Source organism: Oncorhynchus keta, chromosome 2 (genome assembly GCF_023373465.1).
Source record: "Oncorhynchus keta strain PuntledgeMale-10-30-2019 chromosome 2, Oket_V2, whole genome shotgun sequence".
NCBI lineage: Eukaryota > Metazoa > Chordata > Actinopteri > Salmoniformes > Salmonidae > Oncorhynchus > Oncorhynchus keta.
Genome location: NC_068422.1, coordinates 19509064 through 19633387, shown reverse-complemented (window position 1 = coordinate 19633387; position 124324 = coordinate 19509064). Strand labels below are relative to the sequence as shown.

Here is a 124324-nt window from a genome sequence, read left to right as displayed (position 1 = left end):
GTCAAGCTCTTTCCAAAAGCCACATTTCTGATGAAGCAAGTTAAATAACATGCCAAATGAATAGGCTACCCTTACGTATATGAAATTACATGATCAACTGATGTTTACTGGTCAATAAAAGCATGCAGTTACTTTCTGTATAACTCTGATGATAGAGATAAACAGTTACTTTCTGTATAACTCTGATGATAGAGATAAACAGTTACTTGCTGTATAACTCTGATGATAGAGATAAACAGTTACTTGCTGTATAACTCTGATGATAGATATAAACAGTTACTTGCTGTATAACTCTGATGATAGAGATAAACAGTTACTTGCTGTATAACTCTGATGATAGATATAAACAGTTACTTGCTGTATAACTCTGATGATAGAGCTAAATGTGGAATAATTGGAAATGTGTAGACTATGCTCTTCATGAGGTGATGATATTAAAACCAAATAGGTACAGCTAACATTTATTTAACAATCCCTTGAAAACTGCATGTAGCTAGTTGTCAATGTTTTAGCGAAGCTGCCCCCCAGCAGCCAAATCAAACACTCCGTACCGTATTGTGACGTTTTATTGATGAAGACCAATAATCTTCTGTTCCCTATCCATGGATTTAGTCCACTGTGCCAACAGAATAATATTCTTAAAACGTTCTATGAACGTTACTAATGTTTTCTTGTGGTTTTTATGTAACGTCTTCTTGAAGTTCTGAGTACATGACTTTAAATAGAACCATGAGGAAACCTGCAGAAAACGTTATGCCGAAGTACTGAAATACCCACGGAAGAACGTTGTTTCTTAGGCGCTAGCTGGGTATCCTGCACAATTCCCAGAAAGTTATGGGAAAGTTGTATGCAAAATAACCATAGGACCACCACTCACCAAGTTCTAAGAAACATATGCTATGCTATGCACACTTGACCTACTCCAGTTATCCTACCGCTCCAACAGATCCACAGAAGATGCCATTTCCATCACTATTCACACAGCTGTAACACATCTATGTGAGAATGCTGTTCATTGAATACAATTCAGCATTCAATACTATTGTTCCCTCCAAGCTTGACACCAAGCTCAGAGCCCTGGTTCTGGAAACCACCCTCTGCAACCGGATTCTGGACTTCCTGATGGGCAGACCACAACAACCCCTCGTCCACACTGACTCTTAACACAGGTACACCCCAGGGGTGTGTCCTCAGCCCTCTGCTGTACTCCCTGTTCACCCACGACTGCGTTGTTTGCATGACACCAACTCTATCATCACGTTTGCTGCTGACACCATGGTTGTTGGCCTGATAACCTATAGTCAGCCTATAGGGAGGTGGTAAGTGAACTGGCATTGTGGTGCCAGTGTAACAGTATTGTTTCCATCTCTCTCCTCGCCCCTACCTGGGCTTGAAACAGGAGCCCTCTGCACACATCAACAACTGACACCCACGAAGCATTGTTACCCTTCGCTCCACAAAAGCTGCAGCCCTTGCAGAGCAAGGGAAACAACTACTTCAAGGTCTCAGAGCGAGTGACGTCACCAATTGAAAGGCTATTAGCGCACACCCCGCTATCTAGCTAGCCATTTCCCACCAGTTACACTCACCACCCTTTTGACCTCCTCCTTTTCTGCAGCAACCAGTAATCCACATCAACAGCATCAATGTAACAGTTTTGCTTCCGTCTCTCTCTTCGCCCCTACCTGGGCTCAAACCAGCGACCCTCTGCACACATCAACAACTGCCTCCCACGAAGCATCATTGCCTATCGCTCCACAAAAGCAGAGCAAGGGAAACAACTACTTCATGAGGTCTGATTGAAACTGTCTCTGAGCCTGTTGGTATCTACAAGCCATCAGCGTGCTTAATAATTGAATTGGACTGACCACCTGCACTGACTCTCTGCACCTTAGCACACATGAACTAACTCAAGCACACACAGATATACACTCATCCACATACACACACATACATTCATGCTACACACACATCACAACTGCTGCTACCAGGCTCTTATTACGATTGCTAAATAATGCACAATTTCAACACTTGCCTCCAATTTTCCAATTCCCCCTTCCCCGAAACAAGTGTAAATATTGTACTATAAAATGTTTAATCTATTCTACTGAGCCATTTACTTTATGTTCGTATTCTTATCTTATCTTTTCTTATTTCTTATTGTTGTTGCATTGTCCAGAAGGAACCTGCAAGTAAGCATTTCGGTGGGCGGTGTATACCATGTGTATCCTGTGCATACGAGTAATAAAACTTGAATGTCAGTGACTAACATAACAAGAGAAAAACTGCTGATGCACAACCAAATTTCGAAATTGCACCTTGTGTATTGTACCATTCTAACTATCAACAATAATTTGAAACCCCGACTGAGTTTTCGGAAATTGATCCGCAGGCCTACTAATTTTCAACAATTAGTGCAGTCTTATAGTAATTTACACTGTCATCCTCGTGCCTGTGTGAATCAGTACTGGTTGAGATTGTGTAAATTTTACACAAAGGTAACTGATGTTTCTTGTTCCTCTTTCTTCCGGAAAAGGAAGTTTGACCAACAGAAAAAGAGGAACTGCCTCTGACAAATTAATAAAAGCTAAAATAGATCTTCAATTCAAATAATATACAGTCTCTGAGTCCCATTTGAATCTGGTCAGGGCATGTATCACAGCCTACATTAGCAGCACATTAATCAAAGTTGAATTAAAACTGACCTACGATCACCCAGTGTGCACAGCTGTGATGATTGATCCCATGGATTGGGACTCTACCCCCTACTCCCAATAGTCATGGTGAAGGTTGAGGGGGCATAGATTGGGCTTTGTCCCGTTTCTTTATTTAACGACCATCCTTTCCCCCTCCTTCTCTATCCATGGTGAGGGTGCCCAGGCCATCTCCTGCGTCTATGCCCTTGCTAAAGGGCAAATACACCACTTTTCAACCTCATATTAATTATCTCCAGCATCATACCAGTGTCTGCATGTGAATACGGCAAATGTTTTGGTTTTGTAGAAACAAAAAGTTAAACCATAGAATGTCATTGCCCTTTAAAACCTAAAACTTCATATTCTAGGCATAATGAAGGCTGATGAGACCCAGAATGGTGGCGGGGACACCATCAGCCACTCCCTGGCCCTGGTGCAGCATCTGGAGGCCCTGCTGGCTCAGGGGAATGGCAGTGATGTGGCCCTCAGGGTGCAGGTAGGAAACTAGCCTAGAGAGTTAAAGAGGTGGGCCGGAGGGTTACCGGTTTAAATCCTAGGTCTTACTGGGTCAAATCTGGTGGCTGACACTGTCCTTGAACCTCTCTGTGTATTTATGTATGTCTCTTGGGAGGATAAAGGAAAGAGACAAATCACAGTGTTTGTGACTTTAAAAAAAGTAATTTTCTTCACTTCCTTCTCCTCCTCCTCTTCTTCCAGACAGTGGGAGCAGAGCAGGTAAAGGTGATCCAGGCGCACTCCCTGATGCTGTCCCTGCAGAGCCCTGTGTTCAAGGAACTGCTGCTCAGCCGTAACGGCACCACCCTGGTCCTCCTGGAGACCGCTGAGTGTGCTGCCGTCTTCGACAAGTTCATCAGGTAATAATAATAATAATAATAATAATAACAACAACTAGATGGTAATTGTACATGAAGTACAATTGATGGGACTTGCTTTAACGCTTTAAACATATTTTTGTAGTAGTGGTCGAAGTTTAAAAAGTTATACTTTACTATTTAAAGCAAAGCAGTTCTAAAGTATGCATTGTTTTGAAAAACGTTATAGTAGTGATAGTGTCTGCAGTAGTAAATGTAGTGACTGGTTATAGTTGAAAAGGTAAGTAGATGATAAGTTAGAATAGCTTGAAAGGTTTAAGAGTTACTGTTGGTGAGTTATATTGTGATAATTTATGCTAATTTCTATCGTTTTAGACAATAAACAATTAAAGAATTTCAAGTTAGGATTTCCTGAACATGTAAAAGTTGGTTTGCTGTATCTAGATTGAAAGGTGCAAGAGTTACTGTTGGTGAGTTGTATTATGCTAATTTCCATTGTTTTAGACAATGAACAATTTAAGAATTTGAAGTTAGGATAGCCTGAACATGTCAAAGTTGTTTTAGTGTCTCGAGTTTACTCTTAGTGGGTTATTTATGCAACTGTATATAGTTATAGTTGATAAATATCTTTCAAACACTTGAAGTTAGGATAGCCCGAATGTTTTAAAGTTGATGTTATAGCTTAATCTAGCCCTGCAGACAAAGAACCATATATGTGCATCATTCCCCATTTTCAGATAATCAATAATTTCTAATTGTTTTTGTTTGTCAATCACATCTGGAGTTTTGCAGCTAAAATGTATATGAAGCACACTTAACTATTCCTACTAGTATTGGTATTTTTTAGTTACACAACACACACATTCTCCAGGTTTTCAACATTGTATCATTATGCAGGAATCAGTGTAATGTTACTTACCGATAGCCATGAATCATCAGGTGGATAGATAGATGTAAATGATACGTTCTCCGGACTAATCTAGCAACCACTTTCTTAATGTATTGCCTATTAACTGATATGTTTCGCTGCAGCTAGATAAACAGAACTAAATAACGTCGTTAGCCAGCTACCTACGTTAGCCAGTTAGCAAGCTAGCTTGGTTGATATATGGTTATTCCACATACCTCTTTTGGACAAGTTTTCCCAGTTTTTTTGCCCCTTATGATTAATATAGGGTTTCCCCGAAGGCCTCAATGTCTTTCATTGCCTGTCCTTTCGTTCCTTTAGTTTGGTTTTTCTTTCCGACATTTTGGCTATTTTCATCAGCAGCAGAAAATGAAAGTGCTTGTCCGTCCATTCTTAGTTGTGGACATTAAAGTTTTTTTTCGCTTGAGCCTATTTTGATACATACAATACAGTCATTAGCGCATGAAACTCTTGGGAAACCACTTAATTTAATAGAGCTGAAACAAATAATAATGTTTGAACCGTCATTAAAAAAAACACACATATACAGTTGTTCGTCACAAGGGCAAGACTGTAGTCAGTATATTTGTTGCGGTCAGAAGTTATGTAGTAATGGTCAGTAGACTAGTGTAACAGTACAACTTTACGTCCGTCCCCTCGCCCATACCCAGGCGCGAACCAGGGACCTTCTGCACACAACGACAACAGTCACCCTCGAAGCATCGTTACCCATCGCTCCACAAAAGCCGCGGCCCTTGCAGAGCAAGGGGAACTACTACTTCAAGGTCTCAGAGCAAGTGACGTAACCAATTGAAACGCTATTTAGCACACACCGCTAACTAAGCTAGCCGTTTCACATCCGTTACACTAGTCAGAAGTTGTGTGGTTATGGTTAGTAGTTGCGATCAGTATCTGTATGGTTCAGTTGCTAGGCAACAGTAGCCTTGTCAACACTTCTCCCTTATACTGTAGCTAATTAATTTTTATTTTACCTTTATTTAACTAGGTAAGTCAGTTAAGAACAAATTCTTACTTTCAATGCCGGCCTAGGAACCACTGGTTAGCTGCCTGGTAGTCCAACGCTCTAACCACTAGGCTACCCTGCCGCCCCATGCTAAAATGCAGTTTGTTTGTGCTAAAACTAAATAAATACTGCACATAGACCCACACAACTTATTTGCTAGATTCGTGACAGTGTTTATAGACAAAGCAAGAAAAGTGAACTTCAACGCGATGTAGTTTATTGGAATTGGGAGATGTTATTGGTAAATAATTAATCTGTTAGCTTCTGACATGACTTGCAGCATCTAGAAAGAGAGCAGTTGATGGGTAACTAAAAAAAAGCTATATCTACAGATTGATACAAGCTATTCCTAATATTTCTTCTGTTTTGATAATCGGATCAGTAGATGAACATTTTATATTTTATATGTTTTGTCTGACTTGCTGGGAGAGTGGTCATAGCGGTAGTTGTTTGGAAAAAGAGTGGTAAATGCAGTTACTAAAACAGCTGTACCGTTAGTTCCGTAGTGAATATTTTTGTTCCGTAAACAGATATGAATAGCAGAGAAGTAGACGAGTATGTCCTACCCTCTAACTTTTTGTCTAACTTGTTGGGGCAGTGGTCAAAGTGGCAGCTATCTGAAAAAAAAATCAGAAAATGTTGTTGATGTGGTTACTAAATCAGCTGTAATTTTTTATCAAATCAAATTCATTTATATAGCCCTTCGTACATCAGCTGATATCTCAAAGTGCTGTACAGAAACCCAGCCTAAAACCCCAAACAGCAAGCAATGCAGGTGTAGAAGCACGGTGGCTAGCGAAAACTCCCTAGAAAGGCCAAAACCTAGGAAGAAACCTAGAGAGGAACCAGGCTATGTGGGGTGGCCAGTCCTCTTCTGGCTGTGCCGGGTGGAGATTATAACAGAACATGGCCAAGATGTTCAAATGTTCATAAATGACCAGCATGGTCAAATAATAATAATCACAGGCAGAACAGTTGAAACTGGAGCAGCAGCACGGCCAGGTGGACTGGGGACAGCAAGGAGTCCCCAGGATCATGTCAGGTAGTCCTGAGGCATGGTCCTAGGGCTCAGGTCCTCCGAGAGAGAGAAAGAAAGAGAGAATTAGAGAGAGCATACTTACATTCACACAGGACACCGGATAGGACAGGAGAAGTACTCCAGATATAACAAACTGACCCTAGCCCCCCGACACATAAACTACTGCAGCATAAATACTGGAGGCTGAGACAGGAGGGGTCAGGAGACACTGGCTCCATCCGAGGACACCCCCGGACAGGGCCAAACAGGAAGGATATAACCCCACCCACTTTGCCAAAGCACAGCCCCCACACCACCCTCCTAGGGACGGTATGAAAGAGCCCTAGTAAGCCAGTGACTCAGCCCCTGGAATAGGGTTAGAGGCAGAGAATCCCAGTGGAAAGAGGGGAACCGGCCAGGCAGACAGCAAGGACGGTTTGTTTGCTCCAGAGCCTTTCCGTACACCTTCACACTCCTGGGCCTCAATCATATGACCCACTGAAGAGATGAGTCTTCAGTAAAGACTTAAAAGGTTGAGACCGAGTTTGCGTCTCTTACATGGGTAGGCAGACCATTCCATAAAATGGAGCTCTATAGGAGAAAGCCCTGCCTCCAGCTGTTTGCTTAGAAATTCTAGGAACAATTAGGAGGCCTGCATCTTGTGACCGTAACGTACGTGTATAATCATTTTTGGGGTTCAAAACCCATATTTGAGTAACAGAGAAGTAGACCAAGATGTAAACGCTTTAACTTCTTCCCTAAGTTGTTGCAACATGGTCAAAGTAGCTGATTTGTGTCAAAAGTTGCATTATTGCATTTACAGTGAATGGAAGATGGAAGTGATGATGTCACGATGGGGCTTTTTAAAATCTTGAGGAAATCCCAAACAAGGAAATGGAGGACAAAAAGTGTAATATTTTAAAAAAGCATAAAAGTGATCAAAAGTTGTAAAGAAGCAACTCAAGTGCGATTGAAGCTGGGGATTTGCTTTGCAAGCCCCACAATGATTCATTTGATTTATAAAGCACATTTCTCGCATCAAAGGCGCTAAAATGAGGGAGAGCATTGAGTGTGCTGCCTTCTAAGTTTGGGTGAAAAGGGAGACACTCGCATGTGCGCACACACACACACACACACACACACACACACACACACACACACACACACACACACACACACACACACACACACACACACACACACACACACACACACACACACACACACACACACACACACATACATACATACATACATACATACATACATACATACATACATACATACATACATGCATACATACATACATACATATATATATATATATATATATATATATACACACAGTGTGTGTTGCCATATCAGGTTCTTCAGTTGAGGAGGGAGACTAGAGGAAGAAGCTTTGTTAACCATGTGGACCGCTGCCCTCCCCACTAGAGGAAGTAGGTAATAAGTCAGAGGGAATTATATAATGAGGAATTCCCCTCCTGACAAGCATTACACACCAAGGTTTAGGGTTAATTGAAAAAAAATTGTAGGAGAGGTTGTTTTACTGTATATGTCACAAATGCTTTATATACAGTATTTATGAAAGTGTACAACAGTTCTGTATTTTCATATAGCTTGTCTGACATCTTGTGGGTGTACCAAGTAACTGCAGCCTCTTGACTAATTCAGCATGGTTGGTTGGTGTGAGAATACAGTATATCAATGAGTAGTAAAACCTAATGGTCTACGGAGGAGTCAGCACATCAATCACACCTGCATTTTGGAGCTGCCATACTCAAGAATGCAAAAAAGAGACCAAATTTGTACATGGCATTATTAACTCAATGATTATTTATATTTTTACATTCTCAAACTGATTTGTGACACGTATTAATAATACCAAAATAACATGCAAAACAAGGAAAAATTATATATTTAAATAATAAACAGTACAAGTCAAAAGTTTGGGCACACATAGTCGTTCAAGTATTTTTGTCTATTTTTACTATTTTCTACATTGTAGAATAATAGGGAAGACATCACAACTATGAAATAGCACATATGGAATCATGTAGTAAGCGAAAAAAGTGTTAAATGAATCAAAATACATTTTATATTTGGGATTCTTCAAAGTAAACACCCTTTGCCTTGATGACAGCTTTGCACACACTTGGCATTCTCTCAACCAGCTTCACCTGGAATGCTTTTCCAACAGTCTTGAAGGAGTTCCCACATATGCTCAGTGCTTGTTGGATGCTTTTACTTCATTCTGCGGTCCAACTCATCCCAAACCATCTCAATTGGGTTGAGGTCGGGTGATTGTGAAGGCCAGGTTATCTGATGCAGCTTTCCATCACTCTCCTTCTTGGTCAAATATCCCTTACACAGCCTGGAGATGTGTTGCGTCATTGTCTTGTTGAAAAACAAATGATAGTGGGACTAAGTGCAAACCAGATTTGATGGTGTATCGCTGCAGAATGCTGTGGTTGCCATTCTGGTTAAGTGTACCTTGAATTCTAAATAATGCGGAGATAATCCGTTCACCTACTCTGCGTTTCACAAAGACACAACGTTTGAAACCAAAAATCTCAAATTTGGACTCATCAGACCAAAAGGACAGATTTCCACTGGTCCAATGTCCATTGCTCGTGTTTCTTGGCCCAAGCAAGTCTATTCTTATTATTGGTGTCCTTTAGTAGGGATTTCTTTGCAGCAATTAGACCTTGAAGGCCTGATTCACACAATCTCCTCTGAACAGTCATAGCGCTTGGTGGTTTTTGCGACTGCACTTGAAGAAAGTTTCAAAGTTCTTCAAATCATTTGGATTGACTGATCTTCATGTCTTAAAGTAATGATGGACTGTCGTGTTTCTTTGCTTATTTGAGCTGTTCTTGCCATAATATGGACTTGGTCGTTTTAGAAAATAGGGCAATCTTCTGTATACCACCCCTACCATGTCACAACACAACTGATTGGCTCAAACGCATTAAGAGGAAAGAAATTCCACGAATTAACTTTTAAAAAGCACGCCTGTTAATTGAAATTCTTTCCATGTGACTACTTCATGAAGTGGCAACTGAGTGGCACGGCGGTCTAAGGCACTGCATATCAGTGCTAGAGGCGTCTCTACAGACCCTGGTTCGATTCCAGACTTCAGAAGTATGCTTGGGGTCATTGTCCATTTGGAAGAGCCATTTGCGACCAATATTTAACTTCCTGAGATGTTGTTTCAATATATCCACATAATTTTCCACCCTCATGATGCCATCTATTTTGTGAAGTGCACCAGTCCCTCCTGCAGCAAAGCACCCCCACAACATGATGCTGCCTGCCCCGTGCTTCACGGTTGGGATGGTGTTCTCGGCTTGAATGTTCTATTTTTGTTTCATCAGACCAGAGGACATTTCTCCAAAAAGTATGATCTTTGTCCCCATGTGCAGTTGCAAACTGTAGTCTGGCTTTTTTATGGTGGTTTTGGAGCACTGGCTTCTTCCTTACTGAGCGGCCTTTGAATTTAAGTTGATATAGGACTCATTTTACTGTGGATATAGATACTTTTGTACCTGTTTCCTCCAGCATCTTCACAAGGTCCTTTGCTGTTGTTCTGGGATTGATTTGCACTTTTCACACCAAAGTACATTAATCTCTAGGAGACAGAACGCATCTCCTTCCTGAGCGGTATGATGGCTGTGTGGTCGCATGGTGTTTATACTTGCTACTATTGTTTGTACAGATGAATGTGGTACCTTCAGGCATTTGGAAATTGCTCCCAAGGATGAACCAGACTTGTGGAGATGTACAATTCTTTTCTGAGGTCTTGGCTGATTTCTTTTGATTTTCCCATTTTTGTCAAGCAAAGAGTCACTGAGTTTTAAGGCAGGCCTTGAAGTACATCCACAGGTACACCTCCAATTAACTCAAATGATGTCAATTAGCCAGAAGCTTCTAAAGCCATGACATAATTTTCTGCAAGCTGTTTAAAGGCACAGTCAACTTGGTGTATGTAAACTTCTGACCCAGTGGAATTGTGATACAGTGAAATAATCTGTCTGTAAACAAGTGACTTGTGTCATGCACAAAGTAGATGTTCTAACCAACTTTCCAAAACTATAGTTTGCTAACAAGAAATTTGTGGAGTGGTTGAAAAACAAGTTTTAATGACTCTAACCTAAGTGTATGCAAACTCCCGACTTCAACTGTATAAAATATATTTAGATTTGTTTTACATTTTTTTGGTTACTACATGATTCCATGTGTTATTTAATAGTTGTGATGTTCACGTTATTATTCAACAATGTAGAACATTTTAAAAAAGAAAGAAAAACCCATTAATTAGTAGGTGTGTCCAATCTTTTGATAGGTTTTTAGCTAAACAGTTTAGGCTCAAAACCTTCCTTGAATGACCGGTTGCCACTGCTGCCAGGCCATTGCAGGATATCTTGGTTGACTCATTTTCCCCGGCTTTGTAAAGACTACAACCTGACAGGAGCCAAACTTCCTTGTTCCCACCCTCGAAGGCAATCTTTTGAAAATTGGGACAGAACTAGTTTACAGGTGCGATGTTACTGCGATGTCGCGATGTCACTGACTATCCTCAAAGATTGCTAAAGAATTATTATGAATCTGATGATTCCTCCTACCAAGAAGAGCTGGACGTCGAAATGTTAATGTAATGGCCATCGTCGGTGGAAGAAGGTGAGGACCAAGGTGTAGCGTGGTAAGTGTTCATGATTTTTAATATAATCAAAACTGAACACTTAACAAAATAACAACTAGGAAGAATGAACAAACTAAACAGTCCTGTCTAGTGAGGACACACAAAACTGAAAATAAACACCCACGAAACACAGGTGGAAAAAGGCTACCTAAGTATGATTCTCAATCAGAGACAACTAACGACACCTGCCTCTGATTGAGAACCATACCAGGCCAAACTCAAAAACCAACCTAGAAAACAAACATAGACTGCCCACCCCAACTCACGCCCTGACCATACTAAAACAAAGACAAAACAAAGGAACTAAGGTCAGAACGCGACAGTACCCACCCTCCAAAGGTGCGGACTCCGGCCGCAAAACCTAAACCTATCGGGGAGGGTCTGGGTGGGTGTCTGTCCGTGGTGGCGGCTCTTGCGCGGGACGTGAACCCCACTCCACCATAGTCCTTTTCCGCCTCTCTACCCGCCTCCGTGGCCTCTTTAACGCCGAGCCCCTCGCCGCCGACCTCGGGCTGGAGACCCAAGCCACGGGTCCCGAATGGACGAGGAGATTCCGGCAGCACCGGACGGATGGGAGATTCCACCAGCACCGGACGGACGAGAGATTCCGGCAGCACCAGATGGATGGGAGATTCCGGCAGCACCGGACAGGCAGGAGATTCCGGCAGCACCGGACAGGCGGGAGACTCCGGCAGCTCCTGTCTTACTGATGGTTCTGGCAGCTCCTGGCTGACTGACGGCTCTGGCAGCTCCTGGCTGACTGACGGCTCTGGCAGCTCCTGGCTGACTGGCGGCTCTGGCAGCTCAGGACAGACTGGCGGCTCTGGCAGCTCAGGATAGACTGGCGGCTCTGGCAGCTCAGGACAGACGGGAGACTCTGGCAGCTCAGGACAGACGGGAGACTCTGGCAGCTCAGGACAGACTGGAGGCTCTGGCAGCGCTGGGCAGGAGGAAGGCTCTGGCAGTGCTGTACAGGCGGGAGCACCTGTAGGGAGGAGACGGAGAGACAGCCTGGAGCGGGGGCTGCCACTGGAGGGCTGGTGCGTGGAGGTGGCACCGGATAGACCGGACCGTGAAGGCACACTGGAGGTCTCGAGCACCGAACCTGCCCAACCTTACCTGGTTGAATGCTCCCCGTAGCCAGGCCAATGCGACAAGGTGGAATAGCCCGCACTGGGCTGTGCTGGCGAACCGGGGACACCATGCATAAAGCTGGTGCCATGTACCAGCTTTCTGATATGAGGTGCTGCGGTGATAACGCACCGGGCTATGCCTGCGTACCGGGGACACCGTGCGCCTCACGGCATAACAAGGTGCCTGCCAGCTCCCTCTCTCTCCACGGTAAGCACGGTGAGTTGGCGCAGGTCTCCTACCTGACTTCGCCACACTCCCCGTGTGCCACCCCCCAATACATTTTTGGGGCTGCCTCTCGGGCTTCCAGCCGCACTGCCGTGCTAACTCCATTCGCCGGTATCCCTCCTCACACTGTTCCAGAGAATCCCAGGCGGGCTCCGGCACTCTCCCTGGATCGACCGACCACCTGTCTATCTCGTCCCAAGTTGTGATATAGTCCAGATCTCGCTGCTGCCTGATACCACGCCGCTTGGTCCTTGGTTGGTGGGTGTTTCTGTAACGGCCGTCGTCGGTGGAAGAAGGTGAGGACCAAGGTGCAGCGTGGTAAGTGTTCATGATTTTTAATATAATCAAAACTGAACACTAAACAAAATAACAACTTGGAAGAACAAACTAACTAAACAGTCCTGTCTAGTGATGACACGTAAAAAACAGAAAATAAACACCCGCAAAACACAGGTGGAAAAAGGCTACCTAAGTATGATTCTCAATCAGAGACAACTAACAACACCTACCTCTGATTGAGAACCATACCAGGCCAAACTCAAAAACCAACCTAGAAAAACAAACAGACTGCCCACCCCAACTCACGCCCTGTCCTGACCATACTAAAACAAAGACAAAACAAAGGAACTAAGGTCAGAACGTGACAGTTAAATGTTCTTTTTAAATAGGAAGATACAGCCCTATTTATTTCTAATCAAATCAAAGTTTATTTGTCACGTGTGCCGAATACAACAAGTGTAGACGTTACAGTGAAATACTTACTTACAAGCCCTAACCAACTGTGCAATTTTTAAGAGAAAATAGGTATTAGGTCAACAATAGATAAGTAAAGAAATAAAAAAAAAACTGTAAAATTACAGTGAAAATAACAGTAGCGAGGCTATATACAGGTGGTACTGGTACAGAGTCAATATGCTGGGGAACCGGTTACTCAGGCTCAGTGCAAATAGTCCGGATATCCATTTGATTACCTGGTCAGAGCAAATTAACTGTCTTGAATACAAGCAATGTTTACTTATTTCCTATAGTGACACAGAAATGGACTGTTTTATTAAAACATGTTGACTATATTTAACCACTTGTCAGTACACTTGTAAAAACAAATTAATAGAAAACACCATTATATACAGTGCATTCGAAAAGTATACTTTTTCCACATTTTATTACGTTAAAATTAAAACATTTTACTCATCAATCTACACACTCTACGCCATAATGACAAATCGAAAACAGGTTTCTAGAAATGTTTGCAAATTTCTAAGTAATAAAAACTAAAATACCTTGTTTACATAAGTATTCAGACCCTTTGCTATGAGACTCGAAATTGAGCTCAGGTGCCTCCTGTTCCCATTGATCATCCTTGAAAAGGTTTGACAACTTGATTGGAGTCCACCTTAAAACATTTCTGCAGCATTCAAGGTCCCCAAGAACATAGTGGCTGTTACGTCCATCGTCGGAATGAGACCAAAGCGCAGTGTGGAAAGTGTACATCTTCTTTATTTAAATTAAACACTAAAAAACAACAAAAGATAAACTAACGTAAAGTTCTGCAGGGCTATACAGCTACTGTGCAAAAACAAGATCCCACAAAATTAGGTGGAAAATGGGGGGATGGAAGAACCTTCCAGAAGGACAACCTTCTCTGCAGCACTCAATCAATCAGGCCTTTATGGTGGAGTGGCCAGACGGAAGCCACTCTTTAGTAAAAGGCACATGACAGCCCACTTGGAGATTTCCAAAAGTCACCCAAAGGACTTTCAGACCCTGAGAAACAAGATTCTCTGGTCTGATTAAACTAGTTGACCTATTTGGCCTGAATGCCAAGCGTCACGTCTGGAGGAAACCTGGCACCATCCCTACGGTGAAGCATGGTGGTGGCAGCATCATGCTGTGGGGATGTTTTTCTGAGGCAGGGACTGGGAGACTAGTCAGGATCGAGGGAAAGATGAACGAAGCAGAGTACAGAAAGATAATTGGTGAAAACCTACTCCAGAGTGCACAGGACCTTAGAAACGGGGGGGTCATCTTCCAACAGGACAATGACCCTAAACACACAGCTAAGACAATGCAGGAGTGGCTTTGGAACAAGTCTCTGAATGTCTTTGAGTGAACCCGATCGAACATCTCTGGAGAGACCTGAAAATAGCTGTGCAGCAACGCTCCCCATCCATCCTGACAGAGCTTGAGAGGATCTGCAAAGAAGAATGGAGAAACTCCCCAAATACAGGTATGCCAAGCTTGTAGCATCATAACGAAGAAGACTTGAGGCTATAATCGCTGACAAAGGTGCTTCAACAAAGTACTGAATAAATGGTCTGAATAATTATGTAAATGTAATATTTCCATATAAAAAAAAAACATTTTCCCAAATTTCTAAAAAACTGTTTTTGCTTTGTCATAATGGGGTATTGTGTGTAGATTGATGAGAGGGGGTGGACGATTTAATACATTTATAAGACTGTAACCTAACAAAATGTGGATAAAAGTCACAGGATTTGAATACTTTCCAAATGCACTGTACATATGTACAACAGCTAGCAATATCTATACCACAACGCAGTTGTGAGCATACTAGGCATTCTCCAGCAGAGCTGTTGCTAGAGAATTTAATGTTCATTTCTCTACCATAACCTGCCTCCAACCACGCCAGCCCAGTACCTCCACATCCAACTTCTTCACCTAAGGGATCATCTGAGAACAGCCACCCAGACAGCTGATGAAACTGTGGGTTTGCACAACGAAGAATTTCTGCACAAACGGTCAGAAACCGTCTCAGGGAAGCTCATCTGTGTGCTCGTCGTCCTCAACAGGGTCTTGACCTGACTGCAGTTCGGTGTCATAACCGACTTCAGTGGCAAATGCTCACCTTCGATTGCCACTGGCACGTTGGAGAAACGTGCTCATCTGTACCAGGTAGATGACTGACAGCATGTATAGCATCATGGGGGCAAGAGGTTTGCTGATGTCAACGTTGTTAACAGTGCCCAATGGAGGCAGAGGGGTTATGGTATTGGTAGGCATAAGCTACGGACAATTAACACAAATGCTTTTTATCGATTGCAATTTGAATGCACAGAGATACCGTGAAGAGAACCTGAGGCCCATTGTCATGCCATTCATCCACTGCCATTACCTCATGTTTCAGCATGATAATGCACAGCCCCATGTCCCAAGGATCTGTACACAATTCCTTGAAGCTGAAAATTCCCCAGTTCTTCCATGCCTGCATACTCAACAGACATGTCACTCATTGAGCATGTTTAGGATGCTGTGGATCAACAGCGTGTTCCAGGTTCTGCCAATATCCAACAACTTCGCACCGACATTGAAGAGGAAAGGAGATGTTTGCGCTGCATGAGGCAAATGGTGATCACACCAGATACTGACTGGTTTTCTGATCCATACCCCTACCTCTTTTTACAGTATCTGTGACCAACAAATGCATATCTGTATTCCCAGTCATGTGAAATCCATAGATTATGAATTTATTTCAAGGGGGGCTTGACTTGAGGGGGGCTTGACTTGTAGAGTCTAGTTGTGTATTATTGTATATGAGCACCTACAGTTGTGCTGTTGAGTAGACAAGCACTGCCAACAATATAGTGAAAAGGCTAGAAGAGTATACAAACAACCCCTCTCCCCCATGCCAACGAACTGACTGCAAAGGTGTGAAAAGGTTGAGAAATACTTGTCTGGTAGACAGTTTAGTGTATTGGTGATTTTTTTCTTCTTTGTGTCAATAGATCATGCATATTAACCTTCACACACAATACCCACCACCCAACAGACACCATTCAGTCGCCCACACCATCCCCCTCCTTACTAATACCTAATTTTCTCAAATGTAGACTTCGCCTGAACAATCAACTAAGCCTCCATAATACAGAGAAAACTACAGTAGAAGTTGTAGCCTACTTGTAAACACAGCAACTATGACAACAAGACATGGACCATGTTTACGTCTAGCTCCAGTATATTTATTTGCTCATCATGGAGTCATTGAAAGATTTAGTAGATTTTAGTAAGATTTTATAAGGTGACACACTATTTCCTGGTGCTGAGCTTGATGTTGAGGCCGCTGCAGATAGAGATCAAACTCTAAATATAACACACATACTCACATTAGCCTCTACAGTAGTTATTTAACAAGCTAGCGCTTAGTTAACGTAACCTAACGAAGCTAATGTTAGCTTGCAAAGTTACAAATCACATCGCCAGATAGCAGCTTGCTAATTACATTGATATGCTTCGGAATGTCTAGCCAGCATATTATGAAAGCTAGCTAGATAGATTTTAGTTTAGATAAATAAACAAATGTAGTTCGCTAGCTATGACGTGACCATGAGTTGAGACTTCAGTTCCTTTTCAAAATCCTCTGGCTGAAAGTTCTGGCTTCAAACACAAGTAAAACTTTACATGAATGTTAGATGATCAAAGACTGTGTATGTTACCTGTGTGTGTGTGTTACAGGTACTGTTTCAGTTGTCAGTTCAGTTCAGTTATGATATAGACTGCATCAAGTGCAAACGTAAACAGTATTTATCCCTAACCAAGTTTCTTCTGAGAGACTGACCTCTGACCCCCTGCTCTTCTTTCTCTCTATCCTTCTCTCCTAGTATTATGGAAGGATTTTCCTGTGTATCCGCTATCGTTGTTTTCCTCTCCTTGGTTTTAACATAATATACTGAACAAAAATTTCAACTGGAAGAACTTGTCCCGGTTGGTATTTTTAAATCATTGATGAATGATTTTGAGACTGATTCCCTGACCTGTCAATGTTTTTAATTTGCGGTTTTTGATTTTGTTATACTCTTGTGAATTCTATGGTTTTTACTAGATTACTTGTAGTTTTTCAGGTTGTTTGTCTGTAATTTTTGTAATGACTTGGTGCTGCCTATCTTGGCCAGGACACTCTTGAAAAAGAGATTTTAAATCTAAATGAGCCCTTCCTGGTTAAATAAAGGTTAAATTAAAAAAATTCAAAACGCAACTTGCAATCATTTCAACAGATTTACTAAGTTACACTTCATATATAAAGGAAATCAGTCAATTGAAATACATTCATTAGGCCCTAATCTGTGCATTTCAAATGACTGGGCAGGGTCGCAGCCATGGATGGGCCTGGGAGGGTATAGGCCCACTCACTCAGAATTTGTTTTTCCTCACAAAAGGGCTTTAGAGACAGAAATACTCATCAGTTTCATCAGCTGTCCGGGTGGCTGGTCTCCAGATGTGGAGGTCCTGGGCTCGCGTGGTTAAACGTGATCTGCTGTTCTGAGGCCGGTTGGACATACTGCCAAATTCTTTACAACGACGTTGCAGACGGCTTATGGTAGAGAAATTAATATTGCATTCTTTGGCAACAGCTCTGGTGGACATTGCTACAATCAACATGCCAAATGCACGCTCCCTAAAAACTTGAGACATCTGTGACATTGTGTTGTGTGACAAAACGGCACATTTTAGAGTAGCCTTTTATTGTCCCCAGAATAAAGTGCAGCTGTGTAATGATAATGCTGTTTAATCAGCTTCTTGATATGCCACACCTGTCAGGTGGATGGGTTATCTTGGCAAAGGAGAAATGCTCACTAACAGGGATGTAAACAAATGGGTGCAGAGCATTTGAGAGAAATAAGCTTTTTGTGCGTATGGAACATTTCTGGGATCTTTTATTTCAACTCATGAAACATGAGACCAACACTTTACATGTTGTGTTTACATTTTTGTTCAGTATACAGTACATTTGTTGTTCCATTGTCCAACTAAGATTTGTTGAATATCTATTAATCTCCCCCTTCTCACTCTCTCTATCCAGGTACCTGTATTGTGGAGAGATCTCCCTGTGTCTGGAGCAGGCCACCTCTCTACACAAGCTGGCCACTAAGTACCGCGTCCAGGGCCTTCAGCAGGGGGTCACCCAGTACATGACCCAGAACCTGGCCAGCAACTCCCCTTCTGGACACGTGGTGGAATGGTACTGTATCGTTTATTTATTTAATGTTTATTTAACCAGGTCCCATTATTTAACCAAGTCCCATTGGGGTCAGATGACGTCTTTCACAAGGGAGACCTGTATTTTCATTATGACATCCATACATTAGTCTTTACAATAAAGATTGCATTTATTAACAACTAGTTCAACTTGTAAAACATATACTTGACTTAAATAATTGTTATCAATATTCCAGGTACAAGTACAGAAAATGCATCAGTTGGTAACATGAAAGCATGGACTGGACTATTTGTTGACACCATTGCAGGTACTATTACCTAAGTGCATCGGTTGATATTATGGAAACATGGTCTGGACTTTTTGTTGACAACATTGCAGGTACCAGTACGCCCTGCAGACTGGAGACGTGGCCCTGCGGGACAGCTGTCTGCAGTACCTGTCCTGGAACCTGTCCTCTGTGCTGCAGAGTGGGGAGTGGACACATGTCAGCAACGACCTGCTCATGACCCTGCTGCAGCGCTCAGACCTCATCCTGCAGGTACGCCTGATCTCAGATCTGTTTGAGAGTCATTCCTCACAAAACTCAGACAAGAACAAATACCATAATTTGGGCGATTTTCACGAAATGTAATCCATTGAATAGTCCTTTCTTAACGCATACTTGAGAAATAATGAATGAAAGTCTGCATATTTATGACATTTCGGCCTTTCATCTGTAGATGATACAAAGCAAAAATTACTGTCATATGAATCTTTACTGCTTGCTCTGTTATGAGCAGGGGCCGTAATAGCAAAACGGGGTCGCATTTTCAAAATGCAGGCCAAGAAAAAAAATTGCGTTTTAACCATTGAAAGTCAACAGTGTTATTTTTCTTCAATAGAGTGATCAGGGATGTGCAACTATAGTTTCCCTTCACACAAAATACATTAGTGCAACACATTCGGCAGAAAATAGTTTCATTTTCATCAGATGACAACATAAGTGCAAAGCTAAATTAGCTTATGTAGTGGGCAGTCATTTTTTACATGTGCATATAAAGTTTATATTATATTATAAATATCTCACATCACACGACTCGTAATAAGAATAAGCAATTAACCTATTAAAATGTTTATCTGACTCCATAAAAATAATGAAAATATATCTGCAAGCTTTAGGCTATGAGTTGATGTAGACTAACAAGAATTGGTCTTGAGAATGGTCTACAGTACATTCAGAATGTATTCAGACCCCTTGACTTTTTCCGCATTTTGTTACGTTACAGCCTTATTCTAAAATGTATTAACTTGTTGTTTTCCTCATTAATCTACCCAATAATTACAAGAAAAAAAAAACGTTTTTAGAAATGATGGCAAATTTATATTAAAAAAATCTGAGATAAATTAGTATTCAGTACTTTGTTGAAGCACCTTTGGCAGTGATTACAGGCTCAATTCTTATTGAGTATGATGCTACAAGCTTGGCACACCTGTATTTGGGCAGTTTCTCCCATTCTTCTCTGCAGATCCTCTGAAGCACTGTCAGGTTGGATGGGGAGTGCAGCTATTTTCAAGTCTCTCCAGAGATATTCAATCGGGTTCAAGTCTGGGCTCTGGCTGGGACACTCAAGGACATTCAGAGACTTGTCCCAAAGAAACTCCTGCGTTGTCTTGGCTATGTGCTTAGGGTTCTTGTCCTGTTGGAGCAGGTTTTCACCAATGATCTCTCTGTTCTTTACTCCATTCAACTTTCTCTTAATCCTGACTAGACTCCTAGTCCCTGCTGCTGAAAAACATCCCCACAGCATGATGCTGCCCCCACCATGCTTCACCGTAGGGATGGTGGAAGGTTTCCTCCAGATGTGACGCTTGGCATTCAGGCCAAATAGGTCAATCTTTGTTTCATCTTGTTTCTCATGGTCTGAGAGTCTTTAGGTCCAAGTGGGCTGTCATGTGCCTTTTACTGAGGAGTGGTTTCCGTCTGGCCACTCTACCATATAGGCCTGATTGGTGGAGTGCTGCAGAGATGGTTGTCCTTCTGGAAGATTCTCCCATCTCCACAGAGGAACTCTGGAGCTCTGTCAGAGTGACAATCAGGTTCTTGGTCACCTCCCTGACCAAGGCCCTTCTCCGCTGATTACTCAGTTTGGCCGGGTGGCCAGCTCTAGGAGGAGTCTTGGTGGTTCCAAACTTCTTCCATTTAAGAATGATGGAGGCCACTGTGTTCTTGGGGACCTTCAATGCTGCAGACATTTTTTGGTACTCTTCCTCAGATCTGTTCCTCGAGACAATCCTGTCTCGGAGTTCTACGGACAATTCCTTCGACCTTATGGCTTGATATTTGCTCTAACATGCACTGTCAACTGTGTGACCTTATATAGAGAGGTGTGTGCCTTTCCAAATCGTGTCCAATCAATTGAATTTACCACAGGTGGACTCCAATCTAGTTGTAGAAACATATCAAGGATGATCAATGGAAACAGGATGCACCTGAGCTCAATTTTGAGTCTCATAGCAAAGGGTCTGAATACTTTCTGATTATATTTGTGTCTAATGTAATACTGTCTGCAAAATTAATTTCCCCGGCCTGTGGGAACAATAATGTTTTAAAAATGTGACTTTGAATTGCAGAGTGAAATGGAGCTCTTTGCGGCACTGGAGGCCTGGATCAACCAGAACAAACCGGATGCTCTAACGGCCGAGAACGCTCTGAGAGCCGTCCGTTATGCCATGATGCCCCCTCTGGAGCTCTTTCGCCTGCAGACCCAGTCTCCTGTTCTGGCCCGCTACCAGGAGTCGGTCCGGGACCTCCTCTACCAGTCCTACCAGTTCCACTCCTCCTCCCCCCTCCACATGGCCAAGTACTTTGACGTGAACTGCAGTCTCTTCATGCCCAGGAACTACCTCTCCCCTGCCTGGGGGAGTCCTTGGGTCATTAACAACCCCATGAGGGATGACCGCAGCACCAGCTTCCAGACGCAGCTGGGCCCCAGCGGCCATGATGCCAACAAGAGGGTGACCTGGAACTCCCTGTTCTCGCCCCGTTGGTTGCCCCTCAGCATGAGGCCAATGTACTCCGAACAGGGTTCCACACAGCCGACACGTATTGACGGAGGCCGCCTGCGCATCATTATTACTCCCGCTACGTCGAGTGCAGAGTTTGCCGGGGTGAGCTTCCAGAAGACGGTGGTGGTGATGACGAGGAAGCAGGGAAAGATGGTGGTGAGACATGTTTATAATTTCCACCAGAGCACCGAGGAGACTGGTGATTTCCTGGTGGAAGCCGATCTGCACCGTAAGACATCTGAGTACCTGGTCGATGGTTCCCTCCATCTACACATCGTGGTGAAGCCGCTCTACCAGACCCTCATAGCTACAAAGAAATGACCACCTCCACTCTTTCTATGCGTCCCAATTCTCTATCCTTCTGCTCTGAGTGGGCACTTGTTCACTTCCCTTCAGGTCACTTGTTCACTTCCCTTCAGGTCACTTGTTCACTTCCCTTCATGCATGTGGAGGAGTGCATGAGTGCACACTTTGGGAGAAATCCCTGTCCGTACATGCAGTGGTATGGTGGACACCATGTAAGCCAAGCACTGCCCTCTTAAAGCATCACACTCATATCGCATAATACGCAATGTCAAGGGAGAACCAACCCACCCCATCATGTCTGCAGTGTATGGGATACATGGATAGTAGACGATATCTGTTTGATAGCTTTTAGAAACATTTTGAACAGTATTTATTCAAGATCAATATGTCTTTCAAACTTAGCTATGTTTTAAATACTATTTCTCTTGGTGATATTATATGCCAGGCATTTACCTCAAAGGGGTCTTTGCCATTCATCACATCTGACATGGTCACCCTGTCCAGGTGCTTATAGCCATTCTGTTTCTCATGTAGCATACCAAGGCCTACAAACCAAAGTACTAGAAATTGATAGTGAAATGGATTGAATCCATATAGCCAGTTTGTATAATAAATAACACTAAGTTTATCAAAAACATTTTTAGATTAGATGAATTGTCACTTATTTTTATTAATAATAGTAAATATTAGTTATCTTAGAAAATGTAAAAAATCATACAAAGTTTGAGGAGCTTTTATTATTCTCATGTTGCTTGTGGTACCATCCAATAAAGCAAAGTTCTTCCAGGGCATTTTCTGTGTTTCCAATATTTTAGAGTGATGTATTACAAATATAGCTTATGTCTTTGTTTATTGATTATGCCAGCATATGAGTGCATTCAAATGGGGAACTTCCAAGTTTCATTTAATGTAAATCATAATACACTTTAAATGAATATTGTGACGTATCGCTACGACCTCCGCCTAGCCATCAAACAGGCAAAAGGACAATATCGGAATCCTATTATACCTGCTCCGACGCTCGACACACGTGGCAGGGGCTACAGTGCATTACGGACTACAAATTAAGCCCTAGCCGTGACTTGCCCAACGATACCTCTCTACCAGACAAACTCAATGCCTTTTATGCACACTTCGACAAAGAACAACGAGGAGCCCTGCGTAAGGCTCCCCGCTAATCCGTAGGACTCGGTGATCTCTCTCTCCGAGGCTAACATGAGTAAGGTTTTTAAACAGGTCAACGCTTGTAAGGCCACAGGGCAAGACGATATTCCAGGGCGTGTCCTCAGGGCAAGTGCAGACCAGCTGGTAGGCGTATTCAGATATGTTCAACCTCTCAATGTCCCAGTCTGTAATCCCCACATTTTAATCTAACTACCATCATTCCTATCCCCCAAAAAACTCCAAGCCATCCTGTCACAATAACTACCACCCTCAAGCACTCACATCTGTAATAATGAAGGGCATTGAAAGGCTGGTCATTGCACACATCAAGTCTATCATGCCAGACACCCTGGACCCACTCCAACTTGCATACTACCCCAACAGATCCATAGATGCCGCAATCTCAATTGCACTCCACTGTGCCCTCTCCCACCTTGAAAAGAGCAGTGCCTATGTGAGGATGCTGTTCATTGACTACTGCTCAGCGTTCAACACCATAGTGCGCTCTAAAGTCATCACCAGGCTGGGACTGAACACCCACCTCTGCAACTTGATCCTGGACTTCCTGACGGGTTGACACCAGGTATTTGTATTTATTATGAATCCCCATTATCTGCTGCCAAAGCAGTAGCTACTCTTCTTGGGGTCCAGCAGAATTAAGGTAGTTATATACAATTTTAAATTGTATATTGTCCCACCGGGAATCAGTATCAAGAAGAAAAAAGTATGAAAATGTATGCACTGACTACTGTAAGTTGCTCTGGATAAGAGCATTACAACACATAAAAACACATTAAAACACATAAATACATTTCACAACAGATTTCACAACACATTAAACGTGTGCCCTCGGGCCACTACTCTACTACCACATATCTACAACACAAAACGTGTGTGTAGAGTGCGTGTGTTTTCATGTGTGTGGTGGTAAGAGTTGGCAACAACACCTCTGCCACACTGAACCTCAACACGGTGGCACCAGGGGTGTGTGCTTAGCCACATTCTGTACTCCCTTTTCCCTGTTTCAATACGCCATACGATTTCTTAAATAGTTTGTTAAATAGTTTATCCAAATAGCTATCCGGACTATATGCATTGACCCATATCGTGGAGAAATTAAAAGATTATGTTAATTATACTGTTAAGGTTCTTAGAACTCTATTGTGTCTGTGTGAACTGAGAGGAGCTTCTGAGATTTAACTCTAGCAACTGATTTAAGATGGTCTTGTCCTCTCTCAGAGCCCGCATTCCATAGAAGGAGTTGGTGTTTGTGTGCCAGGAGGTACCAAGGTGAAGATGGCTCGGGTATGGATAATGATGAGAGGAACTTTGTTTTGGGGGCCAGACCCTGGTTTCTACACAATGAGAACAGTCTTTACAGCAGATACTGTCTAATGTGAATTATTGTCATCTTTCATACAAATCCTAACCTTGTGACCCATTCCATATACAGGTATATGTTGTTTGTCATGAACATTCAGGAGGATGTACTTTGCTATAATTTGCTGTGTCTCAAATCTGCTCCTGGGGCTCTCAACAAATCATCTAGGGGTGATTAATCTACCAGCTTCATTATTGCAATAATTAATCAATGTTATTAATACAGTGGCTTGCGAAAGTATTCACCCCCTTGGCATTTTTCCTATTTTCTTGCCTTACAACCTGGAATTAAAATGGATTTTTGGGGGGTTTGTGTCATTTGATTTACACAACATACCTATCACTTTGAAGATGCAAAATATATTTTATTGTGAAACAAACAAGAAATAAGACAAAAAAACAGAAGACTTGAGTGTACATAACTATTCACCCCCCAAATTCAATACTTTGTAGAGCCACCTTATGCAGTAATTACAGCTGCAAATCTCTTGGGGTATGTCTCTATAAGCTTGGCACATCTAGCCATTGGGATATTTGCCCATTCTTCAAGGCAAAACCGCTCCAGCTCCTTCCAGTTGGATGGGTTCTGCTGGTGTACAACCATTTTTAAGTCATACCACAGATTGTCAATTATATATAGGCCTGGGCTTTGACTTGGCCATTCCAAGAAATGTACATATTTCCCCTTAAACCACTCGAGTGTTGCTTTAGCAGTATGTTTAGGGTCATTGACCTGCTGAAAGGTGTACCTCCATCCCAGTCTCAAATCTCTGGAAGACTGAAACAGGTTTCCCTCAAGAATTTTTCTGTATTTAGCACCATCCATCATTCCCTTAATTCTGACCAGTTTCTCAGTCCCTGCCGATGAAGAACATCCCCACAGCATGATGCTGCCACCACCATGCTTCACTGTGGGGATGGTGTTCTCAGGGTGATGAGAGGTGTTGGGTTTGCGCCAGACATGGCATTTTCCTTGATGGCCAAAAAGCTCAATTTTAGTCTCATCTGACCAGAGTACCTTCTTCCATATTTTTGGTGAGACTCGCACATGCCTTTTGGCGAACACCAAACATGTTTGCTTATTTTTGTCTTTAAGAAATTGCTTTTTTTCTGGACACTCTTCCATAAAGCCCGGCTCTGTGGAGTGTATGACTTAGTGGTCCTATGGACAGATACTCCAATCCCCACTGTGGATCTTTGCATTTCCTTCAGGGTTATATTTGGTCTCTTTGTTGCCTCTCTGATTAATGCCCTCCTTGCCAGGTCCATGAGTTTTGGTGGGCGGCCCTCTCTTGGCAGGTTTGTTGTGGTGCCATATTCTTTCAATTTTTTAATAATGGATTTAATGGTGCTCCGTGAGATGTTCAACGTTTCGGATATTTTTATAACTCAACCCTGATCTGTACTTCTCCATAACTTTGTCCCTGACCTGTTTGGAGAGATCCTTGGTCTTCATAGTGCCGCTTGCTTGGTGGTGCTCCTTGCTTAGTGGTGTTGCAGACTCTGGGGCCTTTCAGAACATACATACAGGTGGACTTTATTGGCTGCACCAGATCTTATTTAGGGGCTTCATAGCACGCACCACTTTTCCGTTTTTATTTTTTTATAATTTTTTGAAACAATATTTTTTTTTCATTTCACTTCACCAATTTGGACTATTTTATGTGTCCATTACATGAAATGCAAATAAAAATCCATTTAAATTACAGGTTGTAATGCAACAAAATAGGAAAAACGCCAAGGGGTTGAATACTTTTGCAAGACACTGTATGTTTTGAATAAAGTAATATTCTGATTGGTGATTGACCTTGTCTCTCCTCATTATTGATTAGAATTTCCACAACACCCCTTTTTGCACTAACATTTTTTACTCATAACATGCTGCTGCTACTGTTTACTATCTGTCACTTTATTTCTAGTTATATCTACCTCAATTACCTCATACCACTGCACATCGGCTCAGTACTGGTATCACTTGTCTATAGCCAGGTTATTATTGCTCATTGTGTATCTAGTATACTTTTATTATTACGTGTTTTAATTGTTGTTCACGAAGCACATGACAAATACAATTGTATTATATTTTCACCCACAACACCAACTCCATCATCAAGTTTGCTGACGACACAACCGTAGTCAACCTGATCACCAATGCCGACGAGACAGCATACAGGGAGGAAGTCAGAGACCTGGCAGTGTGGTGGCAGTGTGGTGCCAGGACAACAACCTCTCTCACAACATCAGCAAGATCAAGAAGCTGATCCATGAGGCCGCAGTAAAGAGGGTCAAGATCTTCAAGTTCCTCTGTGTCCACATCGCTGAGGACTTATCATGGTCCTCTCACACCAGCACAGTTGTGAAGAATGCACGGTAGTGCATCTTCTCCCTCAGGAGGCTGAAAAGAGTTGTCATGGCCTCTCAGATGCCCTCAGTAACATCTACAACTGCTCCATCGAGACCATCCAGCCAGACTATTCTCCATGCTCCTGTCTGGCAGACGGTACCGGTACATCAAGGATCAGACCAGAAGATTCCTAAACAGCTTCTATCCCCTGGCCACTGTTAAATTATTGTTTGCCATTACCATTTGTATCTATCTATTTTATCCTTCTACTGGTCACTCACTATATTACTCCTGTTCACATGTGTCACGCCCTGGCCTTGGTATTTTGTGTTTTCTTTATTATTTTGGTCAGGCCAGGGTGTGACATGGGTGATTATGTGTTTGTCTTGTCTAGGGGTTTTGTAGATTAATGGGGTTGTATTTAGTAGAGTAGTCTAGGTAAGTCTATGGTTGCCTAGAGTGGTTCTCAATCAGAGGCAGGTGTTTATCGTTGTCTCTGATTGGGAACCATATTTAGGCAGCCATATTCTTTGAGTATTTCGTGGGTGATTGTTTGTGTCTCTGTGTTTGTTGCACCAGATAGGGCTGTTTCGGTTTTTCACGGTTCTTGTTTTTGTATATTTTTCATCTTTCATTAAAGATGTATAAAGATAACCACGCTGCATTTTGGTCCTCCTCTCTTTCACCAGAAGAAAACCGTAACAACATGTATATATTACCTGTCACGAATCCCGCCGAAGATGGTGCCTCTTCCTGTTCGCTCGGCGCTCGTCGTCGCCGGCCTACTAGCTGCCACCAATTCCCTTTCCTGTTTCATTTAGTTTTTTTCTGATTAGTTGCACCTGTTTCTTGTTTAGGTTTTGGTTTTGGGCTATTTAATCCCGGTAGGCCCGCCGGCTTTTGTGCGGGCTTGTTTTCTGTTATTTGATATGTGATTTCTGTGGAAGTATTTTGTTCTCGAACCGTTTCGACCTGTTGTTTTGGACTGGGTCTTATTGCGCCCGTGTGTGTGGCGTTGACCGACACTGTTGTTTTAGGAATAAACATTCCACATATCAACTTTCCTGCTCTCTGCGCCTGACTCCTCCACCCACTACTTCTAGAAGTACATGACATTAACATTAGTGTATTACCATACGTATTTATATATTTCTGGTTTTTCCATGACATAGACTGACCAGGTGAATCCAGGTAAAAGCTATGATCCCTTATTGATTACACTTGTGGTCAATGATTACACTTGTGGTCCTTCTGTAGCTCAGTTGGTAGAGCATGGCGCTTGTAACGCCAGGGTAGTGGGTTCAATCCCCGGGACCACCCATACGTAGAATGTATGCACACATGACTGTAAGTCGCTTTGGATAAAAGCGTCTGCTAAATGGCATATATTTTTATATATATATATATATATATATATATACACTTGTTAAATCCTGTGTGCCTTGCAAAAGTGATTACTGTCCTCGTTATGAAATTATCAACTTTACCCTATATACATAAAGATGACCATACAGTATACACCGAGTGTACAGAACATTAGAAACACCTGTTCTTTCCATGACAGACTGACCAGGTGAATCCAGTTGAAAACTATTATCCTTTATTTACTGAATGTCCTATGAGCAAAATCATTTTGTGAACCGGCGATTCTTAACGTTTGAAAAAATACTTACATTTTTTTATGCTATATTTGGATTGGTTTGGGGTTGTTGGACCAATGCACTCATATCTTAAAAATTTGAATCGGTGACAGATGCATATTGGTGAATCGTTACATCCTTAATAGATAAACAAACTCATCACCACGCACGCGCACACACCCACCTATCACACATGTTGCTGTTGTATTTTTGTGTATTCAAATTGCCATCGTCTGGGTTTGTTTACATCCCTGTTAGTGAGCATTTCTTATTTGCCAAGATAATCCATCCACCTGACAGGTGTGCCATATCAAGAAGCTGATTAAACAGCATGAACATTACACATGTGCACCTTGTGCTGGGGACAATAAGAGGCCCCTCTAAAATGTGCAGTTCTAATATGCAGTTCTGTCACACAACACAATGCCACGGATGTCTCAAGTTTTGAGGGAGCGTGAAATTGGCATGCTGACTGCAGGAATGTCCACCAGAGCTGTTACTAGATAATTTAATGTTAATTTCTCTACCATAAGCCCCCTCCAACATCATTTTAGAAAGTTTGGCAGTACATCCAATTGTCCTCACAACCACAAACCATGTGTATGATGTCGAGCGACTTGCTGATGTCAACGTTGTGAACAGAGTGCCTGCCCCATGGTGGCGGTAGGGTTATGGTATGGGTGGGCATGTATTTTATCGATGGCAATTTGAATGCACAAAAATAAAAAAAATTCTACGGTATCTGTGACCAACAGATGCATATCTGTATTCCAGTCATGTGAAATCCATAGATTAAGGCCAAATTAATTAATTTCAATTTCCTCATGTGAACTGTAACTCAGTAATATCTTTGAAATTGTTGCATGTTGCGTTTATATTTTTGTTCATTATATATATATATATATATATATATATATAATAAAATACCGGAAATAAGAGAAGATGCTATATAGCCTTCAAACATGAAGCAGTTCTTCATGGAAGAGTGGGTCAAAATTCCTCCACAGCGACGTGAGAGACTGATCAACAACTATAGGAAGCGTTTGGTTGGAGTCATTGTTGCTTAATTAAGGTGGCACAACCAGTTGAGTGTAAGGGAGCAATTACTGTTACACATAGGGGCATTAGGTATTGCATACATTTGTTTAGGAAATAAATGAAATAAGTACGTAACTGTTGTATTATTTTTTTCACTCAGGTTCCCGTTATCTAATATTAGGTTTTGGTTGAGGATCGGATCAAATTCAGTATAACAAAATATGCTAATGTAGAGAAAATTAGAAAGGGGGAAAATGCTTTTTCACAGCACTATAGCTATATAAAGTTTAATATAGCAGCCAAAGAAAACATGCTGATCATTTATCACACATAGCCAGTAAAGTAATACAATGCTGTAATACAGTATGCATAACTACATAATTGACTACAGTTCCCACAATCCTTTCGCACAAGCAGTTAGAACGTTTGTAAAACAGGCCAATGGTTCTTGATATCTGGAATCCTTTGGACGTCCCTACCCCCCATTGAAGTTGACATTTAAATGGTTAAGGTAAGGATTAAGGTTAAGCAATGGTTAGGGTAGGGACGTCCCAATGATCCCCCATAGCACAAACCATAGGCCAATGGCTCACACCAAAGATGGTGGATAAATGAAGATAGTTCACTCAGACATTTTACCATTGAAAAACTGTCAGTGCCGGTCTACATAACATGGTGCGTCTCAGCTGGGTCTGGTCTACTTAGTTCATCGACTTTCAGTGAACAAAAAAAAACAACAAAAAAAACACCGAGTGGTATGTCTCGCTTCCTCTTCCGTCGCTGGCTCGCACTGTCTGATCGAAATTAGTAGCTTTTAGCTGCCAGCCGTAGCCCATTATTTAAGTGCCGCTGAGAATTCTTTGTAATACAATTGCAAAATTATCAATTTCCAGACCTTTTTGCAAGGTTCCAGACCGTTTTGCAAGGTGTGCAATTGTAATATTGCTCTTTGCACGGACACACACGGTTCAAACGCAAAAAGGCTCCAAGTGCATAAAGATCGCTGCTTGTATTTTGCATCTTTATTGCAAAGCAAGCCGCTGAAGCAAGCTCCCGTGCGAGGGCGATGGAGGGAGGGAGTGAGAAACAAGGCAAAGTCTTTTGTGCTTCCCCTCCCCCCGATCAAAGTAAAGGGGAAATGTCTCAGCCAAAGGGAGGTAAGAATATTACATGCGATCTGTGCAAAAATACTGATATGCAATCAGCTCTGCATTGTCTGCAGGTTGGATATAGTCAATGCATTTTAAAGTTTGATACGTTAAAAAGGTCAGCATTTCCTGTTTAGATATTTTCTTTTGCAGAGTTCCTGGTAAGACGATGCTGTCTAACAATCATTGCTCATTTTTACGGTATTTGCAGTCCTCTTGTACCAGAGATGTTATAGCGTAGATATATATAACTGTCATATAGCCAGCAACATGTCATAGTCAGCAACACACTGCATACATAACATTGCAACGCCTTTAAAGCATGCACTATCCATACACATTTCGACGAGATGTTGCATGTGCAAGGTAATGCATCAAATACATGTATTGCACTGCATTTGCACTTTCACAAAAGGTGCATCCATTAACTGCGAACTGTGCGTACAAGTATTGTGCATGCGTTGTAGCCAGGTTAAAGTTCAGTTCAAACGGATTTTTGAAAATCACACAAGTTACTCTGACCATTTTCTTCTTGTTGCGGTTTTGTTTTCACTGTCAGTTGTGCGCAATGGAAAATTATTGGGACGCCTCGTCCTAGTGACTGAGCTTTGTTCCTGCAGTAATAAATAATGTAGACATTTCAACAAATAAAAAGCTAAATTTAGATCTGCTATGTGAACGTCTACTGATGCAAACAGCCAAAGGAACAGGGCAATATGCTATTAAAATACGAGTCTCCGAACAAAAATGTCCTTGCCACAGTCAGTAAGTAGGTAGTAGAATATTTTATGTCAGCTCTAACAGCTTTCCCGTACGAAAACAGATTGCAGAATGCTGCAAATATTGCTTCCAAAATACGTTTTTTGTTATTGCAGTAATTTTAGTGTTACGCCATAGCAACAATTACTGTGTCCAAAATATCAGTGACTGCAGTTACTGCACTTTTACTAAAGTTTCAAAACAGCTCTTTTTTTTGTAAGGGAATTCTCTCAAGACCACTGCACAAGAGTATGTCTAGAGACAATAATCAGAACCAACTTCTATAATCCTCTGTAATGCATTTCTACTAACCTAATGAATCTACAGGTGTCAAATGTATTCTATGGAGGGATGAGTGTCTGCAGGTGTGCGCTGCTTCCTTGTACTTGGTTAATTACTGGTCACTGATTAATTAGGAGTTACCCTCACCTGGTTGTCTTGGTCTCCATTGGACACACATTAAAAGAGAAACCAGCAGACTCTGGGCACTCCATGGAATTAGTTTTACACCCCTGATCCAATCTTTTCAGAAAGAATTTGCATCTTTGAAAGTCTTGGAGTGTTTTCACACCACCTGCCTAATTGTTTTATTACTTCTATAAATCCAGAAGTTTTTAGTCGGCCTTCCCTCATTAGCCTCCACTGCTGGGGTGAACATGAATTTTGACAGATCATCAAGGAGAAAAAATGTACAGTATATGATTCAAATAAGATTAGCATAGACAGGAGTACAATTATCGGATGTGTCACAAAGGGCACCATATTCCTTCTAGTTAGGGCCATTACATTTTTCTGGGGGGACCAGTAATTCCAGCATTATTCACTAGGTTTGCTGCAGGTAGAAAATCCTGGGAGATGTTATTTAACTTCTTTGGGACAGGGGTTAGTATTTTCACTTCCGGATGAAAAGCGTGTCCAAAGTAAATGGCCTGCTACTCTGGCTCAGAAGCCAGGATATGCATATTATAAGTAGATTTGGATCGTATAAGTAGATTTGGATCTAAAACGGTTTGAATGATGTCTGTGAGTATAACAACTTATTTGGCACTCTCTTTTCAATGGGGTTTCATTGGGAATCTAGAATTCTAAGGCAGGGGCTTGAAGTTCCCATCGCTGCCACTGGATGTCAACATTCTTTAGAAATTGGTTGAGGTTTTTCCTTTGTGTAATGACGAAGTACGGCCATCTAGAACGAGGGTAACTTGAAGTGTACTGTTAGATAGAGGCGCGTGACCAGAAATGCTCGCTACACTTTGTTATCATCCTGTATTGAACGCTGTTTATCCTGTCTTCAATTTTATCGATTATTTACATTAAAAAATACCTAAAGTTGTATTACAAAAGTAGTTTGAAATGTTTGGACAATGCTTACAGGTAACTTTTGAGATATTTTGTAGTCACGTTGCGCAAGTTGGATCAAACGCGCCAAATAAATGTACATTTTGGATATATATTGACAGAATTAATTGAACAAAAGGACCATTTGTGATGTTTATGGGACATATTGGAGTGCCAAAAGAAGCTTGTCAAAGGTAAGGCATTAATTATATTTTTATTTCTGTGTTTTGTGTCGCGCCTGCAGGGTTGAAATATGCTTTTCTCTTTTTGTTTACTGGGGTGCTATCCTCAGATAATAGCATCGTTTGCTTTCGCCGTAAAGCATTTTTGAAATCTGACACGTTGGCTGGAATCTCAAGTGTAGCTTTAATTTGGTATATTGAATGTGTAATTTCATCAAAGTTGAATTTTTATAGTAGTTTATTTGAATTTGGTGCTCTGCATTTTCACTGGATGTTGGCCAGGTGGGATGCTACTGTCCCACATATCCCAGAGAGGTTAATTGACATAAGCTGTCTACAATCAATATCTGGTTGTGCGTGAGCGTTTGGTTGGGGGATTGCCTAAAAGCGACCGTGTAATAGGTTTGGTTTGCTACTAGCAGAACTCCGCCAGGTGAAGTGAACGTCTCTGCTTCGCATACTCCCTTTTAAAGACCTTCGCTGGAAAAAATAGAAAAATGCGGCAGTATTACTGTTGAGATGCCATAGCAACAACATGGCCAGAAAACACTTCCTCCAAATATTTGGAATTAATTTAAGATAAATCAAGATCTGTTATTAATTTATTTCAAAAAGTTGCATAGGAGGACTTAGTTGTGCAATTTTACATATAACAAGAATGGTTGATGTAGTATTTCTCAACATTTGCATTTAAATTGGACATCTCTCGTTGAATGACAACAAACACTTAATTGAAGAATCCCGTCCAGAGCTCCCACTCCTACTAGGAGTAGTACTGTTGACTAGTGATGTAATGATTCTCCGATATGCATCGTTCCTAATATATATATTAGAGGTCGACCGATTAATCAGAATGGCCGATTAATTAGGGCCGATTTCAAGTTTTCATAACAATCGGAAATCGGTGTTTTTAGGTGCCGATTTTGCTGTTTACTTTTTTTATTTGTATTTTTTACACCTTTTTTTTAACTAGGCAAGTCAGTTAAGAACACATTCTTATTTTCAATGACGGCCTAGGAACGGTGGGTTAACTGCCTCTTTCAGGGGCAGAATGACAGATTTTCACCTTGTCAGTTCGGGGGATCCAATCTTGCAACCTTACAGTTAACTAGTCCAACACTCTAACCACCTGCCTCTCATTGCACTCCACAAGGAGCCTGCCTGTTACGCGAATGCAGTAGAAGCCAAGGTAAGTTGCTAGCTAGCATTAAACTTATCTTATAAAAAACAATCAATCATAATCATTAGTTATAACTGCACATGGTTGATGATATTACTAGTTTATCTAGCGTGTCCTGCTTTGCATATAACCGATGCAACACTGTGGAATGATTTAACAAAAGCGCATTTGCGAAAAAAGCACAATCGTTGGACGACTGTACCTAACCATCAACACCCATGCCTTTCTTAAAATCAATACACAGAAGTATATATTTTTAAACCTGCATATTTAGCTAAAGGAAATCCAGGTTAGCAGGCAATATTAACCAGGTGTAATTGTGTCACTTCTCTTGCGTTCATTGCACGCAGAGTCAGGATATATGCAACAGTTTGGGCAGCCTGGCTCATTGCGAACTAATTTGCCAATCTACATGCACATATTAAAGGGACTATGCATAGATGATAACAGTAGTAGTAGCAGCGATGTAAAAGAGGGGGGCGCGGCAATGTTCAGGAGTCCTATGGCTTGAGGATAGAAGCTGAAGCCTCTCGGACCGAGACTTGGAGCTCCGGTACTGCTTGCCGTGCGGTAGCAGAGAGAAAAGTCTATGACTAGGGTGACTAGAGTCGGACAATTTTTAGGGCCTTCCTCTAACACCACCTGGTATAGAGGTCATGGATGGCAGGACGCTTCGCCCCAGTGATGTACTGGGCCATTCACACTCTGTAGTGCCTTGCGGTCGGAGGCCGAGCAATTGCCATACCAGGCAGTGATGCAACCAGTCAGGATTAGAGGTCGACCAATTATGATTTTTCAACGCAGATACCGATTATGGAGGACCAAAAAAGGCAGATACCAATTAATCGGACAATTATTGTTATTATTATGTTTTTTTACATGTGTGTGTATGTATGTGTATGTGCCATTAACAGCCGATTTTCATTATGTAATAATCAATGACAATCTCCACAGAGGAACTCTGTCATATATATATATATATATATATATATATACATATATATATATATATATATATACGTGTGTGTGTATATATGTATGTACATGTATGTATATATATATATATATACGTGTGTGTGTATATATGTATGTACATGTATGTATATATATATATATATACGTGTGTGTGTATATATGTATGTACATGTATGTGTATATATATATATATATACGTGTGTGTGTATATATGTATGTACATGTATGTATATATATATATATATATATATATATATACGTGTGTGTGTGTATATATGTATGTACATGTATGTGTATATATATATACGTGTGTGTGTATATATGTATGTACATGTATGTGTATATATATATATATATATATATACGTGTGTGTATATATGTATGTATATATATATATATATATGTATGTATGTGTATATATATATATATATATATATATACGTGTGTGTATATATATATATACGTGTGTATATATATATATATATATATATATATATGTATGTATATATATATATGAATGTGTAATAATGACAATTACAACAATACTCAATGAACACTTTTATAACTAAATATAATACATACAATCTATTTAGTCTCAAATAAATAATGAAACATGCTCAATTTGGTTTAAATAATGCAAAACCACAGTGTTGGAGAAGAAAGTAAAAGTGCAATATGTGCCATGTAAAAAAAGCTAATGTTTAAGTTCCTTGCTCAGAACATGAGAACATATGAAAGCTGGTGGTTCAATATTCGCAGTTCTTCAATATTCCCAGTTAAGACGTTTTAGGTTGTAGTTGTTATAGGAATTATGACGTGTCGACTATTCTCTCTATACCATTTGGATTTCATATACCTTTGACTATTAGATGTTCTAATAGGCACACTAGTATTGCCAGCCTAATCCCAGCCTAATCTCAGGAGTTGATAGGCTTGAAGTCATAAACAGCGCTTTGATGCAAGCATTGCTAAGAGCTGCTGGCAAACTCAGTAAAGTTTGAATGAATGCTTATGAGCCTACTCCCGCTTACCACCGCTCAGTCAGACTACTCTATCAAATCATAGACTTAATTATAATATAACAAACACAGAAATACGAGCCATTGGTCATTAATATGGTAAAATCAGGAAACTATAATTCTGAAAACAAAACGTTTATTTCAGTGAAATACCGTAACGTATTTTATCGAACGGGTGGCAACCCAAAGTCTAAATATTGCTGTTACATTGCACAACCTTCAATGTTATGTCATAATTATGTAAAATTCTGGCATATTAGTTTGCAACGAGCTAGGCGGCCCAAACTGTTGCATATAACCTGACTCTGCGTGCAATGAACGCAAGAGAAGTGACACAATTTCCCTAGTTATTATTGCCTGCTAACATTAATTACTTTTAACTAAATATGCAGGTTTAAAAGAATATACTTCTGTGTATTGATTTTAAGAAAAGCATTGATGTTTATGGTTAGGTACATTCGTTTAAATCATCCCCGTTTAAAGTCTGTGATTCGATGATAAATTAACAGGCACCGCATTGATTATATGCAACGCAGGTCAATCTAGTTAACATAACAACAATTACCTAGGTGTCTGGTTAGACTGTAAACTCTCCTTCCAGACTCGCATAAAACATCTCCAATCCAAAGTTAAATCTAGAACCGGCTTCCTATTTTGCAACAAAGCATCCTTCACTCTTGATGCCAAACATACCCTCGTAAAACTGACCATCTTACCGATCCTCAACTTCGGCAATGTCATTTACAAAATAGCCTCCAACACCCTACTCAACAAATTGGATGCAGTCTATCACAGTGCCATCCGTTTTGTCACCAAAACACCATATACTTCCCACCACTGCGACCTGTACGCTCTCGCTTCATACTCGTCGACAAACCCACTGGCTCCAGGTCATCTACAAGACCCTGGTAGGTAAAGTCCGCCTTATCTCTGCTCGCTGGTCACCATAGCAGTACCCACCCGTAGAACGCGTTCCAGCAGGTATATCTCACTTGTCATCCCCCAAAGCCAATTCCTCCTTTGACCGCCTCTCCTTCCAGTTCTCTGCTGCCAATGACTGGAACGAATTACAAAAATCTCTGAAAGTAGAAACGCTTATCTCCCTCACTAGCTTTAAGCACCAGCTGTCAGAGCAGCTCACACCTGTACATAACCCATCTATAAATAGCCCAAACAACTACCTCTTCCCCTACTGTATTTTGTTATTATTTGTTATTTTGCTCCTTTGCACCCCATTATTTCTACTTTGCACACTCATCTACTGTCAAATCTACCATTTACTTCGCCACCATGGCCTATTTATTGGGTTTACCTCCCATATCTCACCTCATTTGCTCACATTGTATATAGACTTATTTTTCTACTGTATTATTGACTGTATGTTTGTTTTACTCCATGTGTAACTGTGTTTTTATATATGTCGAACTGCTTTGCTTTATCTTGGCCAGGTCGCAGTTGTAAATGCGAACTTGTTCTCAACTTGCCTACCTGGTTAAATAAAGGTGAAATAAATAAAAACCTAGTAATATCATCAACCACGTGTAGTTAACTAGGGATTATGAGAAGATTGATTGTTTTTTTGTAAGATAAGTTTAATGCAAGCTAGCAACTTACCTTGGCTCCTTGCTCCCCTCGCGTAACAGGTAGTCAGCCTGCCACGCAGTTTCCTCGTGGAATGCAATATCTGTGTCCAAAAATGCAGATTACCGATTGTTATGAAGACGTGAAATCGGCCCTAACTAATCGGGCGTGCCGATTAATCGGTCAACCTCTAGTTCAGGATGCTCTCGATGGTGCAGCTGTAGAACCTTTTGAGGATCTGAGGACCTATGCAAAATCTTTTCAGTCTCCTGAGGGGAATAGGTTTTGTAGTGCCCTCTTCACAATTGTCTTGGTGTGCTTGGACCGTCTTAGTTTGTTGGTGATGTGGACACCAAGAAACTTAAAGATCTCAACTTGCTCCACTGCAGCCCCTTCGATGAGAATGGGGCATGTTCTGTATTATTTTTCCTGTAGTCCACAATCATCTCCTTTGTCTTGATCATGTTGAGGGAGAGGTTGTTGTCCTGGCACCACATGGCCAGGTCTCTGACCTCCCTATAGGCTGTCTCGTCTTTGTCGGTAATCAGGCCTACCACTGTTGTCATCGGCAATCTTAATGATGGTGTTGGAATTGTGCCTGGCCATGCAGGCCTGAGTGAACAGGGAGTACAGGAGCGGACTGATCACGCACCCCCGAGGGGCCCCTGTGTTGAGGATCAGCATGGCGGATGTGTTGTTACCTACCCTTACCACCTGGGGGCGGACCGTCAGGAAGTCCAGGATCCAGTTGCAGAGGGAGGTGTTTAGTACTAGGGTCCTTAGCTTATTGATGAGCTTTGAGGTCACTATGGTGTTGAACGGTGAGCTGTAGTCAATGAATAGCATTCTCAAATAGGTGTTACCTTTGTCCAGGTGGAAAGGGCAGCGTGGAGTGCAATGGAGGTTGCATCATCTGTTGGTCTGCTGGGGCGGGTTGCAAATTGGCCTGGGTCTAGGGTTTCTGGGATAATGGTGTTGATGTGAGCCATAACCAGCCTTTCAAAGCACTTCATTGCTACAGATGTGAGTGTTACAGGTCGGTAGTCATTTAGGCAGGTAACCTGCCTTAGTGTTCTTAGGCATAGGCACTAAGGTGGTCTCCTTGAAACATGTTGGTATTACAGACTCGGACAGGGAGAGGTTGAAAATGCCAGTGAAGACACTTGCCAGTTGTAGTCTGTAATGGTTTGCAAGCCCTGCCACATCCGACGAGCGCCAGAGCTGGTGTAGTACTGTTCAATCATAGTCCTGTATTAACGCTTTGCCTGTTTGATGGTTCATCGGAGGGCATAGCTGGTTTTCTTATAAGCTTTCCGCTCCTTGAAAGCAGCAGCTCTAGCCTTTAGCTCAGTGCGAATGTTGCCTGTAATCCATGACATCTGGTTGGGGTATGTACGTACGGTCACTGTGGGGATGACGTCAACGATACAGTTGTTGAGGAAGCCAATAGCTGATGTGGTGTACTCCTCAATGCCATCGGAGGAAACCTGGAACATATTGGAGTCTGTGATAGTGAAACAGTCCTGTTGCTTAGCATCTGCTTCATCTGACCACTTTTTTATTGATCTAGTCACTGATGCTTCCTGCTTTAGTTTTGCTTGTAAGCAGGAATCAGGAGGATAGAATTATGGTCAGACTTAGCAAATGGAGGGCGAGGGAGAGAGAGGTATGTGTCTTGTGTCTCTGTGTGTGTCCAGTAAAGGTGGAGTTTTTTCCCCCTCTGATTACAGATTTAACACGCTGATAGAAATTTGGTAAAACTGATTTATGTTTCCCTACATTTAAAGTTCCCTGCTACTAGGAGCGCCGCCTCTGGGTGAGTGTTTTCTTGCTTGCTTATGGCAGAATACAGCTCATTAAATGCTGTCTTAGTGCCAGCCTCTGACTATGGTGGTATGTAAACAGCTACGAAGAACACAGATGAAAACTCTCTAGGTAGATAGTGTGGTCTACAGCTTATCATGAGATACTCTACCTCTGGTGAGCAATAGCTTGAGACTTCCTTAGATATCGTGCACCAGCTGTTGTTTACAAAAATACATAGACCGCCACCCCTAGTCTTATCTTTCCTGCTGGTACATCGTATAACCAGCCAACTGTATGTTGATGTTGTCGTCGTCGTCCATCATGACTCCGTGAAGCACAAGATGTTACAGTTTTTAATGTCCTGTTGGTAGTTTAATCTTCCGCGTAACCACCCCGAGAGCTTCTGGTCAGCGGGGTGGTGGCACCGGGATCCTCATCTCTCCCAAGTGGTCATTCTCTCTTTCTCCCCTTACCCATCTGTCTATCGCCTCCTTTGAATTCCATGCTGTCACAGTTACCAGCCCTTTCAACCTTAACATCCTTATCATTTATCGCCCTCCAGGTCCCCTCGGAGAGTTCATCAATGAGCTTGATGCCTTGATAAGCTCCTTTCCTGAGGACGGCTCACCTCTCACAGTTCTGGGCGACTTTAACCTCCCCACGTCTACCTTTGACTCATTCCTCTCTGCCTCCTTCTTTCCACTCCTCTCCTCTTTGACCTCACCCTCTCACCTTCCCCCTACTCACAAGGCAGGCAATACGCTCAACCTCATCTTTACTAGATGCTGTTCTTCCACTAACCTCATTGCAACTCCCTCCAAGTCTCCGACCACTACCTTGTATCCTTTTCCCTCTCGCTCTCATCCAACACTTCCCACACTGCCCCTACTGGATGGTATCGCGCCGTCCCAACCTTCGCTCTCTCTCCCCGCTACTCTCTCCTCTTCCATCCTATCATCTCTTCCCTCTGCTCAAACCTTCTCCAACCTATCTCCTGATTCTGCCTCCTCAACCCTCCTCTCCTCCCTTTCTGCATCCTTTGACTCTCTATGTCCCCTATCCTCCAGGCCGGCTCGGTCCTCCCTCCCGCTCCGTGGCTCGACGACTCATTGCGAGCTCACAGAACAGGGCTCCGGGCAGCCGAGCGGAAATGGAGGAAAACTCGCCTCCCTGCGGACCTGGCATCCTTTCACTCCCTCCTCTCTACATTTTCCTCCTCTGTCTCTGCTGCTAAAGCCACTTTCTACCACTCTAAATTTCAAGCATCTGCCTCTAACCCTAGGAAGCTCTTTGCCACCTTCTCCTCCCTCCTGAATCCTCCTCCCCCTCCCCTCCTCCCTCTCTGCAGATGACTTCGTCAACCATTTTGAAAAGAAGGTCGACGACATCCGATCCTCGTTTGCTAAGTCAAACGACACCGCTGGTTCTGCTCACACTGCCCTGCCCTATGCTCTGACCTCTTTCTCCCCTCTCTCTCCAGATGAAATCTCGCGTCTTGTGACGGCCGGCCGCCCAACAACCTGCCCGCTTGACCCTATCCCCTCCTCTCTTCTCCAGACCATTTCCGGAGACCTTCTCCCTTACCTCACCTCGCTCATCAACTCATCCCTGACCGCTGGTTACGTCCCTTCCGTCTTCAAGAGAGCGAGAGTTGCACCCCTTCTGAAAAAACCTACACTCGATCCCTCCGATGTCAACAACTACAGACCAGTATCCCTTTCTTTTCTCTCAAACTCTTGAACGTGCCGTCCTTGGCCAGCTCTCCCGCTATCTCTCTCAGAATGACCTTCTTGATCCAAATCAGTCAGGTTTCAAGACTAGTCATTCAACTGAGACTGCTCTTCTCTGTATCACGGAGGCGCTCCGCACTGCTAAAGCTAACTCTCTCTCCTCTGCTCTCATCCTTCTAGACCTATCGGCTGCCTTCGATACTGTGAACCATCAGATCCTCCTCTCCACCCTCTCCGAGTTGGGCATCTCCGGCGCGGCCCACGCTTGGATTGCGTCCTACCTGACAGGTCGCTCCTACCAGGTGGCGTGGCGAGAATCTGTCTCCTCACCACGCGCTCTCACCACTGGTGTCCCCCAGGGCTCTGTTCTAGGCCCTCTCCTATTCTCGCTATACACCAAGTGACTTGGCTCTGTCATAACCTCACATGGTCTCTCCTATCATTGCTATGCAGACAACACACAATTAATCTTCTCCTTTCCCCCTTCTGATGACCAGGTGGCGAATCGCATCTCTGCATGTCTGGCAGACATATCAGTGTGGATGACAGATCACCACCTCAAGCTGAACCTCGGCAAGACGGAGCTGCTCTTCCTCCCGGGGAAGTACTGCCCGTTCCATGATCTCGCCATCACGGTTGACAACTCCATTGTGTCCTCCTCCCAGAGCGCTAAGAACCTTGGCGTGATCCTGGACAACACCCTGTCGTTCTCAACTAACATCAAGGCGGTGGCCCGTTCCTGTAGGTTCATGCTCTACAACATCCGCAGAGTACGACCCTGCCTCACACAGGAAGCGGCGCAGGTCCTAATCCAGGCACTTGTCATCTCCCGTCTGGATTACTGCAACTCGCTGTTGGCTGGGCTCCCTGCCTGTGCCATTAAACCCCTACAACTCATCCAGAACGCCGCAGCCCGTCTGGTGTTCAACCTTCCCAAGTTCTCTCACGTCACCCCGCTCCTCCGCTCTCTCCACTGGCTTCCAGTTGAAGCTCGCATCCGCTACAAGACCATGGTGCTTGCCTACGGAGCTGTGAGGGGAACGGCACCTCAGTACCTCCAGGCTCTGATCAGGCCCTACACCCAAACAAGGGCACTGCATTCATCCACCCCTGGCCTGCTCGCCTCCCTACCACTGAGGAAGTACAGTTCCCGCTCAGCCCAGTCAAAACTGTTCGCTGCTCTGGCCCCCCAATGGTGGAACAAACTCCCTCACGACGCCAGGACAGCGGAGTCAATCACCACCTTCCGGAGACATTGTAACCCCACCTTTTTAAGGAATACCTAGGATAGGATAAAGTAATCCTTCTCACCCCCTTAAAAGATTTAGATGCACTATTGTAAAGTGGCTGTTCCACTGGATGTCATAAGGTGAATGCACCAATTTGTAAGTCGCTCTGGATAAGAGCGTCTGCTAAATGACTTAAATGTAAATTTAACTTGTTGATTTTATTGTCCAAAGATTGCAGGTTTGCCAGCAGAATGGAGGGAAGTCGGGATTTATTCGATCGCCTATGAATTCTCAGAAGGCACGCAGATCATGGGGATCGGGGCCTGTTCCCGAGGAAGCAGTGTATCCTTCATGTCGGGCTCGTCAAAGTCATGAAAGGAAAAAGATGATTCTGCTAGTCCGTAGTGAGTAATCACAGAGTCATAAAAGACAGTACCCGCAACATTATGTACAAAATAAGTTACAAACAACGCAAATTAACAAACAAAAAAACACAACCGGTTGGTGACACGTAAAACGTCAGCATTCATCTCCTGCACCATTTTAAGGATATACAGGATAATGTTAATGATTTAATAATGAGGAATCACTTTTGCGAGGCGCTTGGATGGCCAAAGCTGGAGGAGAAAATAAGCTCACTAAACTTCTAAACGTTAAAAAAACCATTCGATATTGCGATGGGGGTGGAATCCAAACTTGTGCTATATATTCATTGCAACAACAAAAAAACAGGCTACATTGCACCCCCCCCCCCCCACCGCCTACCTTATTCACACAAACACACACACACATAGTAGTTACACCATAGACATGCATAATTTACACTCACATGCACAGAAGTCAAAGTTATTGTTCCTATATCAGAGCTAGGGTTGCACATTTTGGGGAAAATTCAGAAGTGGAAACTTTCTGTGGGAATTATCAGGAATATATGCAAATTAATATTGATAGCGTTTAAATGTAGATGTTTTTTAATTGGATACATTTACCATATGGAGACAGAAACATTTGACCTTATCATAAAGAGACATAACTGCAAATGATTCAATCCTTCCAATAGAAATAAAAAACAAAATAATTTAGTTCCGAATTTAACTTGAATTAAATGAGTTGACCCTTCACATGGGATTATTTCACTGAACAACAAAACGGAATATGATCCTCAATGATTCATCGCATCTCCCAAAAATGTTTTCAACATACATCTGTAAAAGTATAGTCTAAACTAAAGCTTTGGTTGGCTTCCATGTCTTCTCCCTGGACCTCCTCAATATCCACGTCTTGAACATCAGACTGAGGCCTCATCTTCACTGTCACTTTCCAACCTTGTTGAGGATGGCTTGTTGTCAGGCTCAAAAAGCCTCAGATTTGCCCAGATGGCCACCAATATTTCAACCCTTTTATTGGTCAGCCTGTTTTGTGCTTTGGTGTGTGTGTGTGTGTTTTCCCAAACAGGAACCAGTTGGCTCTGAGGTGGCTGATGTTGGTGGGATTTGGAGGATGATGGATGCAACAGGGGAAAGATCCACGAAGTCCCTTCCACCAGGTGGCTGATGAGATGTTTTGGCAATATGGCAATCGTGCCAAAAAATCTCATCTCCATCCCAAAGCCCTTGCTTGGAAGTGTACATCGCCAGACTGCCAAGAAACTTGCCCTCATCCAGGCGAAGGTAGCAAGACACAGTAGTGATGACACCATAGGCCTTGTTGATCTCTGCACCAGACAGGATGCTCTTGCCTGCATACTTGGGGTCCAACATGCATGCTGCGGTGTGTATGGGCTTCAGGCAGAAGTCTTCACGTTTTTTGATGTATTTCAGAACTGCAGTTACCTCTGCTTGGAGAAACAGTGAATTGGGCAGGGCAGTACGGATTTCTTCTCTTACATCTGCAAGCAGAGTCTGAAAATCAGACAGGATGACATTGTCTCCCTAAATCCGTGCATGCAATGGCTACTGCTATAGGTTTCAGGAGTTTCAGGCTGCTTACCACTCTCCCAAAATACATAATTCAGGAGGATCCTCTTGATGCGGCTGTTCATATCGTCAGACTGTGATATGGCCATTTCTTGGAGAGACTCCTACCCCTCCAGGAGACTGTCAAACATGATGACAACACCACCCCAACGGGTGTTGCTGGGCAGCTTCAATGTGGTGCTCTTATTCTTCTCACTTAAATTGGTGAGAACTTGATGACCCTTCACTTACCTAACCATTTCCTTGGCTCTCTTGTAGAGTGTATCCATTGTTTTCAGTGCCATGATGTCATTGAGGAGCAGATTCAATGCATGAGCAGCACAGCCAATGGGTGTGATGTGAGGGTCGGACTCCTCCACTTTAGACCAAGCAGCCTTCATGTTCGCAGCGTTGTCTGTCATAAGTGCAAATACCTTCTGTGGTCCAAGGTCATTGACTCAGCTCATCTGCAATGTGGAGACCGGTGTGTCTTTTGTCCCTTGTGTCTGTGCTCTTGTAGAGTACTGGTTGAGGGGTGGAGATGATGTAGTTAATTATTCCTTGCCCACGAGATGATTGCAATACAGTCTGCATTCTCTATGATATGCTTGACGTTCACTTGAAAGCTGTTAAACTCTGCATCCAGCAAAAAAGTAGGTGACGCATGTCTGGTTGGAGGGGTGTATGCTGGGCGAAGAACATTCAGAAATCTCTTCCAATACACATTGCCTGTGAGCATCAGAGGTGAACCAGTTGCATACACAGCTCGAGCAAGACATTCATCAGCATTTCTCTGACTACGTTCCTCCATTGAGAAAAAAAAACTTCTGATTCCAGGAGGACCATAAACTGTTGCTATTGATAAGGTGTCTGATTCATAATTTTCACCTCGAATAGAAGTACAGGGACTTTTGTCAGAGGTTGCTTGTTGTGAGCGCTGAGGGAATTTTATGCACTTTGGCCAGATGATTCTGCATCTTTGTTGCATTCTTCACATTTGGCACAGTATTTGCAAATGTACACCACTTTTCCTTCTACATTAGCTGCAGTAAAATGTCTCCACACATCAGATAGTGCCTGTGGCATTTTCCTGTAAAGATGAGAAAAAAAAAAGAGTTAAAAAACATCCAATTCCATGTACAGATAAATAGTTAAGTAGTTAGATTATACAACTCCTTTGTAAGATAAATGTTTTAAAATGAAACGTGTATGGAAACAGGTGAATGAACCTCTTCAAACTATGGGGGCGCTGTGTCATTATTGGATAAAAAGACGTGCCCGTTTTAAGCGCAATATTTTGTCACAAAAAGATGCTCGACTATGCATGGAATTGACAGCCTTGGAAAGACAAAAACTCTGACGTCTCCAAAACTGCAAAGATATTATCTGTGAGTGCCCCAGAACTAATGCAACAGGCAAAACCAAGATGAAGTTTCATACAGGAAATGCCCCAGATTCTGAAGGCGCTGTGTTCCAATGTCTCCTTATATGGCTGTGAATGCGCCAGGAATGAGCCCGCGCTTTCTGTCTATTCCCCAAGGTGTCTGCAGCATTGTGACATATTTGTAGGCATATCATTGGAAGATTGACCAAAAGAGACTACATTTACCTGGTGTCCCGCCCGGTGTCCTGTGTGCGTAATCTGTAGGTCCATGCATGTTCCATTTCCAGTTTCAACTGTTCTGCCTTGTTATTATTCGACCATGCTGGTCATTTATGAACATTTGAACATCTTGGCCATGTTCTGTTATAATCTCCACCCGGCACAGCCAGAAGGACTGGCCACCCCACATAGCCTGGTTCCTCTCTAGGTTTCTTCCTAGGTTTTGGCCTTTCTAGGGAGTTTTTCCTAGCCACCGTGCTTCTACACCTGCATTGCTTGCTGTTTGGGGTTTTAGGCTGGGTTTCTGTACAGCACTTTGAGATATCAGCTGATGTACGAAGGGCTATATAAATAAATTTGATTTGATTTCTTCAGAAGAGAAAGTAAAAATCCATCGTGGCAGTTATCGTCGATAGATATGTGAAAAACACCTTAAGGATTGATTCTAAACATCGGTTTGCCATGTTTCTGAAACTAACTAGCAGACATTTTTGAAATTATTTAAACACACTTTGCTGTAGGCTACTATTTACTAGTTAACAAAAAATCATGTATGTCATATAAAATATATTCACCCCACCCAGTATTGTTATCAAAATTTACCAGAAAGCATGAAGTCCTTGGCTCAGACAGTGTAGTAGTGTGGGCTCAATAGCATCTCATTAGTGTGCAAGATCTTCAGAATGTGATGGAAGAGTGTACTGCACATGTGATGGAAGAATGCACTGTGCATGCAGAGGGTTGCAATTCCATTGAATTTGGAATTGTTTAACCAAAATATGCCACAAGACCTAGAATTGCCTTATGTGTATCCCACAAAAAAGGTTCAGTTCGCTTAACTTTTTTGACGAATTTAAGCGAAATTCCCGGGCTTAACTTCCCATGGAAAATTTCTGGAAAAATCTGGAAATTTACTGGAAAGTTTCAGACCCTTTGCAACCCTAACCCCAACATAATTTGTTTTTGTGGACCCGGACAAGCACACCTGATTCTACTTGTCAACTAACCATCAAGCCCTTGACAAGTTGAATCGGGTGTTTTTGCCCGGGGGTCCAACAAAAATGTGTGCTGTTGGGGGTAGGGCTGTGACATAATGGTATTTCGGATGATGTAATTGGCCAGCTAAATGATCGCGGTGTCATTTTCTCCACTCCTGTGAATGTACAGCCATGGGTGGACTTTCAGCCATTGCAAGTGTACCCATAGGTGCAAAGCATGAAATAAAACCAGGTAGTAAAAACAGGAAGTGTACCCATCAACATGTGCTGTGATTTGTTGATTCAACTGCTCAATAACAACAAACATTCCACTGCATGAGCCACATCTGAGATGCTTTCAACAAGGGAAAAAGTTTGCAAACCCTAGCTAACATAAAGTTTGAAAAGGTAGTGTGTGGCAAATTAAAATGTAGAAGATGAAGAACAGCGGAAGCACTATGGGTGAGTAAAGGCACTATTTGTCAATTAACTTGCAATTGAACAAATGTTGAACTTTGTTAATTGACTTTTTTTGTTTTTAGCAGTGTAACTAGCTTGGTTACTTAGCTAACTAGAAACTCAAGCAGCCTCGTCTTAGCAAGCTTAGCTGGCTAACATTAGCTAGCTTACTCACTAACCTTTAGCTTGGCAAACTGTTGAAGTTGGTTTTGTTCCATTTCAGGATTTAACTAGACCTACTCATCTGTAATGCTTCTGATCAATACATGAGAGCCCCGTTACCAAGAAGAGTGAGGCCTGGGAATATTGTAGCTCTAATGCTTCAAGAGAAAAAGTTATACTGTGACATGGGAGACCTGCGAAGTGTGTGTGTGTTGTTATGTAGCTACCTCCTCTTTGTCTTTCTCTTCTTTCTTTCCTTTTGCTAGCTTGTTCTCTCACTTTCAGAGAGAGAGAGAGACTGCCTTAGTGTGGCTCAGTTGGTAGCGTTGCAACACATTCCCACGGGGGACCAGTATAAAAAATTATGCTCCTTTTTGACTGAAATGGAAATGTTGTTAACGTTCACTCATGATGCCAAAATATTGTGTCGCACAGGTACAAGGCCATCATTGATGGACATCAGAAGACTGGTCAGGGGAGAAGAAAGTGGGAGTTCTAGTTCATGGAGGATGCTGTGACCCCCTGCAGTCATTATATCATCTTTTCCCACACGGTCACCCACAGTAGCACACCTACGGTCACCTACAGTAGCACTGACACCATGTCACCCTCTCTCTCTAATACAACACCTTATAATCCTCATACCAACACCACTCCCTACAAACAATCCAAAAATAATACCAGAAGAGATGCTCGAGGGCAAAACTGGACAGTATCATTGCACTTCAAGAAACAAAACAAACACTTCAAGCACAGAGTGAGAGAAACTATTTTCTTAAACAATTTACCGCTGCTCTCCAGAATTTCAAAGAACTGGAGCCTAAATGTATTTATTTATTGTTTATTTGTCAACTAATAACATTCTCCTGAGATTTTCCTTGATTGTATGTTTAACTGAAATTGTTAATAACTAATTGTTTTGGAACATGTTTTATTAAAATGGAAACATAAATAACTGGCTTTGTTAATTAACTTGTGCTTGCACACAAACACACACACAAAAATTATCATGAAATCCAATAATTTATTGATCAAATATGGTTATGTACTATACCTGGGGTTCCCAACTGGCGGTCCGTGGACCAAAATACTGTTACAACACCAACAAATCAGCTCCAAGTAATTAACATTTTGGAAATCTGTTCCAAAGTATTCACATACGTAAAGGCAAGACACATTTGGTCATGTAGTGTATGTGGACACCTGCTCGTCGAACATTTCATTCCAAAATCATGGGCATTAATATGGAGTTAGTCCACCTTTGGCTGCTAAAAACAGCCTCCACTCTTCTGGGAAGGCTTTCTACTAGATGTTGGAATATTGCTGCTGGGACTACAACAACCTGTTATTCAATCAAATAAAATAAGAGGAATATAGTATAAAAATAAACTGGTGTGAGTGTAAATGTGTTTTGGAGCTTAGTTCTCCTTCTTCAGCTCGGCGAGTTCAGGTTCTCCCTCTTCAGCTAGGCCAGTTCAGGTTCTCCCTCTTCAGCTAGGCTAGAACGGGATCTCCCTCTTCAGCTAGGCTAGTTCAGGTTCTCCCTCTTCAGCTTGGCCAGTTCAGGTTCTCCCTCTTCAGCTAGGCCAGTTCGGGATCTCTCTTCAGCTAGGCCAGTTCAGGTTCTCCCTCTTCAGCTAGGCTAGAACGGGATCTCTCTCTTCAGCTAGGCTAGTTCGGGATCTCTCTCTTCAGCTAGGCTAGTTCGGGATCTCTCTTCAGCTAGGCTAGTTCGGGATCGCTCTCTTCAGCTTGGCTAGTTTGGGATATCTCTCTTCAGCTAGGCTAGTTCGGGATCTCTCTTCAGCTAGGCTAGTTTGGGATCTCCCTCTTCAGCATTCCTGCCTGTCAGGGATGGGGTCAGGGACGGGGTCAATGGTGGCCTCCTGGTATTTCCTTGGTGAATCCTTCATGGATCAGGACCAAGTTGTGGAGAACACATGCATTGGCAATCACATGGAGTACTTTGTTGAGAAGGAACATTTCCAAGTGCAGCAGTCTCTGCCACTTGAGTAGCCCAAGCGCACTCTCAATGTGTCAAAATGTGGACCTGATGTGGACCAAAACGCTTTTGTTCATCTTGAAGGTGGCAGCTGTTTCTGAATGGGACAATTAAGTCCACAAATTCCATGAGCAGATGATATTGCTCGGGTAGTGGGTTGGTCTCCAGGTGGGTCTTGAGTTCGCAGGTCATGTACATTCTGGCATCGTGCACAGAACCAGCATTCGCTGTGTAGATGTTTGTTAACATGAGCTGGCTGTCGCATACTTCCTGGAGTTGAAAGGTGGAATGGCCATTTCTGTTAATGTAGTCATCTCTATTGTTGAAAGGTCCCCTGATGGTAATATGGGTGGCATCTATACACCCAATCACCCCAGGGAACCATGTCTTTTTCTCGAACGTGGTCTGCACTGCTGATAGTTGCTCTACAGAAGACCACTTCACAGTCAAGCACCAGCTGTGTGAGGCCTGTGACCACTTGAACGAGATGGTGATGCAATGTTCCTTTGTTGAGATTGAACTGGTCTGCCACTCCCCTGAAACTTTCCTGGTTGGCCATCAGCCACAGGGAGGCCAACACCCTATTTTTAATGAGTCTACCTCTGTGAGGCACCATAGGAGCCAGGTCCTCGCACAGTATCTGGAACAAAACAAAATAACAATCTGTCAGCTCTGTCTTTGAGCTAAAAACACTCAATGTTGAGTAATCTGTTACTCATTGGTTGCATTACTGCAAAGTATGCCAGTAGGCTATTATTAAATTATTGGTAAATCATTGGCCTACTTTTTACATACAGTGGGGGGAGGACAGGTACTTGATACACTGCCGATTTTGCAGGTTTTCCTACTTACAAAGCATGTAGAGGTCTTCATTTTTTAAAATCATAAGTACACTTCAACTGTGAGAGACGGAATCTAAAGAAAAAATCCAGAAAATCACATTGTATGATTTTTAAGTAATTCATTTGCATTTTATTGCATGACATAAGTATTTGATCACCTACCAACCAGTAAGAATTCCGGCTCCCACAGACCTGTTAGTTTTTCTTTAAGAAGCCCTCCTGTTCTCTACTCATTACCTGTATTAACTGCATCTGTTTGAACTCGTTACCTGTATAAAATACACCTGTCCACACACTCAATAAAACAGACTCCAACCTCTCCACAATGGCCAAGACCAGAGAGCTGTGTAAGGACATCAGGGCTAAAATTGTAGACCTGCACAAGGCTGGGATGGGCTACAGGACAATAGACAAGCAACTTGGTGAGAAGACAACAACTGTTGGAGCAATTATTAGAAAATGGAAGAAGTTCAAGATGTCGGTCAATCACCCTCGGTCTGGGGCTCCATGCAAGATCTTACCTTGTGGGGCATCAATGATCATGAGGAAGGTGAGGGATCAGCCCAGAACTACAATGGAGGACCTGGACAATGACCTGAAGAGAGCTGGGACCATAGTCTCAAAGAAAACCATTAGTAACACACTATGACATCATGGATTAAAAACCTGCAGCGCACGCAAGGTCCCCCTGCTCATGCCAGCGCATGTCCAGGCCCATCTGAAGTTTGCCAATGACCATCTGGATGATCCAGAGGAGGAATTGGTGAAGGTCATGTGGTCTGATGAGACAAAAATAGAGCTTTTTGGTCTAAACTCCACTTGCCGTGTTTGTTTGGAAGAAGGATACAACCCCAAGAACACCATCCCAACCGTGAAGCATGGAGGTGGAAACATCATTCTTTGGGGATGCTTTTCTGCAAAGGGGAGAGGACGACTGCACCGTATTGAGGGGAGGATGGATGGGCCCATGTATTGCGTGATCTTGGCCAACAACCTCTTTCCCTCAGTCAGAGAATTGGGTCGTGGCTGGGTCTTCCAGCATGACAACGACCCGAAACACACAGCCAGGGCAACTAAGGAAACTTGTCAGTCTATTCTTGTTTTGAGAAATGAAGGCTATTCCATGCTTGAAATTGACAAGAAACTGAAAATGTCATACAATGCTGTGTACTACTCCCTTCACAGAAAAGTGCAAACTGGCTCTAACCAGAATAGAAAGAGGAGTGGGAGGCCCCGGTGCAAAACTGAGCAAGAGGACAAGTACATTAGAGTGTCTAGTTTGAGAAACAGACGCCTCACAAGTCCTCAACTGGCAGCTTCATTAAATAGTACCTGCAAAACACCAGTCTCAACATCAACAGTGAAGAGGTGACTCCGGGATGCTGGCCTTCTAGGCAGAGTTGCAAAGAGAAAGCCATATCTCAGACTGGTCAATAAAAATACAAGATTAAGATGGGCAAAGGAGCAAAGACACTGGCCAGAGGAACTCTGCCTAGAAGGCCAGCATCCCGGGAGTTGCCTCTTCACTGTTGACGTTGAGACTGGTGTTTTGCTAAAATAATTGCAAAAGGGCTTTCTAATGATCAATTAGTCTTAAAATTATTAAAATTAAAATGATAAACTTGGATTAGCTAACACAACGTGCCATTGGAACACGAGTGATGGTTGCTGATAATGGGCCTCGCTACCCCTATGTGTATATTCCATAAAAAAATCTGCAGTTTCCAGCTACAATAGTCATTTATAATAATGTCTACACTGTATTTCTGATCAATTTGATGTTATTTTAATGGACTTAAAAGTGCTTTTCTTTGAAAAACAAGGACATTTCTAAGTGACCCCAAACTTTTGAACGGTAGTGTATAGTTTTTATACAGTGGGGCAAAAAAGTATTTAGTCAGCCACCAATTGTGCAAGTTCTTCCACTTCAAAAGATGAGAGGCCTGTCATTTTCATCATAGGTACACTTCAACTATGACAGACAAAATGAGAAAAAAAATCCAGAAAATCACATTGTAGGATTTTTTATGAATTTATTTGCAAATTATGGTGGAAAATAAGTATTTGGTCACCTACAAACAAGCAAGATTTCTGGCTCTCACAGACCAGATCAATTGTGGGAGCAATTATTAGGAAATGGAAGACATACAAGACCACTGATAATCTCCCTCGATCTGGGGCTCCACGCAAGATCTCACCCCGTGGGGTCAACATGATCACAAGAACGGTGAGCAAAATTCCCAGAACCACACGGGGGGGACCTAGTGAATGACCTGCAGAGAGCTGGGACCAAAGTAACAAAGCCTACCATCAGTAACACACTATGCCGCCAGGGACTCAAATCCTGCAGTGCCAGACGTGTCCCCCTGCTTAAGCCAGTACATGTCCAGGCCCGTCTGAAGTTTGCTAGAGAGCATTTGGATGATCCAGAAGAAGATTGGGAGAATGTCATATGGTCAGATGAAACCAAAATATAACTTTTTGGTATAAACTCAACTCGTCGTGTTTGAAGGACAAAGAATGCTGAGTTGCATCCAAAGAACACCATACCTACTATGAAGCATGGGGGTGGAAACATCATGCTTTGGGGCTGTTTTTATGCAAAGGGACCAGGACGACTGATCCGTGTAAAGGAAAGAATGAATGGGGCCATGTATCGTGAGATTTTGAGTGAAAACCTCCTTCCATCAGCAAGGGCGTTGAAGATGAAACGTGGCTGGGTCTTTCAGCATGACAATGATCCCAAACACACACACCGCCCGGGCAACGAAGGAGTGGCTTCGTAAGAAGCATTTCAAGGTCCTGGAGTGGCCTAGAAGTCTCCAGATCTCAACCCCATAGAAAATCTTTGGAGGGAGTTGAATGTCCGTGTTGGCCAGCAACAGCCCCAAAACGTCAGTGCTCTAGAGGAGATCTGCATAGAGGAATGGGCCAAAATACCAGCAACAGTGTGTGAAAACCTTGTGACTTTTGTCCTCTGTCATTGCCAACAAAGGGTATATAACAAAGTTTTGAGAAACTTTTGTTATCGACCAAATACTTGTTTTCCACCATAATTTGCAAATAAATTCATTAAAAATCCTACATTGTGATTTTCTGGATTGTTTTTGCTCATTTCGTCTATCATAGTTGAAGTGTACCTATGATGAAAACATGCCTCTCTCATCTTTTAAGTGGGAGAACTTGCACAATTAGTGACTGACTAAATACTTTTTTGCCCCACTGTATATGTATATTTAATCACATTTTACTTAAGTATTCAGGCCCTTTACACAGTACTTTGTTGAAGCACATTGAGTCTTCTTGGGTATGACCATACAAGCTTGGCACACCTGTATTTGGGGAGTTTCTCCCATTCTCCTTTGCAGATTCTCTCAAGCTCTGTCAGGTTGTATGGGGAGCGTCGCTGCACAGGTATTTTCAGGTCTCTCCAGAGAAATCCGGGCTCTGGCTGGGCCACTCAAGGACATTCAGATACTTGTCCCGAAGCAACTCCTGCGTTGTCTTGGCTGTGTGCTTATGGTCGTTGTCCTGTTGGAAGGCGAACCTTCACCCCAGTCTGAGGTCCGGAGCAGGTTTTCACCAGGGATCTCTCTGTACTTTGCTTTGTTCATCTTTCCTTCGATCCTGACTAGTCTCGCAGTCCCTGCTGCTGAAAAACACCCTGGATGGTCCAGGTTTCCTCAACGTTATGCTTGGCATTCAGGCCAAAGGGTTCAATCTTGGTTTTATCAGACCAGACAGACCAATCTTGTTTCTCATGGTCTGAGATTCCTTTAGGTGCCTTTTGCAAACTCCAAGTGGGCTGTCATACATGTTACTGAGGAGTGGCTTCCGTCTGGCCACTCTACCATATAAAGGCCTGATTGTTGGAGTGTTGGAGAGATGGGTGTCCTTCTGGAAGGTTTTCCCATCTCCACAGAGTACCTCTGGATTTCGGTCAGAGTGATCATCGGGTTCTTGGCCACCTCCCTGACCTAGGCCCTTCTCCTCCTTTTGCTCAGTTTGGAAGATTCTTGGTGGTTCCTAACTTTTTCCATTTAAGAATGATGGAGGCCGCTGTGTTCTTGGGGACTTTCGATGCTGAATAAATTTTTTTTGTTCCCTTTTCCCGGTCTGTGCCTCAACACAATCCTGTTTCGGAGCTTTACGGGCAATTCCTTTCGACATAATAACTTGGTTTTTGCTCTGACATGAACTGGCAACTGTGGGATGTTATATAGACAGGCGCGTGCCTTTCCAAATCATGTCCAATGAATTTACCACAGGTGGACTCCAATCAAGGATGATCATTGGAAACAGGATGCACCTGAGCTCAATTTTGAGTCACACAGCAAAGTGTCTGTATACTTATACTTATACGTTTTTTTTTTTTTTTTTTTTTTTTTTACATTTGCAAACATTTCTAAACCATTTATTCACTTTGTCGTTATGGGGTGTTATGTGTAGATTGATGAGCAATTGTTTTTTATTTAATCTATTTTACAATAAGGCTGTAATGTCACAAAATGTGGACAAAGTGAAGGTCTGAATACTTTCCGAATGCACTGCAGAATTATACATTTTTCTGCTTTTAATTCTGTTGCATGAGATGCAATTCTAGGGAACTAGATAATTGAGACTGGGCTTGTTTTATTATTATTGATTTTATTAAGGAAATTGGACAGCGTTCAGACGTTATTGAAGAGGGGCACATATCATACGTAATACATCCGATACATATTCAAATTGCCTGGAAGGTCTCCCAACCCATTCCGAAAGTGAGCCGGAAAGGAGAGGTCACTGTATGTCGGGATCACCTCATCTTCAATCCCATCAATAGCGACTGTGAGTAGGGGAAGCAGTGCTTCAAAAAAATCGGGACCAAAATAAAAATAATCATCCACAATTGCTTCAGTTGCAGCAAGCATATCTACTGTTCCTGTTGCATCCATTTTTTGTTTTGCCAAAAACTAACAAATGGAACATGTTTGTTACAAACGTTAAACAAACTGTTTAAAACAAACAGTTTGCCACGAGCGTTGTTTGCTGCTACTGCATTCCGGGTGGCGTTGCTCAGGCAACTTAAGACTTGTTTGCTACAGCACCTTGCTTGTTTCAGCAAGGATCAACAAAGTTTCATCACATTGTTAAGAGTCAATATTGCCACAGAAACGTACTCAAGCGCATGAATGCCCGGCCATCCCGTCTTCAGTCAGCTGTTCACCCCTCCCCAAGTTAAATAAACGGTTATGACTACATCCATAACTGTAATTTATATGGTAATTGTGCCAGCCAGGGTTTCATTTATGAAAATGTGGCGCCGAACATTTGACCGGCAGCATTTGAATTTACTGGACCCATGTCCATTGGGTGTGCAACCTGATTAGGGCGTCCACCCACGGTGCTCAGAATGACAGAACTCACTTTTCGATTAGTGTAATTAATCCTAACCTAACAAGTCGAGGATGCAATGACCTGTGTCCTTACCGCACACTTTGTAGATGTTAGCATAATATTTACCTTTCCTCAGACGACAAGACGAGTTTCAAGTTTGGGGAAGAACATTTTCAGCATAAAAATTCATCTATATAATAAAGCATTCCATGCATCATCATTTGCAGACTTATGTAAGATAGCCTGCTATTCATAATGTGATGAGTAGATTGAATAGTCATAATTTAGGCTAGCAATATAACTCAATCACTGTTCGCAAAAAAGACTGTTCAATGCATAACTGAACGCCTATAGTGTAGAGACCTGGGCTATAGGCTATATCACATACGTTTCTTCTTTCATGCAAGACATTTCATGCAGTTTTTCTAAACTTGACATGACTGGTGACATTAGCACAATCTTTTTTAATAAGACAAATGACAGGGTAGCCTACTCTGCTGACACTGACAAACAGATCAGTAAAAATGACGTTTATAATAAGCTCTGAGAAGGGGAAACACACATTGAATGTCACGTCCATCTAAACTGGAGAAGGAAATTATTATCCAAAAACAAACTTGTGGCACTGACCCAACAATGATAAAAGAATGAATATGCGCAGTGCTCACTCACTGTGGATATGGCCTATGCTCTCCACTGGTACCAATAAGATTGTCTATATGCCTACTGTTGTTGTCTAAATTAAGTTGTGAATTTTTATAACTAATTGACAGATTAAGAGTATTTTCAGTGTCTTCTCTTTACAGTAAAAGCCATTTGCTTTCCAAACTAGGTTTTCCTGTGATTATATTTAGAAATTTTGCGATATTCCTGGCTGGGCCTCTACTTTTCACTGACAGTTACAACTCAACAATCATGTATTTAGTATTTGCAGCGTGCGCTGCCCAAATGGCACATTTGCCTTTCCTTCCGACGGTAGGCAATGCAATTTAAAACAATCAACAATGTTTTTTTTTTGAAGACTAGAGGAAACTAATGATCCTCTGTGGTCAAATCATGCTTCAGTAGCCTATTTTGAATCATTTTATTTATTTCTGTAAAGACCGGAGTAGGCTAATTAGGCTATATCATTCAATTTACTTAGGGAAAGCATCCCCTAGCCTAATGAACACACCCCCTATGCACCCAAGTCAATCTACTACCCCCCCATGGTAGAAAAGTTAACTATTTCTATTGGTCTGCTTGTCTAGAAAGAAATAGCCCAAACAGACTCAGGGACAGTTGTGGGACGATAGATCCCAAATTCATACAACCAGTAGACCTAGGCTAAATAAAATATAGTTTTTAAAGTATTAATCTGATGCAACAGATCAGAACGTTTTGCTTAAAATGTTGATAAACTATTATTTCTTAACATTATCAGCGCACAAGGCAGTAGGCTACCCACGAATGTTCATTTGGCTACTGGACAATGAAAGAAAGTTGAAAACCAATCAAACATGAGAGAAATAGGCTACTGGTTTCAATGGCATATGGTTGTCTTTCTAAAATAATTGCCTCCAGGGATATGGTCGGATTTTGCCTAGGCTGCTTTGAAGCAATGTAAATCATGCCTCATAATATGTAGTAAAATGTTCAAGTTTCAAACAATTAAGTAGCTAAATGTTTTCAAAATGCATACTGCCTCCAGCTCATTGCAAAGTGGTGTTTGACACGCTGATGTAGCAGTCCTTTCATTACCTATGCATTTGAAGGGCGAATGGGAAGCGTGCTTCAATTACCAGTTGAGAAATAAAAATAAATAAATAAAAAGCTATTTTTAAACGTGGCCCTAAAACATTTTTGTTTTACACACAATAGCATTTAAAATAATTTAACAATGATTTGGTTTATAAAAGCGCTGTCTGACAGATTTTGCGCTCAAAGGCTCTGTATCTGTATGAAATTCCATGAAACTATGCAAATTAACCCATGGTCCGATAAGCATGACTGGTCAAATATATTTACATCAACTGGTATTTCTATCAACGAATAGGCTAAAAAGCATTATTTTGCTATGGGATTTTATTTATTCTCCTGGACAATTGGCCGGTGCCAATTGAATTTTTGGGCTTTTCAACAAAAGAAAATGGCCAAAAGCCGGCTATTAGCGGCTAACGGACAACCCTGGTGCCAGCCCTAGTTGGGGGTCCCCAAGCACCGGAGTTGGGAAACACTGCTCTACAGTGCATGTTTGCAGGAATAGTTCAGATTAATATCCATACATTACAACATAATAAGACCACCACCCAAGCCATCTGTGTATTGAGCTTGATGCATCAGGACAATAGTTGGATGTGCATTGGGTTTGATGCATCATTACAATAGTTTGATGTATTATGAGGACAGTAGTCATCAGATAAATGAACACACTCACAAAGTACAACATAATCAGGTTAGAAAACAGACCACCACAGTAGGGCTGGGAATTGCCAGGGACCTCACGATACAATATTATCACGATACTTAGGTGCAGATACGATATGTATTGCAATTCGAAACTGATTTTATTGCGATTTGATGTTCAAAACATATTGCTCACTATGTCTTCTGTAGAGAGATGAGAGAGAGCAAGGGAGCATGAATTTAGATCAGACATGGAAATAAAAGTGCTGAAAACACGTTGGCTCACTAATTAAAAAGAAGACGGGGAACAAGCTATAGGATGAATAATACATGAGTTATTTTTAAATCTAAAAATCGATACTTGGAGTCAAAGTATCGATATGATATTGGCCAAAATAATATTGTGATGAGTAACTATTGATTCCCACCCATCATTAGTAACCTTTCTGTGCATTGAGCTTGATACATCAAGACAGTAAGCGTCACGACAGTTAGGCCTAACATGACACATTCATCCGGACAAGCTTTAAGGTCTCTGTGTGCTGGAGCTCTGTGTGAAGTGGATTGTGTGCCGTGCAGCTGAAAATGAGAGGAGCATAAATCCAGGCTTGTCTTTCACCCTCCGAGGAGTAACCGCCCCGCGATGCATGCCATCACAGCAGGTCTCGAACACCGTTTTCTCCTTCCCTGCTCTCAAAAGGGCAAGGGAAGGAGGGCATCTTAAATGCCACCCTATTCCCTATAATAGTGCACAACTTTTGACCAGGGCCCATAGAGAATAGGCTGCCATTTGGGATGCAACGGGCCTCTGCTCAGTAGCTCAGTCCTCCTAGTGCATGTAAAGCACGCCAAAATAATAAAATCAATGGATCACAGCTGACTCTTTACGATGATCTTGAAGTTTCCTGAGTAAGCAATCAATGTTTTCAATACACATCATTGGGCTGACGCCTTTTGCAATGCTTTTCTATTTGTATAAGCTCCCTCCCTGCAACCATCCTATTTTTGTAAATTATTTCTTATTCAGTGTTTATTTGACAGGAGGACCGTTTTTAGTAAATCCATGTCATGTATCTAATGAAATTACAGGCTGACCAATTCTAGTCTTTTGCCCAATTATTGGAAAAAGATCTGATCGAACAAAATAACATTTAGTGGAAAAAGATTGGCCTGCCTGTGTAAACGCAGCCTGTCAGGATAGAGGGTGAACTTTGGCTGCCCGGCTCAGCTGGAGGCAAAACAGCACTTGTCATCATGGCTGGATTAAATGTGCACTTAGCTGTCCCCTGTCTGATTACCAGTTACATAAAACCTCCAGCTAGCACACGGGGGAAAGGAAAACATGTCATGCCGCTCCTCTTGCAAATTACTGCACTCTGGTTCCCACCGAGAGAGTGCGTCGCATTGCATGGCATGCTATTCAACAGTGGTTACACCCTATTTCCTACATAGTGCATTACTTTTGATTAGAACCCTATAGGCCCTTTTCAAAAGTAGTGCACCATATAGGGAATATGGTGCCATTTGGGACACACAGTGACAGTCCTCTGGATGTGCGACAGACAAGACTGTCTGGAGGTAAATACACTTGAATTAATTCCAGATAGACATTTTGTTCCATATTTAGGAAAGTTAGTTTAGCTACTCTTGCAAAAACAATTCCTACATTTTGAGTGAAAAGTGCTTGAATTATGTGAAACCCAGCTAAGAGGAGTGTGTGTGTGTGTGTGTGTGTGTGTGTGTGTGTGTGTGTGTGTGTGTGTGTGTGTGTGTGTGTGTGTGTGTGTGTGTGTGTGTGGAATAAAACGTAGCAGGTCACCTGGTCCCAGCAGTCAATAATATTTAATCTAATCTCGGGGGCCAATTTTCTTTTTTCCTTCTTTCTGTTCTGTAACAGCCTCTCACCTCCAGCCAAATCTCCAGGCTGAAGCCTGGCCAAATTAAACAGCCCGGTAGGCCTACATCCTGTGAAAATCTGCTATGAGAGAGTTAGCAGGCTGCCACGCTTGGACTCGTAAATAATGCTAGCTCATGTTAGGCTGCTACCAGACCAGCAACTGTTATGGCTGCTTGTTACGAATACAAGTATCCTGAGTGTGTATCCTGTGTGTATTTCATTTCTATCCTTCTCCCCTCACAGGTGACAATCATCATTCCCCAATCAGTCGCTAATCAGAAGACACCTGCTCCTTTTCTCTTACCCTATCACATTCCCTTTCCCTTGGTTTAAAAACCCAGTCAGTTGTATTATCTGGAGATTGATCTCTTTGTGTTTTAATCTCTCTGTGTCTCAATCTCTTGCAATATTGCTCTCACTCGTTATTTACTTATTTTTTGTTTTTTTGTTCCTACATGTCACATTTGCCCGGAATTATGTGAATATGTATTGTTGTGGTTCATGGCTATTTGTTTGTTGGTGGGGAAAGGGGGTATCAAGACAAGTCGCCCATGGGCATACACTACCAGTAGGTAAACTTTGTCTAAATACCATAGTTAGAACTGGGTGGACCACCCACTGTATTTTTGATTAGTTAGTTAGCTGTATTGAAGTAAGCTAGTCTAGTTTAGGGGTGTTTTTGGATATTTGTTTATTTCCTTGGGTCCAGGTCAGCCCCTTTTCCCGCCCCCCTTTACCGTGTGTTTAGAAATAAACCATGAGTGTTTGACGGTAATTTAGTTGTCTGTGGTTTTTCGTTCTCACTGTTTTTCGCTATTATACTTGGCATGAGTTATGTTACGGGTCTCGTTACCATCCCCCCCTAGATTGCTGGGCCAAAGGGATTCGTAACGCTGCTCAAGACAAGTGCTTCCCTTAATTTCTAAGTTATCGACTTAATCTTACTATGCCTTGGGCCATTTTTGCACTCCTTTATTTAACCAGGTAGGCAAGTTGAGAACAAGTTCTCAATAAGCCAAGATTCAGATATGGCTAGGACATCCGGGTTAGTGTGCTAAAGCAGTGAATAAAACAAACTTAGGGGGGAGGCTTCTAATGTTAACATGCATGAAACCAAGGCTATTACGGTTACAGAAGTCATCAAAAGAGAGCACCTGGGGAATAGCAGTGGAGCTAGTCGCTGCAGGGCCTGGATTCACCTCTACATCACCAGAGGAGTAGGATAAGGGTACGGCTAAAAGCTATGAGAATTGGTCGTCTAGGACATCCGGAACAGAGAGAAAGGAGGTTTATTGGGGTGATAAAATAGCTTCAAAGCATAATGTACAGACAAGGGTATGGTAGGATGTGGAGGTAAACCTAGGCATTGAGTGATGAGAGAGATATTGTCTCTAGAAACATAATTGAAACCAGGTGATGTCATCACAGGTGTGGGTGGTGGAACTGAAAGGTTGGATAAGGTATAATGAGCATGGCTAGAGGCTCTACAGTGAAATAAGCCAATAAACACTAACCAGAACCGCAATGGACAAGATATATTGACATTAAGGAGAGGCATGCATATCCGGGTGATCATAAGGGTCCAGTGAGTAGTGAGGTTGGTTGGGGTTACTGTGATTCAGACAGCAAGCCGGGCCATCGGTAGCAAGCTGGCAGAGGATGGAGGTCTGTTTTTAGCCACATCGTGCGTTTCCGTCGGTATATTAGTGGGGTTCCGTCTGGTAGAGGGGGACCAATCCAATTGGCAAAATAGTTATAGTGATCCAAGAAAATTGTCCGATAGACCTATTCAGATAGCAGCCGATAAGACAGCTAACGATTAGCGGGCCGCAAATGGGCGTTCAGGTAACGTCGCAACGGAGGGGCCAGTTGGATAACTCCCTTGGGCAGATAACGTCGGTAGTCCAGTCGTGAAGGCCCGGTGGGGCTCCGCATCGGCAGTAAAACGGGTCCGGATAGGTGATTGTAGCCCAGGAGTGGCTGATGGAACTCTTCAGGTGGCTAGCTCCGGAATAATTGATGTTTGCTCCGGGACCGGCGTAAGCCAATAGTCACTCGGATAGCAGCTAGCTAGCTGCAAGATCCAGGTGTAAATGTCCAGAGCTTGTGGTAGAAATCTGGGGATATGGAGAGAAAATAGGTCCGGTATGCTCTGGTCTGAGTCGCGTTGTACAAAACTGGCGATAGTTTTTCGAGCTAAAGGATAGCTGATGACCACCAACCGTGGTTAGCTGAATACTAACGTTAGCCAGTAAACTGGCTAGCTTCTATTGTGGATTTCAGATTTGAGGTGAATAATACTTGTATTTTTATTTTAAGTTGGTGAGGCAGGTTGCAGGAGAGTTTTGAAGTTGAGTTTTTAGAAAATAAAATATATGAAAAGATGTAAATATATATCACCGGGACACGACAAGACGAGGACAAAGGACGTCTGACTGCCATGCCATCTTGGTTTAAACGTGATAAGGGCTAAAAACAGGTGTACTAAATACGACATGAAGATCACAGGTATTGGTCGGTCCCCCCATAGTTGAACAATGATCTTATGTTGTAGTCATCGTGGTGAAGTTAACCACTACTTAAGCAGGACTGCGCACTGCAGTGACCTGAAGCTGATACACTTATGCACAGACAACACCGCCGAGAGTATCGTTAGGTAAACCTCAACCATCTAAGAAGCCTTGTGGTGACGAAATGGTTCCCAGTGGAGCTTCACAACATAATATAATAATAATATATGCCATTTAGCAGACGCTTTTATCCAAAGCGACTTAGTCATGTGTGCATACATTCTACGTATGGGTGGTCCCGGGAATCGAACCCACTACCCTGGCGTTACAAGCGCCATGCTCTACCAACTGAGCTACAGAAGGACCACGTGACAGCTGGACCAACATGACAGCTGTAACCCAAAGGATATATACTGAACAAAAATATAAATTCAAAAATGACTTAGTTACAATTCGTATCAGGAAATTGAAATAAATAAATTGGGCCCTGCCGATTGGACGCACTGCCAAATTCTATAAAACCTGGCAAATGAGAAATGCTTACTAACAGGGATGTAAACAAATTTGTGTACAACACTTTAGAGAAATATACTTTTTGTGCTTATGGCAAATTTCTGGGCTCATTTCCTTCTGCACAAAAACATGGGACCAACGCTTAACATGTTGCGTCTTATATTTTTGTTCAGTGTAGAATGCCTAGTATGCTCACAACTGCGTTGCGGTATAGATATTGCTAGCTGTTGTGTGTGTATATATGTAATTGTATCATTTTTTTTTTACGACTGTACTGACAAATGACTAAATTATTTCAGCTGCATCAAACCATTAGTGTTGACTTCAACTGGTTGATCAATTCATTGTGATATTCATGAAATGTATTTCAATAAACTAGCTTCAGTCTTACTGCTAAAACAAATGATGCAGTTAGTTGGTTTATAATTTAAACTTTAATTTGTTGCCAAGTAAACATGTTTTAATTAAACGGTAGATTAGTCTGTTAATATAGAAAATAAGTAGACATGACTTGTATTTGCTCTAGAGACCTAGGTGAGTTTACATAGCAGTATGCAGGAACAGTTATCCCTGAACTTGAGACATCTGTGGCATTGTGTTACAAAACCCTACATTTTAGGGGCCAAGCTGTTTAATCAGCTTCTTGATATGCCACACCTGTCAGATGGATTGATTATCTTGGCAAAGGAGAAATGCTCACTAACAGGGGTTCTAAACAAAACATTTTTGAGAAATTAGCTTTTTGTGCGTATGGAACATTTCTGGGATCTTTTATTTCAGCTCATGAAACATGGAACCAACACTTTGGAAGTGTAGGGTATCTCTCAGACTGCCTGGGTGGCAAGTAGGGGCGTAACAGCCGCAGGCTCAAGATATGTTATTTTCATCCCGCTCTCTCTGTCGGTCTCTGCTCTGGCCTGCCCCCCCTCCCATTTCTATTTCCCTCTGTCCATCCCTCATGCCGATGTCTTATTCATATCTTCCTCTGGGTCTCCGGAATTTAATTGAGGACCTCTTGAGATTGTTGGGATTCCGGGCCGTGTGGGTTTGGAAGAGGAAGAATAAGCGGGCTGATTGGTTCTGCCTGCTATGAATGCCACTCTGGGTTTATTATCTGCAGTGTGAGGCATGGGCCTGTCTAGCTGCACAAAGATTTTTCTCTAAATTCACAGTGCTTGAAGCACTGTCTCTGGCAACCTTGGTTTCAGCAAAGATCGCTATGGCAGATCTGGCAGATCACTGGCTGTTTTCTTCGCCATTTCTTTGGCTTCAGTACTACTGCTTTTAATTACATGCTGACGACACCGGGCATGCACGTGTGTGCGCTATTGTGTGCATGCTGATCTTGTCTATCCACACCAGATGCGATCAGAACATGCAAGTTTAAATAAAAAATAACTCTGAACCAACTATATTCATTTGGGGACAGGTCGAAACACATTAAACATTCATGGACATTTAGCTAGCTTGCTGTTACTAGCTAATTTGTCATTGAATATAAACATTAGGTTGTTGTTTTACCTGAAATGTACAAGGTCTTTTTTTTCTTTTTGCTGTATCTTTGTTGTATATCGACCCATTTTGAGTCACACAATCGTGTGTTCTCTACTCAGAATTTATCCACAGATAAAAGGGGAAACCTTGTTAGTTTCCAGTAATCTCTCCTAGTTGTCTTCTGTGGTGTTTATATGGCGTTGGCAATCAACTAAGGTGCATTACTGCAACCAACTGGAGTGGTGTGTGGTCCTCATTCGTCTGTCACCCGAGTGGGTACATTCTCCTAAAACCAATGAGGATATGGGAGAGGCTGCACTTGCAGTAACTCAAGCGTCTAAAATAGAACTGGCTACTCAGATGCATGCAAGCAGTTTGGATGAAATTATTCATGAACAGAGTACCAGTCAAAAGTTTGGACACCTACCTACTTATTCAAGGGTTTTTCTTTATTCGTACGATGTTCTACATTGTAGGATAATAGTGAAGATATCAAAACTATGAAATAACACAAATGGAATCATGTAATCAAAGTGTTAAACAAAAAAATATATATTTTAGATTATTCAAAGTAGCCACCCTTTCTTTGCCTTGACAGCTTTGCACGCTCTTGGCATTCTGTCAACCAGCTTCATGAGGTTGTCACCTGGAATGCTTTTCCAATAGTCTTGAAAGAGTTCCCACATATGCTAAGATATGATGTGATATTATTAGTAGATTTGGAGAGAAAACACTCTGAAGTTTCTAAAACTGTTTGAATCATGTCTTATTTAGCAGGCGAGTGGTTATTATGCCAAAATTCTCACAGATGTGAAAATATATGAGCAGAATTGTAGTCTTAGGAAGAGCTTTTTTTGAAGGCCTGTTTTTGAAACTAACCATATTTTATTAGCTCAGGACAGACAATGCAGCATATTAGCTTATTCTTTCCCTGTACACTGTAAATTATATAATCTATTGATCCTATACCTTTCTCTCTTTTGTTCTGAGTAACAATCACTGGACATTTGTTCTAGCTCAACTGCATGTTCCATTTGTTGTGATTTTCCACTCTGGAGAGATCTGATAGAAAGAATCCTAATGTTTAAACAGGCCTGCCATAGGACTGCGTCCCAAATGGCACCTGTAGTGGACTACTTTTGACCAGGGTCCATGGTGCACTATATAGGGAATAGGGTGCCATTTGGGAAGTACACTAGGTCTGCTCCAATCACTTAGCGACATCTTGACTATGCGTGCCTGATTGAGCTATATTCAAATGTTTCTCTACTCATGTAATTCTTTGGCATGTATGTCAGTGCGTGCACTGTCTTTTTGTATCGTTACGAGTTACTTCCGTTTGCGCACATGTATGTATCTCCCATGCATGCAAATCTGTGAATGAATGTAAAGCAAGCCTATATGCTACATATTAAATCAGCGTGCATTCAGCAGGGAGCGGTGTCTGGCTACGTTGTGATGATTTGCATGTTTGGCCTCTGGACTTGAGATGAAAGCTTTGAAAGCTCTTCTTGATGGAGCAGAGCGTGCCGCGTCTTGTCCTATCTCATTGAGCCTGAGACTGTGAGGCTGAGGCTTATTTCTGTGGAGTTTTGCTGAATCGCCTAGCAGCATGGCATGCCATGCACAATCATTGTGAAAGCCTGGTAAAGTTGGTGCCGGTGCTCAACCAAAACCACTAACCAGATATTATTTTTGGCCGGAGTTTGGGTTATGAAAATGCTTTTTTTGAGGTAGTGAGGAGGCAGAGGACCAAAGAGAGAATGCCAGAAGTATACTTTGTCAGCCTGGCATGCATAGTCGTTGAGAAAGCTTGGGGAAGCTGGTGCCTGGTACATAATAACCACTCACAAATTCATTGTTTTGGCACAGAGAGCAGTGAGAGTTGCCAGCAGCTTGTCCAAAGGATGTGTAACGTTGCATAACATACTGTTAGAAATGTATCGTGTAGAACAGATATGATTGTCAGATTCATTCTATTTCTGTCTGCAATGTTCAGAACATTTCAGGCTGGCAGGGTATGTTATAGGAAGGCTCTCTGTTCGGACCTCAGCCACCCAAGTTTCACTGAACACACATGCCAGGTGTTGAATAGAGCAGAGAATATTTTGACAGTCTGAAACCTGCAGATAGAACAAAAACTGTTGGTCCAAATGTAGACTTATTAGAAGACTATAGTGTCGGTTTTCATTTAGGCTACTATTGTTGTCTGTGTAAATGTGTGTGGGAGGGACCCAAAGTGACATTTTGGTGCAACAAAGCTGCTTTGGAAAATGGAAGCCATGAGGTATGCAGTGAGAGACACCACAGAGAGGTGGTGGGGGTGGCACACCCTGGGCTGTGGTTTCAACAAACCAGGACACCCTGTGTGTGGGTGTTTTATTTATATTTGTTAGGTTTCAGTTAGTATGGATGGTATCGTGGATTTTATGATCGTTTTCCTCACAATACTTGAGTGAAACTTTTTCAACCACAAAAATGCTAGTCATTGACTGAGTAGGCACTGTTAACGGTGATCATTAGCCTGTAACATCATAGCACAGACTTTGCATTGTCAGGTGGGTTTACCTGACAATGCAAAATACCGCTGTGGGATTCTCCCAAGTACTTGTCTTCAGTTACTTTTAAATGTTCTCATGTTCGAAAACTATGCCTCCTGGTGCAAGTCAAATCACTGCGCTCAAAGCCAGGTGGTGGCATCACCTGTTTACAGTGTGTGACATGGATGTGTGGCCCAGCCCTGCTGTGTGAGCAGACCTGGATTTAAATATGATTTGAAATCGTTCAAATATTTTCAGCGTTTGCTTTAGTCTGCCTTGACTGCCAGGTGGGCGGGGTTTCCAATTTTGGGACTTTTAATATTGGTTCTGTTGCAACAGGCAAGCTAAATGACATGCAATTATTTCAAATGGTAGTTAAACCCAGGTCTGTGTGTGGAAGCACTAGCTTCCTCATCCAGTCAGGGGAGGTGTGAACCAGATGCTTGTGTGCACGCTCACACATACACACACTTTGTCGGCGATGGCAACCTGTAACTCATGCCCCAGTCGCACCATCAGGAGTGTCAGTAATGCCCTGTTACTGTGGCGTTGTGCCATTTAAACCCTCTGCCCGCTCAGTGCAGTACCTCCAGATGGCTCCACCACTGCAGACATATCTTCTCTCCTCTCGCTGCTCGCAGTCTAACCCACCTGGCTCCACCACTGCAGACATATCTTCTCTCCTCTCGCTGCTCGCAGTCTAACCCACCTGGCTCCACCACTGCAGACATATCTCCTCTCGCTGCTCGCAGTCTAACCCACCTGGCTCCACCACTGCAGACATATCTCCTCTCGCTGCTCGCAGTCTAACCCACCTGGCTCCACCACTGCAGACATATCTCCTCTCCTCTCGCTGCTCGCAGTCTAACCCACCTGGCTCCACCACTGCAGACATATCTCCTCTCCTCTCGCTGCTCGCAGTCTAACCCACCTGGCTCCACCACTGCAGACATATCTCCTCTCGCTGCTCGCAGTCTAACCCACCTGGCTCCACCACTGCAGACATATCTCCTCTCGCTGCTCGCAGTCTAACCCACCTGGCTCCACCACTGCAGACATATCTCCTCTCGCTGCTCGCAGTCTAACCCACCTGGCTCCACCACTGCAGACATATCTCCTCTCCTCTCGCTGCTCACAGTCTAACCCACCTGGCTCCACCACTGCAGACATATCTCCTCTCCTCTCGCTGCTCGCAGTCTAACCCACCTGGCTCCACCACTGCAGACATATCTCCTCTCGCTGCTCGCAGTCTAACCCACCTGGCTCCACCACTGCAGACATATCTCCTCTCCTCTCGCTGCTCGCAGTCTAACCCACCTGGCTCCACCACTGCAGACATATCTCCTCTCCTCTCGCTGCTCGCAGTCTAACCCACCTGGCTCCACCACTGCAGACATATCTCCTCTCGCTGCTCGCAGTCTAACCCACCTGGCTCCACCACTGCAGACATATCTCCTCTCCTCTCGCTGCTCACAGTCTAACCCACCTGGCTCCACCACTGCAGACATATCTCCTCTCCTCTCGCTGCTCGCAGTCTAACCCACCTGGCTCCACCACTGCAGACATATCTCCTCTCCTCTCGCTGCTCGCAGTCTAACCCACCTGGCTCCACCACTGCAGACATATCTCCTCTCCTCTCGCTGCTCACAGTCTAACCCACCTGGCTCCACCACTGCAGACATATCTCCTCTCCTCTCGCTGCTCACAGTCTAACCCACCTGGCTCCACCACTGCAGACATATCTCCTCTCCTCTCGCTGCTCGCAGTCTAACCCACCTGGCTCCACCACTGCAGACATATCTCCTCTCCTCTCGCTGCTCGCAGTCTAACCCACCTGGCTCCACCACTGCAGACATATCTCCTCTCCTCTCGCTGCTCACAGTCTAACCCACCTGGCTCCACCACTGCAGACATATCTCCTCTCCTCTCGCTGCTCACAGTCTAACCCACCTGGCTCCACCACTGCAGACATATCTCCTCTCCTCTCGCTGCTCGCAGTCTATCCCACCTGGCTCCACCACTGCAGACATATCTCCTCTCCTCTCGCTGCTCGCAGTCTAACCCACCTGGCTCCACCACTGCAGACATATCACCTCTCCTCTCGCTGCTCGCAGTCTAACCCACCTGGCTCCACCACTGCAGACATATCTCCTCTCGCTGTCACAGGGCTTGTTGTGTTCAATTAGGATCTGGAGTCACTCACTGCATCCAACCGTAAGTGTCTGACTGGCTGTCGGGTGTTGGGCTTGGGCTCTGGAAGGGAAAATACACAAAGATGGGACATCTGAGATGACTAAAAGGAACATTTTTAGAAACTCCAGTTTACAATTGATTGTGGTCATCCAAACTGCTGTTCTAACTTTGTTGAATGTGATTTGCTGTCTTCAGGTGTGTATCATTGTATTGTTCTGCAAGTTGTTTATTGCTGTCCTTTCTGTTTCCCAGGTAAGAGGAAGCCGGTGCTCTCGCTCTCCAAGGACGTGTTTGAGCAGCCTCCTGCTGCTGCCGCGTAAGGCTTTCAGTCTTTATCTGCTTTATGACAACTCTTTGTGTATTCCAACACTGTTATTCCCCTTGTGTAATTACAAAAAACACTCACTATGCAATTAAAATGTGGTTACTAAAGTAGCCTAATAGTACCAAAATTGTATTACCATGTCGTTACTAGTGTAATTACAATGTTACCTGAGTACAAAGGTACAAGAGCAACTTAATATATTAGTATAATGTGTTCCCCTGTTTTTTATGATACATGATAATATGAATGTCTTGTTTTGCACACTTTGTACAAAATAATAAAATGCAGGACGACAGGATCTTTATAAAACGTAGTTATACTTTATTAACTAAACTCTGGTGTAACAGATGTGATTGTATTCTCTTTTGCGTTGTGTACTACGTAAAAGGTCATGTATTGGTCCCAGTTGCTCTGTCATAGAATGAGCACAAGATGTGTGACATGCACCAAGATGACTGCTGTAGCATAGATCGCCTGCACAGAATTATCAGACTGGGGAAAAATCACTAATATACTCTACCGGTCAAAAGTTTTAGAACACCTACTCATTGAAGGGTTATTCTTTATTTTTTACTATTTTCTACATTGTAGAATGTGAAGACATAAAACCTATGACATAACACATGGATTCATGTAGTAAATATGTTTTATATTTGAGATTCTTCAAATAGCCACCCTTTGCCTTAATGACAGCTTTGCACACTTTTGGCATTCTCTCAACCAGCTTCATGAGGTAGTCACCTGGAATGCATTTAAATTAACAGGTGTGCCTTTTTAAAAGTTAATTTATGGAATTTTCTTGCAAATCAGTTGTGTTGTGACAAGGTAGGGGGGTATACATGGCAAGAACAGCTCAAATAAGCAAACTGAAACAGTCCATTACTTTAAGACATGAAGGTCAGTTAATCCGGAACATTTAAAGAACTTTAAATGTTTTTTCAAGTTCAGTCGCAAAAACCAAGCGCTATGATGAAACTGGCTCTCAGGAGGACCGCCATAGGAATGGAAGGCCCAGAGTTACCTCTGCTGCATAGGATAAGTTCATAAGAGTTACCAGTGTCAGAAATTGCAGCCTAAATAAACGATTCACAGAGTTCAAGTAACAAACACATCTCAACATCAACTGTTCAGAGGAAACTGTGTGAATCAGGCCTTCAGGGTCAAAATGCTGCAAAGAAACCACTAAAGGACACCAGTAAGAAGAGATTTGCTTGGACCAAGAAAACCGAAATGTGTCCTATGGTCTGGTGTTCAAATTGGAGATTTTTGGTTCCAACCGCCGTGTCTGTGAACGAATGACCTCTGCATGTGTCTTTCCCACCGTAAAGCATGGTGGTAATATGGTGTGGGGGCGCTTTGCTGGTGACACTGATTTTTATTTACAATTCAAGACACACTTAACCAACATGGCTACCACAGCATTCTGCAGCGATACACCATCCCATCTGGTTTGGGCTATCTTTTTTTTTTAAATTTTTTTTTTTAAGGGAACTCCTTCAAGACTGTTGGAGAAGCATTCCAGTTGAAGCTGGTTGAGAGAATGCCAAGAGTGTGCAAATCTGTCATCAAGGCAAAGGGTGGCGATTTGAAGATTCTCGAATGTAAAATATATTTTGATTTAACACGTTCTTGGTTACTACATGATTCCATTTGTTATTTCATAGATTTGATGTGTTCACTATTCTACATACAATGTGTAAAATATTAACCAAAAGGTGTTCTAAAACTTTTGACCAGTAGTGTAACTATAAAAAAAACACTGTATTGAGCACATAAGAGATGGCTGCTGTAGCATGAATCTGACATGCACCAAGATGGCTGCTGTAGCATGAATCTGACATGCACCAAGATGGCTGTTGTAGCATGAATCTGACATGCACCAATTTAACGAGGCAAGAACAAATTCTTATTTTCAATGACAGCCTAGGAACAGTGGGTTAACTGCATGTTCAGAGACAGAACGACCTTGCCAGCTCGGGGGTTTGAACTTGCAACCTACCGGTTACTAGTCCAACGCTCTAACCACTAGGCCACCCTGGCGCTCCAGCTGACATGCACCAAGATTGCTTCAGTAACATGGATCTGACATGCACCAAGATTGCTGCAGTAACATGGATCTGACATGCACCAAGATTGCTGCAGTAACATGGATCTGCTGCAGTAACATGGATCTGACATGCACCAAGATTGCTTCAGTAACATGGATCTGACATGCACCAAGATTGCTGCAGTAACATGGATCTGCTGCAGTAACATGGATCTGACATGCACCAAGATTGCTGCAGTAACATGGATCTGACATGCACCAAGATTGCTGCAGTAACATGGATCTGACATGCACCAAGATTGCTTCAGTAACATGGATCTGACATGCACCAAGATTGCTTCAGTAACATGGATCTGACATGCACCAAGATTGCTGCAGTAACATGGATCTGACATGCACCAAGATTGCTTCAGTAACATGGATCTGCTGCAGTAACATGGATCTGACATGCACCAAGATTGCTTCAGTAACATGGATCTGCTGCAGTAACATGGATCTGACATGCACCAAGATTGCTGCAGTAACATGGATCTGACATGCACCAAGATTGCTGCAGTAACATGGATCTGACATGCACCAAGATTGCTTCAGTAACATGGATCTGCTGCAGTAACATGGATCTGACATGCACCAAGATTGCTGCAGTAACATGGATCTGACATGCACCAAGATTGCTTCAGTAACATGGATCTGCTGCAGTAACATGGATCTGACATGCACCAAGATTGCTTCAGTAACATGGATCTGCTGCAGTAACATGGATCTGACATGCACCAAGATTGCTGCAGTAACATGGATCTGCTGCAGTAACATGGATCTGACATGCACCAAGATTGCTGCAGTAACATGGATCTGCTGCAGTAACATGGATCTGACATGCACCAAGACGGTTGCTGTAGCATGGATCTGCAGCAAGAAAAAACTACCATGTATGAATCATGAGCTAAATACTACCACCATGACTTCAACAGAGCATGCTAGCTAATCGCTCATACAGCAATCATGTCAAAATGCATGGCTGGAATGACGTCAAACTGTATATTATGCATGTGTTGAACACGTAAACATCGTAAATATGAAAACAGAACACAGCACTTCAGAACATGACCTACTGCCTGCACAGAATTATCGGGCTGGAAATAATTTGTTGGAGATCTCCCCATATCTGTAAGCGCAGCCAATGACATTACACCTTATTGAAGTCTGACTTGAACCTACCAAGTGAAATACATAAACATTAAATACACATTTTTGCAAGTGGCAAGTTGAACCATAAATAACCACTTTACACTGGTATGTTCGTGTCTCCGGCCATGATGAACTGCAATAACCTCACGACCTGGTTGGTGTTAACCAATCATAGCACAGTATGATATAACAGCAGAATGCAACCGACTTTTTTGATTTTAAGTATGTTTCACATGAATTTACAGGATACAATGCTGCTAAATCAACTTAATGATCCTAAAGATGATCCATGAATAATGAGGATAGAGGAGGCTAGTTAGAGATGACCTTTGGATGCGTTCACATACTGTTATATTTGGCGCAATGTCCCAGTGAATATTGTTGATGGAGCACATTTTCACTGTCAAAGAGAAGATAACTCTGGACTAATGCTCAGTTATATTAACATTTAGGCTACATGCAGTTATTCACATGAAATGTGTAAATCATAATGAATTAATGCATACCAGGGTTGGGGTCCATTCTGAATTGAGTTACAACTTGCTCTAATTTCAATTAAATTATTGAATTAGAATATCATTGGAATTTGTTTTAAAGAAATGGCTTATTTATTCTACACGCCACCAAATGAATGTTTATTTTGACATATGGTCAGCAATGCCATGCAGCATAAGGTTGAAACGTTTAATTTTTAAAGCTCAATTTAAACCATTTGAAATTTGAGGTCTGGAAACATTCCAGGATCATGTTTCGGGTTGTCCATAATAATGAATAATTCCCTTAACGTTTTTAAGTATCAGAAGATGAAAAAATCCCAGAATGCATTGGATCGAACACTGCATTATGCAAGGGAACAATCTAACATGACAAATCTTGACAAAGAAGAAAAATACAGTGACATCTGAATTACAATCTAATGAATATTTGAAATGGTATGTGTATTTTTTGCATTAAGTGGCATATCCTTTCGATAAACTATTTGTCAAGTGAATGAGACTCATGGTTCACCTCTCAGTTGAATTAGTTTAAATTATTTACATTTTACTTCAATTCACATTTTCTGCATCTTGTGGGGTGTGGCCAATTCATTGTCTGAATTAAATGAATATAAATATATTAATTTAATTCAGAAATTCCAAATGTACCCCAACCCTGAAGAATACAGAACATGATGTACATTAACTGTTTTTTTGTATCCTAACAACTGTCTACCTTACAGACCCCCAAGAGATTTGGATTCGAAAGCTTGTGTGACCATCGGAGAGAAGGTACCTCATCTAGTTAATGATCAGTATGCTTCTCTTACTGTCTCTCACATTCTTACCTTTCGTCTACCACTGTTCTTTCTCACACATGTTCCTTTGACAAAACCTTCATATAAAACTGAAGAACTTACATAAACATGTGTTTTTACATCTGTGTATAGTTGTTCAAACCTCTGTATACTTTAGGTTGAGTTAGATCCTCTGTCTGTGGTCTGGATGCAGAAAGCTGAAAGCTTGGCTCAATTAAGGGTCTGTGAGCCGTAAAGAACGGCCTAACAAACATTATGACCCAGATTGAACACTTCTGATTGTAGGCAGACTGGAATGTGCTTTACTGCCTGACGGGCAGTAAAAATATTTATTTTAAACTCATCAAATAAGTGGAATTTTCCATTGGCAAAGATGCAAGGTTTTTTTGTCTTACAATATAGCCTGAAGTCAAAGTCAGGGCAGCAATTTATTTTTTGGTTCTTGTATAAAGTGTAAGAAAACAAATGGTCCCATGATTTACGTAAACTTTTCATTCAGATGAAAAGGGGCATTTGTGGTGTCTTTGGACTCAACCCATCAACTCCTTAGAAGAGACTATATACAGTATTTAGTGTTTCAATGTTCAAGGATTTCCATGTTGATAAAAAACTGGTTGGAGTAGATGTTTACACAAAGACGTAGCTCAGAGCAAAGCAGCACTCTCAAATAAAGAGAATAAGAGATACTCCCACTTAAAATGGGACCCCGTATGTTGGTAGATTAGGATTTAGTCTTTCTTTTCGTGTTTGTCGCTCTCTGTTTCTGTTTGTTTGCACAAAATGAGGATTGGGTACCAAAAACCCCAATGACCTCTTGTGACTTAATATTTGTATCCCTCTTTTTGTATACCTATAATTTAGCCCACCTATAATTTAGCCCAAACAACTACCTATTTCCCAACTGTATTTAATTTATTTATTTATTTTGCTCCTTTGCACCCCATTATTTTTATTTCTACTTTGTACATTCTTCCATTGCAAAACTACCATTCCAGTGTTTTACTTGCTATATTGTATTTACTTTGCCACCATGGCCTTTTTTGCCTTTACCTCCCTTCTCACCTCATTTGCTCACATTGTATATAGACTTGTTTATACTGTATTATTGACTGTATATTTGTTTTACTCCATGTGTAACTCTGTGTCGTTGCATCTGTCGAACTGCTTTGCTTTATCTTGGCCAGGTCGCAATTGTAAATGAGAACTTGTTCTCAACTTGCCTACCTGGTTAAATAAAGGTGAAATATATATATATATTTTTTAATTCAATGAATACTTCAAGTATGGGAGAAGTAAGGGAAGGAAGGGAGATTTTTACCCAGTCTTGCTCTCTCTCATTACATCACCGTGTTTTAATCCAGCCTGACATGGCACTCTCCCCTGTCTGTCCTGTGCAGAACTTTGTGGTGAAGGCCGATGACCTGGAGCAGATCGACGAGCTGGGAAGAGGGGCGTATGGTGTGGTGGACAAGATGAGGCACATGCCCAGTGGCTTGATCATGGCAGTGAAGGTATGTGAGATTTGATGATGTAATTGATGTTCACTTTCAGGAGATCTAGATCAGGTTACTATATAGCAAAAGCACTTATACAGGCAGCCTAATTCTGGTATTTTGACCAATCAGGTCAGTTATTTTGCCAATAATTGGGCAAAAGATCAGAATTGGGCTGCCTTTGTTAACACAGCCATAGTGACAGCTGTTGATGTAATACGTTTGTTGGATGGATGGACTTGATTTTTGATGACCTTTCGCTCCCGCCCTAGAGGATCCGTGCCACAGTGAACACCCAGGAACAGAAGAGACTGCTGATGGACCTGGACATCTCAATGAGGACAGTAGACTGCTTCTACACAGTCACCTTCTACGGCGCACTCTTCAGAGAGGTAACTAGCTACTTTATAACAATAAAACTTAGACATTATAGGGTGTTTTTCTTAAACCCAGATACGCTTTACAATAAACAGCCTATTTGTTTCTTTTGTCGCCATACGTTTTTACAATTGCAAAAGTTACTCTATGGGGTTCTCCTACTGACCTAGTTTATTCCTATAAGGAACATACGCTTCCTACAATGTCATTACAAAGATATCAGAGGACAGAGCCTTGCAGATATGCTGTTAAGTATATTGGCACCCTTGCAATTTCAAACGGAGTGCAATCAATCAGAATGTTCTGTTTTTCTCTTTTTAAAACAGGCTATTTTTACCCTGTCAACAAATAAAATGAGGATTCCTCAAGGGTTCTATGGTAAGGGGGATTGTTCTATGTGGTGCAATAATGACTAAAATAACCCTTTGAACTCTTTAATGGTTCTTTGCAATTCAGGAAAAGTGTTGTTTCATCTTTGAGTTATAATTCAAATGTGGCTCATTGAGAGTATTTTGAGGCTTGCTTTGCTCACAGTTCTTTTTGAGCAACCATGAGTGAGTGTCATAATAGTGTCATAATAATTAAAAAATCATGTTAACCACTATTATTGAACACGGATTGAGTCCATGCAACTTATTATGCGGTTTGTTAAGCACATTTTTACTCCTGAATTTAGTTAGGCTTGCCATAATAAAGGGGTTGCATACTTATTGACTCAAGACATTTCAGCTTTTCATTTTTAATTTCTAACATTTTCTACAAACACAATTCCAGTTCACATTGTTATGTTGTGTGTGTATATCAGTGACAAACTCAATTTAATACACTTTAAATTCAGGCTGTTACACAGAAAAATATAGAAAAAGTAAAGGCATGTAAATGCTTTCTGAAGGCACTGTATATAGCACCAAAAAGGATAAATTAGGATAAATTACACTTGCCAAGAATCACTTGTCTCCAACCAAATTAGAATGTTAAAAAAAAAAATTGGCCAGAACATTTTTGACTTTGTGGCCAGTTGTTAATTAAACAAATACAAGTGTAAACAAAAAACGTTTTTTTTTTTTAATTGAAACTTATTTTAGGAGAAACAGTGAATTGTGCATCGGTGCCAATATATTTGGCCCCATCTGTATGTGCATAGAGGCAGGTACCGAGTTACTATCTTAGTCCTCTTCCTAACTATATGGAACATAAGGCTTCCTACACTGCCATTTCAGCCTTGATTTATACAATGACAGAGTACAATGATGTGCTGCCATTCAGACCGGTACCATAGAGATGTGGGAGGGCATTGCTTTTTATGTTGAAGTCAACATAAACAAATAAGAATTCCAGATTTTTCTGATGTAGTTGTCTTCCTCCTAAAGAGAAGAGCGTTCCACAGGATATCCCTCCACAGCAGAGCACATTGGAAAAAGCTCTTTCCTGTTAGTCGAACCGTGTGTCAGGAATGTGGTCCGACTCTGTTGTGTTTTTCCAATCCCTCCCTCAACCGCTTTCTCCATCTTTCTGTCTTCCCCTCTTTCCATTTCTTTTTCTCTCTATCGCCAATCTCTGTACCCCTCTATCCATCTCCCCCTTTCGACTCCCTCCATCTCTCCATCTGTACATCATACTGTATCCTCCACTATATGAAAGATTGCCCCTTGTTATGTAATCAGGGTGATGTGTGGATCTGTATGGAGCTGATGGACACTTCTCTGGATAAATTCTACAAGCAGGTGATAGATAAAGGCATGACCATCCCCGAGGACATACTGGGAAAGATGGCTGTCTCGGTGAGTAGGACTAGGGCGCAGGGGACGATTTGGATTGGGCCCATGTACAATCATACTGGTAGAAGTTTCACCATATTGCTTATACCAATCAAATCCTCTCAGATCTCCACAAATGCATAGGGCATAGAGTGTAGGTGATGATTTGGGATTATTTGATAAAAGCATGCGTTTTCTTTATGTTCCATATTTGAAATGCAAGAGAGGCCATACATTGAGAGAGGATTATAGGTGTAATTTAGATGTTGTCCACAAGATGGCAGCAGTGTGTGCAAAGTTTCCGACTGATCCAGTGAAGAATTACATCACTACACAATATTTTGTATCAATATAAATTCGGTGAATTTATGAATGTTCAAGTACATAACTATAGAGAACATACAAACATGCTATGGTAATAAACAATTGAAGATTACACACTCCCAGGAATGTCATACATGATGGATCATTAGTATCCCTACAGAATACACAATAACCTTCACACATGTAGATGGTTGCTCGGGGTGGGTGTGGAGCCAGAGACAACAGTGGGGTCAAACTGTAGAACCCAGTTCCTACATTTGAATATACAAAACGATGCTACATTTTATCTCTGGGACCCTCAGGATGACAAATCAGAGCAAGATTACTGAATTTAAGTACATTATTTACCTTCAGAGTTGAATGTATCAAACCATTTTCCGTGAGAAGTGTTTTGTTGTGTTCTATCCTCAAACAATAATGTTTTTGCTGTAATAGCTACTGTAAATTGGATACTGCAGTTTGATTAACATGAATTTAAGCTTTCTGCCCATATAAGACATGTCTATGTCCCTGAAAGTTGGCAGTTTTTTTACAATGACACATTATTGCATATTGAGCAACAACTGTCCCGGTTTAGGGACACCAGTCTCGTAGAGGTTAATTCATATGAGTAGGACTAAAGTTATCAGTCAGCCTAGAGACCAAGATGAATAATACATGGGTTGATTATGTGTAGGAATATACAGTATATTATGAACGTATTGTTGTCAGATCAGTCCGTCTCTAGACAAAGAGGAATAGCCTATTACTGTACGTGGGTATACATGTAGTGGACTAAATGTGTTCATTCATGCTAGATGCTTAATATAATAAGAATGAATAAATAATAGATGCAACCATATGGATTCCCCTATCTCCTCTTTCTGCTGGTGTTCTGTTCTTATGTTCTAATCTCCCTGGTTACAGGTAGTGAAGGCTCTGGAACATCTGCACAGTAACCTGTCAGTGATCCACCGAGGTAACATCAGAGTTAAATAAAATGTTTTATATTAAAATATGTATATGTTACTGCCAGAAATAAAGGAAACACTTGAGTAAATGATGGATACAAAGTATGTTGTGGTTCCTGAGTTAATTAAGCAATTAACATCCCATCATGCTTAGGGTCACGTTTAAAGGGTATGTGTATATGTGTCTCAGTCCCCAGATCTCAACCCAATTGAACACATAGGGAGATTCTGGAGCAGCGCTTGAATGTTTTCCACCATCATCAAAACACTAAATGATGGAACTTCTCGTGGAAAAATGGTGTCGCATCCCTCCAATAGAGTTTCAGACACTTGCAGAATCTATGCCACGGTGCATTGAAGCTGTTCTGGCGCCTTGTGGTGACCCAATGCCCTAATAAGACACGATGTTGGTGTTTCCTTTATTTTGGCAGTTACCTGTATTATGCATATCTATGGGGTACACCTTAAAATAGTTGGACTAGTGTCCATCCTTTAAAACCATGTCTCACCAAAGGTCAAAGACTCTATTTCTTGTGTCTAAAACCTCAGTGTTCCATGCGTCTGTTTCTGTATTAACATTGCATGTAGTAATTTAAGATGATTGCAGGTTACTAAAATAAAGTGAAAACTGTGCCTAGCCAGCAACCACAGTCCTGCTGCAAATGTGTTTTGAGGGCTGTGTGTTTGAGACTGTTATCTGCTTCCCAGTTCTGTCACTGTGGCTAACTGACTCGGCAGATTAAATCAGTGATGACCCTGTTTCTCTTTTACTTCCGTCACACACCTCTGTCTCTTCCATATCTCTTTCCTTCTCTCTCTTCTCTCTTCTCTCTCTCTCTCTCTCTCTCTCTCTCTCTCTCTCTCTCTCTCTCTCTCTCTCTCTCTCTCTCTCTCTCTCTCTCTCTCTCTCTCTCTCTCTCTCTCTCTCTCTCTCTCTCTCTCTCTCTCTCTCTCTCTCTCTCTCTCTCTCTCTCTCTCTCTCTCTCTCTCTCTCTCTCTCTCTCTCTCTCTCTCTCTCTCTCTCTCTCTCTCTCTCTCTCTCTCTCTCTCTCTCTCTCTCTCTCTCTCTCTCTCTCTCTCTCTCCTCTATATCCTTCCATCTCCTCTTTTTCTCCCCTCTCTCTCCCTCAGATGTGAAGCCATCAAATGTATTGATCAACACACAGGGCCAGGTGAAGATGTGTGACTTTGGGATCAGTGGTTACCTGGTTGACTCCGTGGCCAAGACCATAGACGCCGGCTGCAAGCCCTACATGGCGGTAAGTGGGTGTGTGGTAGGAGAGGTATAGGGGTTTTAAAAGATATACAAAATAGATGTCTACTCAGTAAAATCAAACTATTAAGGATTTAGGCTTAAAGATGCTCATGAGCCAAAACAGGTCCCCAAAACTGTTGGACAGCTGTGTATGTCATCCAATTCCTATGATATGTTATGTCCTGCAAAAATACTATGAAAATTAATACATTTCCTACAATTCACATGACCTATTACGAATTCCAATTCATACAATATGTTACTTTAAAAAATATGTTTTTTTATACATTTAACCTTTATTTAACTAGGCAAGTCAGTTAAGAATAAATTATTATTTACAATGACGGCCTACACCGGTCAAACCCGGACGACGCTGGGCCAATTGTGCACCACCCTTTGGGCCTCCCAATCACGGCCGGTTGTGATACAGCCTGGAATCGATCCAGGGTGTCTAGGGATGCCTCAAGCACTGAGATGCAGTGCCTTAGACGACTGCGTCACTCGGGAGCCCAAATGCTGGCTCAGTGAATAACTGTTTACAGAACAGAGATATGATACATTATGTTAATGAATTATTGTACAAGTTTGACTGAGCTGACTGCTTGCTGCCTGTATGTTTAAGTGCTACAGGTCTCTATGTTATGTCATTAGCCATGCCCTTTAATAACCACGGTTAGCTTTTAACTGCTGTGTGTCCACAGAGCCTTTGATTGGCTGAGCAATTTAAGGCCTGGTAGCACTCCGAGAACAGAATGGGTTGTGTGTGTTTGAGGTACAGATGATGGGGGGGAGTTTGGGTCGTCTAGGACAACTAATGTTAGTTTGCAATACTAAAGTGATATTATCCGGGTCGTGCGTGCGTGCGTGCGTGCGTGCGTGTGTGGTTCTGTCCCCCAGCCAGAGAGGATCAACCCAGAGATTAATCAGAAAGGCTACAACGTCAAGTCTGACATTTGGAGTTTAGGAATCACTATGGTGAGTCTCTATTCAAATTTTTACTTATGCAGATTATTCATTTATAATTATAAAAAAAGTGATTATTACACTAGTAGGCCTATATTATATTTATTAATGCTACAGTAACCACAGATTAAATGTTTTATTTTAGTTTTCCTGGGTGACATTTTGTACATTGCTAGTAATAGTCATAAGTGAAGATAAAAAAGTTATATTGAACTTTAAAAAATTATTGTTTACATTTACATTTACATTTAAGTCATTTAGCAGACGCTCTTATCCAGATAGAACATGTTTTTCATGTTCAAGAAAAGCTTTGTCTTTCAGTGAAACATGATGACCCTCTACTGCTCTGCTCCAGGAGAGCTGTTACATATTCCTCTCTCTCATTTGCACATCCTAAATTCTATCACACCCAATAACAGTTTGGTGTCAAAAGAACGTGATGGTCCTCCAGCTGCCAATGGTAGTTTTCAGAAATGTAACTGTCTAGGGCAGGGGTATTCAACTCCTAACCTCCGGAGACTGCTGGTTTTCTCTTCTACCTGATAATTAATTGCACCCGCCTGGCGTCCAAGGTCTAAACCGGTGCCGATTAGAGGAGAACAATGAAAAAACACAGTGGAACTGTATTCAAGGTCCAGAGTTGAATTGAGGGGTCTAATGTCACAAATCACCCCATTTCTGGCGTCTAACGACAGAATCTTTAGCTTAGTGCATTTTATGTACAACAATACAATGCTGCATTTTATGTACAACAATACAATGCTGCATTTTATGTACAACAATACAATGCTGCATTTTATGTACAACAATACAATGCTGCATTTTATGTACAACAATACAATGCTGCATTTTATGTACAACAATACAATGCTGCATTTTATGTACAACAATACAATGCTGCATTTTATGTACAACAATACAATGCTTCATTTTATGTACAACAATACAATGCTTCATTTTATGTACAACAATACAATGCTTCATTTTATGTACAACAATACAATGCTGCATTTTATGTACAACAATACAATGCTTCATTTTATGTACAACAATACAATGCTTCATTTTATGTACAACAATACAATGCTTCATTTTATGTACAACAATACAATGCTTCATTTTATGTACAACAATACAATGCTGCATTTTATGTACAACAATACAATGCTTCATTTTATGTACAACAATACAATGCTGCATTTTATGTACAACAATACAATGCTGTATTCCTGCATTGCACCTTCATTACTAGGTCGCGTCATGCCATTGTTTTGAATGTTCTAAAGCCACCCTCTACTGGTGACGCAATACTGGTGCCCTAAAGTCGTGATAATCCCAGTCATTCTGGGCGGAGGCTAACGACTGTTTAGTGTAAATTACACTACAGTGCCTGGAAATATGATTATATTGCTAAAGTAGTCAAATGTTTAGTAGGAAACAACTTTGCCAGCATTATCATGTTGTCAAATTTACTTTCGACATACGGCAATATTGTCATTAGCCAGCAAAATTCCTCAAAAATAGCTAGCAATGCTAACGTTAGCTATCTTAAATCAGGTGACCTCTCGATCTTAGCTAACTAGCTACCGTTATACTGCATCGAAAGTCAATCTGGCGACATCAAAATGATGGCAAAAGGTTTTCCTACTAATTATTTGCCTCCTTTTGAATGGCATTGTATTTCCAAGCCACTGTAATGCATTTAGGATGAAATGCTCATCAGCGCTCATTGACGATGCATTGAGTAGAATGCTCAGTTGCTCATCAGTAGAAAACAAACGTTCAAAATAATATTGTGACGAAACATGCAACCCATGAATAGCCTGCCCTCTAGCAGTGCCCTGTGATATAACTGTGCCCTGTCATCTCATTCCCTGTCATATCTTGTGCCCCCCTCTTCAGATTGAGCTGGCCATCTTGCGTTTTCCCTATGACTCGTGGGGCACCCCTTTCCAGCAGCTGAAGCAGGTGGTGGAGGAACCATCCCCCCAGCTTCCTGCTGACCAGTTCTCCCCTGAGTTTGTTGACTTCACCTCTCTGTGGTACGTTCTCCTCTCCTGTAAAGCTAGCCTGGTCCCAGATCTGTTTGGGCTGTCTTTCCAAGTCTATGGATGGTCGTTGTTATGTTTGTCATGATAGCAACAATTGGATTTGGCAAGACATCAGAAGCAGATCTGGGACCAGGCTTACCTGTACATAATTTAGGCCCTACAAAAGTGTTGTCAATGTCAGTTATGTCAGTATTTTCTTTCTGTACTTTGCCTCGTCTAATTCCACTCAAGGTCTTTGGCTATTGTATGAGTCCTACTTGAGCGCTTGCTGGATTGAGACTCACAAGTGAATTTCTCTTGACAATTTTTCCAGTTGTTGTTGTAATAGCCACAAGTACTTTATGACCAGGACAGAATGTGATGCATGTGCCTGGGTTCCAGAGACTAGGCTACCCTCTGTGGAATGTGTCTAAATGTATATTCTCACCGGCCTGTTATGTCTACCGCGCACTGTTAGGCCTCCACAACAATTATTTCATATCTACTCATGCCATTTTTCCCTTCACACAACCCTAAAAGGTTTTACATTTATTTTACATGTAGGCCTACAGTACAGAAGATAAATGACATTTTTCCCACCATAAAACCTTGCTAATGGTCATCTTGGTCTGTTGTGTTGTACAATGTAGGCCCTAGTTTTTCAGTTTTATGGCTGTCCGAAATGGGAACGTATTACCTGCAGCAGGGATGAGCAACTTTGATCTGGGTGGGGGCCACACAATCTGAACTAATCACGAGGGGCCGGAACTAGCCCTTTGGGAGCCCCCACCTTGTGAGCAAAAGATTTTAGCAGCCTCCCTCTTGACAGCGGAGAGAAAAAAATGTAAGATTTAAAGTTAAGTTCCTGCATTTAGACATGGGGCGTAGAGAAAATGTTGCCATTTTAAAGCAAGTTTGCTGCAATTCTACACTTTTTGCCATGGGGCAGAGAAGATTTTGGATTTTTATAACTAATTTCATATGTTTTTTATAACTAATTTCATATGTTTCTACTCATCGTGCCATGATAATTTGTTTCAGTTTTACAGCTAATTTCCTGCAATTCTACTCATTTTGCCATACTGCTATAAATGTTTGCAGTTTTGAATATGAAATCTGTGTGAGAATGATTAACAAAATAAATGCCCCCGATCAGTAATTTGACCATGATTACGAGAAGTTTAGTTAGCTGGCTAGATGAATTTACCAATCTTTGGGTTTTTACTCCGTTGACAGGTCCATGTCCGCTTGCAGCTGATTCAATCTGGAGTAGAGTGGAGTGGGAGACACATTACCAGATATGAGTCATCTAACAGTATCTCTATATGAATCATAGACATTGCAGTTGTAATCCTTTCTCTCATTGCCCTTTTCATTCGCAGCTTAAAGAAAAATTCCAAAGAGCGGCCAAACTACCCAGAACTCATGGTGAGTGTGTTTTGAACTTTGGAGATGTCTTATTATTTAGTTACACACTTTATTTAAACTCTAAGAAATGTTCAATACAAAGTGAATGTGAGCATGTCCTCTTCCATTACTAACAGTTGACCACTAGATGGCAGACTTAATCCACTAATAAGTAATAATCTTCCCACTTAATTTATATCCAATCAATGCTATTGATTATATATCTAACTTTTGTTGAGTATATTCTTTTTATACTTTATTTGATTTTACATGAATCACTTAAACTGTCTCATTTATTTTCTTATCTTTTCTTCTCTTCATCCCAGCAACATCCTTTTTTCATCTCCCACGAATCCAAAGAGACTGACGTGGCTTGCTTTGTCAAGGTCATCCTCGGGGACTGATCTAAGACAACGCTCTGACCAATTGCCACAGGGGGAGGCGGGCCTTTTTAAAAAAAGCACCAATCGCAAACCCTGTTACCTGCGGGACTCCACAACGCCTCCCCAGTTCCCGACCCCTCCCTCTGGCACAGATACAAATGGACAGTAGAGGAACTCCGAGGAGATGAATGATGCCCAACCATGTTGGAGGAATGAGGAGTTAGCCTTAAGGCCTCAAGGCCCTCACATATAAGATATAGGCAGTGGGGCAACGTGTAATTTACTGTTGTTTTGAGGATTGGAGGGCCGGGCCATATGTAATCTGGATTAATTTAACTGTATGAAATGCGACTCTCGCCGATTCTAATTTTTGTCCCACCCTTGTTACTGTACTAGACCCACTGCTCAAACAGTGATTTGGATGTTAGTGAATTTAGGAACATGTGGATTATGCCCTGTGCTATCGGTCAATCTCTAATATATTTTTAAACCTGGTGTGAAAACATAAAACAGAGTTTTAAAAACAACTAAAAGTGATAAATATACATATATATAATCTAAATGTTTGTATTATACTCAAAGAAAGTTGCATTGGTTTACTAATAGACTGCACATGTACAGAACATATCTACTATATAATGAGTGGGTTTCAGTCCCCTTAGATAAACAGAGAGATTCAAATTCTATGACTGTCCAATGGTTGAGCTGTAGACCGCTAGACAGGCTGGAGGCCTCAGTCAGAACTGCAATGGGTTCTTCAAAGTATGTTACTGCAGTTTGCTCTCAACTGCTCTCTAATGTTGTGGGCTGTGTGTTTGGGTGGGTGGGTGGAAGCCTTCCATGCATGTGTTGTGAGATATATGTGGGCGATGTCATTGTTGTGGGAGGGGTGCATCTAATCCTTCCGAGTCACTTCCTGAATATTCTTCTGTTCAACTCGAATAGAACTGGAGATAAGTTATACAGTTATTATTTTAAAGATATATAGCTTTTATTTATACTGATGAGATACAGTATATTCCATTGTGCTTATTTATTAACTGCTGTTTTTTTTCCCTTTGAAGACTTTACATTAACAATAGAGAACTTTCTTATTTTACTGTTTGTGTGTATTTATTGTGTGTCGCACTTGACAGGTAATGCTGTACTGAAACAGTTACTCATAACACAAGCCTTATACGCTGACTATACATTAAGGACACCTGCTCTTTCCATGACATAGACTGACCAGGTGAAAGCTATGATCCCTTATTGATGCCACTTGTTAAATCCACTTCAATCAGTGTAGATGAGACAATTGAGACATGGATTGTCATAGGGTGAATGGGCAAGACAAAAGTTAAGTTCCTTTGAACGGGTTATGGTAGTAGGTGCCCGGGGGCGCACCGGTTTGTGTCAAGAACTACAATGATGCTGGGTTTATCAGGTGCAGCAGTTTCCAGTGTGTATCAAGAATGGTCCACCCCCCGCCCCCCACACACACACACACACAAAAAAGGCTATCCAGCCAACTTGACACCACTGTGAGAGGCATTGGAGTCAACATCGCCACAGCATCCCTGTGGAACGCTTTTGACACCTTGTACGGTCCATGACCCGACGAATTGAGGCAGTTCTGAGGGTAAACGGGAGTGGGGGTGCAACTCAATATTAGGAAAATGTTCCTAATGTTTAGTATACACGGTGTATGTGCTGCTCTAAAAAGTCAAACAAAAACTGTATTGGTGGTCTCATCTTTATTTACTCAGCATGTGTCCCTTTCTGTCCAATTGGGTAATTTCTGAACAATATTTAGGGGACACCTTTTGGCTCAAGCGCACCACAAGAAGCAAACGATGTAAAGTCTCTTTTGTGCAGTGTCAGCCCCTCCACATTTCTCTACATTATCAAGTTTACTATATCGGCTTAAACACTGTAGGATTATATAAATTCAACATTAGCTTGCATAGGTTACATAATTAGTTTTCTGCGCTTAACCTTTCCCCCACACTTACCAAAACCCAGAATACTTTATAGTAACCCAGGCTACTTAATAACCAATAGGGTCAGCCCCTCCACATTTTTATATATCATCAAATTTACATTACCTTCAGAATGTATTCATTCACACCCCTTGAATTTTTCCGCATTTTGACGTGTTACAGCTTGAGTTTAAATTGGATTGAATTAAGATTTTTTTTGTAACTGGTCTACACACAATACCCCGTAATGTCAAAGTGGAATTTTGTTTTCCCAAATTTGTACAAATTAATACAAATCAAAAATTAAAATGTCTTGACTCAAGTATTCAACACCTTTGTTATGGCAAGCCTGCATAAGTTCAGGAGTAAAAATGTGCTTAATTTAGTTTTTACTCATTCTGTGTGCAATAGTAGCTTTTAACATTTTTTAATGACTCATCTCTACCCCACACATACAATTATCTGTAAGGTCAGTCAGCAGCCTCCTCTGCTTTCAGCACGACAATGACCTAAAACACAAAGCCAAATCTACACTGGAGTTGCTTACTAAGAAGACAGTGAATGTTCCTGAGTGGCTGAGTTACAGTTTTGACTTAAATCTACATGAACATTTTATGGCAAGACTTGAAAATGGTTGTCTAGCAATGATCAACAACCAATTTGACAGAACATTTTAAATAGAATAATGGGCAAATGTTGCATAATCCAGGTGTTAAACTCTTAGACATACCCAGAAAGACTTCCAGCTAACATGTATTGACTCAGGGGTGTGAATACTTATGTAAATGAGATATTTATTTTATTTTCAAAACATTTGCTATAATGTATACATATGTTTTCACTTTGTCATTTTGGGGTACTGTGTATAGTGAGGTACATTATGGGTACTGTGTATATGTGAAGAAAATGCAATAATCCATGTTTAATTCAGGCTGTAACATCAATAGCCTACATCAATGCAAATGCAATTGAAAATCACATCAAGTAGTAAAACTGGCCTCACTGTGATTGATCAGTTTGAAGAAAGAAGTTCAACAAACTGTGGAATAAGTCAAGGGGTATGAATACTTGGGCTGCAGTGTCATTAACTCGCCACTTGCTTGTATACATTGCAAATGTGGCTGTTAATGCACTTACCCTCTGCTAGATTGGGATAGAGGGATACCTAGTCAATTGAATGCATGCAACTGAAATGTGTCTGTCATAATCAACAACCACAGCACCCAGGGGACAGTGGGTTAACTGCCTTGCTCAGAACAGATTTTTAAGTCTGGCGTTCACTAGTGGCTTGATGCTGTGGCAAAAACCATACAACTAATTTACGTGAGTTTTCAAAAACAACAGCATTTCTGAAACTAGACTAGTTTGATGGAATCCTTGGTTGTTGCATTTTGTTTATTGTGGTGGCTGATATTGTATAGTAGGTCATTGTCAATTACTATTGTGCTGCTTTTGTAGAGTGACTGGCAGGATGGATGATGCTTTTGAGTCTCTTTGCCATTACGCAAGTACTCATGTCATCAATATGAAAACTTGAATTGTTATGATCTAGCAGAATGGGAAGGCAGGATCTTACTATGGCTGTTGTGGTAACCGTATTACTGCCACACTGGCAGTCATGAGTCATGACCGCAGTGAAATTCCATGTCACCATTGAGCCACAGTAATCTCTGGACATGCGTTGGTAGTACACAATCCGCTAACCACGCTAATGGCCTGGTACTCAGCGCTCTGTTGTCCCTCTAACCCAGTGGTGTCAAACTCTTTCCATGGAGGGCCTAGTATCTGCTGGTTTTTGGCCTTTCAATTAAGACCTAGACAACCACGTGAGGGGAATTCCTTACTAATTAGTGACCTTAATTCAACAATCAAGTACAAGGGAGGAGTGAAAACCGACAGTCACTTGGGCCTCCATGGAATGAGTTTGACATGTGCTCTAACCACTGACATCAATGCAAATGCAATCAAATCACATCAAATCAAATGTTCTAATCTTATTTGTCATGTGCCGAATACAACAGTGAAATGCTTACATACAAACCCTTTTAACCAACAATGCAGTTAAGAAAATAATTATTCATTTTTTTTAAAGTATGAGATAAGAATAACATAATTATAGAGCAGCAGTAAATAACAATAGTGAGGCTATATACAGGGGGAACTGGTAGAGGGTCAATGTGCGGGGGCACCAGTGTCGAGGTAATTGATGTAATTATGTACATGTAGGTAGATCAAACACATCAAAATAGTTTCATGCTTTTAAAACTCACCTCACTGTGGTTGATCAATTTGAAGAAAGATGTTCAACAACAGGTTGAAACTGAGTGGAAAACATGGTCGTTGTGGATGTTGTTTCAAAGCCTAACACAACGAAATGGAGAACGCTTTCTAAGGTGATGATTAATTCAAAACACCCCTATTATTGGAGCTTATGCACACGCATAGGCCTATATATGAAACCAAGTCCGTGAGAAAAAAACTGGTTCATTGGACTGATTGATTGTGCAGGGCGGCTAACATTTAGCCTACAATTATAGTGAATTTGATTTTGAGTGGCCTTTTCATAATAAATAGGCTGATACATTGCTTTAGCTGCAGAATATCTCACTACTGTATGTTTCCATCTCCTTTCTCGTCTTCATTACTCTCGAGCTGTCACGTTGTTTGTAATAATGATGGTCGGATCAAGGCGCAGAGTACTTCGAGTACAAAACAAAATAAAGTATAAACGAACCGTGATGACAATGCAGTGCGAACAGGCAACTAAACATAAACAATATCCCATAACCCACAGGTGGAAAAAATGCTACTTAAGTATGATCCCCAATTAGAGACAACATACAAATCATCAGCATGGAAAATCAAACCTAGAACCCCACATAGAAAATATAAACTAGAACAAAAAAAACAAATCCCCCCCCCCAAAGGTGCGGACTCCGACCGCAAAACCTGAAACAAAAAGGGAGGGTTAGGGGGAGTGTCTAGTGTCGGCTCTGGTGCAGGACGAAGTACCCGCTCATCCAGCCATGGGCCTTGAAGTTCCGGACCGTGGACCATCTCAGGAGGTTCCGGACCGTGGAACCTCTCAGGAGGGGAACCAGGGAACCGTCACCAGAAGCTCTGGACTGAGGATCTTCGCAGGAAGCCTGGTGCTTGGGGGCGGCACTGGTGGTACCGGGCTAGTGACACGCACCTCAGGGCGAGCGTGAGGAGCAGGCACAGGATGTATTGGACTGGGGAGGCGCACTGGAGGCCTGATGCGTGGGGCCAGTACAGGTGGTACCGGGCTAGTGACACGCACCTCAGGGCGAGCGTGAGGAGCAGGCACAGGATGTATTGGACTGGGGAGGCGCACTGGAGGCCTGATGCGTGGGGCCGGTACAGGTGGCACCGGACTAGTGACACGCACTTCAGGGCGAGTGCGGGGAGGAGGCACACTGGACTGGGGACACGCACTTCAGGGAAAGTGCAAGGAGCAGGTACAGGACGCACCTGACTGGGAAGACGCACTTGAGGGAGAGTGCGAGGAGCAGGAACAGGACGCACCTGACTGGGAAAGCGCACTTGAGTGAGAGTGCAAGGAGCAGGCACAGGACGTACTGGAGACCTGGTGCGTATAGCCGGAAAGTGCGAGGAGCTGGCACAGGACATACTGGGCTGTGAAGGTGCACTGGAGACCTGGTGCGTATAGCCGGCAAGTGCGAGGATCTGGCACAGGACATACTGGGCTGTGAAGGTGCACTGGAGACCTGGTGCGTATAGCCGGAAAGTGCGAGGAGCTGGCACAGGACATACTGGGCTGTGAAGGTGCACTGGATTCCTGGTGCGTATAGCCGGCAAGTGCGAGGAGCTGGCACAGGACATACTGGGCTGTGAAGGTGCACTGGAGACCTGGTGCGTATAGCCGGCAAGTGCGAGGAGCTGGCACAGGACATACTGGGCTGTGAAGGTGCACTGGAGACCTGGTGCGTATAGCCGGCAAGTGCGAGGAGCTGGCACAAGACATACTGGGCTGTGAAGGTGCACTGGAGACCTGGTGCGTATAGCCGGCAAGTGCTAGGAGCTGGCACAGGACATACTGGGCTGTGAAGGTGCACTGGAGACCTGGTGCGTATAGCCGGCAAGTGCGAGGAGCTGGCACAGGACATACTGGGCTGTGAAGGTGCACTGGAGACCTGGTGCGTATAGCCGGCAAGTGCGAGGAGCTGGCACAGGACATACTGGGCTGTGAAGGTGCACTGGAGACCTGGTGCGTATAGCCGGCAAGTGCGAGGAGCTGGCACAGGACATACTGGGCTGTGAAGGTGCACTGGAGACCTGGTGCATACAGCCGACATCAATTGTTCCGTTAAGTGTATAGTGCATACGTATCTTTTTTCCCCTACCCCTGTTCCTGCCTGTTTGATAATGGGCCATTCTAAACTAATATGACATTTTAGTAAAGACAAGATTAAATTGAGGATAGTCTGATAAGTGAAAATATGATCACTTGATGATAAAACAGGGTGTGCAGCCTGAGGCAAGGAACAGAGCCCAAGCTTTTTTTTGCGACTTTCTCAAATCATTAATAGCCTATAGTTGCGTCATGCAGCCCACATATACTTTGATTTCTAAAGTTTCCAAAATAACTCTAAATCTAGCATATATGACCTGTTTAAAATGATCACTATTACGCTGAACATAGCAACTTCATATGCTCACTCGCATATAAAATCATAGAATAATTTTTTTTAAAAGGCACAGGATTTATAAGTATATCTTGTCTGCTAAATTAACTATCCTATAGTCTATGGCATGGCGCACAGCCAGATAACAGTAGGCCAACTCATAATCTACTCTTCTGAAATACATTTTCTTCATAACATAGCATCTTTAGACATGCCTAAAACAAATAACGGATGTATTGTGATGGTGTAAATTAAATAGATTTATTTGACTTGTTTGTGTGGAGGCCTGGAAATACTAAACTTGTGTATGTTAATTAAAGATCAATTGCAGTGAGACTGGCAGTAATTTGCATGACAGTAATCAGCTGACAAAATGTCATGACAGCAACAGCCCTAGGTATTATCGCATTTCAATAATGAAATACACAGTTCTCTGTCAACACATGGTTACCAGGTTGTCAGTTTCTGCTTTTTTAAAATGTATTTTTTATTTCACCTTTATTTAACCAGGTAGACTTGTTGAGAACAAGTTCTCATTAACAACTGCGACCTGGCCAAGATAAAGCAAAGCAGTGCGACACAAACAACAACACAGTTACAAATGGAATTAACAAACATACAGTCAATAATACAATAGAAAAGGTATACAGTGTGTGCAAATGAGGTAGGATAAGGGGGGTGAGGCAGTAAATAGGCCATCGTGGAGAAATTATTACAGTATGGCAAATTAAACACTGGGGTGATAGATGTGCAAAAGATGAGTGTGAAAGTAGCGGCACTGGGGTGCAAAGGAGAAAAATAAATAACAATATGGTGATGAGGTAGTTGGATGGGCTATTTACAGATGGGCTATGTACAGGTGCAGTGAGCTGCTCAGACAGCTAGCTGGTGCTTAAAGCTAGTGAGGGAGATATGAGTCTCCAGCTTCAGTGATTTTTGCAGTTCGTTCCAGTCATTGGCAGCAGAGAACTGGAAGGAAAGGTGGCCGAAGGAGGAATTGGCTTTGGGGGTGATCAGTGAAATATACCTGCTGGAGCGCGTGCTGCGGGTGAGTGCTGTTATGGTGACCAGTGAGCTGAGATAAGGCAGGGATTTACCTAGCAATGACTTATAGATAACCTGGAGCAAGTGGGTTTGGCGACGGATATGAAGCGAGGGTCAGCCAACGAGAGCATACAGGTCGCAGTGGTGGGTAGTATATGGGGCATTGGTGACTAAACGGATTGCACTGTGATAGACTGCATCCGATTTGCTGAGTAGAGTGTTGGAGGCTATTTTGTAAATGACATCACCGAAGTCAAGGATCGGTAGGATAGTCAGTTTTACTAGGGTATGTTTGGCAGCATGAGTGAAGGATGCTTTGTTGCAAAATAGGAAGCCGGTTCTACATTTAATTTTGGATTGGAGATGCATAATGTGAGTCTGGAAGGAGAGTTTACAGTCTAACCAGACACCTAGGTATTTGCAGCTGTCCACATATTCTAAGTCAGAACCGTCCAGAGTAGTGATGATGAACGGGTGGGTAGGTGTGGGCAGTGATCGGTTGAAGAGCATGCATTTAGTTTAGCTTGCATTTAAGAGCAGTTGGAGGCTACAGAAGGAGAGTTGTATGGCATTGAAGCTCGTCTGGAGGTTAGTTAAACAGTGTCCAAAGAAGGACCAGAAGAATACAGAATGGTGTCGTCTGCATAGAGGTGAATCTGAGAATCACCAGCAGCAAGAGCGACATCATTGATGTATACAGAGAAAAGAGTCGGCCCTAGGGTTGAACTCTATGGCACCCCCATAGAGACTGCCAGCGATCCGGACAACAGGCCCTCCGATTTGACAAACTGAACTCTGTCAGAGAAGTCTGAAACAAGATTGCATAATGGAGAAGGTACGGTGGGATTTGAAATTGTCGGTGATCTGTTTGTTACCTTGGCTTTTGAAGACCTTAGAAAGGCAAGGTTTGATAGATATAGGTCTGTAGCGGTTTGGATCTAGAGTGTCTCCCCCTTTGAAGAGGGGGAAGACTGCGGCAGCTTTCCAGTCTTTTGGGATCTCAGACGATACAAAAGAGAGGTTGAACAAGCTAGTAATAGGGGTTGCAACAATTTTGGCGGATCATTTTAGGAAGAGAGGGTCCAGATTGTCTAGCCAGGGGTCCAGATTTTGCAGCTCTTTCAGAACATCAGATATCTGGATTTGGGTGGAGAAATGGGGAGGCTTGGGCGAGTTGCAGTGAGGGGTGCAGGGCTGTTGACCGGGGTCGGGGTAGCCAGGTGGAAAGCATGGCCAGCCGTAGAAAAATGCTTCTTGAAATTCTCAATTATCACAGATTTATCGGTGGTGACAGTGCTTCCTAGCCTCTGTGCAGTGGGCAGCTGGGAGGAGGTGTTCTTATTTTCCATGGACTTTAGTGTCCCATAACATTTTGGAGTTAGTGCTACAGGATGCATATTTCTGTTTGAAAAAGCTAGCATTTGCTTTCTTAACTGCCTGTGTATATTGGTTCCTAACTTCCCTGAAAAGTTGCATATCGCTGGGGATATTCGATGCTAATGCAGAATGCCACAGGATGTTTTTATGCTGGTCAAGGGCAATCACGTCTGGAGCGAACAAAGGGCTTTATCTGTTCCTGGTTAAACATTTTTTGGAAGGGGCGTGCTTATTTAAGGTGGTGAGGAAAGCACTTTTAAAGAACAACCAGACATCCTCTACTGACAGAATGAGGTCAATATCCTTTCAGGTCGATTAGAAAGGCCTGCTCGCTAAAGTGTTTAAGGGAGAGTTTGACAGTGATGAGGGCTGGTCGCTTGACCGCAGACCCATTATGGATGCAGGCAATGAGGCAGTGATCGCTGAGATCCTGGTTGAAGACAGCAGAGATGTATTTGGAGGGCAGGTTGGTTAGGATGAAATCTATGAGGGTGCCCATGTTTACGGATTTGGGGTTGTACCTGGTGGGTTCATTGATAAGTTGTGTGAGATTTAGAGCATCAATCTTAGATCGCAGGATTGCCGGGGTGTTAAGCATTTCCCAGTTTAATTCACCTAGCAGCACGAACTCTGAAGATAGATGGGGGGCAATCAATTTGCATATAGTGTCTAGGGCACAGCTGGGGGCGGAAGGTGGTCTATAGCAAGTGGCAATGGTAAGAGACTTGTTTCTGGAGAGTATAAGCTCAAATTCTTTGGGCACAGACCTGGATAGTATGACAGAACTCTGCAGGCTATCCCTTCAGTAGATTGCAACTCTGCCGCCTTTGGCAGTTCTATCTTGTCAGAAAATGTTATAGTTAGGGATGGAAGTTTCAGGATTTTTGGTGGATTTCTTAAGCCAGGATTCAGACACGGCTAGGACATCTGGGTTGGCAGAGTGTGCTATGGCAGTGAATAAGGAGGCTTCTAATGTTAACCTCTTTCGGATAGGGGACGGTTGCGTCAAACTTTGGCAAAAAACAGGGAAAATGCAGCGCGACAAATTTTAAAAAATGATATAAAAATCTAACTTTCATTAAATCAAACATGTAAGATACTCAATTAAATCTATACTGGTTGTGAATCCAGTCAACATGTCCGATTTTAAAAAGGCTTTTCGGTGAAAGCATAAGAAGCTATTATCTGATGATAGCACAATAGTGACCAAAGAGAGTAGCATATTTCAACCCCGCAGGCGCTACACAAAACACAGAAAAAAATATAAAACATGCATTACCTTTGACAAGCTTCTTTTTTTGGCACTCCAATATGTCCCATAAACATCACAATTGGTCCTTTTATTCGATTAATTCCGTCCATATATATCCAAATGTCCATTTATTTGACGCGATTGATCCAGAATAAAAAAACTTCCAAAAAATGCAACGTCACTACAAAATATTTCAAAAGTTGCCTATGAACTTTGGCAAAATATTTCAAACTACTTTTGTAATACAACTTTAGGAATTTTTAAACGTTAATAATCGATTAAATTGTAGACGGGTCTATCTGTGTTCAATACAGGAAGACCAAATTCCAAAGACTGGTGACATCCACTGGAAGCGGTAGGAACTGAAAACAGGTGTATAATTTGCCAATGAGAACTCAGTGAACAGACAGAGACCAAAAAAAAAAAAAAATCTGAACGGTTAGTCCTCAGGGTTTTGCCTGCTACATAAGTTCTGTTGTACTCACAGACATGATTCAAACAGTTTTAGAAACGTCTGTGTTTTCTATCCAAATCTACTAATAATATGCATATTTTATATTCCTGGCATGAGTAGCAGGAAGTTGAAATTGGGCACGCTATTTATCCAAAAGTGAAAATGCTGCCCCCTATACCTTAAGAAATTAACATGCATGAAACCAAGGCTTTTAAGGTTACAGAAGTCAACAAAATGAGAGCGCCTGGGGAATGGGAGTGGAGCTAGGCACTGCAGGGCCTGGATTAACCTCCACATCACCAGAGGAACAGAGTAGGATAAGGGTATGGCTAAAGGCTAAAATAACTGGTCATCTAGTACGTTCAGAACAGAGAGTAAAAGGAGCAGATTTCTGGGCACGGTGGAATAGATTCAAGGCATAATATACAGATAAGGGTATGGTAGGATATTAATACAGTGGGGGTAAACCTGTGCATAGAGTGACGATGAAAGAAATTTTGTCTCTAGAAATATAATTTAAACCAGGTGATGTTATCACATGTGTGGGAGGTGGAACTAAAGTGTTAACTAAAGGCTTATTGAGCAGGGCTAGAGGCTCAAGAGTGAAATAAGGCAGTCATTTCTAACCATAACAGCAATGGACAAGGCATATTGACGTTAGGGAGAGGCATGAATAGCCGAGTGATCATAGGAGTCCAGTGAGAGGCTTCAGGCAGCTAGCGGGCCGGGGCTAACAAGGTAGCAGAAAGGACGTCGCGACGGAGGAGCCAGTTGAGAGACCCCCCTGGGCCAATCACGTCGGTAGTCCAGTCGTGATGGGTCGGTGGGGGTCCACGCCAGTCGGCAAAATAGGTATTGAAGCCCAAGGAGTGGCTGATGGACCTCTATGGCTAGCCGGGAGATGGGCCTAGCAGATTGGCCTAGCAAGGCTAGCTCCACGCTTATTGGTTCTTGCTTCGGGACAGAGACGTTAGTCAGGAGTGGCCACTCGGATAGCAGCTAGCTAGCTGTGATGATCTAGGTGAAAAAAAGCAGTGTGTCCCTGCTTTTGAAACTTCCAACAGTCCTTTAAGTAAAATAGTTATATTATTTAAATATTGCTTAACGAGATTACAAAGATACAGAATTACAAACTGCATACATTCATACCTGTATTCCTGTCTCAAAGACCCAGATTTGAGCATGTTGTAAATGAGTGTTAAAGGCAGCTGTGTTAATGAAGTGTTAGGACAGCTGTGTTCTCTGTGCCACCTTGGTGTTTAGTCCCACTTTTCTCTTTTGTCTTATTGTGAAGTAGCGTGTTCTCTTCTATAAACTATACCAACACCCATGCATTGATGTCCTCCGCTTGTCTGTAGAGGCAGTCAGCCCTGGGCTATAAAACCTTTCCTGTCCTTCATATCTGTTGGAGCACCTTTCTTTCAGCTCTCTAACTTTGCCGATAACTTCTTCACTGAGGAAAATGTACTTACTACGATTGTGATATGTGGTTGTCTCGCCTAGCTATTTTAAGATGAATGCACTAACTGTAGGTCGCTCTAGATAAGAGCATCTGCTAAATGACTCAAATGTAAATGTCTCACTACAATCACAGACTCCATACCTTTACCAGACCCCCTGCATCCCAGAGTAGTGGACCTATTGTCTTTCGCCTCTTGGCATGACAGGTGCTGTGCCATCAACAAACATGATTGCGAGGGTCTGCTCACCCACAATGTGGCACTGATTTTATCCCAGCACTGTTCAAAAGAATGTCTCTTTTGAATGGTGTTCCACTGTTAGCAACTTAAAGCCCATCCTCCTCCATAACTGTTACTGTAAGACGGACAATGTTTTATTAAATTAGATTAGACTAAAGATGGATTATAGGACCACAAGATATAGGTCATACTTTTTATATAGCACAGACATAAATACTTCTTTTGTAATGGACAGGCAGTCCAATTCTGATATTTTTTCACTAATTGCTCTTTTGACCAATCAGATCGGCTCTGAAAAAGATCTAATGTGAAAAAATCTGATGTGAATGGTCAAATACGAATTAGTGGAAAAAATATCAGAATTGGGCTGCTGATCTAAACGCAGCCTAGGTGTGTCCAGTAATCTCCACCCATCTCCTCCAATTCTGAAATGGTCCCATCATTCCAGCTTGCTATTTTTTAAAGTATAGCTTTTAACTCTATACACACGCACGCATGCACGCACACACTCCTTATCTCTCTCATACACACACACTGACCACTGTGAGTCTTGTGACCACCCACTGATGTCCTGACTGGGTCCCTTTAGTTGCATTTAGACAGGCAACCCAATTCTGATCTTTTTTTCCACTAATTAGTCTTTTGACCAATCACATCAGATCATTTCACTTTTTAGAGCTGATCTGATGGGTCAAAAGTCCAATTAGTGGGAAAAAAAGATCAGAATTGGGATGCCGGTCTAAATGCAGCTTAATAGGCCCAGTCTCCTCTCTATTCATCACACACACACTCTTTATCACTCTGATTAAATTAACCAGTGGGTCATAGAGCTGATTTGTAAAGCCAGGGAACACGTGAGTTCAGGCTGAGGACAGGAAATCTAAGTCGGGGACATTTTGTCTGTGGCCACCTATTATTTTGGGATAGACACTTAATATCAAATCAAACAGCTGGCCAGTGCCCACGCAGGATGGGGAATATTTGGTTCTGTTCCAAGATTAGTGTCCTGATTCGGTGATTAAGGGCTTGTAATAGAACACAGGCAATTAGTAATTACGTCCCCATCTGCTAGTCTCTTTTACAGTGGCGATTTTAGCATGTAAATCTTGGTGGGTCAAACAAAGCCAGAACACTAAAGAATACATTAATTGCACTATAACGGTGACAAATGGTGCCCACAAACTGTTAGGGCCTACATAAAGCTGGTGGTCCTTCTGTAGCACAGTTGGTAGAGCATGGCGCTTGTAACGCCAGGGTAGTGGGTTCGATTCCCGGGACCACCCATACGTAGAATGTATGCACACATGACAGTAAGTCGCTCTGGATAAAAGCGTCTGCTAAATGGCATACATTATTATTATTATTATATTATTATTATTATAAAGCTGTCCCAACAGCAGAGCTTTCTTAGACTGAAGATGGACAATGGAATGAATCCTTACCACTGCTACACCTGGCTATCAACGGAGCCTTGTCTGGTGGTGAAACAGTTCATTCAGCCTCATTTACTCCCTTTTAAAAAAACTAACTGATATGGCTGACTTGCTTAAACAAATGTGGTTTATACTGACAATTTAGATGTACAAACTATTTCATAAGGGAACAACAAGCGGATAAGAGGCAATCAGTCATTTCAATTAACACATTCATGAGCAAGCTAGGATGGATGTAGTCAATATAACATTTTTTTCAGCACTTTTGAAATGTACAGCAACATAATTCAGAACATGGGCTGTTCTTACAGTATTATCCCTGTACACCAAGTCAAAAGCATAAGATAAATTAAAGGTGACATATATGCAGACAATGAAAGCTTTTAAAATATTGTATGATTACATTTCTCTAAAACAGGCTATAGGCTACATGAGCACCACCAAGTCAGAACAGTAGGCTAAGTTATGAGGGGGAAAGGGACCAAATAATTAGGGTGAGGCACATGGGCTACTAACAGCTTACTAAACAACATAAACTTAGTATTACTTTCTTAGCTGCAGTATACATATCTCCCTGGCATGTTAAATCATTTATGCAGCAGCATACAATACATGTTTGGATCTGGCACGACGGTCCTTCTTGTGGACAGATTTTGTCATCAAACTTTGTCATCAAAGTCTGGCATTCTTTGGATTTATAGTGCTTTCAAAACAACTGGAACTTGGGGAAAAAAACAAGGTTGAATCATGATGTTACTGATCTTCAGGTTGGAGCTCTAGAAAGAGTCCAGAGTTCGCGACTTGGTTTTCCGAGTTGGATGAACGTTCAAAACAAATTGTGACAATCGGAGATAGTTTTTTTCAGAGTTCTCAGTTGATTTGAATCAAATCAAATTTATTTATATAGCCCTTCGTACATCAGCTGATATCTCAAAGTGCTGTACAGAAACCCAGCCTAAAACCCCAAACAGCAAGCAATGCAGGTGTAGAAGCACGGTGTCTAGGACAAACTCCCTAGAAAGGCCAAAACCTAGGAAGAAACCTAGAGAGGAACCAGGCTATGTGGGGTGGCCAGTCCTCTTCTGGCTGTGCCGGGTGGAGATTATAACAGAACATGGCCAAGATGTTCAAATGTTCATAAATGGCCAGCATAGTCGAATCATAATAATTACAGGCAGAACAGTTGAAACTGGAGCAGCAGCACGGCCAGGTGGACTGGGGACAGCAAGGAGTCATCATGCCAGGTAGTCCTGAGGCATGGTCCTAGGGCTCAGGTCCTCCGAGAGAGAGAAAGAAAGAAAGAGAGAATTAGAGAGAGCATACTTAAATTCACACAGGACACCGGATAGGACAGGAGAAGTACTCCAGATATAACAAACTGACCCTAGCCCCCCGACACATAAACTACTGCAGCATAAATACTGGAGGAACTCACTGAAGTCTGAGATTTCCTAGTTCTAAGTTTCCAATTGTTTTGAACGGGGAGGAAGTCATGCTGGATTGGCAGCGTGGGCAATGTATTCACATTTTTCTGACCCATGGTGTGTTGCGAGTAAATGTTTATCCTTTTTTAAGCTTGGAAAAGAAACCCTTAAACCCAGACTCGGAGCACACATCCACTCCACTGAATAGCAGGCAAGTGAATGCTTTGCAAAGCTTGCAGTAAGCCTCTGATTCCTTCGTAACTTCTCATTGTTGAATTTGCAATTTCCAACGTGTTGTGTAAAGTTTATGTCCAACGGCCAATGAGGATGACTGCTTTCAAGCTTGCTAGCTAAGATTTTGAAAGTATGATGTTGACTTGATCAGTCCAATCAAAGCTATGGTAGATATAACGTGATTTGATGTAATTTTGTCTTTGGAGAATGACATTGAGACGTCTTGGATGGGTACTTCTCATGTACATCTATAGCAGCACCTTGGGGGCTTACATTTTTGAGCTCTCGCCATAGATTTTTCAGTGATGTAGTGTCCTCATGAGTGACAGAACACTCAGGCAATCACAACGCAACTACCAACCCCTACGCTCCATATTTTCCGCTGGGTACCCCACCACTACAGAAAGCACTGAGCTAGGCTGAAACACCTGCATTTTGGAGCTGCCTTACTCAAGAAAGCGGGTAGGCTTCCACAAGCTTCCCAAAATAAGTTGGGTGAATTTTGGCCCATTCCTCCTGACAGAGCTAGTGTAAATGAGTCAGGTTTGTAGGCCTCTGTTTGCACACACTTTTTTCAGTTCTGCCAACACAATTTCTATAGGATTGAGGTCAGGGCTTTGTGATGGCCACTCCAATACATTGATTGTGTTGTCCTTAAGCCATTTTGCCACAACTTTGGAAGTTGGCTTGGGGTCATTGTCCATTTGGAAGACCCATTTGCGACAAAGCTTTAACTTCCTGACTGATGTCTTGAGATGTTGCTTCCATATATCCACATAATTTTCCTGCCCTCATGATGCCATCTGTTTTGTGAAGTGCACCAGTCCCTCCTGCAGCAAAGCACCCCCACAACATGATGCTGCCAACCCTGTGCTTTACGTTTGGGATGGTGATCTTCGGCTTGCAAGCCACCCGTTTTTTCCTCCAAACATAACAATGGTCATTATGGCCAAACAGTTCTATTTTTGTTTCATCAGACCAGAGGACATTTCTCCAAAAAGTACAATCTTTGTCTTCGTGTGCAATTGCAAACCGTAGTCTGGCTTTTTTATGGCGGTTTTGGAGCAGTGGCTTCTTACATTTACATTACATTTAAGTCATTTAGCAGACGCTCTTATCCAGAGCGACTTACAAATTGGTGCATTCACCTTATGACATCCAGTGGAACAGCCACTTTACAATAGTGCATCTACATCTTTTAGGGGGGGGGTGAGAAGGATTACTTATCCTATCCTAGGTATTCCTTAAAGAGGTGGGGTTTCAGGTGTCTCCGGAAGGTGGTGATTGACTCCGCTGTCCTGGCGTCGTGAGGGAGTTTGTTCCACCATTGGGGGCCAGAGCAGCGAACAGTTTTGACTGGGCTGAGCGGGAACTGTACTTCCTCAGTGGTAGGGAGGCGAGCAGGCCAGAGGTGGATGAACGCAGTGCCCTTGTTTGGGTGTAGGGCCTGATCAGAGCCTGGAGGTACTGAGGTGCCGTTCCCCTCACAGCTCCGTAGGCAAGCACCATGGTCTTGTAGCGGATGCGAGCTTCAACTGGAAGCCAGTGGAGAGAGCGGAGGAGCGGGGTGACGTGAGAGAACTTGGGAAGGTTGAACACCAGACGGGCTGCGTCGTTCTGGATGAGCTGTAGGGGTTTAATGGCACAGGCAGGGAGCCCAGCCAACAGCGAGTTGCAGTAATCCAGACGGGAGATGACAAGTGCCTGGATTAGGACCTGCGCCGCTTCCTGTGTGAGGCAGGGTCGTACTCTGCGGATGTTGTAGAGCATGAACCTACAGGAACGGGCCACCGCCTTGATGTTAGTTGAGAACGACAGGGTGTTGTCCAGGATCACGCCAAGGTTCTTAGCGCTCTGGGAGGAGGACACAATGGAGTTGTCAACCGTGATGGCGAGATCATGGAACGGGCAGTCCTTCCCGGGAGGAAGAGCAGCTCCGTCTTGCCGAGGTTCAGCTTGAGGAGGTGATCCGTCATCCACACTGATATGTCTGCCAGACATGCAGAGATGCGATTCGCCACCTGGTCATCAGAAGGGGGAAAGGAGAAGATTCATTGTGTGTCGTCTGCATAGCAATGATAGGAGAGACCATGTGAGGTTATGACAGAGCCAAGTGACTTGGTGTATAGCGAGAATAGGAGAGGGCCTAGAACAGAGCCCTGGGGACACCAGTGGTGAGAGCGCGTGGTGAGGAGACAGATTCTCGCCACGCCACCTGGTAGGAGCGACCTGTCAGGTAGGACGCAATCCAAGCGTGGGCCGCGCCGGAGATGCCCAACTCGGAGAGGTTGGAGAGGAGGATCTGATGGTTCACAGTATCGAAGGCAGCCGATAGGTCTAGAAGGATGAGAGCAGAGGAGAGAGAGTTAGCTTTAGCAGTGCGGAGCGCCTCCGTGATGCAGAGAAGAGCAGTCTCAGTTGAATGACTAGTCTTGAAACCTGACTGATTTGGATCAAGAAGGTCATTCTGAGAGAGATAGCGGTAGAGCTGGCCAAGGACGGCACGTTCAAGAGTTTTGGAGAGAAAAGAAAGAAGGGATACTGGTCTGTAGTTGTTGACATCGGAGGGATCGAGTGTAGGTTTTTTCAGAAGGGGTGCAACTCTCGCTCTCTTGAAGACGGAAGGGACGTAGCCAGCGGTCAGGGATGAGTTGATGAGCGAGGTGAGGTAAGGGAGAAGGTCTCCGGAAATGGTCTGGAGAAGAGAGGAGGGGATAGGGTCAAGCGGGCAGGTTGTTGGGCGGCCGGCCGTCACAAGACGCGAGATTTCATCTGGAGAGAGAGGGGAGAAAGAGGTCAGAACACAGGGTAGGGCAGTGAGGGTAGGCAACAACATCTCCTCCCCGCTGATCCTCCCCGCTGATCCTCAACACGGGGGCCCCACAAGGGTGCGTTCTGAGCCCTCTCCTGTACTCCCTGTTCACCCACGACTGCGTGGCCACGCACGCCTCCAACTCAATCATCAAGTTTGCGGACGACACAACAGTGGTAGGCTTGATTACCAACAACGACGAGACGGCCTACAGGGAGGAGGTGAGGGCCCTCGGAGTGTGGTGTCAGGAAAATAACCTCACACTCAACGTCAACAAAACTAAGGAGATGATTGTGGACTTCAGGAAACAGCAGAGGGAACACCCCCCTATCCACATCGATGGAACAGTAGTGGAGAGGGTAGCTAGTTTTAAGTTCCTCGGCATACACATCACAGACAAACTGAATTGGTCCACTCACACTGACAGCGTCGTGAAGAAGGCGCAGCAGCGCCTATTCAACCTCAGGAGGCTGAAGAAATTCGGCTTGTCACCAAAAGCACTCACAAACTTCTACAGATGCACAATCGAGAGCATCCTGGCGGGCTGTATCACCGCCTGGTACGGCAACTGCTCCGCCCTCAACCGTAAGGCTCTCCAGAGGGTAGTGAGGACTGCACAACGCATCACCGGGGGCAAACTACCTGCCCTCCAGGACACCTACACCACCCGTTGTTACAGGAAGGCCATAAAGATCATCAAGGACATCAACCACCCGAACCACTGCCTGTTCACCCCGCTATCATCCAGAAGGCGAGGTCAGTACAGGTGCATCAAAGCTGGGACCGAGAGACTGAAAAACAGCTTCTATCTCAAGGCCATCAGACTGTTAAACAGCCACCACTAACAGTGTGAGTGGCTGCTGCCAACACACTGTCATTGACACTGACCCAACTCCAGCCATTTTAATAATGGGAATTGATGGGAATTATGTAAATATATCACTAGCCACTTTAAACAATGCTACCTTATATAATGTTACTTACCCTACATTATTCATCTCATATGCATATGTATATACTGTACTCTACATCATCGACTGCATCCTTATGTAACACATGTATCACTAGCCACTTTAACTATGCCACTTTGTTTACTTTGTCTACACACTCATCTCATATGTATATACTGTACTCGATACCATCTACTGTATGCTGCTCTGTACCATCACTCATTCATATATCCTTATGTACATATTCCTTATCCCCTTACACTGTGTATAAGACAGTAGTTTTGGAATTGTTAGTTAGATTACTTGTTGGTTATCACTGCATTGTCGGAACTAGAAGCACAAGCATTTCGCTACACTCGCATTTAACATCTGCTAACCATGTGTATGTGACAAATAAAATTTGATTTGATTTGATTTGATTTTGTGAGCAGAACCAGCGGTGTCGTTTGACTTAGGAAACGAGGATCGGATGTCGTCGACCTTCTTTTCAAAATGGTTGACGAAGTCATCTGCAGAGAGGGAGGAGGGGGAGGGGGAGGAGGATTCAGGAGGGAGGAGAAGGTGGCAAAGAGCTTCCTAGGGTTAGAGGCAGATGCTTGGAATTTAGAGTGGTAGAAAGTGGCTTTAGCAGCAGAGACAGAGGAGGAAAATGTAGAGAGGAGGGAGTGAAAGGATGCCAGGTCCGCAGGGAGGCGAGTTTTCCTCCATTTCCGCTCGGCTGCCCGGAGCCCTGTTCTGTGAGCTCGCAATGAGTCGTCGAGCCACGGAGCGGGAGGGGAGGACCGAGCCGGCCTGGAAGATAGGGGACATAGAGAGTCAAAGGATGCAGAAAGGGAGGAGAGGAGAGTTGAGGAGGCAGAATCAGGAGATAGGTTGGAGAAGGTTTGAGCAGAGGGAAGAGATGATAGGATGGAAGAGGAGAGAGTAGCGGGGGAGAGAGAGCGAAGGTTGGGACTGCGCGATACCATCCGAGTAGGGGCAGTGTGGGAAGTGTTGGATGAGAGCGAGAGGGAAAAGGATACAAGGTAGTGGTCGGAGACTTGGAGGGGAGTTGCAATGGGGTTAGTGGAAGAACAGCATCTAGTAAAGATGAGGTCGAGCGTATTGCCTGCCTTGTGAGTAGGGGGGGAAGGTGAGAGGGTGAGGTCAAAAGAGGAGAGGAGTGGAAAGAAGGAGGCAGAGAGGAATGAGTCAAAGGTAGACGTGGGGAGGTTAAAGTCGCCCAGAACTGTGAGAGGTGAGCCGTCCTCAGGAAAGGAGCTTATCAAGGCATCAAGATCATTGATGAACTCTCTGAGGGAACCTGGAGGGCGATAAATGATAAGGATGTTAAGCTTGAAAGGGCTGGTAACTGTGACAGCATGGAATTCAAAGGAGGCGATAGACAGATGGGTAAGGGGAGAAAGAGAGAATGACCACTTGGGAGAGATGAGGATCCCGGTGCCACCACCCCGCTGACCAGAAGCTCTCGGGGTGTGCGAGAACACGTGGGCGGACGAGGAGAGAGCAGTAGGAGTAGCAGTGTTATCTGTGGTGATCCATGTTTCCGTCAGTGCGAGTGCAAGTCGAGGGACTGGAGGGAGGCATAGGCTGAGATGAACTCTGCCTTGTTGGCCGCAGATCGGCAGTTCCAGAGGCTACCGGAGACCTGGAACTCCACGTGGGTCGTGCGCGCTGGGACCACCAGATTAGGGTGGCCGCGGCCACGCGGTGTGGAGCGTTTGTATGGTCTGTGCAGAGAGGAGAGAACAGGGATAGACAGACACATAGTTGACAGGCTACAGAAGAGGCTACGCTAATGCAAGGAGATTGGAATGACAAGTGGACTACACGTCTCGAATGTTCAGAAAGTTAAGCTTACGTAGCAAGAATCTTATTGACTAAAATGATTAAAATGATACAGTACTGCTGAAGTAGGCTAGCTGGCAGTGGCTGCGTTGTTGACACTACACTAATCAAATCGTTCCGTTGAGTGTAATAGTTTCTACAGTGCAGCTATTCGGGGGCTAGCTGGCTAGCTAGCAGTGTTGATTACGTTACGTTGCGTTAAAAGAACAACAATAGCTGGCTAGCTAACCTAGAAAATCGCTCTAGACTACACAATTATCTTTGATACAAGGACGGCTATGTAGCTAGCTATGTAGCTAGCTACGATCAAGCAAATCAAACCGTTGTGCTGTAATGAAATGAAATGAAAATGTGATACTACCTGTGGAGCGAAGCGGAATGCGACCGGGTTGTTGAGTGGGAAGTTAATTCGGTAGACGTTGGCTAGCTGTTAGCTGTTAGCTAGCTAGCAGTGTCTCCTACGTTAAGGACGACAAATAGCTGGCTAGCTAACCTCGGTAAATTAAGATAATCACTCTAAGACTACACACTCTAAACTACACAATTATCTTGGATACGAAGACAGCAAAGACAACTATGTAGCGAGCTAACACTACACTAATCAAGTCGTTCAGTTGAGTGTAATAGTTTCTACGGTGCTGCTATACGGTGGACGTTAGCTATGTGGCTAGCTGCTGGGCAGTAGACTACGTTAGGACGACGAAATACGATAATTACGCAATCTTTGATACAAAGACGGCTATGTAGCTAGCTAAGAAGAAATTGCTAAGATTAGACAAATCAAACCGTTGTACTGTAATGAAATGTAATGAAAAGTAATGAAAAGTAATACTACCTGCGGACCGAAGTGCGAATGCGACCGCTCGCTCCAACCCGGAAGTACTGAGCGGCCTCTCAGGCTATGTCGATATAGGACTCATTTTACTATGGATATAGATGCTTTTGTACCTGTTTCCTCCAGCATCTTCACAAGGTCCTTTGCTGTTGTTCTGGGGTTGATTTGCACTTTTCGCACCAAAGTAAGTTCATCTCTAGGAGACAGAATGCGTCTCCTTCCTGAGCGGTATGACTGCTGCGTGGTCCCATGGTGTTTATACTTGCGTTCTATTGCTTGTACAGATGAACGTGGTACCTTCAGGCATTTGTAAATTGCTCCCAAGGATGAAGCAGACTTGCGGAGGTAAAACAATTGTTTGGGGCTGATATCTTTCGATTTTCCCATGATGTCGAGCAAAGAGGCACTGAGTCAAGGTAGGCCTTATACATCCACAGGTAGACCTCCAATTGACTCAAAATATGTCAATTAGCCTATCAGAAGCTTCTAAAGCCATGACATCAACACAAAGTAGACTTCCTAACTGACTTGCCAAAACTATAGTTTGTTAACAATTAATTTGTGGAGTGGTTGAAAAACAAGTTTTAATTACTCCAACCTAAGTGTATGTAAACTTTGACTTGAAGTGTGTGTGTGTGTGTGTGTGTGTGTGTGTGTGTGTGTGTGTGTGTGTGTGTGTGTGTGTGTGTGTGTGTGTGTGTGTGTGTGTGTGTGTGTGTGTGTGTGTGTGTGTGTGTGTGTGCGTGCGTGCGTGCGTGCGTGCGTGCGTGCGTGCGTGCGTGCGTGCGTGCGTGCGTGCGTGCGTGCGTGCGTGCGTGCGTGCGTGTGTGTGTGTGTGTGTGTATATATATATAAACATGTACAGTGGGGAGAACAAGTATTTGATACACTGCCAATTTTGCAGGTTTTCAAAGCATGTAGAGGTCTGTAATTTTTATCATAGGTACACTTCAACTGTGAGAGATGGAATCTAATACAAAAATCCAGAAAATCACATTGTATGATTTTTAAGTCATTCATTTGCATTTTATTGCATGACATAAGTATTTGATACATCAGAAAAGCAGAACTTAATATTTGGTACAGAAACTTTTGTTTGCAATTACAGAGATCATACGTTTCCTGAAGTTCTTGACCACGTTTGCACACACTGCAGCAGGGATTTTTGCCCACTCCTCCATACAGACCTTCTCCAGATCCTTCAGGTTTCGGGGCTGTCGCTGGGCAATACAGACTTTCAGCTCCTTCCAAAGATTTTCTATTGGGTTCAGGTCTGGAGACTGGCTAGGCCACTCCAAGACCTTGAGACGCTTCTTACAGAGCCAGTCCTTAGTTGCCCTGGCTGTGTGTTTCGGGTCGTTGTCGTGCTGGAAGACCCAGCCACGACCCATCTTCATTGCTCTTACTGAGGGAAGGAGGTTGTTGGCCAAGATCTTGCGATACATGGCCCCATCCATCCTCCCCTCAATACGGTGCAGTCATCCTGTCCCCTTTGCAGAAAAGCATCCCCAAAGAATGATGTTTCCACCTCCATGCTTCACGGTTGGGATGGTTTTCTTGGGGTTGTACTCATCCTTCTTCTTCCTCCAAACACAGCGAATGGAGTTTAGACCAAGAATCTCTATTTTTGTCTCATCAGACAAAATGGCAAACTTCAGACAGGCCTGGGCATGCGCTGGATTGAGTAGGGGGACCTTGCGTGCGCTACAGGATTTTAATCCATGATGTCGTAGTGTGTTACTAATGATTTTCTTTGAGACTGTGGTCCCAGCTCTCATCAGGTCATTGACCAGGTCCTGCCGTGTAGTTCTGGGCTTATCCCTCATCTTTCTCATGATCATTGATGCCCCACGAGGTGAGATCTTGCATGGAGCCCCAGACCGAGGATGATTGACCGTCATCTTGAACTTCTTCCATTTTCGAATAATTGCACCAACAGTTGTTGCCTTCTCACCAAGCTGCTTGCCTATTGTCCTGTAGCCCATCCCAGCCGTGTGCAGGCCTACAATGTTATCCCTGATGTCCTTACACAGCTGTCAGTTCTTGGCCATTGTGGAGAGGTTAGAGTCTGTTTGATTGAGTGTGTGGACAGGTGTCTTTCGTACAGGTAACAAGTTCAAACAGGTGCAGTTAATACAGGTAATGAGTGGAGAACAGGAGGGCTTCTTAACCTCTAGCGTCGAGCAATCCCTTATCCGGGAGCGTAATCATAGCCTCAAGCTCATTACCATAACGCAACGTTTCCTATTCATGAAAGCTGGCTTCTCATCAGACACAAACGGAAAAATACGGCAGCTGGAGATTACGCAATAATTGCAACGTAGGACACCAAGCGACCACCTGGTAAATGTAGTCTCTTAGGGTCAATAGTCTCTTAGGGTCAATCTTCCAATGATATGCCTACAAATACGTCACAATGCTGCAGACACCTTGGGGAAAACGTGGAAAAGTTAAGCTGACTCCTAGCTCCTCCACAGCCATATAAGGAGTCATTGCCATGAGGCGGTTTTAAAAAATGCGGCACTTCCTGATTGTATTTTTATCTGTGTTTTTTCTGTAACATCAGTTCTGTGGCACTCACAGACAATATCTTTGCAGTTTTGGAAACGTCAGAGTGTTTTCTTTCCAAAGCTGTCAATTATATGCATAGTCGAGTATCTTTTCGTGACAAAATACCTTGTTTAAAACAGGAACGTTTTTCATCCAAAAATTAAAAGAGTGCCCCCTATACCGAATAAGTTAAAGAAAAACTAACAGGTCTGTGCGAGCCAGAATTCTTACTGGTTGGTAAGTGATCAAATACTTATGTCATGCAATAAAATGCAAATTAATTACACACACACACACACACACACACACACACACACACACACACACACACACACACACACACACACACACACACACACACACACACACTACAGTTCAAAAGTTTGGGATCACTTAGAAATTTCATTGTTTTTAATGTTGTAAATGACTATTGTAGCTGGAAGTAGCTTTTTTTTTTTTTTTATATCTACATGGGCGTACAGAGGCCCATTATCAGCAACCATCACTCCTGTGTTCCAATGGCACGTTGTGTTAGCTAATCCAAGTTTATCATTTCATTAGAAAACGATTTTGCAATTATGTTAGCATATCTGAAAACTGTTGTTCTGATTAAAGAAGCAATAAAACTGGTCTTCTTTAGACTAGTTGGGTATCTGGAGCATCTGCATTTGTGGTTTCGATTACAGGCTCAAAATGGCTAGAAACAAAGACCTTTCTTCTGAAACTCATCAGTCTATTCTTGTTCTGAGAAATGAAGGCTATTCCAATGTGAGAAATTGCCAAGAAACTGAAGATGTCATACAACGCTGTGTACTACTCTCTACAGAGAACAGTGTCTAGTTTGAGAAACAGACATCTCACAAGTCCTCAACTGGCAGCTTCATTAAATAGTACCCACAAAACACCAGTCTCAACGTCAACAGTGAAGAGGCGACTCCGGGATGCTGGCCTTATAGGCAGAGTTCCTCTGTCCAGTTTCTGTGTTCTTTTGCCCATCTTAATATTTTCTTTTAATTGGCCAGTCTGAGATATTCACTGTATATAGATTTTTCTATTATATTATTGACTTTACGTTTGTTTATCCCATGTGTAACTCTAAAAGATTTAGATGCACTATTGTAAAGTGGCTGTTCCACTGGATGTCATAAGGTGAATGCACCAATTTGTAAGTCGCTCTGGATAAGAGCGTCTGCTAAATGACTTAAATGTAAATGTAAATGTAAATGTCTGTGTTGTTTTATCTTGGCCAGGTCTCAGTTGTAAATGAGAACTTGTTCTCAACTGGCCTACCTGGTTAAATAAAGGTGAAATAAAAAATAATTAAATATGACTTTTTCTTTGCAACTTTGCAACTCTGCCTAGAAGGCCAACTTCCCAGAGTCGCCACTTCACTGTTGACATTGAGACGAGTGTTTTGCAGGTATATATATTTATATTTGATGTTTGAATTATTATTTTTATTTTGTTTGCTAAACAGGTGGGGCTCCAAACAAGTGGAGCTATGCCTGAATGATTGGTCATCACTGCACTTTTAGCTGGCCAGTGAACTTGAAATTTGGTTCTGGTTTCTGAGATTGGTTGACAACCACGTGAAAACAAATGGGACTCTTCACTCATGTTGCATTTGTTTCTTATATCTCGTCAAATACCATTCTATGTCAAGAAATCTATGCTTGATGCTGTTTATCTTTTAACTTAATCTTCGAACGCTGAAAAGCTTTAATATCTTTAGCATCATATAGCTTGCAGTTGGTGAAAGGAAGTTTCAGCTCAGCCAATGTTAGGGGCAGTTTGTGTGGTTACTGTTTGAATTTACTATTTATATAGTTTCAAGTGGCGCTGTTGAAGTTGATTTGAAATTACATATGTTATTTATGTGCATAAGAGGTTGCGGACAGTTTTTTGTCATATTTAAATGTCTTGTGGATTGTCAGATGAGAGGAGAGTGCTCCGTTTTGTTCTGACCGTATAGATTCTATAATATCAATTCTGGCTTTTGTCGGACAGTTGCGTTGTACTCTACGTATGCTGTGACTGAATATGTGTGGGGGGGAGGGGTAGTGCTATCTTTATCACCACTGTTCCTGCACTGAGCTGTATTTTACTGGAAGATATCACCAGTCACATGTCTGCCACACACACACACACACACACAGGAGTGTCCGTGCGTGTGTGTTCACATCTGTGTGTGTGTGTGTGTGTGTGTGTGTGTGTGTGTGTGTGTGTGTGTGTGTGTGTGTGTGTGTGTGTGTGTGTGTGTGTGTGTGTGTGTGTGTGTGTGTGTGTGTGTGTGTGTGTGTGTGTGTGTGTGTGTGTGTCTCAGTTCACGTCTGTGATTCTATTTGTGTGCCGGTTAGTAGTACCCACATGCCGTTGAAATTGCCACCCTGTGTTTGTCCTTGTGGCAGGATGTCACAGTGGAAAATATGTCCATTTGATTATATGTCCTCGTTATCATTTCCCACTGTCTGATGATTCTTCCTGGTTTCTGACTTTGAGAGTTTTTTCCAGCTGTATATTTTGGGACTTTGTGTTTGGTAAAATGTGAATTCTCCTTAGGGATTTGGAGGGTTGGTTATTAGTGAAAAAGGGTTGAGGTCACCGGTCAGATAGGTAGAGATGAGTCGTTCTGAATGGTCAGAAAATAAGAATCATAGGAAGTAGTATTTGTCATCATCTTCCTCACCCTCTTCCTCCTCATAAAACCGTTAACATGATGACATCCCATTCACAAACTGGAAATGAAATGCTTTCGTCAGTCTGTAGTTTCCCCCATTGTTTATGTTGGTCTCTATGGAATAAATAATGTATCTGTCAAGGAGAAGAAGCTGTTGTCTTCTCTATACACTTAAAGCCCTTACTTCAGAAGCTGTAAATAAGTCGTGAGCAACATCATGGTGTAATGTTCTGTTATGCATTTGCTAGACTATATCAAGTGTAAATCGGTAGTGTGTGTCTGAGAAGTGTGTGGTTTCATGGAAACGGATGCTTGAATACTATGCTTTTGTTTTCACACATTATTGCACGAAACTTTTGCTTGAATGTCCCGCGTTAAGGTGAGCTGTGTATCCATCAGATTCACTGTGTTGTAATATAGAAATTTGTGTAACTTTGGAGCCTGTGGTTGATGTGTGCAGAGGGTTGAGGTGAGGAGAGGGATGGAAGCTATACTGTTACATTGATGCTGTTGACCCGGATCACTGGTTGCTGCAGAAAAGGAGGAGGTCAAAAGGGGGGTGAGTGTGGCCGATGTGAAATGGCTAGCTCGTTTGCGGTGGTTCGCGCTAATAGTGTTTCAGTCACTCGATGCTTCAGGGTGACTGTTATTGTTTGCAGAGGGTCCCTGGTTCGAGCCAAGATTAGGGCGAGGAGAGTGATGGAAGCTATACTGTTACACAGGTACATGCAGCTGTGCTTGTCTTATAACGTCGCTGTGTTGAGCTCTTTTGTGGGGAATTCAATTCAAGCCATGATATAAGGGCACAAGGTGAGACCCAAATGCAGACACAGGAGGCAGATGGTAGAGCTCCAATATTTATTATAACAAAGGGAGTAGGAAAAGGCAGGTCGGGGACAGGCTCGAGAGTTCATAAACCAGGTCAGTCCAAACAGTACCAGAAGATAGGTAGTCTCGAGTTCAGGCCAGGCAGGGGTCAAAAACCAGATCAGAGTCCAAAACAGTACAAGGGAATAGGCAGACTGGTAGTTAGAACAGGCAGAGTGGTCAGGCAGGTGGGTTTGGAGTCAGGAAGGGCAAGGGTCAAAACCAGGAGGGCTATAAATAATCAGAGACTGGGAAAAATAGGTGCAAGGAAAAACGCTGGTTGACTTGGCAAACAAGACGAACTGGCACAGAGGGACAGGAAACACAGGGATATATACAACAGGGATAATAAGCAACACCTCGAGGGGGTGGAGACAATCACAAGGACAGGTGAACCAGATCAGGGTGTGACACAAGATTGTGTTGGTGAGAGTGAGACTAAGGGTGGGTGGACGGGTCCTTATTGTCAATGCTGACTGGCCTCAGAAAATATATTTTGGAGAGATGGTTGCAAATGCAACTGTAAGTAAGGAAGTGGGGAGGGGGCATATATTTGATTGTTTTGTTGCATGATGGGCGGGTGGGCAGGAGTTAACGTGGCAACAGATGCCTCCGGTAAGACAAAGCATGGCAGCATGTGTCTATTTGTAAATAACAGCTGGTGCACAAAATCTAATACTAAGGAAGTCTTGAGGTAGAGTATCTCATGATAAGCTGTAGACCACACTATTTACCAAGAGAGTTTTCATCTACATCAACAAGCTGTATAAATCCATAAGCAAACAAGAAAATGCTCATCCAGAGACTGCTCTCCTAGTGGCCGGGGACTTTAATGCAGGGAAACTAAAATACGTTTTACCTCATTTCTACCAGCATGTTAAATGCGCAACCAGAGGGGAAAAAAACTAGACCACTATTTACTCCACACACAGAGATGTGTACAAGGCTCTCCCTCGCCCTCCATTTGTCAAATCTGACCATAACTCTATCCTCTTGATTCCTGCTTACAAGCAAAAATGAAAGCAGGTGACTCGCTCAATAAGGAAGTGGTCAGATGACGAAGATGCTAAGCTACAGGACTGTTTCAGTCTGCTAGCACAGACTGGAATAAGTTCCGGGATTCCTCCGATGGCATTGAGGAGTACACCACATCAGTCACTGGCTTCATCAATAAGTACATCAATGACATCGTGTCACGAGAATTTTGCTATCTCAATGGATGAACTCAACTATCACTCAAGCTTTGACCAATTTACAGAGGTTGTATGACTCTGGTTGATGAAGAATTGGACAAAGTCTCAGTCTGAAATAGATTTACACTTTATTCAGAGAGCGCTCTGCCCCTCAAATGCAGCGCAGGTCTTTTTATACACATACACACACAATTTCTTATCATAGGCTACTCCCTGCTTAGACAGGCACAATAATTTTTTCCCACTACCCCTATACATAGTTCTCGTCTCACAGTTGCTCCCTGCTTGCATAGCTACACAATAATACAATAATACAATGCCCTAGTTATAATTCTAACCAAGCTACACACATTATATTCTTATGATTCTAACACATTTCACAAAGTTTCAGGGTGGAATACTTTAGTCATTATCTTAAACATACAAATTCTTCTATCACATCGTGCCCACAGTGACTGTACCTACATAACCCAACCAGGATGCTTTTAAGAAATCCTGCTATGCCCTCCAACGAACCATCAAACAGGCAAAGCGTCAATACAGGACTAAGATTGAATCGTACTACACCGGCTCCGACGCACGTCGGATTTGGCAGGGCTTGCAAACTATTACGGACTACAAAGGGAAGCACAGACGCGAGCTGCCCAGTGAAACGAGCCAACCAGATGAGCTAAATAACTTCTATGCTCGCTCCGAGGCAAGGCATGTGCATATGCTGACCAACTGGCAAGTGTCTTCACTTACATTTTCAACCTGTCCCTGACCGAGTCCGTAATACCAAAATGTTTCAAGCAGATGACCATAGTCCCTGTGCCCAAGAACACCAAAATAACCTTCCTAAATGACTATCGACCCGTAGCACTCACGTCTGCACACATGAATCTCTTTGAAAGGCTGGTCATGGCTCACATCAACAGCATTATCCCAGAAACGCTAGACCCACTCCAATTTGCATACTGCCCCAACACATCCATATATGATGCAATCTCTATTGCAGTCCACACTGCCCTTTCCCACCTGGACAAAAGGAACACCTACATGAGAATGCTATTCTTTGACTACAGCTCAGCATTTGTCACCATTGTGCACTCAAAGCTCATCACTAAACTAAGGATCCTGGGGCTAAACACCTCCCTCTGCAACTGGATCCTGGACTTCCTGACGGGCTGCCCCCAGGTGGTGAGGGTAGGTAACAACACATCTGCCATGATGATCCTCAACACAGGGGCCCCTTAGGGGTGCTGGCTATGCCCCCCTCCTGTACTCCCTGTTCACCCATGACTGTATGACCAAGCACGACGCCATGAGTTGACTACCTCAAGCTCTAAACCATCAGTGGTAGTAATAACACCTGTGGGTGTTACCAAATCACATGATCTTTGTTCTGGAGGTGTTCAGAACAAGGTTATAAGGGTAGAGAAAGCTTGTTGGACACTAAGAAAGCTTTGTTGTAGAGCATTAAACACAAAATCCAGGGAGGAGCCAGCTGAGTATAAGACTGTATCATATATCATCTGCATATAAATGGATGATAGCGCTTCCTACTGCCTGAGCTATGTTGTTGATGTAAATTGAGAATAGCGTGGGGCCTATGATTGAGACTTGGGGTACTCCCTTGACAGGCAGTGGCTGAGACAGCAGATTTTCTGACTTTACACATTGCACTCTGAGAGAGGTAGTTAGTAAACCAGGCCAAAGACCCCTCAGAGACACCAATACTCCTTAGCCAGCCTACAAGAATGGAATGATCTACAGTATCAAAAGGTTTGGCCAAGTCAATAAAAATAGCAGCACAATATTGCTTTACAATCAAGGGCAATGGTGACATCATTGAGGACCTTTAATTATTAAGATTGCAGTGACACATTCATAACCTGAACGGAAACCAGATTGCATACCCGAGAGAATGTTATAGACACATCAAGAAAGTCAGATTATTGACAAGTTTTTCCAACACTTTTGATAAACAGGGAAACATAAAAATAGGCATATAACTGTTAGGATCAGCTTGATCTCCCCCTTTAAATTAAGGATTGTGGCTGCCTTCCAAGCAATGGAAAACTCCCCGGAAAGGAGAGACAGGATAAAACATTTGGAGATAGGCTTGGCGATGATAGGGGCAGCAACCTTAAAGAAGAAAGGGTCTAAACCATCTGACTTTTTGGGGGTCAAGTTTAAGGAGCTCATTTAGCACCTCGGACTCAGTGACTGCCTGCAGTGAGAAACTTTGTAGCAGGCAGGGGAAAAAAAGAGGGAGAAGCATTGGGGGATAGTCGCATTAGAAGGGGCATGGCTGAGACAAATAGGAATCCTGACTTAATGAAGTGGTGATTAAAGAGCTCAGTCATGTGCTTCTTGTCAGTAAAAACCACATAATCAACATTAAGAGACATCAGCAGCTGTGAGGAGGAGGGTTTATTCTTCAGGTCTTTATCTATTTTCCAGAACTTCTTGGGGTTAGACCCACAGAGAGAGAACTGCTCCTTATTGCCTGAACAATAAACAGTCAGCTTGAGTATGCCTGTGCCAAGCCTTTCGCCAAATGTAATTCTTGAGGTGGAGTAACTCTACAAGATCACGGTCGAACCAGCGGCTGAACCCGTTTTTAATTCTTATTTTCTTTATGGGGAGTGTTTGTTAACGATACCACTGAAAATATCAAAAAAGAAGGTCCAAGCGTCTTCGCCAGAAGGGATCAAGCTGATTCTATACCATTTTACAGAGGCCAGTTCATGAAGGAAGGCTTGCTCAGTTTTTTAACAAGTGTCTATGGCAAATCAGGACAGATTGTTTCACTGAGCAGCCATTACGAACACAGCCTGTAAAACAGTCATTACAGAAAACACCAGACTGATACCAGACAGGATTATTTGTGATGATAACATCACAGAGAGTAGCCTTTTCTGGGTGTTTGGAGTCATAGTTTGTGGGATTGGTGATAATCTGAGAAAGATTTATATGAATCCCATTGCTTTAGGACTTGGTCAGGTGGTTTAAGTATGTCCTAGTTTAGGTCACTTATCAGGACAAATTCAGACTCAGTGTAAGGGGCCAGGAGAGAGCTTAGGGCAGGTAGGCTACAGGCCAGTGCTGATGAAGGACAATAGCACCCAGCAACAGTCAACAAAGAGCTATTTGAAAGTTTAATGCTTAAAACCTGTGAATCAATTATTTTGGGGACAGACTTGGTGGAGACAACCGAGCACTGAAGGTGATCCTTGGTAAAGATTGCCACTCCCCCACCTTTGGAAGATGTCTTGCTGAGAAAGGTTATAACCAGAAAGGTTAACGGCTAATATTCAAAACACTCTTTCTTAACCACGTCTCAGTAATGATCAACACATCTGGATTGGAGGTGTGAACCCACACTTTCAATTGATCCATTTTAGGTAATACGCTTCTAGTGTTAACGTGTAGAAAAACCAGGATTTTACGAGAGCAGAAATCAGTGAAGCAGATATCAGAGCACAAGTCAGATTTGGGGCTAGCAACAGTAGATGTACGTGCACATTTCCAGATATAATCAACAGTAATACAATCAAGGCACGGCATAGTACAAGGAGAGCTCTGCAGTGCTGATTTATGACATCTGAATGTGCATCAGATGGCAACAATCTCATATTGTACTGCAATTCCATCAGGTAACATGAATACAAAGCCAGCTTGAGGTGGTTAGAATATGATGGGAGGCCAAAAGTCTGTGTAACCAATAGAGAGTCAGAGTCCCAAGTGTGGGAACAAACATAGTCTGTCCCATGATTGGGTAAAGAATGTTTGTAGTCTGTGGAGGGTAGCATCCTGCATGTGTACCTGCTGAAAAATACAAGTTTATCTAACTCCCAACTCCAAAGTTGTGGCAGGGGTTGCTGAGATGTTGGCCAGGGTAGGATTAGCCAGGTGGAAAGCATGGCCAGCTGTGGAGAAATGCTTATTGAAATGATCGATTATCGTAGATTTATCGGTGGTGACAGTGTTTCCTATCCTAAGTGCAGTGGGCAGCTGGGAAGAGGTGCTCTTATGGACTTTACAGTGTCCTAAAATGTTTTGGAATTAGTGCTACGGGAAGCAAATTTATGTTATAAGAAGCTAGCCTTAGCTTTTCTAACTGACTGGGTATATTGGTTCCTGACTTCCCCGAAAAGTTGTATATTGCGGGGGCTATTCGATGCTAATGCAGAACAGGATGTTTTTGTGCTGGACAAGGGCAGTCAAGTCTGGGGTGAACCAAGTTATTTATACAGTATAGGGAGTGGAAAATAACATGGCCTTATACAGGGAGTAGAAAATAACATGGCTATATATAGGGAGTAGGAAATAACGGCTTTATACAGGGAGGAGAAAATAACATGGCTATATATAGGGAGTAGGAAATAACAGCTTTATACAGGGAGGAGAAAATAACATGGCTATATATAGGGAGTACCAGTACTGAGTTGAGGGGTACGAGGTAATAGAGGTCGATACTGAAGGTACATATAGGTAGGGGTAAAGTGACTAGGCAACAGCATTGATAATAGACAGTAGCAGCAGCATATGTGTTGAGTGTGAAAGTGTATGTGTGAAAGGGGAATACCTAGTCAGTTGTCCAACTGAATGTATTGAACTGAAATGTGTCTTCTGCATTTAACCCAACCCCTCTAAATCAGAGAGGTGCAGGGGGCTGGCTTAATCAACATCCACGTCTTCGGTGCCGGGGAACAGTGGGTAAACTGCCTTGCTCAAGGGCACATTGACAGATCTTTATATTGTCAGCTTGGGGATTCAATCTAACAATCTGTGGTGGTAGGTAGCCTAGTGGTTAGAGCATTGAGCCAGTAACTGAAAGGTTGCTAGATCAAATCCCTGAGCTGACAAGGTATAAATCTGTTCTTCTGCCCCTGAAGAAGTCAGTTAACCCATTGTTTCTAGGCTGTCATTGTGAATTTGTTCTTTACTGACTTGCCTAGTTAAATAAAGGTAAAAATAAATATATGTATTTTGCTTACTGGCCGAATGCTCTAACCACTAGGCTACCTGTGGCATCAGTGGGCATATGTACTGTATGCTCTGGGGTGTCAGTGTACTCTAAGTGAGTGTGTGGTAGAGTCCAGTGTTTGTGCATAGAGTCGATGCAAGAGAGTTAGTGCAAAAAAGGGTCAACACAGATAGTCCGGGAAGCCATTTGATTAGCAATTTAGCAGTCTTGTTCAGCAGTCTTATGGCTTGGTAGGGTAGAAGCTGTTCAGGGTCCTGTTGGTTCCAGACTGGACCGCATGTCCTGCAGTAGCAGAGAGAACAGTCTATGGCTTGGGTGGCTGGAATCTTTGAAAATTTGTTGGGCCTTCCTGACACCACCTGGCATAGAGGTTCTGGATGGCAGGAAGCTTGGCCCCAGTGATGTACTGGGATGTTCGCACTACCCTCTGTAGTGCCTTGCGGTTGGAGGCCGAGCAGTTGCCATACCAGGCAGTGATGCAACCAGTCAGGATTATCTCGATGGTGCAGCTGTAAAACCTTTTGAGGATCTGAGGACCCATGCCAAATCTTTAGGTTTTGTCGTGCCCTCTTCACGACTGTCTTGGTGTGTTTGGACCATGATTGTTTGTTGGTGATGTGGACACTAAGGTACTTGAAGCTCTCAACCTGCTCCACTGCAGCCCTTTTGATGAAAGTGGGGGTGTGCTCGGTTCTCTTTTTCCTGTAGTCCACAATCATCTCCTTTGTCTTGATCATGTTGAGGGAGAGGTTGTTGTCCTGGCAGGTCTCTGACCTCCTCCCTTATAGGCTCTCGTCGTTGTCGGTGATCAGGCCTACCACTTTTGTGTCATTGACAAACTTAATGATGGTGTTGGAGTCGTGCCTGGCTGTGCAGTCTTGAGTGAACAGAGAGTACATGAGGGGACTGAACACGTACCCCTGAAGGGCCCCTGTGTTGAGGATCAGCGTGGCGGATGTGTTGTTACCTACCCTTACCACCTGGGGGCAGTCCAGCATCCAGTTGCAGAGGGTGGTGTTTAGTCCCAGGGTGGTGATGATGTGAGCCATGACCAGCCTTTCAAAGCACTTCATGGCTACAGATATGAGTGCTACGGGTCGGTAGTAATTTAGGCAGGTTACCTTTGTGTTCTTGGGCACTGGCACTATGGTGGTCTGCTTAAAACATGTTGGTATTACAGACTCGGACAGGGAGAAGATGAAAATGTCAGTGAAGACACTTGCCAGTTGGTCAGCGCATGCTTGTAGTACATGTCCTGGTAATCCGTCTGGCCCTGCGGCCTTGTGAATGTTAAAGGTCTTACTCACATCGGCCTCGGAGAGCGTGATCACACAGTCTTCTGGAGCAGCTGTTTCTCTCATGCATGTTTCAGTGTTATTTGCCTCAAAGTAGTTTAGCTCGTCTAGTAGGCTCGTGTCACTGGGCAGCTCTTGGTTGTGCTTCCCTTTATAGTCTGTAATGGTTTGCAAGCCCTGCCACATCCAACGAGCGTCAGAGCTGGTGTAGTATGATTCGATCTTAGTCCTGTATTGACTCTTTTCCTGTTTGATAGTTCGTTGGAGGGCATAGTGGGATTTCTAGTGGGGTTAGAGTCCCACTCCTTGAAAGCGGCAGCTCTAGCCATCAGTGCGGATGTTGCCTGTAATCCATGGCTTCTGGTTGGGGTATGAACGTATGGTCACGGTGGAGACGACGTCATCGATGCAGTTATCGATGAAGCCTATAACTGATGGGGTGCACTCCTCAATGCCATCAGAGGAACCTCTGGCATATTCCAGTCTGTGCTAGCAAAACAGTTCTGCAGCTTAGCATCAGCTTCATCTGACCACTAGTCACTGGTGCTTCCTGCTTTAATTTTTGCTTGTAAGCAGGAATCAGGAGGATTGAGTTATGGTCAGATTTGACAAATGGAGAGTGAGGGAGAGCTTTGAATGAGTCTCTGTGTGTGTGCAGTAAAGGTGGCCAGACGTTTTTTCCCTCTGGTTGCACATTTAACATGCTGATAGAAATGAGGTAAACGTATTTAAGTTTCCCTGCATTAAAGTCCTTGCTACTAGGAGCGCTGCCTCTGGTGAGCGTTTTCCTGTTTGCTTATGGCGGAATACAGATCATTCAGTGCTGTCTTCGTGCCAGCCTCTGCCTGTGGTGGTATGTAAACAGCTACGAAGAATACAGATGAAAACTCTCTAGGTAGATAGTGTGGTCTACAGCTTATCATGAGATACTCTACCTCAGGTGAGCAATAGCTGGGGACTTCCTGAGATATCGTGAACACAGGGGTTATTTACGAAAATACATAGTCTACCGCCCCTTGTCTTACCAGACGGCGCTGTTCTATCCTGCCGGTGCAGCGTATAACCAGCCAGCTCTATTTTGATAGTGTCGTAGTGTAGGTAGGTCATCTATTTTTTTGTCCAAAGAATGCATGTTTGCTAGCAGAATGGAAGGAAGTGGGGGCTTATTCAATAGCCTACGAATTCTCAGAAGGCAGCCGGCCCCTTTTTCTTCGCCTCTCTACGCAAATCACGGGGACCTGAGCCTGTTCCCGAGAAACCAGTACATCGTTCTCGTTGGACTCGTTAAAGGAAAAAAAGGATTCTGCCAGTCAGTGGTGATTAATCGCAGTCCTGATGTCCAGAAGTTATTTTTCGGTCATAAGAGACGGTAGCGGCAACATTATGTACAAAATAGATTTCAAAAAAAGTTACAAACAATGCAAATAAACGAACAAAACACAATCGTTTGAGGGCACGTAAAACGTCTGCCTTCTCCTCCGGCGCCATTTTCATTTTGTTCTGTGCCATTATTTGCCTGTTTGTGGCCCGCCTCTTAGCTTGCACGATTCTTGCCATCCTCCTTTGACCTCTCATCAACAAGCTGATTTTTGCCCACAGGACGGCCACTGAAGGAATGTTTTTTGATTGTCAAACCATTCTCTGTAAACCCTAGAATCTCTCATGCATGAGAAGCCCAGAAGGCCAGATGTTTCTGAGATACTGGAACTGGCACGCCTGTCACTGACGATCATACCACTGTCAAAGTCACTACCATAATTGGAATTAATGAATGAATGAAATTCATTGAGGGGAGTTGTTTGTATTTCATAGTATTTCATTGTAATTACAATAGGTTGGTGCAAGGAGGTTGGCCGCTAGGTATTGTGTTTACACATTACAGCATATTAATGAATATTTTGTTATATCACTTCTAGAGGCCTAAACAAAGGCTTCCAAACTGGCAGCGACTACAGGGCAAAACAGGCCAAAAGGACATGGCTAAATTCTCAATAATTTAAGGTGTAAGACTAGCTGCCACTCCAAACTGTCCTCTTTATATTTTAAATTGATGGCACACATAACCACTTGGAGTTAAATTGGTACAGCATTCTCACTCTCAAGTGCAACAAATATAGTCTCTTACAAGGCAAAATGTGATAATGAGCCAGAAACAATACCATGCACCCACTAGTGGTCAAAGGGGTTTCGGCACTCCAAAGACACAGTTAGGTACTGTATTCTGTGGGGTTGAATTAGAGTATCATTCGGAAATACAGCAGCTCTTTCCCCACCCACAACATTTTCCCACTATGCACCATCATTTACAGTTTGATGCAGTAAAATGTTTCAGAGTATTTTACTATTGATGATACTGACAATTACCACATAAATGACAGTTTTCTGCTCAGAAAAATGCATTTGCTCATTGTTTTGAACAAGAGAAGAATGAGGTAGGACATTATTGATGGCACCCCATAGGCAGTGACTGACTGTCAGTCTGTGTCCTCTGACCTGACCATAATAGTCTGTCATTGACACACCACCTTGGAAGGCTGAGGTCTAACCGTGTCCCCAATGTCCAGCTCCAACCTTTTGGATATCCACTTTCATTGGAATGAGAATATACAGTAGCTAACCGAAATGTATTTTTAACAGCACTTACATTTTCTGTGTGCCAACAAAGCTGTTTTTCCTCCTTGGCATAGTCAGACGTCATTTGCTTCCTCTCTCACCTCAGAGTTTGGTCAATATACTCATAGACAATCTAGGAATGATGCCTTTCTTTTAGCTTTGGGCATGAGGGTTGGGTTAACGCTTTGTTATTGTCTCATACAATACTTGTTTTGCCCAATAGTTGACCCCTGACCTTTGGCTTAATACAATAACAGCCTCACCTGTTGATGCAATAATCAGATCTGGGTGAATGATAACTCTGAGATCTTCGCCAACCAAAATGTAAAAATGTGATGACTCATTCTATTGAAGAAAAAAATGATGTTTGTCACATGCATATTGTATGTCCACTCACTCTAGAGAATGTCCCAGTATTAATGCTTCTGTATGGCCCAGAAGGGTCCTGGGTTGCATGAGTACTAGCTTGCTTTCTCTGTGCACTGGTTTGAATTTCACAATATAAGCGACTGACTTCCCATACTGACAGTTGATGATGTCATGGAAACTATTCTTTCTGAGTGCACTTAAAAATAATAATTTGTAATGAAACGCAGGCTCTCTCTCTCTTTTTGGGGTGGGGGTGGGCAGATTGGTTGAGGGTGGAGGTGGAGTTGGAGGGGGGTTCTGTTAGATTATATTTATTGAACGTGAATCTATGTAACCACGAGCAGCCCTTACGTCCTCCCTGGTCAAAGGCAAGAATTCCTCCTCCCCCACCTCCGATATTTGAAAAAGAAGAGGAAACAACGCCTGCTCTTAATGCCCTATTTTTTTTTTACGGCCCCGTACCGGCTCACTGTAATTATATCACAGAACAAAGGCTTACTTGACTTCATTCTGCAGCCCCACTCTTTCTGCAGCAAAGCCCCAGCGCTCACTACTCATGCAGCGCCCATTGAATATAATGGAGCGCCACTTAGGGCTGTGGCTTAGTAGCTGTGTGATGTGACAACTGACGTGACTGGGAGCAGTGGATATTTGTATTCCAGCTGGGGCAGAAAAAAAGGCCCAACTAAAGCATAAGGTCTTACATAAAGATGAAATGTAATTCTAAATCAAA

General features: G+C 42.7%; 2 protein-coding genes and 1 long non-coding RNA gene across 9 annotated transcripts; 2 read left to right on the top strand and 1 right to left on the bottom strand.

The window, feature by feature from the left end:
- The first annotated feature begins 3069 nt into the window (after positions 1-3069).
- btbd17a (BTB (POZ) domain containing 17a) lies at positions 3070-22160 on the top strand. Its single transcript, XM_035740749.2, has 5 exons — positions 3070-3192; positions 3414-3571; positions 18358-18516; positions 18874-19033; positions 21106-22160. Exons 1-5 carry the CDS (start codon positions 3070-3072, stop codon positions 21859-21861), a joined length of 1356 nt encoding a protein of 451 aa, XP_035596642.2. The 3' UTR covers positions 21862-22160.
- Positions 22161-29991: 7831 nt separating this feature from the next.
- On the top strand, positions 29992-86160 carry LOC118397477 (dual specificity mitogen-activated protein kinase kinase 6). 4 transcript variants are annotated; one of them, XR_008074127.1, is made up of 12 exons: positions 29992-30569; positions 69520-69583; positions 74047-74095; positions 75519-75632; positions 75887-76006; positions 77657-77773; positions 78980-79031; positions 80155-80282; positions 81176-81253; positions 83144-83283; positions 84508-84699; positions 85005-86160. XR_008074127.1 is itself a non-coding variant. In XM_035792253.2 (12 exons), exons 1-12 carry the CDS (start codon positions 30479-30481, stop codon positions 85080-85082), a joined length of 1077 nt encoding a protein of 358 aa, XP_035648146.1. In that variant the 5' UTR covers positions 29995-30478; the 3' UTR covers positions 85083-86160. The 4 variants fall into 4 exon arrangements, 3 of the variants coding, with proteins under 3 accessions (XP_035648163.1, XP_035648146.1, XP_035648153.1); XM_035792253.2 differs by having other exon boundaries at positions 29995-30569; positions 84654-84699; XM_035792260.2 differs by lacking the exon at positions 29992-30569 and adding an exon at positions 59377-59698 and having other exon boundaries at positions 84654-84699.
- Positions 59837-69286, bottom strand: LOC127910289 (uncharacterized). 4 transcript variants are annotated; one of them, XR_008074129.1, is made up of 3 exons: positions 68223-69286; positions 67948-68005; positions 59837-67836 (listed from the first exon to the last, which is right to left on the bottom strand). It is a non-coding gene; the product is annotated as an uncharacterized LOC127910289 (long non-coding RNA). The 4 variants fall into 4 exon arrangements; XR_008074130.1 differs by having other exon boundaries at positions 68334-69286; XR_008074131.1 differs by lacking the exon at positions 59837-67836 and adding an exon at positions 68165-68222 and having other exon boundaries at positions 67848-68005; positions 68503-69286.
- Positions 86161-124324: the final 38164 nt, after the last annotated feature.

What these genes read in the sequence shown, in the direction of transcription:
- btbd17a (XM_035740749.2), top strand. Translation starts at nt 3,070, where the DNA reads ATGAAGGCTGATGAGACCCAGAATGGTGGCGGGGACACCATCAGCCAC. An exon ending in GTCTTCGACAAGTTCATCAG is followed by an intron (nt 3,572 to 18,357) that starts GTAATAATAATA and finishes CTCTCTATCCAG; the next exon opens with GTACCTGTATTGTGGAGAGA. An exon ending in TCTGGACACGTGGTGGAATG is followed by an intron (nt 18,517 to 18,873) that starts GTACTGTATCGT and finishes ACAACATTGCAG; the next exon opens with GTACCAGTACGCCCTGCAGA.
- LOC118397477 (XM_035792253.2), top strand. Translation starts at nt 30,479, where the DNA reads ATGGAGGGAGGGAGTGAGAAACAAGGCAAAGTCTTTTGTGCTTCCCCT. An exon ending in CAGCCTCCTGCTGCTGCCGC is followed by an intron (nt 69,584 to 74,046) that starts GTAAGGCTTTCA and finishes TCTACCTTACAG; the next exon opens with ACCCCCAAGAGATTTGGATT. An exon ending in TGGGAAAGATGGCTGTCTCG is followed by an intron (nt 77,774 to 78,979) that starts GTGAGTAGGACT and finishes CCCTGGTTACAG; the next exon opens with GTAGTGAAGGCTCTGGAACA.